The following is a 140,706-nucleotide window of genomic DNA, read 5'->3' as shown; positions in this document are numbered from 1 at the left end:
TTCCCAGAATGGAACTCTGGTTCCCCAGCCAGCCGGAGTGACCTACCCCCCCACCCCACCCCCGCCAGTTCCCCAGGGCCCTGCTATCTCCTGCTGTCCAGTGCTTGAGGGGCTTTTCCAGATTGGATAATGATTCTGTTTGCTTGTGCCTCCACAGACTAAAGACAGGCTGTGTTTGAGGGCAGGGCCAGCTCTGAGGTGCTACCATGCCAACGGGATGGCTGAGCTCTGGAGTTTGAGCCTAGGGCCCACTGATGGCTCTCCTGTCCTCCCATTACAGACTTACATGTCTGTGCTTTTTTTTTTTTTTCTAGAAGGGCTCTGGCTTTCTGTAGATTCTTCTCAAGGGAGGCTGTGACCCAAAAGATTTGGAGCTGATGCTGAACAACCTTATGTTACAGAAGGGGGTCTGGGGACTTCAGAGTGGAGAAGAAGCTGGTTCAAGGTCACCTGGAAATTTAGCAGCAAGTTGGAAAGAAGAACTCAAGACTCCAGACTGTATAATGCTATTTAATGTCTGACTAAAGGTCACCTCCTCCGAGAAGCCTTCCCTGAACTCATCCCATCATCTGCGTTACATCGCATATACCGCGACAGGACACCCTTTATCGCAACAAGCCACTTCAGTGGAATCTGCCCCTGCTAGAGTGAGACATCCTTGAGATAAGGGGCTGCGTCTTATTCACCCTCGTGTGGTATGGCTGGTGTTTATTACATAAGCATTGTTGTTTATTGAGTGCCTATTATGTGCCAAGGTGCTTATGTAATGCTCACTCCCCTTCACGATTGTCCTACAAGGTAGGTGATATTGTCTTCATTTTACAGATGGGAAAAAGAAATCTCCTGGCACTCAAAGCGGCTTGTCCAAGTTCCCCCAGGGAGTGAGTGGCAGAGCTGGGATCTGAATCCAAAATGCTTTTGCACCTCCTACACCACCAGTGCTGCCATGGTGTTTGTTCAGCATCCAGCTGAGGGCAGCATGGCCCTCACAGAGGGCCCTCTCAACTGGGCTGTGGAGCAGCTGGAAGTACAGAGCCCAGCTCCCCCGCCATTCTGGGAGAAAGAAATTGCAAAGAGGGGAAAAGAATCTGACCTTCATGGAGCTCACAATCCACTGGAGAGATGGCTCAGACACCAGTGGAGGAGCCAACAGAACTAATGCAGTCCATCACGAGCTCTTTTTAAAATGCATTGTGTGTAGGAAGAAACTCCTCACAGAAAACCCCAGGAGTTTCTCTTCTGCGTGTTTCTGTCTCGCTTCCTTGCAGCCATGATACTAGCTGAGGTCATCGGTGCAATGAGATGAAAGATGATTCTACTTTTCTAGATCTCTAAGTGATACGTCAAATTCAAGGCTAATCACACTTACTTAACCTGTGTGTGAATTTCCCAATGATGTTCTTGCTCTGTGATAATCAATGATTTCCAGTTCGCCGAGGTAGCCTTGCTTCATCATCACAATAGAAATCATGTAAACCTTTCAAGGAAAGTCTTCCACCACAAACAAACAACAACTAAAAGCCAGATGATGACTTCAGAGCATGGCCTAAATGAACTTGGAGTTTGTCTTTCTTCTCAGCATTATCAGCGTTCTTAAGGACATTCATGTGCACTATTACAGCAGCATGGAAAGATGGCAGAAAGGAGTGACTTGTTTTTTGTTCTCATATCTATCATATCTATCCATCCATCTCCCCATCCATCCATTCATCTAGTCATTTATGTGCTGGATAGTGCCCTCCCTTTCTCTACCTGCCATCCCTCCATCCATCTATCCACTCATTTATGTATCCAAAATACACTGAGCCCAGCCCTTAAGCGAGCCACTAGGCTATGCAGGGAGACACAGGAGGTAACCCAAACAACATGGTTCTGGCTCTTCTGTTTCTCAGAGTCTAGTGGCAGTGTGAGCTGTGAATCAAAGAATCACTTTAAGTATGATTACAAAACTTCGCAAGAGCTATGAAAAAGTTCAGGATATCATGAGGGCCTCTGACAGGGGTCCAACAAGGTCAAGGGAATCAGGGAGGGCTTCTCAGAGGACGTGACATTTCAGCTACTTCCCAAAGGATTCACAGTGGTAATGTGGATAACCCAGTGGGAGGAACAGGGATGTGCAAAGGCCCAGAGGTGAGAAAGAGTTTGGTGTATTAAAGCAGCAGAGAGAGGAAGCTGGAGTGACCACTGAGAATGGATCAGGGGAGAGCCTGGTGCAGATCGAGGTGAGCAAGGTCCCCATGCAGGGCCTAGCGTGGGTTTGGGGTTTTTATCCTGAGAGCCACAGAAGTTACTGAAGGGAGTGTTTTTGTTTTGTTTTGTTTTTTTTTACTTCTTTTTGGGTCTTCCTTGCTGTGCTGGGTCTTTCTCTAGTTGTGGCAAGTGGGGGCTACTGTTTGTTGTGCTGCTCGGGCTTCTCGTGGCGGTGGCTTCTCTCGTGGGAGCTCTAGGGTGCTTGGGCTTCGGTAGTTGCCAGCTCCAGGGTGCGGGCTCAGTAGTTGTGTCACACAGGCTTAGTTGCCCGGCGGCATACGGGATATTCCCGGATCAGGGATTGAACCCATCACTCTAGTCGTGAAGAACCTGCGTGCCAGTGCAGGAGATGTAAGACACGGGTTCGATCCCTGGATCAGGAAGACCCCGTGAAGGAGGGCATGGCAACCCACTCCAGTATTCTTGCCTGGAGAATCCCATGGACAGATGAGCCTGGCAGGCTACAGTCCATAGGGTCACAAAGAGTTGGATACAACTGAAGTGACTTAGCACCCTATATTGATCGCCAAGTGGATTCTTAACTACAGGACCACCAGGAAAGGGAATTTAATGCAATTCAAGTTGTGTATGAAAGAGCCTGAAAGTAACCAGACTTTATTGAGCAACTACTGGGTGCCCAGTGCTGGGCTAAGTCCCCTGGAGCGGGAAGTGAAGGTGTGGGAATTGTTCTGTGGGACGTAGAACAAGATGGGTGACCCTGAAGACCATACCAAGGTCATGTACAATTGGGGCATGAGTCCTGGGAGGCAGATGTCAGCCCTGCCCTCCACCTTGAGGAGCCGAGTGAGTTAAGGCCCTTCTGAATTCTTCTGTCCGGCTCCCTACATCCTGGTCCGTGGACCAGCTGTGACCTTTCCCTCAGCAGTAAGGGGGAAAGTTTAAGTGGGAAACAAGAAACAGCAAGAAAGACTCTTTGGATGTCTTGGGGACTGAAACAGAGCCCCTGGAACTCTGAGCATTCTACTGAAAACAGGAGACTACCTCAGGGCTGCAGGATGAGAGTAGGGTGGGAAGTAATAAAAGGCCATTCACTACCTGCTGAGAACTGGAGGTGGAATTAGAAAAATGCCAGAACCGTAACATCACAGCTGGCCCTGGTGGGCGAGGAGCACCCACAGGCACCACGGCCTGGGTGGGGCCTGCTCTGATGGCCAGTGTCCAGATCATGAGGTTGCAGATTCCTGAGTCTCACCCAGAAATTCAGGTCCAGTGGAACTTGCATGGGGCCTGAGCATCTCTGGGTGAGATGAATGGCTTCCCTTTGAGCTCTGGGTCTCACTCTGTTTGCAAGGGAGAATCTCCAGGGGTGGGGGTGGGGTGCTTAAAAACTATCTATGTCCCAAGCCCCACCCTCAGGAACTCTGACTTAATTGGTCTGGGGGTCCCGGCAGCAGTAGTTCTTAGCCAGTGGTCCTTTCCTGGATTGGAGTGAGATAGAGGGTGAAATGAGCCCATCCCCATGTAATTGGGCTGATAATACGTCGTAGGAGCTCTCGGCTCTCGTTTGGGGCCATCGACTTTTTCATCCAACCAGAAGATGTTTGTTGGGCATCTACTGTGTGCCACACACTGATCCAGGCACTGGGAATGTAATAGTGAACCACAGAGTTAAAAAATCTCTGCCCTCCTGGTGCTGACCTTCCAGTGGGGTGGAGGGCAGAGATAGAGGGTAAAAAAAGATATAGGTAAAATACATGGTATATCAGAAAGTGTGAGCTCTGCAGAGAAAAAGAAAGCCTTCTTAACACGTCTGGCGGGGATGTGAATCGCTGCAACCAATTCACAATGTAGAATTTACTCTGGCGTTCTCTCCCAAAGCCAAGCATGTCTGTATCCCATGACCCAGCAATTCTACACCGGAGTGTAAACCGTGAAGAAATGCTTGCGTGTCTATACCAGGAATGACATGGAAGGATATTCACAGGGGCGCCGTCCACAGTGGCCAAAACTGGGACACGCCCACGTGCCCATCTATGGGACAGCAGATGAATAAATTCCCTCTGCGAAGTACTACTTGGTAGTCAAAACATAGGAACTACAGTCATAAAACTTCACAATGCGGATGAATATCTGAGCTCAAATATCCCACGAGAAATGTCCTGTTACATAAACATGAAATCCTTTCTATCGAGTTGAAAACAACTAAAAATATATACACACATATGCAATAATAAACTATAAGAAGGAAACAAGGGAAGAATAACTGATTCAGGATGAAGACTATGGTGAGGGGATTAAGGTGGGGTGGGAACCATCTGGTTAGATGTAGGTTATTGTCAAGACTGTAGCTTTTGTTTGGATTCGGGGTTTTACATCATTAAATTTAGTAATGAAACACTGGGACTTCCCTGGTGGCCCAGCAGTTAAAAGACTCTGTGCTCCCAACTCAGGGGACCTGGGGTTCAATCCATGGTCAGGGAACTAGATTCCACATGCTAAGTAAGACCTGGTGCAGCCAAATAAATAATTAAAATAAAAAAATTAATTAAATGCTGATGAGAGTGGGCTATAAATGAAGGATTATAATTACCCCTTTCTTTATTTTTTGTGAACTTAGGTTAAAGAAAAAAAGCAAGAAAGCAAGGGAGGGGCTGAAGCTTGCTGGGGGTGGGAGATGGGCTGCAATTTTCAAACAGTTGGACAAGGGAGGTGCCACTGGGGTGACCCCTGAGCCAAGACTAGAAGCAGGGAGGTAGTGAACCGTAGGAGAGAGCCACGGGAGGATGTCCTAGGCAGAGGACAAAGAGGTGCAAAGGTCCTGAGGTGGGAGTGTGCCTGGCATGCTCTAGGAGTGGCAGCAGAGTCCATGGGCTGGTGGGAGGGCGTGGGACACACGTCCTGTGTGGAGGAGAGGAATAAAGCAGGCTTTGGGGAGAGGACGGTCCAGGGTCCCCAAAGAGCCCAGATCCTGGGTCTGCTCTTCTCAGCACTTTGCTGTTCAATTTTTTTTTTTCCCTTGGATTCCGTGAGACACTTCCATTTCCTTGAGGTAGTTTCACTGGGTTTCTATTCATTGCAACCCAGTGAATCCTGCCTGGTTAAATCGCTGACCCTGTCTGGTCCAGAGGATCATGGTGCGGGTTTCTTCACGAAAGGGTCCTTAAGTAATAAGCGCAAAGTCGAGAGTGGGTGCCGTGCAGTAGAAAACACCCCGGCGATGGGAGATCAGGCCAGCATCAGATACGGGGCATAGAGTGGTAATTAGCCCATTGGTTGAGTGCTTTTCTAAGCCTCAGGGATTTTTATTAAACTTCTTCCCATCCTCCTCGGTATTAACATAGATTTTACAAATGAAGAGACTCAGACCCCCAGGAGGTTATGACGTACATAGTGAGCAGGTGAGTGGGCAAACCCCAGGGCTGGTTGACCGCGAAGTCTCTGCACCTGGAATAGGAGGTCTCTGACCCATTTTCATTGCCGTGTCCCCTTATCTTTGGGTAACCTGGGGGCAGGTGAGTCCTTGCACCTTTCGGTCTTCTCCAGCCCCTGGGCAATCTGAAGACTGGCGGGCAGCCAGGCAAGGTGGACACACTCTATTCAGGACCGACGGTGTCTCCAGCAAAGAGGGAAGAGACCCAGAGAAACCGCGGGGCTGAGTCCGCTGTGGGCCGGCATGTGATGGGGGTGCCGTGCAGCCCTGGGGCTTCTGCAGGGCTGGTCCATCTGGCGAAGGCGGGGAGGATAGAGGTGCTCAAACTTTCTCCAGGATCCTAGGGCATTTCCCCTGTATCCGCTAGGAACTGTCAGCTGTCTCCACTGAGTGGAAAGGGCAGAGAGGACTGTGAAATGAAATGGGAGCATCGCTCCCCCTGGTGGCCACTGTCGAGCTATTGCTCTAAAGCTGGAAGGATTTCTAGGTAATTCATTTTTATTTATTTTTATTATGGTAAAAAAGCATAACAGAAACTTTATCATCTTAACCATTTATAAGCGTACAAATTAGTCGTGTTAAGCATATTCAAATGATTGTTCAACAGATCCCAAGAATGTTTTTATCTTGTCAAACTGAAACTGTATACCCATTAAACACTTCCTCATCCCTCCCTACTCCCAGACCCCAGCTAATACCATTTTACTTTCTGTCTCTATGACTCTGACTACTTTAGATACATTATATAGATGATTTTATATAGAATAAGTCTTTCTGTGACTGGCTTATTTCACTTAGCATGGTTTCCTCAGGATTCTTGCTCCTTGTAGCATGCGTCAGAATCTCTTTCCTTTTTAAGTCTGAGTAATATTCCATTTTTTGCCTTTTCATACTGTTCATAGGGTTCTTGAGGCAAGAATACTGAAGCGGTTTGTCATTCCCTTCTCCGGTGAATCACACTTTGTCAGGAGCAAGGAGATCAAACCAGTCAATCCTAGAGAAAATCAACCCTGAATATTCATTGGAAGGACTGATGCTGAAGCTGAAGCTCCAATACTTTGGCCACCTGATGCAAAGAACTGACTTATTGAAAAAGACTCTGATGCTGTGCAAGATTGAGAGCAGGAGGAGAAGGAGGTGACAGAGGATGAGACGGTTGGATGGCATTACTGACTGAATGGACATGAGTCTGAGCAAACTCCGGGAGATAGTAAAGGACAGGGAAGCCTGGAGTGCTGCCGTCCATGGGGTCACAAAGAATCGCACACGACTGAGTTGGGGCTTCCCAGGTGGGTCAGTGGGTAAAGAATCTGCCTGCAATGTAGGAGGCACAGATTTGATCCCTGAGTCAGGAAGAGCCCCTGGAGGAGGCTACCATAACCCACTAGATGTTCCTTATAGCTCTGAGGGAGAGATTTGGAAAAATATATCGCTGCTTCCCAGGTGGCACTAGTGATAAAGAACTCCCTTGCCAAAGCAGGAGACATAAGAAAAGCAGGTTCGATCCCTGGGTTGGGAAGATTCTCTGGAAAAGGAAATGACAACCCACTCCAGTATTCTTGCCTGGAAAATCCCATGGACAGAGGGGCCTGGTGGGCTACCATACATAGGATCGCAAGGAGTTGGATACAACAAGGCAACTGAGCATGCACTCACACAAGCTTTACAATAATGCTATGAGGTATAATCTTAATCTCCATTTAACAGATGAAGAAACTGAGGCATAGAAAAGTTGCAGGCTTAAAGTCAGATGCCACTAAATTGTACAGCTAGGGTTGAAAGCCAGTGTCTTGTTCTGCCTCCCCATGGGCACCCATAGCTTCAAGCAAATCTCATTTGTGAAAATACAAATCCTCCCAAAGTGAAAGTGAGGGAAGGAGGACTTCCCTGGTGGTCCAGTGGTTGCGAATCTGCCTTTCAATGCTGGGGATGTGGGTTCTATCCCTGGTCATGGAACTAAGATCCCACATGCCATGGGACAGGTAAGCCCATGCGCAACTACTGAACCCATCCCATCACCACAACCAGAGAAGCCCACATGCTGCAACAAAGAGCCCGTACAGCCAAAATAAAATGGGTTAACATTTTTTAAAAATTGAGGGATTCAATGGAAAATAAATAAACTTTTTTTTAATGAGGGAGAGCATGTTTTCTGTAGAAAGCATCACTACCATGACGTTCCTGGCATGTATGTGATTCTGTACACTTTTCAAAGGATTCTCACAGCTCGGGGTATTAACACTCATGCTGCCTATGTTCAAAAGGGAGTGGTTGTAGGTATGAGAGGGCCTGTGACTGACCAGAGGTCATCTCTGCATTCCTGGGAGCTGGTACTCCAACCCTGGACTCCCAAGGAATGCTCAGGCATTCGTATCAAACAAACCAAGTTTGGGTCCCCCCGCTCCTTTTTTTAATTTGAGTTTTTATTTTAAACTCATTTTGGGCTTATAGATAAGTTGCAAAGGATGCAATGAATTTTTTACATATCCTTCACTCAGTGTCTTTAAATGTTATCATTTTACGAGGTTTGCTTTCTCTCTCCAGTTAATTGAATGACCCCAACCCTACTATTGGGAGTTGGTGATGGACAGGGAGGCCTGGCGTGCTGTAATTCATGGGGACACGACTGAGCGACTGAACTGAACTGAACTGAACCCTACTATCAGGCACTCTATCAGATCTAGTCCCTTAAATCTATTTCTCACTTCCACTGTATAGTCATGAGGGGTTTGATTTAGGTCATACCTGAATGGTCTAGTGGTTTTCTCCACTTTCTTCAATTTCAGTCTGAATTTGGCAATAAGGAGTTCATGATCTGAGCCACAGTCAGCTCCCGGTCTTGTTTTTGCTGACTGTATAGAGCTTCTCCATCTTTGGCTGCAAAGAATATAATCAATCTGATTTTGGTGTTGACTATCTGGTGATGTCCATGTGTAGAGTCTTCTCTTGTGTTGTTGGAAGAGGGTGTTTGCTATGACCAGTGCGTTCTCTTGACAAAACTCTATTAGCCTTTGCCCTGCTTCATTCTGTACTCCAAGGCCGGTTCGTGACATTGTACAGGAGACAGGGATCAAGACAATCCCCATGGAAAAGAAATGCAAAAAAGCAAAATGGCTGGCTGAGGAGGACTTACAAATAGCTGTGAAAAGAAGGGAAGAGAAAAGCAAAGGGAAAAAGGAAAGATATACCCATTTGAATGCAGAGTTCCAGAGAATAGCAAGGAGAGATAAGAAAGACTTCCTCAGTGATCAACGCAAAGAAATAGAGGAAGACAATAGAATGGGAAAGACTAAAGATCTCTTCAAGAAAATTAGAGATATCAAGGGAACATTTCATGCAAAGATAGGCTCAATAAAGGACAGAAATGGTAGGGACCTAACAGAAGCAGAAGATATTAAGAAGAGGTGGCAAGATTACACAGACCTGTACAAAATAGATCTTCATGATCCAGATATCATGATGGCAGCATGATCACTCACCTAGAGCCAGACATCCTGGAATGTGAAGTGGGCCTTAGGAAGTATCACTATGAACAAAGCTAGTGGAGGTGAGGGAATTCCAGTTGAGCTATTTCAAATCCTGAAAGACGATGCTGTGGAAGTGCTGCACTCAATATGCCAGCAAATTTGGAAAACTCTGCAGTGGCCACAGGTCTGGAAAAGGTCAGTTTTCATTCCAGTCCCAAAGAAAGGCAATGCCAAATAATGTTCAAACTACCGCACAATTGCACTCATCTCACACACTAGTAAAGTAATGCTCAAAATTCTCCAAGCCAGGCTTCAGCAATACATGAACCGTGAACTTCCAGATGTTCAAGCAGGTTTTAGAAAAGGCAGAGGAACCAGGGATCAAATTGCCAACCTCCACTGGTTCATTGAAAAAGCAAGAGAGTTCCAGAAAAACATCTATTCCTGCTTTATTGACTATGCCAAAGCCTTTGACTGTGTGGATCACAATAAACTGTAGAAAATTCTTCAAGAGATGGGAGTACCAGACCCCCTGACCTGCCTCCTGAGAAATCTGTATGCAGGTCAGGAAGAAAGAGTTAGAACTGGACATGGAACAACAGACTGGTTCCAAACAGGAAAAGAAGTATGTCAAGGCTGTATATTGTCACCCTGCTTATTTAACTTATATGCAGAGTACATCATGAGGAATGCTGGGCTGGAAGAAACACAAGCTGGAATCAAGATTGCCCGGAGAAATATCAATAACTTCAGATATTCAGATGACACCACCCTTATGGCAGAAAGTGAAGAAGAACTAAAGAGCCTCTTGATGAAAGTGAAAGAGGAGAGTGAAAAAGTTGGCTTAAAGCTCAACATTCAGAAAACTAAGATCATGGCCTCTGGTCCCATCACTTCATGGCAAATAGATGGGAAACAGTGGAAACAGTGTCAGACTTTATTTTTCTGGACTCCAAAATCACTGCAGATGGTGATTACAGCCATGAAATTAAAGGAGGCTTATTCCTTGGAAAGAAAGTTATGACCAACCTAGACAGCATATTAAAAAGCAGAGACATTTTTTTTGCCAACAAAGGTCCGTCTAGTCAAGACTATGGTTTTTCCAGTGGTCATGTATGGATGTGAGAGTTGGACTATAAAGGAAGCTGAGCGCAGAAGAATTGATGCTTTTGAACTGTGGTGTTGGAGAAAACTCTTGAGAGTCCCTTGGACTGCAAGGAGATCCAACCAGTCCATCCTGAAGGAGATCAGTCCTGGGTGTTCATTGGAAGGACTGATGCTGAAGCTGAAACTCCAATCTTTTGGCCACCTGATGCAAAGAGCTCACTCATTTGAAAAGACCCTGATGCTGGGAAAGATTGAGGGCAGGAGGAGAAGGGGACGACAGAGGATGAGATGGTTGGATGGCATCACCGACTCGATGGACATGGTTTTGGATGGACTCTGGGAGTTGGTGATGGACAGGGAGGCCTGGCGTGCTGTGGTTCATAGGGTCTCAAGTCTCGGACATGACTGAGCGACTGAGCTGAACTGAACTCTACTATGGAAAGTAATCTACTTCACTCAAAGTCTAGTGATTTAAATGCAATCACATCTAAAAATATTGGCTGGTGCATAACCGAACATCTGGGCACTATAACTTAGCCAAGGAAACACAAAAAATTACTATGACCACCCCAGTTACCAAGGTACTTTCATCCTTCTGCTTTTCCAGCCTGGATCTGTTGGTATTTCAGCCTTAGCAGTCACAAAGAGTTGGACACGACTGAGCGACCAAACACAGCACACAGCACAGTGTCACATCAAGGCTACAAGATGGCTGCTGAAGCTCCAGAAGTCAGTCACAATCTCAGACAACAGCAGTGTCCAGAGCAGTGTCCGGGGCAAAGAAGATTTAAAAAGGACTTTTCCTTGCCCATCTCTCTCTTAACAGACAGTCTGGGAATAGACTGGAAGCCAGTCTTCCCGCAGTCCCTTAGTAGACTTTTCTCTGTGTTTAATTAGCCAGACCGAGGTCACATGGGGACTTTCCAGGTGGTGCTAATGGTAAAGAACTTGCCTGCCAATGCAGGTAGGTGTAAGAGACTGATTCGATTGCTGGGTTGGGAAGGTCCCCTGGAGGAGGGCATGGCAACCCACTCTAGTATTCTTGCCTGGAGAATCCCATGTACAGAGGAGCCTGGCAGGCTGCAGTCCACCTCTAGATCAATCATTCTCAAGGCGGGACAGGATGCCAGGATTGGCTTAGACCAATCAGGACTCATTCCCTGGGATGGCGCATTGGATGATTTTGGGTAGCAAAGAAAAATGAAGGAATGACTACTAGTAGGCAACTGCCGGGAGCCAGCGAGGGAAATCCTACCCATGGCAAAGGTCGACTGGGGAAGAGGCCTGACAGGCAAAGGCTAATCAGGGCTCGAGGAACCCCCTGGACTTACCTGAGCATCTACCCCAAAGAAAACTGGAGTCTGACTGCTTTACTATCTTACGCCTCTTACCAAGTCCTCTAATACTTACAGGGGCTTCCCCCCAACCACCTTTCTCTGAAAACATTAATTCAGAGCTGTAGTTTAAAAGTTCTCCTCGGCTTAATAGGAGTGTTCCAATCCAAGCCCCTCTGATAGCTTTCTAACTTGCATGACAAGTTTGTCCGGGCTCCTAAAATACAGGAATCTGTTGAAGAAGTTAAAATCACTAGAATAGTACTAGAAAAGATTTCATTGTTAAATCAATGCTTGCTGCAGTTTCCTCTATCTATTGTATCCTTGGAAATATATTAATCCTTTGACTTAACCACATCAGATCTTAAGTTAATAAGTTCCTTTCTTGCAGCTCACCACACCGGTGCCTTATAGGAATGTAACTTTGTTATGTGTCTAGCACCTAACTTTAGGAAAGTCACCTTAAAAGAAAAGTCTTTTACTTGCTAACTAACCTATTGTTAGGAGAGAGGGCCATAAACTGTTAGCAGGGCCCCTGGCCAGAAGATGATGTAAATCACCTAAAACTTTTATCACACAAAAATAAGCCCTGATCCTGATAAGGGTCAAGACTGCTGACCCCACGTGATTTTGGTGTGAATCTATACCTCCCTTTCTCTGTTTCTTATGCGCACAACTTAGGGTATAAAAGCAGCACTGGAAAATAAAGTTTTGGGCTTTGCTCACTGAAGCTTGGTCTCCCCGTGTTGTTCTTTCTCTTTTTCCGTCCTTTTCTCTATTCTTTTTCTGGTTGAGATCCTTGGAGCACTGGGCCCTCTGAGTTTACTTATCTGCCTGGGCTTCTAAGACCCACTCGAGGGGGTGCCCTGGTGGGGTGCCTCAAGTGATTCGAGAGGGCGCCTGCGGCCTACGTAAACAGAGCAAGCCCCGTGCTGGGGTTTTATTGGTTTCCAGCGTAAACCAAGGAATCATCAGCCCCTGTCTCTCTCTTCTCTCTCTCTCTCTCTCTGACGCCGACGCCGTTCATCCCAAGGATACCCTGGGTCATATCGGGGCTGGACCCCGATAGGCAACCAACAGCGCTGGTGGGTACTTTAGTCAGTTCAGTTTAGTTGCTCAGTCATGTCCAACTCTTTGTGACCCATGGACTGCAGCACGCCAGGCTTCCCTGTCCATCACCAACTCCCGAAGCTTGCTCAAATTCATGTCCATCGAGTCAGTGTATACTTGATGCTCCCTAAATGTTAAGGAGTGTACCAGTGGTAGAGGCAAGAGACCCCTGTGGGTGCATGCTCAGTCACTAAGTCATGTCCAACTCTTTGCAACCTCATGGACTGTAGCCTGTCAGGCTCCTCTGTCCATGGAATTTTCCAGGCAAGAGTACTGGAGAGGGTTGCCATTTCCTACTCCAGGGGATCTTCCCAACCCAAGGATTGAGCCCGAGTCTCCACATCTCCTGCATTGCAGGTGGGTTCTTTGAATGTGTAGGAAGAAGTAGGCTTGGGTCTCCTTTTCAGGCTTAGTGTCCTTGGCTTGCCCAGTGCCCTTGACACTTAATAGGCTTTCTGGGAGACTCTACCTAGTCAGGTAGACAGAGCAGCCTAGTTGCAGAGGAGGAAGTAGCCACCACCAGCCATTGTCCTCTCTGATGCGACAGTCTGGTTCTGTCCCATGGCCTCCCAGCCTGGGCTCTGGCCAGCCCTCTGACACTGGGACTGTCATCTGCTGTTCTCGAAGCTGAGTCTGCAAGGGGAGACCGTGGAGATCTCCCCGGCAAGGATGGAGGTGGAAGGAAGAAGGAGGAGGAGGGGCTCTCATAAAAGCTAAAAGCCAGAAAGAGAGGTCAAGGGTATGCTGAAATGGGTTGGAAAATTCAGTCCTCATTGATAGGACACTTGCCAAACCTTTTCACGTTTATTGTCTTGTTTAAGTACCCCACGGGCAAGGGAGACAGATTTCATTCTTCCCATTATGAGGATGAGGCTCTGGATGCTCAGAAACTCAAAAGGCTTTGCCCAAGGCCACTTCTGTGCGTTCCCCATTGCTGCGGTAACAAACTTAATGGCTTTAAACAACACACATTTTTACAGTGCTGGAGGTCAGAAATCGAAAAGTCAAGGCGTCAGCAGGCCTGCCTTCTTTCTGGAGGCTTCGAGAGAGAGTCTGTCTCTTTGCCTTTTCCAGCTTCTAAAGGCCAGCTGCACTCCTTGGCTTGTGGCCCCCTCCTCCATCCTCAACGCCAGCAGCGTAGCATCTTCCAATCACACATCTTTCCTCACTTTAACTCCTGCCTACCTCTTCTAAAAAGGCTTGCGATTACGTTGGTCCCACCATCTGTAAAATCCAGGATAATCTCCCCATGTCAAGATCCTGAATCACATCTGCAGTGAATCCCCTGGTGGTCCAGTGGCTATAACTCTGAGCTACCAGTGCAGGGGGCTCGGGTTCAATCTCTGGTCAGGGAACTAGATCCCACATGCTACAACCTAAAAAATAAAAAGATCCCGCATGCTGCGATGAAGTTCGAAAATCCTGAGTGCTGCAAGTAAGACCTGGAGAAACCACATACACACAAACATAAAAGTCACATCTGCAGGGTTTTCCTGGTGGCTCAGTGGTAAAGAATTTGCCTGCCAACGCAGGAGACAGGGGTTTGAGCCCTGATCCAGGAAGGTCCCACCTGCCTTGGAGCAACTAGGCCCACGAGCCACAACTATTGAGACCACATGCTGCAGCTGCTGAAGCCCACCCGCCCACAACGTGTGCTCAGCAACAAGAGAAGCCACTGCAATGAGAAGCCCTCGAACTGCAGCTGGAGAGTAGCCCCCACTCGCTGAAACTAGAGAAAAGCCTGCAAAGCACCGGAGACCCAGCACAGCCAAAAATAAAGGAAATAAATAAGTAATATTATATTTTAAAAAATTACATATGCAAAATTCTTTCTGCCATGTGTTGTAACGTATTTGTCAGTCATGGGGATCAGGACGTGGACATCTTTGGGAGGATGTTATTCAGCCTATTGTAGTTACCGGCTCGGGAGTGACTGAGACCTTCTGGGCTCCTATGTTGCTTCTTTGTCCTTCTCAGCACTTCACTGTGGCTGTAGTCACTGACAGACCCTGTTGTGCCTTGCACACCCCAGTGGCAGCATTTCAGTGAATTCTGCATTTGCCATTTTTTAGATAAGGAATGAACATGTGGGACCCAGAGTCTGGCTGTCTGAATTTAAATCCTAGCTTCAGCTTTTCCAAGTGGTGCAATGTTCCGGCAAGTTACTTTTCTTTTTTGTGGCTCTGTTTTCTCATCTGTAAAATGGGAATGATGATATAGATACCTGTCCCCTGGATACACAGTATGAGGATTAAATGATCTAATGAATCTTGAGTTTTCAGAACAATGTCTGGTTTATAACTTTACTATGTATTAGCTTGCTTTTTTGTCTTTAAATTTTTTTAAAATTTATTTTATTTGACTGTGCTTAGTCTTTTGTTGCGGAGAAGGCAATGGCAATCCACTCCAGTACCCTTGCCTGGAAAATCCCATGGACGGAAGAGCCTGGAAGGCTGCAGTCCGTGGGGTCGCTAAGGGTCAGACACAACTGTGCGACTTCACTTTCACTTTTCACTTTCACACATTGGAGAAGGAAATGGCAACCCACTCCAGTGTTCTTGCCTGGAGAATCCCAGGGATGAGGGAGCCTGGTGGGCTTCCGTCTATGGGGTCACACAGAGTCGGACACGACTGAAGTGACTTAGCAGCAGCAGCAGCAGCAGTCTTTTGTTGCAGCGCACAAGATCTTTAATTGTGGCATGCAGGATCTATATTCTTATCACTCAAGGAAAATCTTTTTGTTTTTGATGACCTGTGGCCATTTGAACTTTTCTCCATGCGAGCTGAGATCTACAGTGATTCACTAGCTCCCAAAGCTGGGTTTACAGGAATCCACATAGTTAAGGAGCTAAATGCTTAGAATTTGGAGGCAGAGAAGCCCAGGGTAGACTCCAACTAGCCCACGTACTTGTTGCAGGCCCCTGGGATGTGACTTCACCGGGTCTCAGTTCCCTTATTTGTAAAGTGGGGATGGTTGTTGTTCAGTTGCTCAGTTTTGTCCGACACTTTGTGACCCCATGGACTGCGGCACGCCAGCTTCCCTGTCCTTCATCATCTCCCAGTTCTTGTTCAAACTCATGTCCATTGAGTCAGTGATACCATCCAACCATCTCAATCTCTGTCATCCCTTTCTCCTCCTGACTTCAATCTTTCCCAGCATCAGGGTCTTTTCCAATGAGTCAGCTCTTTGCATCAGATGGCCAAAGTATGGAGCTTCAGCTTCAGCATCAGTCCTTCCAATGAATATTCAGGACTTATTTCCTTTAGGATTGTCTGGTTTGATCTCCTTGCAGTCCAAAGGACTGTCAAGAGTCTTTCCAACACCACAGTTCGAAAGCATCAATTCTTCAGCGCTCAGCCTTCTTTATAATCCAACTCTCACATCCATACATAACTACTGGAAAAACCATAGCTTTGACTAGATGGACCTTTGTTGGCAAAGTAATGTCTCTAATTTTTAATATGCTGTCTAGTTTTGACATAACTTTTCTTCCAAAAAGCAATTTCATGGCTGCAATCACCATCTGCAGTGATGTTGGAGCACAAAAACATAAAGTCTGTCACTGTTTCCATTTTTCCTCATCTATTTGCCATAAAGTGCTGGGACTGGGTGCCGTGATCTTAGTTTTCTGAATGTTGAGTTTTAAGTCAGCTTTTCCATTCTCAATTTTCAACTTCATCAAGAGGCTCTTTAGTTCCTCTTCACTTTCTGCCATTCGGGTGGTGTCATCTGCATATCTGAGGTTGCTGATATTTCTCCCGGCAATCTTGATTCTAGCTTGTGCTTCATCCAGCCCAGCATTTTGCATGATGTACTCTGCATATAAGTTAAATAAGCAGGGTGACAATATACAGCCTTGATGTACTCCTTTCCCTATTTGGAACCCTTCCATTGTTCCATGTCAGGTTCTAACTGTTGCTTCTTGACCTGCATACAGGTTTCTCAGGAGGCAGGTAAGGTGGTCTCGTATTCCCATCTCTTGAAGAATTTTCCACAGTTGGTGGTGATCCACACAGTCAAAGGCTTTGGTATAGTCAATAAAGCAAAAGTTTTTCTGTAATTCTCTTGCTTTTTCTATGAGCCAATGGATGTTGGCAATTTGATCTCTGGTTCCCCTGCCTTTTCTAAATCTAGCTTGAACTTCTGGAAGTTCTCTGTTCATGTACTGTTGAAACCTAGCTTGGAGAATTTTGAGCATTACTTTGTGAGATGAGTGTAATTGTGCAGTAGTTCGAACATTCTTTGGCATTGCCTTTCTTTGGGATTGGAATGAAAACTGACTTTTTTAGTCCTGTGGCCACTGCTAAGTTTTCCAGATTTGCTGGCATATTGAGTGCAGCCCTTTCACAGCATCATCTTTTAGGATTTGAAATAGCTCAACTGGAATTCCATCACCTTCACTAGCTTTATTCGCAGTGTTGCTTCCTAAGGCCCACTTGACTTTGCCCTCCAGGATGTCTGGCTCTAGGTGAGTGAACACACCATTGAGGTTATCTGGGTCATTAAGATGTTTTGTGTGTAGTTCTTTGTGTATTCTTGCCACCTCTTCTCAATATCTTCTGCTAGTACTCAAACCGGAGGGCAATTTTTAAACATTATTTTACCTCTTTCTTTATTTGTGACTGTGCCGGGCTCCCCAGCTGGAGTGCTCAGGCTTCTCATTGCAGTGGCCTCTCTTGTTGTAAAGCACAGGCTCTAGGGCACAGGCTCAGTAGTTGCAGAACGAAGGCTTAGTTGCCCCATTGCATGTGGAATCTTAGTTCCCAGACCAGGGATCAAACCTGTGTCCCGTGAATTGACAGGGAGATTCTTAATCACTGGACGCCCAGGGAAGTCTCCAGAGGGCAGTTTTGAGGATTGAAGAGACAAGGCAGTTCATCTCTCTCAACATCCTTTCCAACCCTCACAACCTACATCCCCCACAAATCAAGGCCTGTCTCCTTCAGCTGCTCCAGCCACCAATCCAGTTCCCTTTTCCCATCACTGTCTTTCTTCTTAAGGTAAATGAAGTAGGGATTGTCCATGTTTAAAGATTACTTTAGCATCTTTTTCAATGAATCGTCTGTTCATCCTTTTTTGTCCATTTTTTAATCTGATTTCCGCATTTTCCTGTCAAATTCAGAAAGTTACTCATTTATTAGTGAGAATACTCCTTTATCCATTACGTGTGTTGTAAATGTTTCCTCCTAGTTTGTCAGTTGTCTTTTTATTTCACTTACGGTATTTTTCACATGTAAAAGCTAAAGAAAATTTTGTGTAGTCAAGTTTACTAATCTTTTTTTTTAATTAAAAAAATTTGGCAGCACTGTGGCCTGTGGGATCCTAGTTTTTGGCATGTGGGATCCTAGTTCCCCAACCAGGGATGGAACATGTGTCCCCAGTATTGGAAGCATGGAGCCTTAACCAGTGGACCACCAGAGACGCCTCTGTACTAATCTCTTGTTGCATCTGGATTTTGAATCATAGTTAGAGATCTTTTTTCCACACACAAGTTATGGAGGAATTCACCCATATACTTGTGTACTTCCCTGGTGGCTCTCAGTAAAGAATCCACATGCAATGCAGGAGAACCAGGGTGGATCTCTGGATCAGGAAGATTCCCTGGATGAGGGCATGGCAACCCTCTCCAGTATTCTTGCCTGGAGAATCCCATGGACAGAGGAGCCTTGGGGGCTACAGTCCATAGGGTCTCAAAGAGTCTGACATGACTGAAGCGACTGAGGATGCACTCACCTACTGGTAATTACAGTTTCACTTCTTACATTTAGATGCTCATCATTTAGGACTTTATTCTTGTGTATTGTGTGAGGAGTGGACCCTCGGTCAAAAGTAAAAAAAGGCAAAGGAAGTATTTTGGGGACAACTGGTAAAATTTGAATAAAGACCCGGTATTAGACTATCATTGCTGCTGCTGCTATAAGTGGTAACTTTCCTGAATGTTATAATGGTATTGTGGTTATGAAGGACAATATCTTTTCTCTTATATGATCATCTGTAGTTTTTAGGGTTGATCGGTCACGATGTCTTCAGTTAACTCGCAAATGGTTGAGCAAATACATATATACATTTATAATAATAATATATTATATTTTTAATATCAATGGCAACCCACTCCAGTACTCTTGCCTGGAAAATCCCATGGGTGGAGGAGCCTGGTAGGCTGTAGTCCATGGGGTCGCGAAGAGTCGGATACGACTGAGCTACTTGACTTTCACTTTTCACTTTCATGCACTGGAGAAGGAAATGGCAACCCACTCCAGTGTTCTTGCCTGGAGAATCCCAGAGACGGCGGAGCCTGGTGGGCTACCATCTATGGGATCGCACAGAGTCGGACACGACTGAAGTGACTTAGCAGCAGCAGCAGACAAAATTAATAAAATGTGACAAAATGTTAGCAATTGATGGCAGGCATATGAGTATTTACTTCACTAGTCTTGCAACTTTTCTTGAGGTTCAAAATTTTGAAAAATAAAAAGTTGGCGGAATTCACTGGTGGTCCAGTGGTTAGGGCTCAGTGTTCTCACTGCCAAGGGCCTGGATTCTATCCCTGGTTGGGGAACTAAGATCCCACAATCTCAGAAAAAATTGAAAATTAAAAAAAAAAAAGTTGGAAAGAAGAGTGCTACGGCAAGTTTTGGGTAGGCAAAGGAGGGTGCCTGGCCCCTTTAAGGTGACCCCGCCCTTCACGCCCCTCCCCCAGGGCACCGCCCACCCGGAAAGGCTTGGCTCAAGCCCCGCCCCTCTGCCGTGTCCCGCCCTCCCCAGCCCGCCCAGGCCCCGCCCTCCGCAGAGGAGTGCTGTCACGTGAGCCCGGCTGCGGCGCCCCGCTCCGCGCTGTCATGGTGGCCCCGATGTATGGCTCCCCGGGCGGCTGCCTGGCCCGGGCAGTGACGCGGGCGCTGGAGCTGGCCCTGGTGCTGGCCCTGCTGGTCGGGCTGTTCCTGAGCGGCCTGAGCGGCGCGATCCCGACCCCGAGGGGCCAACGGGGACCGGGGATGCCGGTTCCGCCCGCCTCCCGCTGCCGCTCGCTGCTCCTGGACCCCGAGACGGGCCAGCTGCGCCTGGTGGATGGCCGCCACCCTGACGCCGTAGCCTGGGCCAACCTGACCAACGCCATCCGCGAGACCGGGTAAGGGTTGGCCGGATCTCGCGCCGGCCGGCCGGGGGAGGGAGTTGCGTGGGCGCCGGGCCTCGCCGGCCTCTGGGACCGGCCTCTTGCCGGTGATAGAGTCCCATCCTTGTCTCCCTGCGGGTCAGTTTCCCTCCTCTGAGGCTGCAGCGCCGTGGTTGGGTGGGGCCAATGCAGCCTCCCTCAGCTCACAGGGGCCTGTCCTCTGCCTTCAGTCAGGGATGAGAGGACCTCTGTTTCCCTGGCGACACAGTAATTCCCATATCGGCCAGCACTTTCCTTCTCCACCCCGCGTCTCACTCCCAGGGACCGGAGGGATAGCACTACCTCTCCAGGAGAAATTCTCACTTCCTTGGTTGTAGCCTCCCCTGTGGGTGCCAGCTCCACCTGCCACCTTTCTGGAACCAGAGCAGCAGGACTGAGCTTGTATTCCAGGCCAGTCTGAAAACAGAGTCTCCAAATTCACAAAGACCCAGATGGTATCCTTGCTTGATTTCTGCTCCCCGATTTCTCTCTTCTCTCCTGGTCCAGGGGAAAGTCGCTTGTCCAGATGCTTAGTATGGAGCCAAGGACTCTTGTCTTTGGCAGTGATCGTCACTGTCCTTGTCACTGGGGTCTGGGCTGTCATTCTGATGTCTGGCTCTTAGCTGACTCCTCTGCCTGTCTGGACTCTCATTTCCCCATCTTGTGGCTTGGAATTTGAGGATATGCTCTGCCTGGGAAGTTGGGTGGTGCCTTTCTCAGTCCTTGTACCAGGGCTTGTGCCCATTCATTCACTCACCTGGTGTGCTTGGCCATGGGGACACAGAATTGAGGGGGCCCCCATTCAGTGGGGGAAACAGTGTGAGGAGGGAAAATCCTGGAAGTGGGGAACATCTGCCTCATAGGCTTGTCAACATGGCCCAGGTCCAGGACCCAGGCTGTGTTGGGGGTCTTAGAGAACCCTGTGTGTCTCCTAGACCCTACCCACACTGTCCCATCCTGGACTCATCCAGTTTTCTGGCATGCATTCATTCCTGCAGGTGTTGGGGAGACACAGGACACCGAGGCCACCCCAGTTCTGGGGCTTTGTGGCACTTGGGAGGGTGTTAGACAGACCGGAGGTCATAGGAAGAGGTTTTACTGCAGACACAGGAGCTGAGTGGGGCTAATCTGGGAAGGCTCCCAGGGAGAGGAAGCCACAGGGTAGGCTGGCATCTACAAAGGAAACCAGAACTCTGTGAGATATGACTCTCGAATCTGGTGACCCAGTCTCTGCTGACTCATATATTTTTGGCCCTGCTTAGAGAAGGAAATGGCAACCCACTCCAGTGTTCTTGCTTGGAGAATCCCAGGGACGGGGGAGCCTGGTGGGCTTCCATCTATGGGGTCACACAGAGTCGGACACGACTGAAGTGACTTAGCAGCAGCAGCAGCAGCAGAGCTAACGGAGAAGGCACTGGCACCCCACTCCAGTACTCTTGCCTGGACAATCCCATGGACGGAGGAGCTTGATAGGCTGCAGTCCGCGGGGTTGCAAAGAGTTGGACCTGACTGAGCAACTTCACTTTCACTTTTCACTTTCATGCATTGGAGAAGGAAATGGCAACCCACTCCAGTGTTCTTGCCTGGAGAATCCCAGGGACGGAGGAGCCTGGTGGGCTGCCGTCTATGGGGTCACACAGAGTCAGACACGACTGAAGCGACTCAGCAGCAGCAGAGCTAAGAGAGCATGACAGTCTCTGCCTGGATATCAGCTGGGAGGAGGCACGGAGGTAAGGCTCAACACGGGAGAGGGGCTTTGGCCCCAGCAGTTCCCCACTGGGCTGCGTTGCTGTCAATTATGGAAAACAGAGAAGTGGGGAGAGGGCTCCCATGACTGTGCTGGATGGAAAGTTCGTCCAGGCTCAGCTCTGGTGCCGTGTGACTTGGGCAAATCACTTCACCTCTCTGAGCCTGTTTCCTCCCTTGAAGGTGGGATTCGAAGGAAAATTCGGGGGATCACAGAGTACCTCTGTTTATTTACTAAAGGAAGGAGTGAATGAAAGAGAAAAGAAATGGGTGTCTGCTGCCCCTGTTTTTCAGCTGGGGAGACTGAGACGTGAACCCTGATCTCTTCTACACTCCTTGCTCTCACTTCACCGTTCCAGCATCTTTTCTGTCCACTCTGCCCCTTTCTTTCTGGGTCTGACAGCACTTGGGAGGGAAAATTGCACAGGAAGCCCCCGTTTTATAAGCTGGGAAACTGAAGCCCTCAGACTCCCTTTGTTTGTTTGTTTGTTTTTTTTTTTTTTTTGGCTGTGCTCTGCAGCTTGTAGGATCTCAGTTCCTGGACCAAGGATTGAACCCAGGCTATGGAAGTGAAAGCACCGAATCCTAACCACTAGACCACCAGGGAATTCCTCCCAAAGACACTCTCTTGAGAACTCAGGCGTGAGATGTAAGAAAGACAGCTGGGGTATCCTCTTTACTAAGCACCTCTTTACTGAGAACCTCTGATCTGGGGTTGGCTGACTTTCTCAATTTTTGGAGAGTGGAAATCATGATTTGACTCTTTTATTCGCCTAGAATTGACATCTTTCCCTCCTTTCTGGCCCTGAGTTTTCACCAGATCCTGGAATTTTCCGGATAACTTACATGGTCCCTTCACCCATAATCTCTCCTTTCAGTTGTGCTATATCTGACTGGCCTGACACTCCCCATGAAGCCTGAAACATTTAGGACTTGACACTTGGGGGATCAGAGATGCCCCCAGAGGCAGCGCCTGCCCCAGCCTGGCTCTGGCCTTGGTCCTGGGGAGGCTGACCCCCTCCAACCTTACCTTTTCCTCCTTTTCTGACCTGATCCCCCCTAACCCAGCTGTTTGATCTAAATTGCCTTCAAGTTGAGAGAGGAAGTAAATACCAATAAGAAGGAATTAACCTAATAGGAAGCTGGGAAACAACCTAAATCTACCACCCAACAAGCAGAAACACAGCCCAGTAAAATGGCTAATTATCACCCAACTCTCTTTAAAAAATTTTTATTGAAGTATAATTGATTTACAGTGTTGTGTTAGTTTTAAGTATATAGCAAATTGAACCCATTATACCTATACATATATCCACTCTTTTTTCCCTTAAGATTCTTTTCCCATATAGGCCTTTAAAGAGCAGTGAGTAGAGTGCTTGTGCAGGTTCTTACTAGTTATCCAACTGTTTCTTTGAAAAGTCACAAAAGATCAACTTATACCATCATAAATGGGAAAGGAGTGATAGCCACAGACGAGGTAGTACATCCCACATAGCAGAGGGTGTCCAGGGCATACTATATGCTGAAATGGCAGTGATGGGGAAGGGAGATTTGTGTGACCTGCTCACGTCACGGGCTTCCCTGGTGGCTCAGTGGTAAAGGATCCACCTGCCAATGCAGGAGACACGGGTTCAATCCCTGGGTTGGGAAGATCCCCTGGAGAAGGCAATGACAACCCACTCCAGTATTCTTGCCTGGGAAATCCCATGGACAGAAGAGCCTGGTGGGGTACAGTCCATGGGGTTGCAAAAGAGTCAGACACGACTGGGCAACTGAGCATTCACACATGCTCATTTCACAGGAATGGTCCGGCTTTTCCCAAACGTGGCCTCTTTATTAAACCCTGGCGTCATCTCAGACGTATTTGTTGCCCCTGACATAAAATCACAGTGTGGGCCATAGACTTTCCAGAAAAAAAAAAAATTGAGGAAATAAATTCAGTGCAGCTGACTTTTTATTTTTGTCAAGCAAGTGCATAGAAACAAACCAGAACAATATTTATCGATCTCTTCCCTTTTCATCTTCTAAAGTGATCAGCTATTTTGGATCCAAACAAGCAGGAAGGCTATGATCTCTGAATCAAGAGTAGTCTAATGGGGACATTTTTCTTTAGAAACACTGTTTTCTCAGTTGTCTGTTTTTTGTTGTTATTGTTGTTGTGTTTTTGTTTTTTTTGTCCAGGGGATTGGATAGTATCTCAAAGTTGTCAGCCAGCACGACAGTGAGGGATTCCAGAAGTCATTTGCTGATGTCCAAACCTTCCCATTTTACAGATGGGAAAACTGAGGCTGAAAAAGTATGAAGGTTTAGTTTGCAGCAAGGTTTCAGGTTTAACATCAGAGAGATCTAGGTTCAGATCTCTACCCGGACACTTACTACAGGTGATCAGCAGCAGCTGATTCACTTTTGTAGTGAGAAGGGCGACAGCCTTGCAAGGTTCTGGAAAAGAATCATTTGATAAGGGCTTAGGGCCTGAAGCAACAGAGGGATCCTCAGAGATCAGCCTCAGGGGCTTCAGCACTGAAATCCTCTCAGAATGAAGATCTTTCCAAGGTGTTCTGGAAAGATAGGCTGAAACCCACCTGACCAGGTTTTTTGAGGACTCTGATGAAGTAAATAAACTTCACCATCCAAATGGAATCACCCCAGTTGCCCTTTGGAATAAGGCAGCTCAGGGAGGAATGCAGGAGGCACCGTCTTGAACAAGGGGAGTGACTCATTCCTTATTTACAGTACCGTGGCCTGGCTGGGAGTGGATTATTACTGTCCACTCATTCTTTTCCTTTTCATCCATGAAAGAGTCATGCTGCATTCTTTAATATTTTGTACTTAATTATTAGGTTTATAGTTAATAGTACTGAATAGTTGCTGCTGCTGCTGCTAAGTCACTTCAGTCGTGTCTGACTCTGTGTGACCCCATAGACGGTAGCCAACCAGGCTCCGCTGTCCCTGGGATTCTCCAGGCAAGAACACTGGAGTGGGTTGCCATTTCCTTCTCCAATGTGTGAAAGTGAAAAGTGAAGTCGCTCAGTCATGTCCAACCCTTAGCGACCCCACGGACTGCAGCCACCAGGCTCCTCCATCCATGGGGTTTTCTAGGCAAGAGTATTGGAGTGGCTTGCCATTGCCTTTAATAGTTAATAGTACTTAACTATTCTGGGCTTCCCAGGTGGCGCTAGTGGTGAGGAATCCACCTGCCAATGCAGGAGATACAAGAGATGTGGGTTCGATCCATGGGTTGGGAAGATCCCCTGGAGAAGGAAATGGCAACCCGCTCCAATATTACCTGTAAAATCCTGTGGAGACATGAGTCCATGGGGTTGCAAAGAGTCGGACATGACTAAGCACACGCTTAACTATTCATGATAAAAAAAATTCTAGCAGTTTAGAAAGGTGAGATGGGATGTGGAAGATAAACCATGCCCCCATTCTTTCTTTTTATATACAAAATCACTGTGAGTTCTTTCTTCCAGAATTTTCTGTGCCTGACAGACCTAAACATATATCCATATGTGTGTATGTGTACTGGTATGTGTCTCTGTGTGTGTGTAATGCTTTTGAACATGAGGTTTCCTGAATCTACCATTTGTCCTTCTCTAATGCTTCTCTAATCCTCCCCCCCGCAAAAAAAACACCTAGTGTCTGACGCCTCCTTACACATGGCAGCCTGCCACATGGTTCTCTACGCCCACTGCATCTATGGGTAGGTTATTGTGTTAGGCCCCTGACACCAAATGGTTTGAGAGGGTCCAGGTTTCTCCAGCTCTACTCAGAAATGCCAGGGATTTCCCTGGCGGTCCAGTGGTTAAGACTGTGAGCTTCTACTGTAGAGGGCATGGGTTCTATCCCTGATTGGGGAACTAAGATCCTGCAAGCCAAGCAGTACAGCCAGAAAAAAAAAAAAAAAACAACACTGCTGTGAACAAGGATCCTTCTGCGCCTCCATAAGGGCTGTGAGAGTCCAGGTCAATTCTCAGCCACTCCCTGAGTCCATGGACTTGGCACCATCGCCTTAACTGAGCCTGGTCCCCACCAGAGAGCTTTAAGGAGGGGCCGTCTGGAGGAAGGCCACTGACCTTTCAATTATAACCAAGACTTAGCATCTGAACAGCTTTTTTGGTTTTAGGTAAATTGTGTACATTCTCTCTTGATTCCCTGAGATTTTTTTTTTTTTTTTTTTGGTTATAAGTGAATCTATATACTGGGCCCTTTTTGAAATTTCTTCCCATCACCAAATCTGCTGGATCACTCCAAACCTCCCCTCTCAGATTCGTGATAAGACATGTATTTAGTGGCTGTAAAACGTGAGTTCTCTTCTGGCACCTGCTATGGCAACCCTCTGAAGTGGGAATCACTTTGCCCATTTTATAGGTGAGAAAACTGAGGCCCAGAGAGGGTAAGCAATTTGACCAAAGATACACAGTCAGTAAGAGACAAACCTGGGGATTCAAAGTCAACCTTAAGGGGTCACAAGCCCAAGCTCTCTTTGTCTTCTGCTCTCCTTGAAATTTAAGACCTTTATTCTAGGCTCTTGTGTTTTCCTGTCCTTATCTGTGATTTTATGTGAGTCATTACCTGGAAGTCCATGGCTCTCATACGCCTTTGGTAAGAACTAACCCCTTCACCTTTAAGGACAAAACAGTTGCTCACAAAACTCAGTTAAGTTAGAGGCTCAGAGCACATGCTCTGCAGTGCTAGTCTCAGCTCCTTCACTCACTTGCTGTGTGACTTTGGGCAAGTGGCTTCACCTCTCTGAACCTCGGGTTCCACATCTGTATATGTCAGAAGAATTTAGAGGGAGAAGTAAACATGTGATGTGCTTAGCACTGGGAGTTGTTATCCACTGTGTTGGGGCCCCAAAACAAGTCCCCACAGCTCCATTTTATCTTGTGACTCAATTTCTTTGCTTTGGAACTTTCAGAGCTTGCCCTTTTTTCTTTTACTTTCCCCTCTTCTCCCTCTGACCCCTTTCTTCCTGCAAGCTCCTGCTTAAACTTCAAAACCCAGAGCAACTATCACCTCTTCTGAGAAGCCTTCCTAGATTTTACTCAGTAGCAGCAGGAGTGTACCTCCTCAGGGTATCCATGGCACTTTATTCCTTTTCTCATCACAGCAGTTGCATTCATTCTTGTATACCCTTTGTGTCCGGCTCCCATAGGAGGTCAAAGAAGCTTGATTGGTGAAACTTTGGGGTGTGAACATTTGAGAGTCATTATCTCTGCTGCATCTTCTCTAGGGCAGAGCTATTCTTGTCCTGGAGCTCTTTGGTGGCTTTTTAGCCAACTCTCCATGGGACAGCCCTGGCTCAGCCTGGCTCTCCTGTCATGTAACCTCTTCAAGGTTTCACCGGTGTCTTCTGTCGCCCTCATTTTCTTAAAAGAAAGTATCTTCACAAGTGTTTTCCTTAGTTACAGAAGTCACCTGGGTGAATATTTCTCTGTCCTTGGAGCAAGGATGAAATCCAGAACCATTAAGGAAAGATAGGATAAAGCTGAAAACCACCCCATGGCCAAAAAAAAGGAAAAACCCATTAAAATACAGGCAATTTTCTGTATCAGTGACAAGCCGATGGGCTAATATGTATAGAGAGAATTTCACCAAATGAGATGTCCACACGCTGCAACTAGAGAAAGCCCACCGCAGCATCGAGACCCAGTGATGCCAAGAATAAATAAATAAATGAAATTTAAATATTAAAAAAAAAGATATGGGAATGACTAGACCAGTGCCTGGCACAGAGTACCCTCAGCAGGTAGTAGCTGGTATCGTTATGGGGGCAGGGCGGGGAGTGAAGGTTAGTACAGCTCTGTTTGTCAGCATCTGTTAAAAATAAAAATCCACATATCCTTTGACCCAGCAGTTTCACTTTTAGGGACTCAGCCTGAGACGTGCGCGGAGGCAGACCGACAGACATCCCTGTGAGTGGCAGTTTGTCACCGAGTTGTTTTCTGTGCTTTTAGACTGCAGACAGCCGCCAGCCAAGCTGAGCGCCCGTCTCACACTCGCGCCCTTGCTGACAGGTGTCCCCCTCTCCTGTCTCTGCAGGTGGGCCTTTCTGGAGCTGCACACGGATGGCCGCTTCAACGACAGCCTGCAGGCCTACGCCGCGGGCGTGGTGGAGGCCGCTGTGTCCGAGGAGGTAAGGGCCTGGTCGGTCAGGGAAGCCGGGACTCCCCCACCCAGCAAGCGTGTTCCCTAGAGAGCTTCGGAGGGTTCTGAGCTGTGTGTAGGGGGGGTCTCCCCCACCCCAGCCTTCCATCCAGTTGGGAAGAAAAGGCTAGCCTGTTTTGTTAAACATTTACCCTGGGTCCTCTTTGATGCATGTGAAAAAGGCATAACGCGTTTCCAAGTTACAAAAATTAATGATAGAGTCAACGCCCAAACTAGACCTTGGAATGTTACTGATAACTGAAACCCCCTTCTCAACAGCATTCCCCGGCCTCCCCGGCCCGGCACACACCAGACTACACGGGGTGGCTGCCCTTCCCCCTCCCTTTCATTCGCTCTTTCACTCACTCCTTTTTATTGGGATAGAATCCACGTGCCGTAAAGTTCACCATTTTCGAGTGTGTCCACCCCAGTGGTTTTTACTATATTCGTAAGGTTACACTCAGAGAAGGCAGTGGCACCCGACTCCAATACGCTTGCCTGGAAAATCCCACAGATGGAGGAGCCTGGTGGGCTGCAGTCCATGGGGTCACTAAGAGTCAGACATGACTGAGCGACTTCCCGTTCACTTTTCACTTTCATCCATTGCAGAAGGCAATGGCACCCCACTCCAGTGTTCTAGCCTGGAGAATCCCAGGGATGGGGGAGCCTGGTGGGCTGCCATCTATGGGGTCACACAGAGTCGGACACGACTGAAGTGACTTAACAGCAGCAGCAAGGTTACACAGCCACCAACACTATTTCATTCTAGAACATTCTCATCACCCCAGCAAGAAACCCCATACCCGTTAGCAGTCACCTCCCTTTCCACCCCTCCACCCAGCACCTGGCAGCCGCTAATCTACTTTCTGTCTCTACGGATTGGCTTATTCTGGACAATTCCTATGAAAGAAATCATACAATATGTGGCCGTGTGTGACTGGCTTCTTTCACTTGTTTTCAAGGTTCCTCCATGTTTTAGCATGTGTTAAAACTATTCCTTTTTATGGTCAAATAATATCGCATCTTAGGGATAGACAGTTTTATTTATCCATTCATCAGTAAGTGGACTGAGTTTTTTCCACTCCATTCCTTGGGTTAAACTGATTTTACTACATGTGATGAAACCGTAAATAACTTTTTGTGTTGCTTTAATGGCTTTAGGGCTGTTTAAAAGTGGTAGTCACACCTTTCAGAAGACATCGGGAACGGGTGAGGCTGTGGTGTGCCAGCCATGCTCCCACAGGGTGGGTAGGGATGTGACACCCCCGCTGGACAATAGTCAGCGTTAGCTTGCAGAGTTGAATGCACACGTCCCTTAGGACCCCAAGGCCCCACTCCTCAGGCGTGTACCCTAGAGGTGACCCGAGGATGCGCGTGAGGGGTTCAGAGCAGCCTCTGAGGTGGGAACACTCAAATGCCACCAGCAGGTACCCACTGGGCAACCGGCTTGCAGTACCAAACACAGTGCAGGATGATAGAGCCGTGAAAGTGAACGCGCAGCGTGGGTGGGTCTGAGGCGCATAGCGGTGAGGGGGCAGAGCACGCCACAGGAGACGGGGCACAGCCCGACAGCCTCCTGTAAACTCCCTCTCTTCTTTCTGACCCCCAGTTGCAGTCGAGATGCCCTCCTGGGACCTCGATGTCTGGGGAGAGGTCAGACACTGGGTCAGGCCCTCATGGTTTGGGGTGCCCAGTGGTAAATGAGGCACGATTTCATCTCTCATGGGCCTCGTAGCCTGAGCCAGGAACACGGAGGCAAGACCTGAAGTGATTCTCTCGTGAGGGACCCCAGACACACATGCCAGCCGCTTTGCCCACGTTACCTCCCTGAGCTTGCACACCGGCCCCCAAGGGAGGCTCTGGATCAGCTGGGGTGACGGAGGCGACAGGTCATGTGGCCTTTGACCCCGGGCCTGGCCCACAGCGGGGTCGGAGAGGACTGGCACACGGTTCTCTTGCCAAGTTTGCTGTTGTGTCGTCAGTGCTTGAGACAGCACACAGTAGGTGCTCAACAAACTGGTCATTGACTGACTGACCACATGTAGAGACTGCGGGGAGGGAGGGATCCCCGTAGCAAAAGAGGCGTCATCTGGGACAGACAGTGAACGCTGAAGGCTTTCAGAGGAGGGAGGCGGCCAGGGGCACTGGGCCATGACCCGAGGGAGTAAGAGCTGGCTGGGTGAAAAGGCCCTTGGGGACAGAAGCCGGCATGGGCGAAGGTGCAGGGGTGTCCCCACCAGGGCTCCTGGACTCTCTGGAGACCTGGATGGGAGTGGGGGCTCTGAACCCGAATGGGGGGCCGGGGGGTCCTCAGGGGAGACAGCAGCCCTGCCGCCCCACCCCTGCCCTCGCCCACCTCACCCCCCTGCCCCCAGCTCATCTACATGTACTGGATGAACACGGTGGTGAATTACTGCGGCCCCTTCGAGTACGAGGTCGGTTACTGCGAGAGGCTCAAGAACTTCCTAGAGGCCAACCTGGAGTGGATGCAGAAAGAGATGGAGCTGAACAATGGCTCTGCTTACTGGCACCAGGTGGGCGCAGCCCCCATGCTCGGAGGGCTGGGGCGGCAGGTTGGGTCAGCTTCAGGGACCTGCTGCCGCTGCAGCTGCCCCTGTTCCACTGGCCAACCTGTGTGTCTCCCACTCCTGTCAGCCAGCCCTTTCTTCCTCCCTCCCTCATCCACCCATCTGCCTACCCGTCCAGTCTTCCCTCCTTCCATGTCCACCCTTCCCTTTCTCCCTCTTATACATCCATCTCTCCACCCACCCATCCGTCTCTCCACCCACCCACCCACCCATCCGTCTCTCCACCGACCCACCCACCCACCCACCCATCCGTCTCTCCACCCACCCACCCATCTCTCCACCCACCCATCCGTCTCTCCACCCACCCACCCACCCACCCATCCGTCTCTCCACCCACCCACCCATCTCTCCACCCACCCATCTCTCCACCCACCCACCCACCCATCCTTCCATCTGTCCATCCATTTAGCCATCCGTGCATCTAGTTTGTCAGCTCATTTGTCCACCCCCCACAAGCCTGTCCATCTTTCACGCTCTTATTTATCCGTCTGTCACCGACATGCCCATCTTAGCCTGGTCGTCAGGATCTTCTGTCCACGCACCTTGTCGCTATATCCTGTTTGGTTACCTGTCGCGGTTCATCATCTTCCTGTCTGTCCATCTGCCCTCCCTTCTACCTGTCTAGCCACCTTGCTGACTGACCACCTTCCCTGCTTCCTGCCTCATCTTTCTGATCAGAGTCTTGGCACTCGTCTGTCTGTCCATCTGTTGGTCCATCCCCTCTGCTCTGTCTCGGCTCTTCATCAGTCTCACCAGGGGCTGCCCTGTTGTTCCAGGGTGATGCCGCACCCCATAACGTGGCCTCAGAAGCCCCCGGCACCTCTCCCTCCCCAGCCTCATTGCTGTTGACCTTGATCTGTGCTCCGGCCTCTGGGCTCCTCCCAGTTTCTTGAACAAGAAAGCCCCTCTTGCCTTGGGGCTTTAGAAAGTGCTGTTCCTTCTGCCCGGAACACTCCTCTCCCTCCCGCTCTGCCCGGCTCACCCCCAGCACCCTTCACGGCCGCGTGCCCTCTCTGCACTTCCTGGTAGCACTCTTACAAGGTGCTCAGTGCCTGTCTTCAACCGGCCTCAGGCCCCGTGAGCACAAGGCAAGGACCACATCTGCTCAGTCCGCCGTGCTAGCCCTAGTCCCTAGCACAGGGGCTGGTGCATTGTCGGTGCTTTGTAAGTGAAGGTTTGTTGCGTGTTGACAGACGAGGGAATGAATCCATCCTGTCCTGTCCATCTACTTCAGCACCCGCCTAGACGTCTGTCCTTCTCTCCACTCTCCTGTCCATCTAGATGATTGCTTTTCTCTCTGTCCTCTTGTTTACCTCAGCAGCCACCATCCGTCTATCAGTCCTGCCCGTCCATCCCTCTGTCCTTTGTCCATCTGTCCTACAGATGCTTGCTAAGTGCCTGGTGTATATCCAGCCCAGGCCAAGGCCCCATGGGGGACACAGTGATATATTCCGTGGTTACAGAACAATGGCAGTGACAGTGGGGAGAAGTCAGCCGCATGAAACCAGTGCCCTGAGCCAGCAGCATAGCCAGTAATGAAACTCAGAACAGGGAGCAGTCCCCAGTGGGCCAGGGCAGGCTGGGAGGCTTCCTGGAGGAGGTGGCTTTGAGCTGGGCCCTATGTGGGGGTGATTTGGGGTTGGCACAGAATGGAGACATGCACTTAGGTGATGACAGGAGGGTGCTTAACTTGGAGGGGTGGCTGTGGTTAAGGAAGGGGTCAGGGCTGGCTGGAACCTGGAGGGTGCATCTGAGCCTTTCTTGCCAGAACCCCTCCCATTGCAGGAGAAGGTGTGAGCCTGGGGGAGAGGCCTCACCCTCCCTCTGCCCTCTGCCCCCTGCCCTTTTCCCCTCCCCCTAGGTGCGGCTGACCCTCCTGCAGCTGAAAGGCCTAGAGGACAGCTATGAAGGCAGTGTGACCTTTCCAACTGGGAAGTTCACCATCAAACCCTTGGGGTTCCTGTAAGTGCCATCCCCAGAGTGCATAGGGCAGGGGAGAGGGCCATGCACCTTACGGTCAGACTGGCCTGGGTTCCAGTACTAGCCCCGCCACTTCCTGGCTACGTGGCCTCGGACCAGTTGCCAGATCTCCCAGTGCCTCAGCTTCCTCCTCTGTGAAATGGGTACATAATGCAGGTGTGGTAGCCCTCCAGTATCCTGGCCCTCCACAGCCTGTTGCAGATCTCTGGGGACCTTGAAGACTTAGAGGTGGCCCTGAATAAGACCAAGACCAACCATGCTATGGGCTCTGGCTCCTGTTCTGCCCTCATCAAACTGCTGCCTGGCCAGAGTGACCTCCTGGTCGCCCACAACACTTGGCACTCCTACCAGTACATGCTGCGCATCATGAAGAAGTACTGGTTCCAGTTCAGAGAAGGGCCCCAAGGTGGGTAGATGTGGGTAGATCTCTGTGTGTGGGCATGTCTGTCGGTACACAGTGTGCACAGTGCTAGGAGGTGTGGGTCTTGGCCCTATATACACTGGGGTCACTGTAAGGCCACGCTGAGAGTTCATGTTATTGTTAATTTGTTTATTTCCTTTTAATTTTTATCTCGCAAAGTGTATCAGCAAGCTACTGCTGCATAACAAATCATCCCAAATCTAAAACAAAGGTTTAAAATAGCCATTTGTTTTTACTCACATGTCTGTGGGTCACCTGCGTGGTTTTGTTATTCTGAACCAAGCCTGCTGACTTTGGCCAGGCTCACCAATGCTTCTGTATTCAGCTGGGGTGGGCTGACTGACCTAGGATGGCCTCATCTGCATGTCTGGGGGTTGCTGTCAGCTGGGATGACGTGACAGCTGGGCTACATGGGCATTCGTCCTCCCAAAGGGTAGCTCAGGCTTGTTCCAGTGACATCTGGCAGGAGAAGTGTGGAACGCCTCTTGACTGCCCACTGAAACTGGCACAACATTCTGGTGCTCAAAGCAAGTCAAGTGACCAGTTCAGATTCAAGAAGTGGGGAAATAGGGACTTCCCTGGTGGTTTCCAGTGGTTAAGACTTCACCTTCCAATGCAGGGGATACGGGTTTGATCCCTGGTCAGGGAGCTGAGATCCCACATGCCTGGAGGCCACAAAACCAGAACATAAACAGCAGAAGCAATATTGTTACAAATTCAATATAGACTTTAAAAATGATCTACATCAAAAAACAATCTTATAAAAAACGCTACATAAGTCATACATGTATGTTATGGAAAATTGGAAAACACAGCAAAACAAGACACACACAGTAAAAGTCATTGGAACACTCCGCAACCCACGGGATCATTTCTGTGAACGTTTAGTTATTTTTTTTCCCTGGACTTTTAAATAAAATGTCCCTCATCATTCCATTTGTTTAAACACTTTTTTATACTAGTAATGTGTTAGTATGTTCTCACCACCACAAATTCCAGTGCTAGAGATGGAGAAACACATCTCCCTTGAGGCCCTCCTCCCATATTCCAGACCTCTTCTAAGAGGACAGTACTGATGCCATTTTGGTTTGGATCCATCTAGATTTGGGGGGATGCATTTATACGTGTGCATCTATGGACCTCCTAAAAATTAATACACTTGAGACTGTCCTGGTGGTCCAATGGCTAAGACTCTGTGCTCCCAGTGCAGGGGGTCCGGGTTCGATCCCTGGTGGGGGAACTAGATCTTACATACCACAATAGGGAGACGTTGATCAGAGAGGACCAGCTCCCAGTTAGAAGACAAGTAAGATTTTTAAAGTTTCCTTACCCTGAAGCACACCGTGATAACTGTGGTTAACAGCACAGTATTTATCCTTGAAACCTGCCAAGACAGCAGAACTTAAGTGTTTTCACCACACACACAACAAAGGCAACTGTGTGAAATGATGGCTGTGGAAACTAGTTGATGGTGGTCATCCTTTCACGGTGTCTACGTCTGTCCCAGCATCACAGAGTGCAACCTTAAGCACAATTTTTATTTGTCTGTTATACCTTGGTAAAGCAGGGGATCACCACCCCCAAAAAAAAAAACCACGGAGTGTGTACTCTGAGACTTCTGGATATTTGCTCTTTGAATTATCTTTTTGCGCAGTAGATTTTTGCAATAAAAAAGGCAAGCCAAAGTATAATAATTAAAAATTATATATCCATTTTGCTTTTATACAAATGGCCTGGTTTGCTAACTCTCAGAAAGAATGGAGTGGGGGGCTTCCTCTGATGCCTGCTGCCCCACCTGAAGACCCCCGAGTCTTGTTGGGTGGAGGTGCGGGGGTCCTCACATGGACTTGTCTGACCAGCCCCCACCCCGCCCCCACTTGGGTTCACTCTCGCCCTTGCAGCGGAATCTACCCGGGCTCCTGGCAACAAGGTGATCTTCTCATCCTATCCTGGTACTATTTTCTCCTGTGATGACTTCTACATCCTTGGCAGCGGGCTGGTGAGTCATCTGTGTTACCTTTCCCCTCCCCTGGGCAGCTTCTCACCTGGCAGCTCAGGTGCAGCAGGTGGACACTCTCCCCCAACCCCAGGGTAAGTCTGTCCTCCACCAGGGGGTGCTCTCAAAAAATGTGGATCCCAGGCCCCAGACCCTGTGGTTGACCTGGACCTCTGCATTGCCACCCAGCTCTTGGGAAACTGTTGGTCTGGGCCCTTTAAAAATATCTTCTGCCCCAGTGGCCTCATCTTGTGTTTATATATTTAGGAAAAGCCATATCTGTCTCCACCATGACTCTGCTTTCTTGTTCTGCTTTCCCTCTTGTTTTTCACAAAGCCCCCTCTAAACCTGGCCAGTCTCTGAATGAATGTTGTTTATTCCAGTGTGTTGTTTTATTGGTTTTCCTGGCTGGGTGCCAGACTCTCAGAAATCTATTCCTGGCATCCCTGGTGGATTTCAGCAAGCCCTGTGGTCACCAGGGCAACACTGCAGAGGAGAAAAAAACATCCCTTAAAAAACAGCCTAGATGCAGAAGACGCCAGTTCCTGGGGAGGGGGACGGACAGCCTTTTTTGTTTCTGTTAGTCTATGAGAGGAGCAGGGCATTTAGTCCCCTTAAATGTGGGAACAATCCTGAGGGGGGCCAGGCAGTGGGTGAGGGGGCCCCCTTGCTACGGTCTGGGACTGGGAAAGCAGGAGTGAAGCCTGGGGAAGGACAGTGGATCCTTGCAGGATTGAGTCCGGTTTGATTCTGTTACCTGAAGTGTCCAAATGGGAAATTTACCTTCTGTGCCACGGGCTCCTTTGGCCGTCTGGGGAGCTGTTGAACCCCTTCTCAGAATAATACTTTTAAATGCATAAACCAACATACGGGGTTATGCTGCTGCTGCTGCTGGAGACCAATTACATTGACATGCATTTATCGAAATAGTATGTAAGTAAGCTTTTAATGTAATATTACAGATGTATCTCGTTTTATTGAACTTTGCAGATACTGTGATTTTTGCAAATTGAAGGTTTTTAACAACCCTGCAAGTCTGTCAACACCATTTTCCCACCAGCATTTGTTCATTTTGTATCTCTGTGTCACATTTTGGTAGTTCTCGCAATATTTTTCATTTTTTCATTATTATTGTATTTTTTATGGTGATCTGTGATCAGTGATCTTTAATGTGACTTTTGTAATCACTTTTTTGTTTTGCAATGTTTTTTTCTTTTCTATTTTAGAATTAAGATATGTACATTTTTTTTTAATTTTTATTTAATAAATGGTACAAAGCACAATGCCAAAACATTAACAGTTAAAATTTCACAAAATGATATATATATGACTGTATCACTTGGCTATACACCTGAAACAAACACAACACTGTAAATAAAATATAGTACAATATAAAATAAAAATAAGTAACAGATATGTCCATTGTTTTTTAAGATAATACTGTTGCACATTTATACTAGATTATAGATTAGATAGTATAGATTAGATAGCATTTGTTCAGTTTGTATCTCTGTGTTACATTTTGGTAATTCTTGCAACATTTTTATTTTTTTCATTATTTTCATTGCAATGATCTATGATCAGTGATCTTTAATGTGACTGCTGTAATCAGTTTTGTATTTTTTCATTTCTAAATAAATTAAGGTATGCACATTGTTTTTCAAGACATAATACTATTGCACATTTATAGTAGATTTATAGTAGATTGCACACTTACAGTAAATTATATAGATTATAGTATAATAGAAAGGCTTCCCAGGTGGTTCAGTGGTAAAGAATCCACTTTTCCAATGCAGGAGACACGAGTTCAGTCCCTGGGTCGGGAAGATCCTCTGGAGAAGGGCGTGGCAACCCACTCCAGTATCCTTACCTGGACAGAGGAGCCTGGCAGGCTGCTGTCCATGGGGTCACAAAGAGTTGGGCTTGACTGAGCAGCTGAGCGCACGCACACAGGGTATGGTGGAAGCAGCTTCTTTATGAGCTGGGAAATAGAAATTCACGTGACTTGCTTCCTTTCAACATTCGCTTCCTCGCAGGGGTCTGAGACAGAGCCTGCAGCGTCTCTGGGGTCTGCCGGTAGGTGCTGCTTTGTTATCATGTTAAGTAAGACACTAGTTGCAGGTGGGCTGCCTGCCCTAATTCGGAAGTTTCAAGGAGCATAACCAATCTGGGTTGTGTGCAGTCCTGTCATGTGGTGGGAAAACATCCATGACATCTGTTGGTGACCGTCTCAAGTACCGCTAATAATATTGGCGTGTCACCCACGTTAGCAGTGGAAGATGCTGTGTTTCGATTTGATGGTAGTGCAAATAAATGTGTACTGTTTCCCCACCCACATCTGTGGACTCCCTGAGTATTGCTTCTGAGGCCAGTTTTTTTTTTTAAAAAAAGAACTAATCAACAGTTCGGAGCCACGAATGATGCAATGCCCCAGCGGTGAGTCAGTGGCCCTTCAGTGCAGCGGCCCCGTTCTCTCCCGCAGGTCACCCTGGAGACCACCATCGGCAACAGGAACCCAGCCCTGTGGAAGTACGTGCAGCCCAAGGGCTGTGTGCTGGAGTGGATGCGCAACGTCGTGGCCAATCGCCTGGCCTTGGACGGGGACTCCTGGGCGGACATCTTCAAGAGGTTCAACAGTGGCACGTGAGTGGGCACCGTGGCCTTCCCCACCCAACCTCCCCACTAATACTCAAGACCCCGGGGGGACCTGACGTGGCACCATGGCCACACACCCAACCCTCTTTGCAGAGTCCTCTTGTTTCATATGTGGGAAACGGAGGCACGGGGAAGGAAAGGGTTTACCCCTCTCTCGCAGGCTCCTCCACCTGGGGAAGGCTCCCAGAGAAAGGCCAGGAAGAAACGTGGACCTCCAGAGCTCTGGGGATAGTGGGGAGGGCCGTCCAAAGAGGTGGACGTGGGTGGGCGGGGACCCTGTGAGCCAGAGACGCCAGAACCAGACTGGACAGGGTCTCAGGACACTGGGCAGAAGAATTGAGCTTTGTTCCAATAAGCACTAGGGAGCCACAGACTCCTCCGGAGCAGGTAAGCAGCATGATGAGAGTAGAGCGTGAGGATGGCTGGGCGAGCCACAGTGTCCAGGTGATGGTTAAATGGCTGGACACGCCCAGAGCACCCTGGCCACGTGATTCCTGGCTGTGTGTGGCCCTGGGGGTAGCGGGTGACTGGGGCAGCAGCCCCAGATCAGTTCAGCTCTCCCTCCTGGGGCCTGGCAGGTACAACAACCAGTGGATGATCGTGGACTACAAGGCGTTCGTCCCCGGTGGGCCCAGCCCTGGGAGAAGGGTGCTCACCGTCCTGGAGCAGATCCCGTGAGTACCGGGGAAGGGGCAGGGCGCCCCAGCAGAGGAACTGCCTCGGCGGAGGCCCGGAGGCTGTTGAAACTGTGTGTGGGAGGGGAGACCTCAGGGAGGCGAGCCTGGAGGAGAAGGCAGCCGCAGATTGGGCTCAAGATTTGGGACATAATCTACCCGTGGGCAGTCTTCGGGGGTCCTTGAGCATGGCAGTGCCTGCAGGAGCCCTCTCTCTCACCATTTGCACCCCGTCTCCCTTCCTGGTCGCAGGGGCATGGTGGTGGTGGCCGACAGGACCTCGGAACTCTACCAGAAGACCTACTGGGCCAGCTACAACATCCCGTATGTCCTGTTTCCTGGTATTCCCCTCCCTTTGCTCAGCTCTCTATGCAGGGGAGGGGTCCTTGCCTGGTGATTTTTTCGTTCCACCAATCAACCCACCCTGGGACTTCCCTGGTGATCCAATGGGTTAAGACTCCGTGCTTCTACCGTGGGGGGTGTGGGTTCAGTCCCCTGGTTGGGGAACTAAGATCCCGCAAGCCATGTGGTGTAGCTAGTGGGAGGAAGAAAAGAAAAGAAACAAAAAATAAAATTATTTCAAAAAAAGAAACCCACCACACCCCCTTCTTCTCCAGGAAAGCCCTGACAGTTTTGGGGTACAGTTGTGAGGTGGGCATCTTTTGGACCTCCCTGTCTGCACCCGCCGCAGGGTGGTGAGGAGCGGCCTGCCTCGGGTGCCGACCCCTTCTGTGGGCCCCCAGCTGGGGCCGCTTTAACTGGCTGCACAGCCAGCACCCCTTACCCCTCACGGTGCTTTTCCTGGATTATCTCCTTTGATCTGTACAACTACTGCATGTGGTAACCACAGCTCCTGTACCCATTTCACAGATGGTGAAACTGAGGCCTTGAAAAAGTACCTAAAGTTCCCAAGGTTCCATAACTGGTCAGTAGTGAGGTCAGAATTTGAACCCTACATCTCTCAGAGCCCAGACCTTCTACTTGGCCACCCCACCAAACTTCCCAGCAGCACAAACAAAAGACATGATTATTGTTATCCTGACCGTCAGGGTTGTTGGTGTTCATGTCCTGGCACGACTGCCCTCTTTGCTTCCCAGGCCATGGCCGGGTAAAGTCAGTGGGGGTCGTGAGTGACCATCCTCATCCCCGGCAGGTCCTTTGAGTCTGTGTTCAATGCCAGTGGGCTGCCGGCCCTGGTGGCCCGCTACGGGGACTGGTTCTCCTACGACGGGAGTCCCCGGGCCCAGATCTTCCGACGGAACCACTCGCTGGTACATGACCTGGACTCCATGATGCGGCTTATGAGGTGCGAGGGGGCACCAGGAGCCCAGAATCATGTGACGGAGCTTTATAGTAACTCAGCCTCCTGAAAAGCCAGGGGGGTGGTAGAGGGTGATGCGTCCATGACCGCGGGACTGAGGTGTCAGCAGGGCCTTGGACAGCCAAGGGCACAGAGCACGCCCCCGTGGTCCCCGGGGAGCACCCTCTCCCTCAGGGGATGCGGATCCATCCCGTACTCACAGTGATGTGGAAATGCTGTGAAGGGACAAAGTGGGGTCTCTGGCCTGGCCTGGAGTGGGGGCCCAGAGGGTTACCTGGAGGGAGGGATGGCAGAGCCGAGGGCTGAGTGATGGCTGTGGAGTGACCAGCCGAGGCGGGTGGGTGACGGAAGCCCAGGTGACACATTGAACGCAGGTGGCCGGGTTAGGGGGCTGCCGCTTGGAGTCCGGTCTCCCCTCCCAGCACAACTGATGTTTCCTCTCCTTCCGCGTCCAGGTACAACGACTTCTTGCACGACCCCCTGTCACTGTGCAAAGCTTGCACCCCCAAGCCCAACGGGGAGAATGCCATCTCGGCCCGCTCCGACCTCAATCCGGCCAATGGCTCCTACCCCTTCCAGGCTCTGCACCAGCGCTCCCACGGGGGCATCGATGTGAAGGTGCCGGGCTCGGGGGACTGTGGGTTGGGGGGTCAGAGTTGGGGGGGAGCCGCAGGGCCTCCTGGGTTGGGATGACTTAGCCACCTGCCCTCCCCGCACCCGCAGGTGACCAGCACGGCCCTGGCCAAGGCCCTGCGCCTCCTGGCAGTCAGCGGCCCCACGTGGGACCAGCTGCCTCCGTTTCAGTGGAGCACCTCGCCCTTCAGCGGCATGCTGCACATGGGCCAGCCCGACCTCTGGAAGTTCTCGCCTGTCGAGGTCTCTTGGGACTGAGGCTCCGTCTCTGCTCTGCTGCCTTCTGCCCCCGCTGATCCCAGCGGGGACCACCCGCCTGGCTGCCACCCTGCCCTCCCGCCTGCCTCCTCTGCAGGGGAGGGGGCATCGTTGCCCTGCTGTGCCCAGATGGGGACCTGGGCTGGGGCTGGGTTCACTCTCGTCTGGGCGGCCTCCAGGGTGGGGAACGGAACCCCAGGGGGCGCGGGACTGACTTTTTCCCCTGCCTGGGTGATGTGACCCCCGTCTCACTCTGCATCTCTCTCCTGCTTTTTTCCCTACCACCCTCGGGTCCCGGGACCCGGTTCTGGGCCCAAGTGGGGCCGGCAGGAGAGGCCACAGTGCCTACATCCCAGCGCCGTTCCTGCCCGTGGCTCTGGAGCTTTGGCTCCAGGTCAGCGTCACTCCTCCCATCCCCACCCCAGCCCGTCTGCTCCCTGTTTCTCCTCCTGGAGGACGGAAACTGGAACCCCTACAAAAAACCAAAGTTTCTGGCTACCTGTGGCAGGAGGGGCCCGAGTGTCCTGCTCTCCCAAGGGCCAAGCAGGAGCGTCAGCCCCTTGGCTCCAGTGTCGTGGCCCCTGCCCCCCAGCGCCGGCCTGCCCCTGGCCTCCAGGCAGGGCCCACAGGCCCCCTGCTACAGGAACCACACTGCAGGCTGTGCCGCCATTAAACAAGAGAGGCCAAGGCCCCTGTGCTGTGCTTCTTGGGGCTGCGGGGACGGCGGGGTCGGCGTCCTTTCTCTTCTCAGGTTTGAGTTCTGACTGTTCACCCAGGCACCCTCCTGATCATCCGTCCATCTGTCCATCTGTACAGACATTGACCTGCCAACCCACTGCACAGTCATCCATCCCTTCATCTGTCCATCTTCCGTTTATCCGTCCATCCACATATCCATCTGTCATCCAGCTATCAGTCCATCTACCCATGCTTCCATCCACCGGTATCTGTCCATCCGTCTATCTGTGTGCTTATCGAACACCTACTTTGTTCCGGGTCCCGTTGTAGGACTCTGTTAAACAATCACCAAGTCCTACCCCCACCTTCCCGAGTCCTACTTGGGTGGCGGTGGGGGAAGACAGATCAACGCAACACAGAGTCCCTCCCCATCCGATCGTACCCAGAGCCTCCACTGGAGACGAGACTCGTGCCATGCTTGGGGAGAGGAAAGCACAGAGCCCTGGAGTCAGAGGCCTGGGTTCAAATCCTGTCTACCTCTTCCTAGTTACGGCACTCAACTTCTCTGTGGCTGCGTTACCTCAACTGTAAAATGGTGTGAGCAGCATTTCCCTGCATGTGTGTGTGTGTCTGTGTGAGTGCTTGGAGGAGGGTAAGATTCACTGCAGTGGTGGCTGTGACATTGCCCACGTGGGGCCTCACACACTCAACAGTCATTCGTTCGCAAGAATTTATCAAATATTTAAAACATGCCGGGCACTGTTATAAGGTCCCGGAGATACCTCATAACAGGTGCCAAAAAAAGAAATCCCGTGATGTTTACAATGAGGAGGCAGATAAATAAACACAGTGTATATGATGTTGTTAAATGCTCTGGAAAAACTAAAGCACAGTTGAGGGGTGGGAGTGCGTTTGCTATACATATGTATATGTGTAGTATTTTTCGGGGGCACATTGCTTGCACTCAGCAGCTTGTGAGATCTTAGTTCCCCAAACAGGGATTGGAAACATGCCCCCTGTATTGAAAGCACATGTAGTACAAACCACGGGACCACCAGGGAATTCAGCTTTTTTAAGTTCCACATATAGGTAGAAGCTGGAAAGACTCCTATTCTGGGCAGGTTTCTCTAGGAACAATTCTGGGGCCAGTCAGCTGGTGATTCCATCCCTGCCTGCCCTTTGCTGATTCCTGTCTCCTGGACTTTTTTTAATACTTTTAATTTTGTATTGGGGTACTGCTGATTAACAAACAGTGCTGTGATAGTTTCTGGTGAGCAGTGAAGGGACTCAGCCATACATACACATGTATCCATTCTCCCCCAAGCTCCCGTCCCATCCAGGCTGCCGCATAACATTGAGCAGGGTTCCCTGTGCTGCACAGTAGGTCCTTGTTGGTTATCCATTTTAAATATAGCAGTGTGTGCGTGTCCATGCCCCACAAATTCCCTAACTATCCCTTCCCCCCATCCTTCCCCTGTCTCCTGGATCTCAGGTACATGTGCTGTCTCTCCTGGCTGGAAATCAGCCTGTAGCCCTGCCACTAGGGTGGGTTTTCCCTGAAATCTCACGGTACCTGCTCTTTGTCAAGGTGGGGGTGGGGGCTTCCCCTCTGCAAGTCCATGTGGATCTGTGTGGTAACCCAAGGGGTTAGGGCGGTTCTCAAACTTGGGGCTCCAAGTGTCCGAGGGGCTGCTATAGGTGGTGCAGGGGTGTTGGGGGTTCTCCCTCCAGGACCAAGGTAGCCCTGGCGGTTCCTCTTCTGTCTGGTTTATAGACTGGCTTCAGTATGTGCTGTCCTTGAAGACAGGGTTTTGTGTTTGAGAGGACTGGCTTGACGTGGACCAGAGCTGAGTGTCCATCATCGGTTCACACCCCCCTCCACCCTGGGGCTTCCCAGGTGGCGCTAGTGGTATAAAGAACCTGCCTGCCAATGCAGGAGACAGACACAAGTTTGATCCCTGGGTTGGGAAGATCCCCTGGAGGAGGAAAAGGCAACCCACGCCGGTATTCTTGCCTGGGACCCATGGACACAGGAATCTGGCAGGCTACAGTCCATGGGGTTGCACACGATTGAAGGGACTCAGCATGCAGGAGCAAGGGGCTCACTACACCACTCCTAGTGGTTCTGTGATACAGTTACTCTGTTCGCAGGAAGGACTTCCCAGTAGAATGAGGCTGCCTTCCTGAGTGGTTCTGCCTTCCCAGCTGGTCCTACCTCACTGGATGGGCGTGTCCCATCCCACGCCCCTCTTGCTCAGCACGGCTCCCCCTCACCGGCTCCCTGACTTGCAGAGATGCCCCCTCCTGGCATACACGCCCAGCAGGAGTTGGGGTCCCGGCCTCCATGTGGGGCCCTAGGGTTCCCAGGGGTAGGGGGCATGGAGGATGTTGAAAGCCGGGGGTGACAGCAGGCATACTGGGTGGAAGGCAGGGAGGGAGACAGTCATGACAGAACTCAAAGAGGAGCTTTGTTTCAGTAAAACCGCTTCTTACAAAAATGAAAGTTTGCACAATAGAAAAGTAAAGGGAATTCCCCGGCGGTACGGTGGCTTGGACTCATGCTGTCACTGTTGAAGGCGCAGGTTCAATCCCTGGTCGGGGGTGGGGGTGGGGGGTGGATATAAGAAAAGTGAGTAAGGGTAGGCTTTGGGCTTCCTGAAAAAAAAAAACAACCAAACACTCAAAAGAGTTCAGCTCACAGCCTTGCTGGCTGCTGTCTTTCTAGCCGCTCCACACACAGTGGTCTCAGGAGAAACCAGGTTAACCAACTGGCGCGGGCCACAGGCTCCCAGCAGACACAGGAATATTTACAATGAGGCGCTGGGTCATGCTGCAGAAAACCAGTCCTTCCGGAGTTCATCCCGGGTAGGGGAGGGATCCTCACTGGGGCAGCCCGTCCATGCCCAGCTGTCTCTTGAGTGCCAGCAGCTGTGCCAGGCTGATGTTGTTGCCCCCACAGACGATGACCACAAGGGAGGACAGAGGGCTGCGGAGTTTCCCCTCTCCTTGCAGCTTCTGAATCACGTTGCTATAGACGGCGGCCAGGGCGGCCCCACAGGCGGGCTCCACCAGGATCTTCTCGTCATCTGCCAGAGGAAGGGGATGGTGAGGGTGGAGCCAGGAAACCTCCGGGCCACTGGCGAAGCCATCGGCTATCAGCCCCAGCCACAGGCTGGTCCTGGACCGCCCCAACCGCACCCCCCATCATTACCCTCCATTGACCTAGGGCCTGAGTCAGGGCTGAATTTCAACACCAGCGCTAACACTGCTCTGCTTGTAATTTCCTGAGCACTGTGTTAACGTCATCTGAGCAAGAGTGCCAGCACTGACTGGCAAACTAACTCCCAGTACAGGAGAATTAAATGGCAGCATAAGTGAGTGAGTGTGTGTGTGTGTGTGATCCCTGTTCCAGGATGAACCCCGTAAAAGTCCAATTTAGGGACTTCCCCGGTGGTCCAGCTAAGACTCCGTGCTTTCATTGCACACGGTGCAGGTTTGATCCCTGGTTGGGCAACTGAGATGGCACGTTGTTGCTGTTGTTTAGTTGCTAAATTGTCTCTGCCTGACTCTTTGTGACCTGATGGACTGTAGCCCTCCAGGCTCCTCTGCCCATGGGAGTCTCTAAGCAAGAATACTGGAGTGGGTAGCCATTCCCTTCTCTAGGGGATCTTCCCGACCCAGGGATCGAACCCGAGTCTCCCACATCGCCTGTACTGGCAGGTGGATTCTTTACCACTGAGCCACCTGGGAAGCCCACGCTATGTGGCAAAAACAAAAAAGCTCATCTGGAAGAGTAAAAGAATCAAAAGGATATTTTTAAAAGAGTCCAACCTAGTCACAGACTCACCTCTGAATCCAACCCTGAGGCCCATAATTTCCCTTTTCACCCTGACTGCATTGCTCAGAACCAACATTTTACATACATACATATTTTCATACATACATATTTTCATACGTACATATTTCCCCTGCTCTTACATTATCTGACTTTTATCATTTGTCCCCTTGGTCTTTCTGTTTTAACCCCTGGGCTGCAGTAACTTTCATTAATGGGAAGTTCCACAGAGGGACGGGAGACAGAATTGCAAATGACATCCCTTGGCATGCCAAGCAGACAGCCACATAGTCCTTAGCCAGCAGTGTTGGGTCTCAAAAGGACTTAGCACATACATACCCACAAACTTCTCCAGAGCGGCCACCGCCTCCTGGTCTGAGACAACCTCAGAGAAAATGGGGTGTTCCCGATACACCTTCATAGCCTGCGCTGTCACGGTGGTCACGCCCAGGGCTTTGGCGACACTGGGAGGGACAAAGGTGGAGAAGAGGGGAAAGAGTCAGGAGAGAGAAGGGAGGCAGACCATGTGATTGCCTTCTGGCCAGTAAGAGGTAAGAGGACATATCTGTGTCTTTAAAGGAAAAGAGTCAGCTTCTGCCCTGACTTCTTCCTGCCAGATGGAGTGCGGGTGTGACAGCCAACACCTAAGCAGCTATCTTGGGCCATAAGTCTATGCAATGAGGATGATGGAGAACAAAATCAAGGGTCCTGGGCCCCTAGCTTTGTGGAGCTAGACTTTTTTATATGAGAGGAAATAAAGTTCAATTTTGTTTAAACCACTGTTATTTTGGACTTCTGTATAATGTGACTAAACCTAATATTAGTCAAACACCATCTGGGAAAGGTTTGGGGCTGGGATATGAACCCCTTGGGAGCAGGAGCTGTGTTTATTCACCACTGTCTCCCCAGGATTGACCAGTGCCTTGCACATATGAGGGGCTCAATAAATGGTTGGTAAATTAATGAGGTGTGTTAAACCCTACCACAGAGGAACCCAATAAAGGATTAATGTTAGCCTTTTCATGTGAGGAAGTGTGATGTTCATGGTACAGAGTCACACAGACTTGAGTTCATTAACAGCCATACCACTCACTGGCTGTGTGACTCTAAGTGACCAAAGCCTCAGTTTCCTTACCTGCAAAATGGGGCTGGCATGGGGATCTACTTCGCCACCAGTATCGAGTGGGGAGCTTCCCATAACACTCGCTGAACATGACAGCCTCCCTGGCTGCTTACCTGGTAATGCAGGGCAGGGTGACGAGCTTGCCAGCCTTGATGGAAGCGTGGAAGCTTTCGGCTCCGATGGTCTCCATGGTGACGATGGGCACGTCCCTCCAGCCCACCTCTGCCAGCCCCTGGACCACTCCGCACAAGAGGCCTCCGCCCCCTACTGCCAGCACGATGGCCCCCGGCTTTTCGGTCATCGTTTCCTTCAGCTCCTTCACGATGGAAGAGTGACCTTCCCTGGAGGAGGTGGGTGGGGAAGGGAGGTGCCGGTCAGGGCTGGGCTGCCTGGAGACACCAGGCAGGGGTCCTGAAGTTGCTGCTTACCCCCTGTTTGCCCTCATCCCAGGCAGCTGATGGGCCTTGAAGCTGGTCCCCTCAAACCTGACTCCACCCTGTTTCCAGCTGCCAACACCTGCAGCTCCACCTGTCTACCTCTGGCCTCTGGAGCACTGTGAATGTGGTGGCTGGCAGTGCCGGGAAACGAAACCCCCAGGAGCAGTCCTCACTCCATTACAGGAATTAAGAATTATGGGAATTGATGCATGCTGGCTCCCAGGGGCCCCGGAGGGATTAAACGCCAGCTTCCCACAGTGGTTACCAGTCCATCAGCACCCTTCCTTCCTCATCTCACTTCCCCAGTCCGCGAATGAGTCACCTCCCAAGTCAACTGCTTTCCCTGAAATCTTTGTCTCGGGTTCTGCTTCTGGGGGCCCCAATTACACACACACACCCTGCTGTGTATCTGAGCCCAAGCATTCGCCCGTGGTCCAGGAGAACGGGCACTGGCGCACGTGGGTGTGGGCACCAGCGGCCGTGCCTGTGTGTGTGCTTCTGTATGACGTGCGCACACATGTGTGCTGCTGTGCGTGATGGTGTGTGTTGGGGCAGGTGTCCACTCAGTGATGTAGAGGCATGGTCACTACCCATCCCGGTTGACTGGGGGCTCCACATACCAGATGAGGGGGTCGTCAAAGGGAGGGACGTAGACCCAGCCTGAGTTGTTTTTCTCCAGGTCCTTGGCCACCCTGATGGCCTCATCCAATGTCTGCAAGATCACAGAGAAGGCGAGAGAGATGAGGGGCCGGGGGACTTGGCCCTGTGCCCCGGTGCCCTCTGTGGTCCCGGCTCCAGGTTGGTACTCACCTCACCCACCACTTTGACCATGGCGCCCTCATTCTTGAGCCTCTGGATGGTTAGGGCAGGCGTGGTGCTGGGCACGACAATCGTGGCGGGGACGCCCAGCTTCCTGGCTGCATAGGCGGCTGCCATGCCTGCATTGCCCGCTTCCAGGGGTGGAGGGTAGACAGTGTTAGTGGGGTTGAACCCTCCCTGGGTGAGGGTTGGCCTCCCCCTGGAATTCTAAATTGGGACTTCTGCAGATGTTTGCAATAGCTCATTGCTGGGGAAACCAGGGCTCAGAGAGGTGGAACACTTGACCCCAGGACACACAGCAGAGGACAGGAGGAGGCGTGCAGGCCACTTACCTGAGGAGCAGACGAAATGCTCACAGCCTCGCTCAGCCCACTGTGGAGACAGAGAAGGTAGAGGATCAGGCCTGACATCTTTTCTGCCCAAAGAGACTAACTGGTTCAGGGAAAGATGAAGGAGAGGAAGGTCATTGATGGCTCTGGGATCAGTCCACGAGGGGACCCTCTGGACTGACACCCCTTAACCAGAGGAGGTGCCAATGGAGGTGCCTATGGGGAGTCAGCAGGGCCCAGCCTGGAACTCCTAGGATGTCACATGGCAGTGGCCCTGCCCTGTCCACAAAGGGGATCTCCCTGTATGAGGCTGTACCGTTTTGCAGAGGTGTCCGATGCCCCGGATCTTGAAGGAGCCGGAGGGCTGGGCACTGTCTATCTTGAGATAGACCATGGTGCCAGCCACTTTAGACAGGGTCATGCTGTCACGGACGGGGGTCTCCACGTGCAGCGGTCTTCCTGACATCATTGCTGGGGGAAAGGAAGGAAACCCAGAGGGTCAGGGGAGTTGGCTCTGGCGCCAGCTGCTGCCACTCAGTAGGCAGTGGGGCTGGGAGGGACCCTGTCCCTAACTTTACAGGAAGTTGAGGACAAGCCCCAGATTATAGCATCCTGGAGACCTGAGTTCAGATCTCAACTTGGCCACCAACTTGACATCGGACAAGGAATCTCCCTTTGGCCTCAGCTGCCTCGTCTGTAAAATGGGCAGAGGTCATCTTCTCTCCCCCTACCCCGCCCATCTCTGGCCCTCCCCAACACACACATACATTATGTTGGGAAACTATTAACGTCAGAAATAACATCCAGGGAATTCCCTGGATCCCCAGTGGTTATCACTCTGCACTCTCACTGTTGAGGGCCTGGGTTAGATCCCCGGTTGAGGAACTAACATCTCACAAGCCGAGAGGCATGGTCAAAAAAAGAAACAGAAATAACATCTAGACCTTGCAACTTTTGAAGGCTATGAGGTAGAAATAGACTTGTGGGTGTTGACTCAGAATGAGCGGCAAGACTATGGCTAAAACAGGAGCAGGATATCAGGTCTAGTTTGTGCAAAAACTGCAAGGATACATGTGCACACTCACAATCCATGTGTACAAGACATCTCAGAAAACACACAAGAAACCCACCAGGGGAGGCGGCCCCTGGGGAGGACTGGCACATGGCACCTGCTTCCGTACCATTTCAATATTTTGCTGTGTGCATGTTTACTACGTATTTAAATGACACATCTTCAAAAACGAATCTCTGAGAGTCAGAAAGAGAAAAACGAATATCATATATCAATGCGTATATATGGAATCTGGAAAAACGGTAGTGATGATCCTATTTGCAGGGCAGGAATAGAGACTCAGACCCAGAGAACAGACTTGTGGACACAGCAGGGGGAGGAGAGGGTGGGAGGAACTGAGAGAGGTGCATCGACATACACACACTGCCATGTGTAAAAGAGCTAGCTGGTAGGAAGCTGCTGTGTAACACAAGGAGCTCAGCCCAGTTCTGTGATGACTTAGCGGGGGTGGGATTGGGTAGGGGGATGGGAGGAGGTTCAAGAGAGGGGATATGTATACACATATAGCTGATTCAGGTTGTTGTAAGGTAGAAGCCAACATGACATTGGAAAGCAACTATATTCCAGCAAAAAACTTAATGAAAACAACTAACCTTTGGAAAGCCCTGTACCCACTAGGGGAAGCTTTTTATTATTGTTATTTTTTGTGTGATAACTATTATATTATTTAACAGTCACTTGTAAAGTGATTACCAGGACTTCCCTGGTGTTCCAGTGGTTAAGAATCTGTCTTGCAATGCGAGAGGATATGGGTTCAATCCTTGGTTGGGGAACTACGATCCCACATACCGCAGGGCTGGTAAGCTGGCACGCCACAACTAGAGACCACAAGCCACAAGCAAAGATCCTGCGTGACACCAAGATGCTGCGTGCTGCAAGTAAAACTTGAGGCAGCCACACAAGTAAATAAATATTTAAAGTGATTACCATGTGCCAGACATTTTCTGAAGTTTTACAGATATTAACTCACTTAATCCTTCTACCAACCCTAGGAAATTCCCAGGATAATTACCTAATGTTATTGTCCAGTTCTCCTGTTGAGGAAACAGGCTCTGATTGTGTTTTCCATGGTGATCACTGAGCAATTCCTAACCCTCACACACCACTTAAGATGCAACATTGAGGCTTTTCTAGGTGGGAGGTGGCATCAGGTCTACACATCCTTCCCTTGAACCCTGAGTTGGGGGGGCATGGGTGGAGGGGCTGTGACTGCAGGAGAAAGGACACTATGTGACTCCCTCCAAGCAGTGATGTGCTGGTGAATGTTTAATGATAGCCTCGCCAAAGGGAAAGGAAACTTGACTTCTAGTGTCTGCACGTCTGTGACATTTCAAGCTACTAACAGGATGTCACTGAACAGGGAGTCGGGAACAGATGGACACTGTCCACTCCTGGGAGCCCTGTGTCATCTGGCTGTAGCCCAGCATGGCTCTCAAGGCCAGGTCATATAAGGCGACCGAGCTGCCAGGCAGCTGGGAAGCTCCCTGTATGAACCCAGCCGCCAATATGGGAGCAAGCCCGGGCGGCATGCCGGGGGCTGCAGGGAGGTGCCCCACCTAACATGTCCAGTTGATATCCTAGCTGATGGGCAGACATGACGCCTGACTTAGGGAAGACACTAATCCAGCTATTATTATCACACTGCAGTCCCCGAGAGAGACCCAAGCAAGAACTGCCTGCCTGAGTCCAATCAAGCCCGAGCATCAGGACAGAAAGAATCCACCTAGCATGGGCTCGATCCCTGCTCTGGGAAGATGCCACGTGCCGAGGCTCAGCTAAGCTCCTTTGCCACAGCTACTGAGCCCAAGTGCTGCAACTACTGAAGCGTGCCTGCCCTGGAGCCCGTGCTTCGCAACGAGAAGCCAACGCAGCGAGATGCCCACACACGGCAGCTAGAGCGTAGCCCCCATTCACCGCAACTAGAGGAAAAGTCTGAGTGCAGCAAGGAAGACCCAGTGTAGCCAAAAACAAAGAAACTAATTAAAAAATATTTTAAAAAGAAACTGCAGTATTGGCTTGTCCAAGGTCACACAGCAAGTGACTAGGGGAGAAGGGATAATTTTTTTTTTTTTTATGGCCATGTCTCATGGCTTGTGTGATCTTAGCTCCCAAACCAGGGATTGAACCTGTGCCCTCAGCAGTGAGATCATGGAATCCTAACCACTAAATTGCCATGTGATTACAAAGAGAAGAGGTAAGATTTGAACCAGGCAGCTTAGGCCCAGAGTCCAGGCTCTCTCCAGGACACAGTAGGCAGGGGGTGGGGATGGGGGTCTGCCTGCATGGATTCTGGCGACTGAGAGCCTGAGAACCTGCATGCCACAACTAGCTGGAGTCCCCAGGAGATCCCACATGACACGAAGATCCTGTGTGTTGCAACTGAGATCCGACCAGCCAAATAAATAAATAAAAATTAACTCTTATTAGGACTGGGATTGTGGTTAAGACTCCCCGCTTCCAATGCAGAGGCAAGTGGGGGGTGAGTGGGGTGGGACTGGTTGGGGAATTAAGATCCTACATGTTTTAAAAAAATTAACTACTATTACACATAAACTAAATACTCACAACCACCTTAAGAGGGAGATTCTGTTATTATTACCTCCACTGTACAGATGAGGAAACCCGAGGCACAAACCTGGCAGTGAACCCAGCCAGTCTGGCTTCAGAGCATGGGTTTTTACGTTCAACGGACTCTTCCTCCCTCTCTTGCCCAGGGAAAACCCAAGGTGGCCACAGACACTCCAGTCCTGGGGATGGAGGTGTGGATGGATAGGGCGGCTTACCAGACAAAGGTGAGGAGCTGGGCATCTGAGCGTCAGGCAAAGGAGGAATAGACTGGAGATGGTCTAGATAGACCCACTGTATAGCTGGTCCACAAATATGACGAGTAGGAGGGGTAGCGTGTCTTCAGGATTGTCCCAGGTGTTAACGGGTCGGGGCTTTATTCCCCTCCGGAGCATCTGAGCAGCCAATGGGACACCAGGACTGGCCACACCCCTGCCAGGCCCCGCCTCTTTGGCTCTGGACTCTATGGGCTTCCAGGAACGGAACATCCCTCTCTCTAGCTGGGTCTTTCGGAGAAGGCAATGGCAAGCCACTCCAGTACTCTTGCCTGGAAAATCCCATGGATGGAGGAGCCTGGTAGGCTGCAGTCCGTGGGGTCCCTAAGGGTCGGACACGACTGAGCGACTTCACTTTCACTTTTCACTTTCACACATTGGAGAAGGAAATGGCAACACACTCCAGTGTTCTTGCCTGGAGAATCCCGGGGACGGGGGACCCTGGTGGGCTTCTGTCTATGGGGTCACGCAGAGTCGGACACGACTGAAGTGACGCAGCAGCAGCTGGGTCTTTCTCCCAGTTCCGCTAGCCACGCCCCTTCTCCACCCTCAGCTTCATTTCAGGACAAACACCTACTTCACCACAGCTTTTAGGAGGTTTCCAGAGAAGGGTGTGAAATAATGCACTTATCTTCGCTAGCACTTGCTTGGCGCTCAGTGGGCGAGAACCAAACCGGGGAGGAAGTGTGTGCTATTATTATCCCCATCTCACAGAAGAGGAAACTGAGGCATACAGCAAGAGGGATGAGCTAGCGCTTGAACGCAGCAGGGTGACCCCCAAATCTGCAATCTGAACACAGGTTTTAACTTTTATTTATTGAGTTTAGAAACTCAAACATTTGTGCTGTAAAGCGAAATAAAAATGAATAGTCACCCATATGATGCAACAGGACTGGTTCTTAACCCTATGAACACAGAAGTACTTTTTTCACCTGCTTTTAGTTTCAATTTCATAACAGCTTACCAGAACTTATTTCCGCATAAATGCATGACTAATATTCTTTAAATTAAACTATATCATGCCCAAGTCATGGGTTAAGAATGGAACTATCATGTCAATGTACATGTCTTTAAAAAATTTTTGGCTGCCCAGCAGGTCACGTGGGATCTCAGTTTCTTGACCAGGTATGGAACCCATGCCCCCTGATTTGGCAGCATGGGGCCTTAACCACTGGACCATCAGGGAAGAACCGTGTCAGCATACTTTTAAGCATTAAAAAGAGAACTCAGAAAAATCCCAAGTGTTGTAAGTTATTGGGGATATAAAATTTCACAATGAAATTCAGCAGAAAGAGGGACATGATAAGTCACTGGTATTACTTAATCACAAAGGCTGAACACAATTTTCTTAAATTGCCATCTCATGATATCCTTTATAACTCCTTTGTCCTAAAGGAGTAATATAGGTAAGACCTAGAAGGGTCAGAGTTCCCGGCTCTGCCTTTTACTAGATGTGTGGCCCTAGGCGAGTCATGTATCCTGGGGACTCTGTTTGCTCATCTGTAAAATGGGGATAATACTAGTATCACCCTTCTAAGATTAGATGACACCATAATATATTTATGTAACAGGCCTGGTGTCAGGTGACTGCTCAGTAAGTGCTGGCAGCCATCACTACCCTCATTACCGTCATCTTCATCACAGAAGTGGAAGATTTTGCCTCCTTGCCCTGTGCCAAGCCTTGGTCTGTCTCTGGCTGTGTGCAGGAGGTCTGTATGTGGTGCGCATGCGTGAACGCCACACCCACATGCATCCAGTTGGCTTTCTTCCTGGCCCCTCCAGCAAAGGTTTCCTGTCCCACTAGCCAGGACAAGAATATGGATGATATAGAAGGCAGTGTGCTGTGCTTAGTCACTCAGTGATGTCCAACTCTTTGTGACCCCATGGACTGCAGCCCACCAGGATCCTCTGTCCATGGGGATTTGCCAGGCAATAATACAGGAGTGGGTTGCCATGCCCTCCTCCAGGGGATCTTCCCAACCCAGGGATCGAACCTAGGTCTCACACATTGCAGGTGGATTCTTTACTGTCTGAGCCACCAGGGAAGCCCAAGAATACCGCAGTGGGTAGCCTATTCCTTCTCCAGGGGATCTTCTTGACCCAGGAATCAAACCAGGGTCTCCTGCATTACAGGAGGATTCTTTACCAGCTTAGATACCAGGGAAGCCCATAGAAGACAGAATACAAATAGCCTGCACATTTGTCTCCATGGAACAGGCTGTGCCCTCTTGCGGGTCCCCTCTGACCTTCCACAGGTACTTCCAAGCCCCCTCCCTAGTGGAACATCCCCGGGTGTGTGCTGGGGATCCAGGTTGGCAGAGCTGAAGGGAGTGGGCATCAGGAAGCTCACATGTAGCCCCCCCCCATGAGTGCATACAGCTGGTGCTTATCTCACCCGAGCATCTGCTTGTGCCTGATTCCATGTCAAGTATTTCCTATGTAATGTGGGGCTTCACTTACCCCTGAGACAACCAGGTGAGTGGACATTTTGAGTCCCATGTCACAGGTGAAGAAACAGGCTCAGAGATGAAATAAAATTGCCCAAGATCGCCCAGGAGGCAAGGATGAAATGTGTCAACTGAAATAAAAATGCACAAGGTGAGAGCTGCGAGTTTCAGTTTTATTTGGGAACTTACTGAGGACAATAGCCGGGCAGATACCCTCCCAGAAAGCTCAGAGGAGCTGCTCCAAAGAGGGTGCGGAGGTCAGTATATATAGGTGTGTGTATATATATATATATGGTTTGGTGAAAGGGGTATGCCTCTTGGTAGAAGGTTGCTGCTGGTCACCAGGAGTAGAATTCTCCATTAATGATTTTAGTGTCTTTCTAGATATGAGGAGATACAAGAAATCGGGTTCCTAAAAACTTCTCCTGGAAATATCCAACTGTCCTAAGAGCTGTTCTGCTGGTTTTCCCAGAGCTCAGGGGGTCTCATTCCTGATCGAAGCCTTGACTTGCTTTTGCGCAGGGTGTGTCAAAAGTCACCGATTGCAGTGGCTAGCAACTTCATCAGAGAAGGCAATGGCACCCCACTCCAGTACTCTTGCCTGGAAAATCCCATGGACGGAGGAGCCTGGTAGGCTGCAGTCCATGGGGTTGCAAAAGAGTCGGACACATCTTAGTGCTGCTGCTGCTGCTGCTAAGTTGCTTCAGTCGTGTCTGACTCTGTGTGACCCCACAGACGGCAGCCCACCAGGCTCCCCCGTCCCTGGGATTTTCCAGACTAGAACACTGGAGTGGGTTGCCATTTCCTTCTCCAATGCATGCAAGTGAAAAGTGAAAGTGAAGTCGCTCAGTTGTGTCCTACTCTTAGCGACCCCATGGACTGCAGCCTACCAGGCTCCTCCGTCCATAGGATTTTCCAGGCAAGAGTACTGGAGAGGGGTGCCATTGCCTTCTCCCCACAACTTAGTGACTGACCACTAACCCCACGATAAAGGCAGCTGTTTTAAATGCTGGATTAATCACCATTCCAATGGGATAGCACCCTGTTTAGGGGGTGGGAAACAAGATGATTAAGTCTTTCTTTTGACCTCTAGTATTGTTCCATTTGCTTCAACAAATATGAATCACAAGGACTTCCCTGGTGGTCCAGTGGTTAAGACTTTGACTTCCAGTGCAGAGGGTGCAGGTTCAATCCCTGGCTGGGACCTAAGATCCCACATGACTTGTGGCCAAAGGGACCAAAACATAAAACAGAAGCAATATAGTAGCAAAATCAATAAAGACTTTAAAAAAAAAAAAAAAAAGGATAATGGCTATGATCTGAAAAACACAAAATTAATGAAATCAATCATATAAGAACCAAAAAGAAAGAAAAACACAAAATGTCTGTCATTGTTGACATTCTGTCTGGGCATTTTTTTTAAAAAAGTGACTTTATTGAGATATGATTCACAAGGCCTACAATTCACCCATTTACAGAGTATCAGCTTGGAATACTGTCACCACCCTGAAACCTAGCAGGGCCCTGTGGGGTTCCCAGGTATGGAGGCATTTATGTCCCCCATTTCTTATAGGCAAGACTCCAGCTATTATGACCTTTCTTGAGTTCCAAAGGGTAATTTGAACAGTTGCTAATCAAAAGAGGAGTAGCCGAGAAATCACCTGAAGCAAGGTTAAAGAGACCTGAAAAGTTCATTAAGATTAGAAGACCACCTGAGACTTAAGGGACTGCAAGTCCTGCTCACACTGTAATCTTGTTAGAGACCCTACCTTTGACCCCTGATTATAAAACCCTCATTAAGTTCTTTGGAATTGTTGTTCAGTCACTCAGTAGTGTCTGACTCTTTACTACCCCATTGACTGCAGCACGCCAGGCTTCCCAGTCCTTCACCATCTCCCGGAGCTTGCTCAAACTCATGTCATTGAGTCGGTGATGCCATCCAACCATCTCATCCTCTGTCACCCCCTTTTTCTCTGCCTTCAATCTTTCCCAGCTTCAGGGTCTTTTCTAATGAGTTGGCTCTTTGCATCAGGTGGCCAAAGTATTGGAGCTTCAGCATCAGTCCTTCCAATGAATATTCAGGGTTGATTTCCTTTAGGATGGACTGGTTTGATCTCCTTACAGTCCAAGGGACTCTCTGGAGTTGAGACACATAGTTTTTCAAGCCAGGAGCCTGGAGTGTCTCCCTTTGCCTGGCAAAGCAATCTTTTTCTACTTCAACCAAAACTCTGTCTCTGGGATCTGATTAGATATCAGTGTACAGAGAGCTTTCAGTAACATTATGAGGATTTTATAGCCTAATCGATGTAAAGTTGTAGGCAGTGCCTAACACATGGCAGGCACTTTTAACAGAGGATGGCTATTTTCATTTTCTGGTGCTCAAGAGGGCATTTTTGTCCCTAGTTCTGGGTAATCGGGTACCAGGGCTATCCTCTCCCATTTAATCCTTCCTTGAAAGGTCTTGAAAAGCAGGGGAGGAAATTGAAAGTCCTCTTCCCCCATTTGCCCTTTGGAGGGTGACTCAGACTGTAAAGAATCCACCTACAATGCAGGAGACCCCGGGTTCGATCCCTGGGCTGGGAAGATCTCCTGGAGAAGGAAATGGCAACCCACTCCAGTATTCTGGCCTGGGAAATTCCATGGACAGAGGAGCCTTTAGGGCCACAGTCCATTAGGTCGAAAAGAGTTGAACATGACTGAGCAACCAACAGCTTCTCAATGTGACAGATGGGCAAACTGAGGCCCAGATATATCTGATGTAGGAAGGTGAGGGCAGAGCCGGTAGTCCCAGGAGGAGGGAAGAGAGTCCAGCTGTGAGCCTTAGGCAAGTTACCTCTCTCACCTCTGCCTGCTCTGTTATGTCACACCTAGATCAGTGTGTCCTTGGCTGTGGGAGGTAGGGATGCTGACAGTTGTTTTCACAGTCCAGGGGAGGAACAGACAGCTCTCACTTCTGTTTACCCTCCCTGGTAGTGTGCAGCCAAGCCCTAGAATATCCTGATTAGTTAAGGTCTCTGGCTCCTGAGTCCATCAAACCTGGGGTGAAATTGACACCCAGCTGTGTGACCTTGGGGTGGTCATGTGACTTCCCCTAAATCTGTTTCCTGCCCCCAAGAAATGGGAATGATGATGCCTACTAGGAATTGAATGACAGAGATAGTGGCAGCCCAGTGCCAGGCACGGGGTAAGAACTCAAAGAATAGTAGCTGCTGTTATGGTTATCTTTGGTAGTGTTATTGTTACCTAGGACTTTCCCACCTCTCTGGTCCCCTTTTCCTGAGTCCTCCCTGTAAACCTGGCTCCTTATTCATGTTTATTCCCCATCAAGTCTGGGTTGGAGCCTCTTTAAGATTCTGCAGCGTGGCAGCCCCTGGGACTCTTCCCAGAAGACCATGAACATCCTGAGGGCAGGTCTGTACTAACTTGTCCCCCACTGGATTTGTCACTCTCCCCTCCACTCACTCAACATCCTATACCGCACAGGACAGCATACCCCCCAACAAAGAATAATCAGGCCCCAAATGTCAGCAGTGCAGAAGCTGAAAAATTCTGCTTAAGAGTATTATAGACTGCGACTGTGTCCTCTCTTGTTCTATATTTACTTTTATTAACATAACCAAGTGATCTCGTGTGGGTGAAATGTATGTGCTATGTGTTTAGTCGCTCAGGCATGTCCAACGCTTTGCAACCCCATGGACTGTAACCCACCAGGCTCCTCTGTCTGTGGAGATTCTCCAGGCAAGAATACTAGAGTGGGTTGCCATGCCCTCCTCCAGGGGATCTTCCTAAGCCAGGAATCGAACCCGGGTCTCCTGCATTGCTGGCAGATTCTTTACCTTCTGAACCACCAGGGAAGCTAGACTTTATCTAAAAAACTCTTGTTCTGGGAATTCTTGGAGGTCCAATGGTTAGGACTGTGTGTTTCTAGGGTTTGATTCCTGGTGAGGGAACTAAGATCCCACAAGCCACTTGGGTCAGCCTTAAAAAATAAACAAAACACAAACAAAACAAACAAAATATCTGTTGTTCTATGTCTAGCTGCTACTCAAGAAGTTAAAGTATTTTCTTGATGAGATTAATACAATCACGCTTCAATTGTTTTGGGTTTAATTCGTTTAACCTCTGTGGCCCTGGCTGTAAGACTTGGCAGCCAGCCCTCTTTCTTTTCTTTCAACTGGCTTCAATCCATCATTCGATTTGATCCAGACCTTTTGGAACCCTCCTTGAGCCATTTGGTGGCACTGCATGTGGTGTTGCTGTCCGGGTTTGCGTCATCCCCAAACAGGACAAACAGTCCCTTGGTGGGACCTGTGGCTCAAACTGGCCACCCTGGGCCACCCCCCCTTGGGATTATCATTACACACCCATCAACGTGTAAGGAGTTGACTAAGACCAAATGGCCTGTGACGGATTTTGTCCAAAGTTCACCAAAAGACCAAGATATTTGCAGCGAGTTTCAGCCTCAGAACACATGTGCAACAGATGACTTCTTTATTTTCCTCTAAATCAGCTTAATTTTTATTTCAAGCAGATCAATCCTTGGATGCAACAAGGGGTTTTCCCTCCCCACCCTGCCCTGCCCAGGGATGGCAGTGACATTCCAGGACTGAGATGGGGTGGAGAGGCTGCCTGGGCCTCCCTTGGTCTGTACCCTGCCCCCAGCCTGACTCCAGCTTGTAGGGGGCGCCCTTCCTCATTTCCAGCCACTCGGATCCTTGTCCCATCGTCTGGGGGTCACAGGCAACCCCTTCAGAGAACGGTTCTCCCTTCTCTGTTTTGAAAGAAAGTGTTAGTCGCTCAGTCATGTCTGACTCTTTGCGACCCCATGGACTGTAGCCCACCAGGCTCCTCTGTCCATGGGGATTCTCCAGGCAAGAATACTGGAATGGGTTGCATGCCCTCCTCCAGGGGATCTTCCCGACCCAGGGATCGAACCTAGGTGTCCAGCATTGCAGGCAGATTTTTTACCATCTGAGCCATCAGGGAAGCTCTTTGCTGGGGCAGTATTGCTACCGTGAGAATTAGCAAATGCTACAGGTAGGGTCCTTTTTTCCTCTCCTTCCATCTTTTCTTTCCTTTGTCTCTGTTTCTCTTTCCCTCCGATCTGTCTCTCCGCCTCTCTTTCCGTCTCACTCTCTGTCTCTTCTCCCCAGGGGAGTGAAGCAAGGGGGAAGCACTGACAAGATAACATTCTTAAAATATCGTATCTCCATCATGGGACTTCCCTGGTAGTCCAGTGTTTGAGACTCTGTGCTCCCATTGCAGCTGGCCTGGGTTTGATCCCTGGTCAGGGAATTAGATCCCACATGCTGCAACCAAATAAATAAATATTTTTAAAAGTTAATATTGTAATAAAGACTGTTTCCAAACACACACAAAAGCATACAGAGTTGTACCACCTCCTTTTGTTGTTCAGTCAGCAAGTCGTGTCCGACTTTTCATGACCCCATGGACTGCAGCAGGCCAGGCTTCCCTGTCTCTCCCTTCCTGTAATCACCCCCTAGAGTTTCTGATTACTTAATATATTGTACAGTATTTAATACATTGCACCCTAAAAGCAGTCTATCCATTTGTCTTTATTTAAAAAAATCTGAGCATAGGGCCAGAACAATTTCCCTTTTTCCTCTGGGCCCCATCTTTGCCATCCACAGTAAGGATGGGTTAGATGTCCCCTGCAGATACTTCTGGGAGAAGGCAATGGCACCCCACTCCAGTACTCCTGCCTGGGAAATCCCATGGACGGAGGAGCCTGGTGGGCTGCAGTCCATGGGGTCGCTAAGAGTCGGACCCGACTGGGAGACTTCACTTTCACTTTTCACTTTCATGCATTGAAAATGGCAACCCACTCCAGTGTTCTTGCCTGGAGAATCCCAGGGACGGGGGAGCCTGGTGGACTGCCGTCTACGGGGTTGCACTGAGTCAGACACGACTGAAGCGACTTAGCAGCAGCAGCAGCAGCAGATACATCCAGGTCAGATATTATAGCTGTGAATATGTATGTCTCTTGGGACAAGAGCATCCATGTTGGATGTGATATCTCTCAATGATTGGCCCCGTGGGCAATTTGCTGGGCGACAGAGGGAAAGTCACTGAACCTTATCCCGTGCCTCAGTTTCTCCCTTAATAACTGACACCTTTCCTTTTCAGGGGCAAGAGGAGAGAGGAAGATTCCTCTGCCCAAAGGTTTCCAGGGCAGGCAAACTCGAATAACTCCAGGGACCAAGTAGGAGCCTGCTGGGTGTTGGGGAGGCAGTAGAGAAAGATGGGGACAGTGGCAGATAGAGAGCCGTGTTCCCCCACGGAGGACAGAGCGAATCGGCTCCAGCCTGCAAAAACACCACCCCCTAGTTTAAGTCCCTCTCTACTCTGGAATGATTTACCATCTTGGTGAGTGTCTGAGATGTTAGCTCAGATGTACCAGATGCGGGTTCGATCCCTGGGTCGGGAAGATCCCCTGGAGGAGGAAATGGCAACCCACTCTGGTATTCTTGCCTGGGAAATTCCATGGACAGAGGAGCCTGCCTAGGTACAGTCCATGGGGGTGGCAAAGAATCAGACACGACTAAGCGACTACACCACCACCACTGGGTGTCAGAAGACGCGGGGCTACATCCCACTGGGGTGGCTCCCTAGCTGGACTGCTTGCTTGACTGTCTGAGCCCCTGCTGTTTCACCTGTAAATGGAACTGAGCCTCAGACTTGGAAAATGTATGACACGGAGCCCAAGGTTGAACCTGCAAGTCCCCAGGGCCAGTCCCCCGTGTCCAAGACTCCGTTCCCCCTCTCTATGTAGTTCCCCCTCTCTATGTAGTTCCCCTGCCCTGGGAACAAGAAGGCCAACTGGGGTTGAGGACGGTGAAATGAAGGTTAATGAATAATCCAGGAAGCTGGCCAGGGCGCGTGTTCCGCGGCCTGAGATGTCAGGGATAGGGACCGGCTAATGAACGTGGCTCTGGGGCAGGAGGGGGGCGGGGTGGGGGAGGAGGGTCAGTGACTCGGACCCCTCTCTAGCTTCCTCTGCTCTCTGATGCGACCACTCTGGCTTCCCCACCTGATCCTCTTCCAGATCAGGGGCTCTGGACCCTGGTCCTTCTGGGTCTAAGCCCTAAGCTTGGCCACAGCTGTGTGACCTCAGGAAAGTGACTCGGCCTCTCTGAGCCAAGTCAGACTCCATGATGTGGTGTTCACTACAATACCTACCTCCCCCGGGTGTTGTAATCATCCTATGATAGAGCAATGTCATACCATATCATGGCCTGCTGGTGCAATTGTTACCATACTGTTGTGTTACACCTTTCATCATGGTGACAACAACAACAGCAGCAGCAACAGCAGCAAACACAAAATACGTCCTACTGTTCTCTTTTTTTGGCCATGCTGAGCGATGGGCCTGCGGGATCCAACCTGTAACCCCCTGCATTGGAAGTGTGGCTTCTTAACCACTGGACCACCAGAGAAATCCTGCTACTGTTCTCAATATTTCACATCTGTTAACTCTTTTGATCTTCACATCAACTCCACAAAAGGAAGTTGTATTTAATCCTCACCCCACATTTGAGAATACTGGGTCTTGCTCTGGTAAGCAGGGCCCTGATCAGTAAATCTTTAATCCAATTGTCTGCTGATGGGTGGGGCTGTGCTCCCTCCCTGTTGTTGTTTGGCCGGGTCCTGGAGTCTACAGGCTCCATGGTAGGGCTAAAGGCGACCTCCGAAAGGACTTCAGTTCAGTTCAGTTCAGTCGCTCAGTCGTGTCTGACTTTCCGCGACCCCGTGAATCACAGCATGCCAGGCCTCCCTGTCCATCACCAGCTCCCAGAGTTCACTCAAACTCATGTCCACAGAGTCGGTGATGCCATCCAGCCATCTCATTCTCTGTCGTCCCCTTCTCCTCCCGCCCCCAACCTTTCCCAGCATCAGAGTCTTTTCCAGTGAGTCAACTCGTCGCATGAGGTGGCCAAAGTATTGGAGTTTCAGCTTTAGCATCAGTCCTCCAATGAACACCCTGGATTGATCTCCTTTAAAATGGACTGGTTGGATCTCCTTGCAGTCCAAGGGACTCTCAAGAGTCTTCTCCAATACCACAGTTCAAAAGCATCAATTCTTCGGCGATCAGCCTTCTTCACAGTCCAACTCTCACATCCATACATGACTGCAGGAAAAACCATAGCCTTGACTAGACGGACCTTGGTTGGCAAAGTAATGTCTCTGCTTTTTAATATACTATCAAGGTTGGTCATAACTTTCCTTCCAAGGAGTAAGCGTCTTTTAATATCATGGCTGCAATCAGCATCCGCAGTGATTTTGGAGTCCAAAAAAATAAAGTCTGACACTGTCTCCACTGTTTTTCCATCTATTTCCCATGAAGTAATGGGACCAGATGCCATGATCTTTGTTTTCTGAATGTTGAGCTTCAAGCCAACCTTTTCACTCTCCTCTTTCACTTTCATCAAGAGGCTTTTTAGTTCCTCTTCACTTTCTGCCATAAGGGTGGTATCATCTGCATATCTGAGGTTATTGATATTTCTCCCGGCAATCTTGATTCCAGCATGTGCTTCTTCCAGCCCAGCGTTCCTCATGATGTACTCTGCATATAAGTTCAATAAGCAAGGTGACAATATACAGCCTTGACGTACTCCTTTTCCTATTTGGAACCAGTCTGTTGTTCCATGACCAGTTCTGACTGTTGCTTCCTGACCTGCATACAGGTTTCTCAAGAGGCAGGTCAGGTGGTCTGGGATTCCCATCTCTTTCAGAATGTTCCACAGTTTATTGTGATCCACACATTCAAAGGCTTTGGCATAGTCAATGAAGCAGAAATAGATGTTTTTCTGAAACTCTCTTGCTTTCTCCATGATCCAGCGGATGTTGGCAATTTGATCTCTGGTGCCTCTGCCTTTTCTAAAACCTGCTTGAACATCTGGGAGTTCACGGTTCACATATTGCTGAAGCCTGGCTTGGAGAATTTTGAGCATGACTTTACTAGCGTGTGAGATGAGTGCAATTGTGCGGTAGTTTGAGCATTCTTTGGCATTGCCTTTCTTTGGGATTGGAATGAAGACTGACCTTTTCCAGTCCTGTGGCCACTGCTGAGTTTTCCAAATTTGCTGGCATATTGAGTGCAGCACTTTCACAGCATCATCTTTCAAGATTTGAAATAGCTCAACTGGAATTCCATCACGTCCACTAGCTTTGTTTGTAGTGATGCTTTCTAAGGCCCACTTGACTTCACATTCCAAGATGTCTGGCTCTAGGTCAGTGATCACATTATCGTGACTATCTTGGTCGTGAGGATCTTTTTTGTACAGTTTTTCTGTGTATTCTTGCCACCTCTTCTTAATATCTTCTGCTTCTGTTAGGTCCATACCATTTCTGTCCTTTATCGAGCCCATCTTTGCATGAAATGTTCCCTTGATATCTCTAATTTTCTTGAAGAGATCTCTTGTTTTTCCTATTCTGTTGTTTTCCTCTATTTCTTTGCATTGATCACTGAGGAAGGCTTTCTTATCTCTCCTTGCTGTTCTTTGGAACTCTGCATTCAGATGCTTATATCTTTCCTTTTGTCCTTTGCTTTTCGCTTCTCTTCTTTTCACAGCTATTTGTAAGGCCTCCTCAGACAGCCATTTTGCTTTTTTGTATTTCTTTTCCATGGGGATGGTCTTGGTCCCTGTCTCCTGTACAATGTCACGAACCTCCGTCCAGAGTTCATCAGGCACTCTAACTATCAGATCTAGTCCCTTAAATCTATTTCTCACTTCCACTGTATAATCATAAGGGATTTGATTCAGGTCATATCTGAATGGTCTAGTGGTTTTCCCTACTTTCTTCAATTTCAGTCTGAATTTGGCAATAAGGAGTTCATGATCTGAGCCACAATCAGCTCCTAGTCTTGTTTTTGCTAACTGTATACAGCTTCTCCATCTTTGGCTTCAAAGAATATTATCAGTCTGATTTCGGTGTTGACCATCTGGTGATGTCCATGTGTAGAGCCTTCTCTTGTGTTGTTGGAAGAGGGTGTTTGCTATGACCAGTGCGTTCTCTTGACAAAACTCTATTAGCCTTTGCCCTGCTTCATTCCATGCTCCAAGGCCAAATTTGCCTGTTATTCCAGGTGTTTCTTGACTTCCTACTTTTGCATTCCAGTCCCGAAAGGACTTATGCCAACACAAACCTTCCAGGACTGCTGTGGCCAATGTCCCTGTCCCCACAGCAGGTTGCTGCCAACCCACACCTCGAAATATCGACAACCTCAGACATGCAGATGATACCACTCTAATGGCAGAAAGTGAAGAGGAACTAAAGAGCCTCTTGATGAAAGTGAAAGAGGAGAGTGGAAAAGCTGGCTTAAAACTCAGCATTGAAAAAATGAAAATCATGGCATCCAGTCCCATGATCTGATGGCAAATAGATGGGGAAAAATGGAAACAGTGACAAATATTATTTTCTTGGGCTCCAAAATCACTTCGGATGGTGACTGCAGCCATGGAATTAAAAGACCCTCTCTCCTTGGAAGAAAAGCTATGACAAAACTAGACAGCATATTGAAAAACAGAGACATTGCTTTGCCAACAAAGGTCAAAGCTGTGGTTTTTCCAGTGGTCATGTATGGATGTGAGAGTTGGACCATAAAGAAGGCTGAGAGCTGAAGAACTGATGCCTTCAAATTGCTGGAGAAGACTCTGGGAGAGTCCCTTGGACTGCAGGGAAATTAAACCAGTCCATCCTAAAGGAACTCAACCCTGAATATTCATTGGAAGGACTGTCTTGAAGCTGAAGCTCCCACACTCTGGCCACCTGATTCGAAGAGTCGACTCATAAGAAAAGACCCTGATGCTGGGAAAGATTGAGGGAGGAGAAAGGGACGATGGTTGGATGACATCACCGACTTGATAGACATGTGTTGGAGCAAAGTCTAGGAGACAGTGAAGGACAGGGAAGCCTGGTGTGCTGCAGTCCATGGAATCACAAAGAGTCAGACGTGGCTTAGCGACTGAGCAATAACAACGCTTGAGAAAACAGGCACAGAGAAGTTAAGCAACTTACCCAAAGTTACATAGCCAGGAAGTTCAAAGCTGGTATTTGTACTAGAGCCTGGCTTCAAGGTCAGTGTTCTAATTGTTATTGCCTCTTCATGCCAGAAAGTTACTGCTACTACTTCGTATTTTTTAAAACAGCAAACTCCATTTTAAAACTTTAATACCTGCCTTATCTTCTAAGAGATAATATCTATAAAATTCTGGATATTATTTTATGCACACACACACAGAGGATATAAATACTCAACTATTAAAATAAACTTTGAGAGGGAACTAAGACCCCACATGCTTCAGGGCAACTAAGCCCTTACACCACAACTAGAAAGCCCACACACCCAAATGAAGAGGCAGTGGAGCCAAACAAATAAGCAAAACAAACAAAAATGGATGGGAATCTCTTGTCAACACAGAAGGGCTGACATACTGTGGACCTGCAGTAAATGTGGCTGCCACGCTTCTTGTCTGAGCTTGTATGCTAAGGCCCCCCCCTCCTCCGGGGAGTCCTCCCTGATCACAACCCACCCTCAGCTGCCCTTTGGGGACCTTCTGTTCTGTGTCCTCTTAGGGGATGTTAGGGTTGTCACTGAATTGGTATCTTCCTCTACCCTCAGGCTGGGGGCCACTTCAGGGCATAAATTTGGTTTTACCACCTCTGTGTTCCCAGTTTCCCTTCCAGGACAGGATATCTGACAAGGATGATGCATGCTTAGTGTGAGGAGGGGATGAAAGTGCTAAAGTCCTTACCAAGAATCATGACCAAGCAGTTCCCCTTGACCCCAAGGGGCTGGGAGTTAATCATCAAATCCGGGGAGGTCACACTCGGGCCAAGAAGGGCTCAGACCATCTGGGCTGCCACGTGCTTCCTGGACCTCACATCCAGCCTGACATAGGGAAACTGAGCTTGCCCGCACCCCCCCCCCTCCCACGGACGTGACCAGCTCAGAGTCACCCAGTGAGATGGTGATAGAGACAAGACAGGAATCTGATCACGTCGTTCCCCTGCCTAGTGCCTTCCTCGCTCCCCAGTGACCCGGGCGAGCTCCACACCCTGCACTGGTAGGGGCGTCCTGTGGGCTCTGGCCCCTGCCCACCGCTCCAGCCCCTAACCCACTTCCTCCCCTGCCCTTGCCTTTCTGTGCCAGTCCTACTGCACGCATCTCTTCCTGGAACACCCCATTTTTTTTAGTTTCAGACCTTTGCTTTCTGTGTTCCTGACTCCTGGTTTCACTCAGTCTCCTCCTCCAGGAAGCCTTCTCAACTTCCAGGGGCCAGGGGAGGTACCTGCTCTGGACACCCACAGCCCTGGGCCTCCCGCCTTCTTGCCAACATCTGACAGCACTGATCACAACTGCTCTTCAGTGGTCCTTTGGGGCTTACTTATTTTATTCGGCTGCATCAGGTTTAGTTGCATTATGTGAGATCTTTGGTTTTGGTCCAAGGCCTCTCTAATTGTGGCACACTGGCTCCAAAGTGTGCAGACTTAGTAGTTGCAATGACATGACTACTTACTTCCCTGATCAGGATTGAACCCACGTCCCCTGCATGGCAAGGCAGATTCTTAACCACTAGACCACCAGGGAAATCCCCCTTTGGGGCTTCTTGAGGGCAGGGGACATGCTGTCTTGTTTGAGGCTAATGGTCCCAGGGCTTGACCTAAATTCGGTGTCCAATAAATATTCTTGGAATGAATGAATAGATTTTCCGAGTTATTCATTTGAATAATAAATAATTGTTTGAGTCCCAGTGTTGGGCATAAAATATCAGAGATGAGGAGGAACTTCAGAAGGAAACATGCCTTTCTCATGTGACAGATAATAATTGTTTCTTTATCCTTGCTTTCTCGTCTCAGACCTAAGCTGCCCTTGATAGTGGTCCAGAGGAAAGTGGCTTGGCATTTGGGACAAGCACTGGACTTGGAGGTGTCTGTGTCACAGCAGAGGTGATCCAGAGGGAGGGGTAAAGGGTGACCCTTGCTGGCTGGGTGGCCTTGGCCAAGTGAGTTCCCATTTCTGGGCCTCAGTTTTTTTTAATCTGTAAAATGGGGCCAGGTCATCACATGTCTGGTACAGCAAACCAAGAAGCAGTGAAGGCTGATCTTGTCCCCTTTTTCCTCCAGTGGAGAGCGATCCCTTTAACACAGGAGGAGGGGCCAAGGCCACAGGAGGCTGCGGGGAGTTGGCACAGCTGGTGCCCAGGAAGGCTGGAGGGTGGTGGACTGGGCCCGAGCTGGTCTGAGAACTGTTGGGAAGGAAGGTAAGTGGGTCTGGGCCCAAACAGGGCCCTGGGACTCTGTGTGCGTTTGTGAATGTGAGTGGAGGTTTGTCTGGAAGGTTCTGGAAGGTTCTGGAGCTAAGTCCCAGCTTGTTGGACAGGAAGTGGGAGAGTGAGGCTGTCCGAAGTCCTCCCATAGGTTCAGCTCTGGGTGCCTGTGGCCTGTCTGCCTTGCAGCAGAAGGCTGGGGGCCCAGGACCTTGACGAATGGGGAGCCCGCCCCGCTCCCAGGATGGTGGGACTGGGCATTCTGGCAACTAAGAGGTTGCTGAGGTTCCCCAACCTTGGCATCAAGGATTTGGCTGCAGAGTGTCGCCCAGGTGGTCTCTGGAGAAAAGCCTGAAGGACAAAGGAGGTGGAAAAGGTAGTTAGCTGGTCTTTATCCAAATTCATAGATGTAGCAGGTGCCCTCATGGGCGTCTGGGCTTGATAAGGCTGTTGGCAACTCGGGACTCATTCATTTAACTGATGCCTGCTGTTCTTTTTTGGGCAGTCTAACCAAGAGGGCTGGGGGAGCCTGAGGACTGAACCAGGAGCATTTGCTTCTAAAGACAACCGGCGGTCAAGTGCTAAATGCTCACATCTTTAATCATAATAATAATGTTACTATGAAAGAGAAAGTACGGCATGGTGGGGAAGGGCACAGATGCCGACTTGTACTGCCTGACTTGGAATCCTGGCCATGCCATTTCTAGCTATGCGACCTTGGGCCAGTTATTAATACTTACCCTCTCTGAGCCTCAGTTTCATTGTCTATAAAGTGGAGTTAATAATTGAACCTATCTCAGGGTTGTTGTAATTATTATAAGATGCTTGGCATAGTGCCTGGCTCACAGTAATTCCCATATAACTATTAGCTGTTACTGTGCATGAGGCAGAGTTGATGTCTTTACTATTTAAGGCCTCGCTTAATCCTCACAGTGGTCCTGTGATGCCCAAGTTCTTCTCCCAGTTTGTTGTGTGGTTAGTTCAGTCTCATTTTTTTAGGTCTCAGGTTAAAAAAAATTTTTTTTAATTAACTTATTTATTTGGCTGCACCGGGTCTTAGTTGCGGCATGTGGGATCTTCATTATCCCCTTATAAGACTATAAAGTCCCCTCCAAGAGTAGATGTCTGTCTTGTTCACCATGGTACCCCCAGTTCCTACGTCGGGGCTTTGTAAACATTCTAGAGTAAGGAGGAGCATATTAGCAACATTAGAAGACCCCAAGGAGATGACCCCTCCAAAAGACTCAGCCAATTTCTGGCACATAATAGGGACTCAACAAAGAATACCTGTTATTGTGCTGAGCTGCTCAGTCATATCTGACTCTTTGTGACCCCATGGACTGTACCCTGCCAGGCTCCTCTGTTCATGGGATTCTCCAGGCAAGAATACTGGAGTGATTAAATCTTCACTCTAACCTCTGAGTTGGGATGTTATTCCCATTTTAGAAGGAGAAACAGGCACAGAGACGTTGAGACACTTGCCTGCGTCACACAGGCAGGAATTCATAGATAGTTTCTAACTTTGCCCTCTTATTGACCCCAAAACTCAAATGCTTGGGCTCTGGAGCCAAGGTGAAACCCAGGGCTGGGTCTGCTGGATTTGGGTGGCCCACAGGCTGCTCTCTCCCAGTGCCATGAATTTTCCTGGATGGAGCTGGATGGAAGTGTTTCAGGCTTTTCTCTGCCTGGGGCATCTCAGGGCCATCCCAGCAAGGACTCAGAGTCAAATCCAGGGATGAGAGACCTGGAACCCTCTGATGCGGGGAGCCCAACCCTGACTTAGAAAGTGTAGACAAGAAGCTTTGAGCTGGTGGTAGCTGATAGAGGTTGATGTGCTCCTCCTAGTGGCAAGTAGTGGAACTGCAAGGGGGCGGCCCAACACTTTTCCCTCCCAAAGGAAAAATAAAAGGGACACAGCGTTTGCTCCTTAAAAAACAAAACAAAACAAAACAAACAAAAAACCCCTTCTACTTTCTCTCCCTTCTAATTTCCTCCCTCTCGGCTTCTTGCCCTTTCACACTGGTTCATTCACTCACTCACTCACCCGCATCTTAGCTTCAAACCTCCCAGCTGCTTCCCATCAGCAAGTAGAAATAGAATAATATCCCAACTCCTCTCTGTGGGCTGGAACGCCCTCCCCAACATCCCTGCTCACCTCTTCTTGTTCAGTCCCTCTGTCTTGCCTGACTCTTTGTGACCCCTTGAACAGTAGCACGCCAGGCTTCCCTGTCCTTCATTATCTCCTAGAGTTTGCTCAAACTCATGTCCATTGAGTTGGTGATGCCATCCAAACATCTCATCCTCTGTCGTCCCCTTCTCCTCCTGCCTTCAATCTTTCCCAGCATCAGGGTCTTCTCTAATGTGTCAGCTCTTCACATCAGGTGGCCAAAGGATTGGAGCTTCAGCTTCAGCATCAGTCCTTCCATCGAATATTCAGGGCTGATTTCCTTTAGGATCAACTGGTTTGATCTCCTTGCAGTCCAAAGGATTTCTCAAGACTCTTCTCCAGCACCACAATTGAAAGCATCAATGTGTTGGTGCTCAGCCTTCTTTAGGGTCCAGCTGTCACAACACTAAGCACATCTCATACTCTCACCTCCGCCCAGTCCTTTGTCTCATCAGCGCCAGGAACACTCCAAGTTCATCTCCCTCAAGCGGTGGTTCCACCTGCTGTTCCCTCTGCAGGAATGCTTTTCCCTTGCTTCTCTTCTTGTTCATCTCAAAGTTTCCCTTTTTTTGTTGTTGTTGTTTAGTTGCTAAGTTGTGTCTGACTCTGAAGTAGCCCACCAGGCTCCTCTGTCCATGGGATCTCCCAGGCAAGGATCCTGGTGTGGGTTGCCATTTCTTTCTCCAGGGGATATTCCTGACCCAGGGATCGAACCCACGTCTCCTGAATTAGCAGGCAGACTCTTTACTACTGAGCCACCAGGGAAGCCCTCCCTCTTTGAGAAGCTGCAGATCAAAAGAAAATTAAATTATCTGTCAACCAACCAAAATGCACAGCTCCCGTCTGCAACCTGATTCAAACTGTTAAAAACCTTAAACTGTCACCATCTGTAAAACCGACAGTTAATCACATTTAGTGAGACGATTGGAATTTTGAACACTTAGCAGATATTTGATGATGTTAGAAATGATTGTTAATATTTTTAGATGTGATAATGGTATTGTGATTACATTTTTAAAAATGAGCAGCACCGAGGTATAATTTCCATGAAATAAAATTAACTTACTCAAGGTTAGAATTCGAAGTTTGGACAAATGTATACTGCTCTGAAACTGTGGCGACAATGTTTAAAAAGAGTTCTTTAATTTTATAGCTACATGCTGAAATATTTACCGATCAAATAATATGGGATGAAAATATAATAATAAAGGTGGAAAAAATAATAATACGGCAAGGGGGATGGGTACAGATATGGAGCAAACAAGGCAGGCCTGAGCTGATGATTGTTGAAGCTGAGTGAGTGGTGGCTACATCAGATGGTTCTTGACACTTTTGCTGTGTTTAAATTTTCCATAGTACAAGTTTTTAATTTTTTTCCCCAAGGTATACAGGTATTTTGTTCACCAACCAGTGGTAGAACCTGTGTTCCCTACGTTGGAAGTGCAGAGTGCCACCAGGGAAGTCCCCTTAATACAAAAATCTTTTTAAAAAGTTTCTTTCCTGGGAGAGGGTCTTTCCTGATTACCCTTGATAAAATGGTGCCTTCCCCACTAGGTCACTCCAGGTTGCAATTCTTTAATTCTGTCTCCCCAACTAAAACATGGGGCTGCCTCTGACCTGCCCACTCCTGGGTCCCTAAACAGGTGCTCAGGAATGGTTTTTTTAAATCAATGAATGATGACTGCATGAATTCTCCCAATCTCATTCATTCATCACCGCTATTCGCCATGTTCTCCATTCCTGCATTGTAGCATCCACATTAACAGAAGAAAAGTGCCCTTAGTACAAATCGCCTTGACTGGATGGTCAAACTGAGGCCCAGAGAGGTGCAGATGCTTGTATGGAGCTTCACAGCTTGGCGGCCACCTGGGATAAAGGGAGCCAAGCCAAGGGGCTTCTCCCCTCCTCCTCCCCGGTCCTAGTTAGAGGGACTCTGGGCTGGAGCCGCCTGGGCTATGATGTTCGTGCCCTCCTGCAGGTGGTTGCCGAGATGAAGAGTCCTCTGGAGGAATGTGCCAAGGGTGAGCCCTTCCACATCGTCACGCCTCTGCTGGAGAGCTGGGCGCTATCCCAGATGGCCGGCATGCCTGTCTTCCTCAAGTATGAGAATGTACAGCCGTCGGGCTCCTTCAAGATCCGTGGTATTGGGCATTTCTGCCAAGAGGTGAGGGTGTGTGGGCGGGAGGGGAGGAGTGAGGTTGTCGAGCTGGGAAGGGAGTGCTGCGGGCAGGACGAGGGCTGGGGAAAGTTGGAGTATGATGTGGGATGCTGTGCTGTGCTTAGTCGCTCTGACTCTTTGCAACCCCAAGGACTGTAGCCCACCAGGCTCCCCTGTCCATGGAATTCTCCAGGCAAGAATATTGGAGTAGGATACAATGAGGAGAGTCTAACTCCATCCCCCCAGGGCTCCAGGACACCTGCTCGGGTCAGCCCCCACCCACGTTCCTTGTCTTCCTAGGTGGCCAAAAAGGGATGCAGACACCTGGTGTGTTCCTCAGGTGAGCCTGCCCCCTTTCTACTTCGCGAGGGTCCTCGGGGGCTGGGTGTGGTGGAGGAGGAGGCGGAGTTGGAGCTGTAGGAGGTGTCCAGGGCTTGGTGTCTTCTTAAAGGTCCAGTCTTATCAAGGTCATGGCAGATGGCTGTTTCGCATGCCCTGCTCCCTTCCCATCATTCAAGCCTCCTGGTAGAAAGTGATGGAAACCCAATTCATACAGGTTTAAATTATCAAAGAACTCTTGGGATAATGGGTTTCAGGCACAGCTGGATCCAGGTGCTCTCCTCCGTATCTCTCCTTTTCTTGGTTTGCCTTCCCTCTACACTAACTCTTCCCTTAAATAGACTGCATGATGGCCATCGGGAGTTTTAGGCTTGCCTCCTACCATCCCCCTCCTCGTGGCCTCCTCGGTCTATGAATTGGTCTTTTTGGCCCAGCTTGTATCATGCACTCATCCCTGAATGAATCATGGTTCAGGTGATTGAGTTCTCTGATTGGCTCCACCTAGATCACGTGTCCACCTCTGGGGCCAATGGCGGGTGGCATATAAGCGTAGGGGGCGGGCAGGAGAATAGTGTGTCAAAGACTAATGCAGCTGCCCACGGCACCCTCTTCTACTGCCTCCGTAGGGGGTAACGCGGGCATCGCAGCTGCTTATGCCGCCCGGAAGCTGGGCATCCCAGCCACCATTGTGCTCCCCGAGGGCACCTCTGTGAAGGTGGTGAAGAGGCTGCAGGGGGAGGGGGCCGAAGTTCAGCTGACTGGAAAGGTAAGGCCCCCAAGAAGGGCACAGCAGCTGGAGGGGCTGTTCCTCCTTAGCCGCTCCCTCGCCCCTGAGAGACTCTGTCTCTGTTTCCTTTTGGTGAACTGTGCCTGGGACCCAGTCACCCCTTCGGATGGCTGAGCTGAGGGGTGAGTGAGACCTGATGCATATTAAGGGCTGAGATCTGTCGACTTGTCTCTCTCCACTTGGGGAAGATTTCCTGTGTGAACCCAGGAGAAACAGGAAGCTGGTGATTATCAGGATAGTATCTGTCTCCCTGTGTGTGTGTGTGCTCAGTCACGTCCAACTCTTTGCAACCCCATGGACTGTAGCCCACCAGGCTCCTCTGTCCATGGAAGTTTCCAGGCAAGAATACTGGAGTGGGTTGCCATTTCCTACTCCATCTCTCTCCCTTCCTCCTCACTAACCCTTGGTATTATTCACTATACATTTTTACCGACAAGAAAATGTAAAGATCGCGATAGAATCATCCACCACTCTGAGGCCACCTGATATGAAAGAATATCATCTGATGAGGATGTCACTGGCTCACTTTGTTACCAAAGAAACAGACTTAACATATAACCCTTCTCCTTTCCTAGGAAGAAGGAAAAAAAAAGTCTATCCATCCATCCAGCTGGCTGTCATCCCTAGAAAACAGGTTTTATCTTTAATTAAGTAACAATTAACAATTAATTAATTATTGGGCTTCCCTTGTGGCTCAGATGGTAAAGAAACTGCCTGCAATGTGGGAGACTCAGGTTTGATCCCTGGGTTGGGAAGATCTCTAGGAGAAGGAAATGGCAACCCACTCCAGTATTCTTGCCTAAAGAATTCCATGGACAGAGGACCCCAGTGGGCTATAGTTCTTGGGGTCTTAAACTGGCTTTATCTTTAATTAATTAATAATTGGTGGTGGTGGTTTAGTAGCTGAATCATGTCCAACTCTTGCAATCCCTTGGACTGTAATCTGCCTGGCTCCTGTGTCCATGGGGATTCTCCAGGCAAGAATACTGGAGTGGGTTGCCATTTCCTTAGGGGATCTTCCCAACCCAGGAATTGAACCCAAGTCTCCTTCATTGCAGGCAGATTCTTTACTGAATGAGCTAGCAATTAATTAATTATTAAGGATATTCCCCACAACATGTGCGATACATCCCTCAGTTTCCTGACCAGGGATCGAACCCACACCCCCTGCACTGGAAGCTCGGAGTCCTCCCTTCCCAGCACCGCAGGCTGATGGGCTTTGTTCTTATCCAGTCTCGCAGCTGAACGTGTCCCACCTGAATTGTGGAAATCACATGACATCCTTTTCTCCACCTGGAAGCCTCTGCCTTTGTCCCAGGAGGCTGTTGGGTCCACACCAGCTCTGGTCTCACCCTTGGGGGTCTCCCCAGTCCATCAGACCCTGGAGCCATCCAGGAGACCTCAGGCACCACTCCAACCTCTGTAGCTGTCTGATTCCTGTCTTCTGAGGGTCTTGGTTTCTATTTAGATCTGGGACGAGGCCAATCTGAGGGCGCAAGAGTTGGCCAAGAATGACGGTTGGGTGAACATCCCTCCCTTTGATCACCCCCTGATATGGTAAGGCTGGTGTCCCTTCCCCTATGGAGCTCAGTGCTGGGAGACCCTCACTGAGTCAGGGTCCCCTCTTTGGACAGAAGGGAAAATTGAGGCCCAGGGAGGAGAAGAGGCTTGGAAGTCAGGCATATGGAGGTCCAGACCCCACCTCTGCCAAAGCGTCTTAGCACCCTGCACCTCAGTTTCCACATGGAAATGCTAAGAATAAATCCCCTTGACTGAGTGTGTACTTTGGGACACATTTAATCTATTAATTCCTCCCCAAAAGAGATAGATATTTTAGGCCCATTTCACAGGTGAGGAAACTGAGGCCCAGAGGGGTCAAGCAACTCGCCGAAGATCACACAGCTAGTAAGTGGTGGAGACCTTGGGTCCCAGACCCAGGGCGTGAGTTGGACTGATTCCAAGTATACACTGGTCTGCCCTTTTAATTTTGGCCACACCGCGTGGCATGCTGGATCTTAGTTCCCAGACCAGGGATCGAACCCATGGCTCCTGCAGTGGAAGTGAGGAGTCTTAACTACTAGACAACCAGGGAAGTCCCATGCTGGTCAGATGTTAAGCAGACACACGAACCTGCCTCTTTCCAAAGTTGTGGGATGGGTGAAATGGATTGAGAAGGTGCCTGGGAGGCTGACGAAGGGGAGAAAGAATGAGGGAAAGAATGAACTGAGTGGGAGCAGAGTAAACCAAGTGTGGCGGGGTCTCCCCTCCCCTTACCGTGGATGGGGGTGATGGCAATGTGGGGGTTGTGTCCCTGTGAGCCTTTGGGACCGGGTCCTCCCTCAGCCCTGCCCTCTCTCCCACTCCCTTCGTCCCACAGGGAAGGCCACATGAGCCTGGTGCGGGAGCTGAAGGCAGCGCTGGGGACCCCACCGGGTGCCCTGGTGCTGGCAGTCGGGGGCGGAGGTCTCCTGGCTGGGGTTTCAGCTGGTCTGGCAGAGGTGGGCTGGCAACATGTGCCCATAATCGCCATGGAGACCCAAGGGGCACACTGCTTCAACGCGGCCATCAAGGCAGGCAGGCTGGTGACGCTGCCTGGCATCACTAGGTAGGTGTGGGCTGGGGGCATTTATGGGGTGCTGGGCTGTCCTGGGGCCTCTCAGTCCCAATTAGTGAGGGTGGGGGCACTCAAGGGAGTCTCCTTTTATTTTTTTAATTAAAAATATTTTTTTTGGCTGCACCGCATGGCACGCGGGATCTTATTTCCCTGACCAGGGATCGAACCCGTGCCTTCTGCAGTGGAAGTACATCCTAACCACTGGAATGCTAGGGAAGTCCTTAAGTATTTAATTATCTTTTAATTTTTCTTTTCTTTTTTTTTTTTGACTGTGCCATACGGTGTGCAGGATTTTAGTTCCCTGAGCAGGAATGGAACCCATGCCCCTTGCAGTGGAAGGGCAGAGTCTTAACCACTGGACTGCCAGGGAAGTCCCTCAAGGGGGTCTCCTTAATTCTGCTGATCTATAAGAATTTTTCATTCCCTACTTAAACCCCTCAGGGTGTTCTCCAAGCCCTCAGGCTGGAATCAGACCCCTCCTCACTCCACTCCAGCCACTGGCCTCGCTTCCTGTCCCTTGAATGGGCTGGGCACTTTCCTCCCTGAACGCTTTTGCACAGGCTGTGTCCTCTGCCCAGCAGTGCTGGAGTTCCCTCTTCTTCTGGTTGGTTTCTCTCCCCCAGAGAGAGTCTCCCCCCAATCCTGTCATTGGAGGTTTTCCTCCTAAGTTCTCCCTCATGGCATCTTCCTACAGTGGGTGTTTATCACTGTTGTCTCCGCTCCCAGACTTGGTTCTGGGTAAGAGCAATAACCATAATCGCAACTAGCACTTTTATGGAACTCACTATCTGGGAGGCTCTCTTCTAAGCACTTGAAATGCTTTAACTCATTCTCCACGACAACCTCGTCAGCCAGCTATTCTTCTTCATCTTATTTTGGCCTTGCCGCATGTGGGGTCTTAGTTCCCCAAACAGGAGCTGAACCCATGCCCCCTGCAGAGGAAGCTCAGAGTCTTAACCATTAGATTGCCAGGGAAGTACACCCAGCTGTTATTATTATCTCCGTTTTTCAGATGAGGAAACTGAGGCTCAGAGAGGCAAAGTGACTTTCCCAAGTCACACAGCTAGTTTTGAACCCAGGTTTGAAACCAGGCAGCCTGGCACCAGAGTCCATCCTGTGGGCCACTTAGGACTCAGAGTCAGTTCTGATGAGCTCAGCAAAAGCTCTCCTGGCCCTGAAACACTGCCCAGCTCAGGAAAATACCAGCAGGTAGATCATCCCAATCCCAGAGGTAAAGAGCATGGACTCTGGAGCCAGACTGCCTGAATTTGAACCCACATTCTGCTGTTGACTAGCTATGTGTCCTTGAGCAAGTTGCTCAACCTCTCCGAACTTCAGTTTCCCGACCTATAAAATGGGACTCATTCATTTCTAACTCCCAAGGGAGACTGTAAGACTTAAAACAGAAAATCCTGGGGACTTCCCTGGTGGCCCAGTGGTTACGACTCTGCGCTTCCACTCCAGGGGTGTGGATTCAATTCTGGTCAGGGATCTAAGCTTCCCACATGCCAGGCTGTATGGTGCAACCGAGAAATAAAACAAACAAAAGAACCCCCAGGAAAATCCATGCATCCAGCACCCTGTAAATAGTCAATAAATACAGCTATAGTATAGACACGATAAGTGGTTATGAATGAATACAATGAAAGACTCATTTTCTAGGCTTGGCTCTCTGGGGTCTGTGCAAGAATAGCACAGTCATGGTTGTAGAGTCAGAGGGATGTGTGCTCATCAGCCGTTCGTGGGACACATAATTTTTGAGTGCTTCCCCTGACTCAGGCTCTGCTGTAGACTCTTAAAATGCTGAGTCCTGGGCCCACTGCAGGATGGGAGGGGTGCCTGGGGCCGGGGAGAGCTGGGGCTGTGCAGGGAGGAGTCCTGATTCCCCAACTCTTCTCCACACCCTGCCTTCCCTGCCCCAACTGCCCGCTCCTGCAGTCTAGCCAAGTGCCTGGGGGCCAGGACAGTGGCTGCACGGGCCTTGGAGTGTACAAAAGAGTTTAGGATCTTCTCTGAGGTGGTGAAGGATGCTGAAGCTGTGAGTGCTGTGCAGCGATTCCTGGGTAAGTGAGCAGTGCCCTCCACCTGGGCTTGTAAACCCACGAGGTCCCTGGATCCCTTGGAGAGAGTGTTTTCTCTTGTCCCTATCCTCAGTCCTATGACAGGGCTGGGTATACAGTAATCATGCAGTAAGTGTACACTGAGTGGCTGGAAGCGGTGGGGCTGAAGAAGTGTGTCCTGTCTCCAGCCTCCAGATTTCTGTACATACTCTTCTTCCCTCCGGCTGCCCATCCTGGCTCTGCTGCCTATTGGTTTCATGTAACTAAAGGGCTACTCAGCCCATCATGGCACCTCCTCCAGGAAGCCTCCTCTGATTACCCACCCCACCCCACTGGGGCTGAAGACTTCCTGTGCCACCATTCTTACAAGTGCCAGATTCTTACTCACCTACATCACTAGACTGTGAACTCTATGAGGGTGGGGGTTGGTATGTCTTGCTCACTGTTTTGTTCCCAGGGCCTGGCAGGGAGGGGGTGCTCAATAAATATTTGTTGAATGAATGGATAAATGTGTGAGTGAGTGGAAAGGTGGATAATGAATAGGTGGATGAGTGGCTGGCTGGTTGGATGGATTGATGGGCAGTGGATTGACAAATGACATAGAAATGGATGGATGGATGGGTGGACACATTGATTAATGGATACATTGATGGATGGATGGACAGTCAAATGATGGATGAATGGATGGATGGATGGATGATACAGTGATTGATAGATACACTGATAGATGGACAGACAGACAGTTGAATGATGGATGGATGGATGGATGAAAGGCGGATGGATGGAGGGATAGATGGTCAGATTGATGGATGGACGGAGGGTCAGACAAATGATAGATTGTGAGATGGATGCCTGGATGGCTGGCTTCATGGAACTGCATTGCCCAGAGCCTGCTGAGCACTAACTGGTTTTCCCTCCCTTTCCTCCCCTCCACCCCCATTCCCCTCTCTGGGCAGATGATGAGCGAACACTGGTGGAGCCTGCCTGTGGGGCAGCCTTAGCTGCCGTGTACTCAGGCCTCCTGGGGAGGCTCCAGGCTGAGGGCCGCCTGTGCGCTTCCCCAGCCTCGGTCGTCGTGGTCATCGTGTGCGGGGGCAACAGCATCGACAGTGGGGAGCTACAGGCTCTCAAAGCCCAGCTGGGCCAGGACTGAGGGCTCCCGGTCTGGGAGGGCCGGCTGGGCTCCAGCCATCCCCAGGAGGCTCCTGGATGCCCATACAGCTGGTGGAGGGGCCTCTGGGCTCATGGAAGGCAGAAGAAGCCACCCTGTGCTGCTGTGCTGGCAGCCTCCTGCAGGAGCCCACCTGAACTTGTCCCTTTGGCTTCCCTGCAGCTCTGGCCAATAAATCCTTTCTGAGTTGAGTCTGTAACTCCAGCAGGTCCATTTTTTTTTTTTTTTTTAACCTCCATGGACTCAGGGAAGGCACACGGCAACCTTGATGTCAGTGCTCTGATAAAGTGAATCTTTTCATATGCTATAGCTTGGGCAATAAAGCCAAGAATTCAAAACTCGGGTTTCTAAGGGAATCTGGCCATGCTGAGTTCCTTACCAGGCTTCCATTACCTAGGGGACCTGCTCAGGAAGGGGAGGGAAAGTTCTGTCACTTCTCAACCCTGGGTCAGTGAGGACAACTCTACCAATCTTTTTTAAAAAATATTTTATTCACTTATTTTTGGCTGCACTGGGTCTTCACTGCTGCGTATGGGCTTTGTCTAGTTGCCTTAAGTGAGGACGACTTTCTAGTTGCTGTGCATGGGCTTCTCGTTGCAATGGCTTCTCTTGTTGAGGAGCACGGGCTCTGGAGCCCATGGGCTCATTAGTTGTAGTGAATGGGCTTAGTTGTCCCGAGGTATGTGGGATCTTAGTTCCCAGACCAGTATTCGAACCCGTGTCCCCTGTATCGGCAGGTGGGTTCTTAATCACCGAACCACCAGAGAAGTCCCTTCACCAATCTTTACAAAATACTTGTCATGTGCCAGAACTTCTAAGAACTTCCTATTCGTTGTCCTTTTTAGCATTCACAAAGGCACCATGGATTAGAGACCATTATTATCATCCCTGTTCTACAGATGGAGACACTGAGACTCGAGAATGTGACATACCTCGATTAAGGGCACACAGGCTGGACTGTAGACCAGCCCGTTTCAAATCCGGTGATTTTTCAGCATGACTCTGTATTTCTTGGATTTCTGCCTTTTTTTTTTTTTTGCCTGGCGGGCCATTGAAGAAGGAGGTATGGCCTCCGGGTGGGTCTGGACACACCTGAGGGTCACAAAGAGGGAGGGTACTGATTCTGGAAATGGGCTCCAGCAGGCCCTGGAAAGGGAGCTCTTTGAAAACAGAGGAAATTAGAATCCTTTGCAGCCACCAGGGGGCAGCAAAGCGTCTCCAATGGGAAGGCATAGCCTCCAGGCAGGTGAGACCTGTCCCAGGGTCTTCCTTTTCTCCAACCTGCTAGGGGGTGCTAAGTCCCAGAGACAGATGGCCCCACGAGGTCTTGGCATGGGGAGAGCCCTAGCCGACTCCTCCCAGCGCTGCAGGAAACAAAGCTCAGTGCGAGGGTCACCCTGCGTCACAGCTCAAGGCAGAATCCAGCTCCCTGTGGGGGCTGCCTCATGCCTGTGTGACCCTGGGCAAGCGCCTTCCCCTCTCTGGGCTTCAGGCTGCCCCTCTGTGCTGGAGGAGGCCCACTTATAGCTTCCCACCTCCTTTCCTTTGGCCAAACTGCTCCCTCCACCAGGTATCTCCTCCATTTCTCAAGAGGAGGATTTGAGAGCGGCAGTGGCCTCCTTCTGCCTCGGCTTCACCTTCCCTTTGATCACAGACATTGACTTCGGTTGCCAGGATGTCCCTCCAGAAGCCTCCAGGACGCAAACTTATGTCCTTGTGAGTTACCAGAAGAGACACTGAATGCCCCAGAGCCAGACACAGCCAGGCTTGGGCCTGACATTGTTCCTACTCGCTGCCCTGGTGACCTTGAGTTAGTGATGCTCTGGTTGAGTGCCTCAGTGTTCTAATCTGTAAAATGGGTTGTGTGCAGATGATTGCGAGAACGCAGCATAAGTAGTCGTTCAGTCACTGCTAATTTTTACCATCTTCTGAGCCTTCCTCCCCCAGCAATGAGGGGTGTGGAGGGATTAGCACTTATTCTTGTATTGAGCTTGCGTGTACTGTATTGTACTGTGCGCTAGGGGTCTTAGCAGTCATTTCATTTATTTTATTTTTAATTGGAGGATAATTGCTTTACAAGGTTGGGTTGATTTCTCCTGCACAACAACGTGAATCAGCCGTAAGTATACATGTATCTGGGCTTCCCTGGTTAATCACTGGTAAAGAATCTGCCCACCAATGCAGGAAATGCGGGTTCGATCCCTGGGTTGGGAAGGTCCCCTGGAGAAGGAAATGGCAACTCGCTGCAGTATTCTTGCCTGGGAAGTGTCATGGACAGAGGAGCCTGGCGGGCTATAGTGCATGGGGTTGCGAAGAGTTGGACAGAACTTGGCAGCTAAACAACATACATAAATCCCCTCCTTCTTGAGCCTTCCTCTCACCCCCAGTCCTTTAATTTAATCCCATAACCCATGTTGTAGATGCTGTTATTACCTTCATTTCTGCAAACGAGGAACCGAGGCGCAGAACCGTCTAGCACTTACTCCAAGTCACACAGCCAAACGGGACGCCTCCTGTGTGAACATCTGGGCTTGTGCCTCTAACCCCACATCTCTCCTGTCTCCTTCCCTTCACTCAAGCCCCTTCCCTGCCTGCCATGCCCTTATGCTTCTAAATGCTACACATTCTTCAAGGCCCAGTGTGAGGGCAGCCTCTTCCCTGAAGCCCCCTGGGACTGCTTCAGCCAGAGACCATCTCCACAACCGGAGGAGCTGGCAGGCCCGCCTCCAGCCCAGCTGCTCTCTCTCCCACTCGGGCTGCCGTCCTTGGCCGCATCCTTGGGAGACTTGTCAGCTGCTGTTTGCTCCTCTCCTGGTCTCGGCAAGCTGGAGATAAGATGCCGAGGGGTCTGTTGACCCTGTCTGGATAACACACGCCCGTTACCTTGGTGTGTGGGCCTTCCTGGTTGACACCCAAGGAACGCCAAGGGCAGGGTGGGGACACAGGGAGAGAGCAGGGCGTGGATGGTTGAAGCTGAGGTGATGGTTGTTATGACCTGATCCAGCAGGATGGGCACCGGGGCTGAGAGACTCTTGCCATCACCTCTGTCCTCCTGGGCCACTTGGTGGGGAAAATGGGGAGCCTACGATTAGGGTCCTGGGAGCAGATTTTCTGTGTTCGTCTGGGGCTGCATGGAGAGCCCTGAGTGCTGGGTCACCAGGTGTGTGCCTGCTGATGCACCCAGGCCCCCAGCCCAGCCGGGGCCCCTCTCTGGGGCAGGGGAGAGTGTCCTCGGTTCCCTGTGGGCTCTGTCAGCCAAGGCACCCCGTCCTCTCATCAGGTGGACTTCAGAACCCCTGCCTCCAGAGGTCCACCTCCATCTCATCCTCCACTCCACCCCACTCCAGCCAAGGTGGTACAGAGGGCAGAAATCCAGCCGTTAGCTGGCAAAGGAGGTGTTTTTACCCCAGAGCTGACCCCAGGCATGGCAGGGCATGGAAAGATGGAAGAGGCTCATGGTGGGCGTGATGGTTGCTGGGGGCCCACAGCTGCCCCCGTATCCCAAGAACAGCTGATGGGAGGCTGTGTGTCCAGAGAGGCGTGGGAGGGCTAGAAAAGCCAGTGTCTCAAGGTAAGAGCATCTCTGTGGCCCTGTCCACAGAGCAGAGCCCCCTGCGGTCAGGCTGAGCCCTGACTCCACTGGCGCCCTCCGCCCCCTCCTTTCACCTCCCGCCCCCCACCCCGCTTTCACTCTGAGGGCTCCCTTGATAAATCATGTGCCAAGAACTCCCATCTCAGGCTCTGCTGGTAGAAAGCCCAACCTCAGTGGGCCCTCTTTCCCTGGCTCCGTCCCATTGGCTTCTCCCTTCCCCAATGTTTGTGCTTTTTAAACTCCACCAAAAATGTCACGGGCAGGTTTCTTGCCTGGCTTCCAAATTCCCTGATAAATTCCACTGGCTGGGCAACCCCAGGAGAGGTTTTCTGGAGCAAGGAACCCCATAAATCACTCTGCTGCCACTCCGGCGTGGGCAATATCTTATGTAAAAAGGTGTTTCCTGGGAGCGCCACAGGCAGGAGAATCCTATTACAAGCCGCCCCATTAATTATAAAGAGTCAAGTCGACCCTGTGCTGCGATTTTTTATCTTAAGTCCGAAAACTGATTACCTTCACCAATACTTCCCCTTCCAAAAAACAACAAAAAAAACCCTTAAAAAATAAATGTTTGAAGAACAAATATCAAAGTTTCTCCTTTTAGGGGAGAGCCAACAGAGAGAGAAAGAGAGAAGCAGGTGGGGGAGAGAAAGTGGTGGGAAAGAATTTTTTTCCCTCCTTTTAAGGTAAAAGTTATTGAGCGCTTGGTTTTTCAATTTCCTGGACGCCTCCACCCCAGGAATTCGGTGCTGTAATTCGTCCCATGTTACACATGAGGGAAACTGAGGCTTGCCTGAAGTTACAGGACCTAGCCCTTTCTTCTGAGGTGGGAAGGTAGGTGAAGAATGGGCCAGGCTGGATATTTGAAGACCTGGGTTCAAAACCCACCTCCGCCTCTTAGAAGCTAGGACTCCAGGGCAGATGAATTAACCTCTCTGGCCTCAAAATTCTTCTCCTGCAAAGTGAGGAAGAAAAGCACCCCTTCCAAGGAGACCACATGCAACAGCCAACATAGAAGGCAGAAGCTGGGCCTGTCCCTTACCTGGGTGACTAGCACCCTCCCCACTGGCCTGCCCGCTGCCAGTCTTGAGGCTGCCCTGACTCGCATCCCCAATCTATTTCGCACTAGCAGCGAGAATAGTCTTTAAAACTTAAATATATATATATGTATTTTTTTTTTTTTTTGCTGTGCTGGGTCTTCACTGCAGCGAGCAGGCTTCTCGAGTTTGGCGCCCAGGCTCAGGACTTGTGGCACACGGGCTTAGTTGCTCTGCAGTATCTGGGATCTTAGCTTCCTGACCAGGGATCGAACCTGTGTCCCCTGCATTGGGAGGCGATTCTTCACCACTGGACCACCAGGGAAGTCCCCAGAAGAGTCGTAAGTCCAAGGCAGAGTCTTGCTCCTGCTGCTGAAACTCTTCCCTACCCCTGGCTGTGTTTCAGATAAAGGGCTGACCCCTCACCTAGGCCCACCGGGCCCTGTATCATCTGGTTTTGCAGACCTTTGAGGTCTCTCCCCTAGACGCACCAAACTGCAACGTTTCCTCTTTCTAGAACTCACCAAGCTTGATCCTGTCGCAGCGCTACTGTCTGTGCTGTTCCCTTTGCCTGTTACACTCTTCCGGATTTCAGCCAAGTCAGCAACTTCTCATTCTGGACTCTGGCACCACCTCCTCAGGGGGGCCCTCCCAACCCCCTGTCTGACACTCAGGGCCAGGACGAGAGCGAGGCGAGGGAGGCACTAACTTTTGGAGCAAAATGTAACGGGTGCCACAAAACTTAAAATAAATTTTAAAAACCAAAAGAAAAACCTCAGAAATAAGAAAAAAGATTGTAATCAAACAACTCTAAAATGAAAAATACATGCAAACACATTCCTGGTGAATGAAATGGCGACATTTTTACATAAAGATAGGATCTCACCTTGTGCTTGGTCATCTTGCCTTGCCCGAGGGACAGATCTGTTAGACCCTGTCTTTATTTGAAAGGTTACCATTCTGTTCATTACGGATTGTTTTGCATTAGCTTTGAGTTTTCAAAATATTAAATGGAAACACTATTTGTCTTGATTCCTGAGTTTTGGGTATGTATTCCCACTACATTTTCACCCAAGTACCCTGCTTGTCTCAACCAAACCTGGCCTGACTGCCTTTTAAAAGAGTATTATTATTTTTATTTTCATCAAATGTAATGTTAACTTTTTTTTTTCTCCCATGCAGTATGTGGGATCTTATTTCTCCAAACAGGGATCGAACCCATGCCCCCTGCTTTGGACGTGTGGAGTCTTAACCGCTGGGCCACCAGGGAAGCCTTCTGACTGCCTGTTTTAACAGCCAGTTATTCTCATTCTCACCACCCTCTTTTCCTACCACTATTCGAAATTACCAATTATCTTCTCCTGGCTACTGTCCGTCTCCCCCAGTAAAATATCAGCTCAGTGAGGGCTGTGGCAAATCTATCTGATTCACATCTGTAACCCAGGGCTCAGGAGGGTGCCCAGCGCATATTATTTCAACATGTATTTTCTGATAACTGAATAAATGAATGAAAAGAAGATTCAGGAAGGCAGGTAGACGTCTGGACAAATTGACTTCAGGGGCTTCGTTGCACCCCCCATCCTCATTTTCCAGAAGAGGAGGCTGAGGTCCAGAGAGGGTAAGTAATCAAATCATAGTCACACAGCACAGCCACATCAAAATCAATCCCAAACTGAAAATCACGTGGGGCTGAATGGTTAAGACTCTGGGCTTCCTCTGCAGCAGGCACAGATTTGATCCCTGGTTAGGGAACTAAGATCCCGCATGCCTCACGATGTGGCCAAAAAATAAATAGATAAGCAATTAAAGAAATAAAAAGGGAGAAGTCTCCAGTGACCCGGAATGGGTCTGTAGGGATCAGTTCTCTCTGAATGCACACATTCCTGAAATATCATCCCCAAACCCATATTGCCAATGAGGGTTGTGCCGGACCTATGCATCATCTTTACTATTACCTAATTCACGTGCTTCTTGAAACCTTTAATGCTGTTTAGAAAGAGAATATTATCACTACTCTAAATGGAGAAACAGTATCACTTCCCGGAATTAGATCTATGTCGCAATAAATAAAAGGAAAAACAAAACGATGCCATTACCTTGTAGCCAGCTTCTGTTGTGCTGAGACTCCAAGACTGCCGGCATAAGCAAGCTAGCACCAGAGATTTGCTCTCAAACAATCAGAAGGGCTGAAAAATAACCGAAAAAGCAGTAAGTTACTCAGGAGGCATCAGGCACCAGTTCCTCCTGTGGGGTGGTGTCCTGTTGGTGAAATAATAGTGTGGCAGCATCCCGCAATGATAGTGGTTTTGATCACAGGGACCCCCAAAAGGCCTGGGAGGCAAAGTCTTCATCCTACAATTTCTGCTGGTGAGAAGCGGCTACTGCCTGAGCATCTGTAGCAGGTATGAGCACAGGTTCCCAAGTTCTCTGCTGGGCAACAGGATTTCTTTTCTTTTTGTAAGTGTTATTTGGCTATGCCAGTTCTTAGTGTGGCATGCAGGATCTAGTTCCCTGACCAGGGATCGAACCTGGGCCCCCTGCATTGGGAGTGCAGAGTCTTAGCCACTGGGCACCAGGGAAGTCCCAGCTTCCAGAATTTCTTTTTTAGTGAGGTTGGCATGTTCTGTAGGTACCCAGATAAATGGTGTTAATTCCCCCACATACTTCTAACATGAGATGAACCACAACATAAAACTAACCCTTTTAAAGTGAACAATTCAGAGGCATTTGTTACCTTCACAATGTTGTGAAAGCACCTCCTCCACCCAGTTCCAAGACATTTTTTGTTACCCCAGAAGGACACCCTGTCCCCACGAAGTCGTCACTGTCCATACCCTGGCAATCACCAGTCTACTTTCTGTCTCTACAATTTACTTGTTCTGGACATTTCATATAAAAGGAATCAGACAATATGTGGGGTTTTTGTGAATGGCTTCTTTCACTTGGCACCATGTTTTCAAGGTTCACCCATGTGTTAGCATGTACCAGCACTTCATTCCTTTTTATGGCTTAATAATATTCCGTTTGGGCTTCTCAGGTGGCTCAGTGGTAAAGAAGCCACCTGACAATGCAGAAGACAAAGGAGACATGGGTTCTACCCCTGGGTGGGGAAGATCCCCTGGAGAAGGAAATGGCAAACCACTCCAGGATCCTTGCCTCGGAAATCCCATGGACAGAGGAGCCTGGTGGGCTACAGCCCATGAGGTTGCAAAGAGTTGGATGTGATTGAACACGAGCACATATCATTTATTTTTTAAAATTGTGTTGTTCTTGAGAGAGTTCCTCTGGAAATTTGTACTTGTTCCACAATTGTCAAAATATTTCTGGAAACCTTTGGAAAGTTCTTTTCTTTATTTTTTATGATTATTTTATTTTATTATTGGAAAACCCTTGTGATGACTCAATGTCGTATCTTTTTTTTTTTTAGCCGTGCCTTGCATCATGGATCTTCCCCAACCAGGGTTCTAAGCCATGCCTACTGCATTGGAAGCACAGAGTCTTAACTGCTAGACTGCCAAGGCAGTCCCATGAAGTTAGATCTTATTGTGCCCTTTTTATAGATGGCAAAACTAAGGCTTAGAGAGGGTGAGTGCCTGGAATCAATCACACACACTTCCTGGTCTCAAGTTGCTAACAGCCTGGGGATGGAGACACAGACACAGCTTGGGCTGAGAGATTATATTGGAGGAAGCAATGAACAGACCACTCTGGGTGTTCATGTGGGTGACACTGGTTTGACCAGCTGCTTCATCTTCACTGGGTATGAGAGTGGAAGTGGAGTCTTTGCTGCTTCTGAGCAAAGAGAATTTACACCATCGGGTTTTCCTCCAGTGAAAAAGGGATCATGGAGAATCAGGAGATTCTAAGTGAATGCTTCAAAAAACTGAACGCATGCCCCAGTCTCCTGGGGCTTGTGCCCTCTTTGGTTCTGAAGTTCTGGGGTGGGGCCTGAGATTCCACATTTCCACCCAGCTCCCAGGTGCTGCTGCTGCTGCTGGTCCATGGACCATACTTTGAGTAACATGGGGCTAGAAGATTTGAATTCAGCCCCAGCTCTGCCATAAACTCTTGATGGGAACTCAGGCTAGTCTCTTACCATCTCTGAGCCTCAGTTTCTTTCTCTGCTCAGTGTGGGGGGGGGATTGCCCTCATCTGGAACATTCTCTGAGGCATAAAAAAAGAAGTCGTGGTGTCATTTTCTGCATGCTTGCCTGAAAACCATGGACACCTGCCGGGGTGAGAGGTTTCCTCCCCAAAGTCCACCCTGGAGCCCATCAGCAGGTGCTGGGGTGGGTCCCCAGCCCTGGCACGCAATGCAGAAAGAGGAGGCCAGAGGCGACGAGGCCCCAGAGAAGCCGCAGGAGAGGTTTCTGTTCATCACAGAAATGGCCCATTTGCAATGATCGGTTGCCCAGGTGTTAATAACGCTAATGGCATAGGAAGGGTAAACTCGGTCACTTGGCTGAACAGGAGAAATATGCAGAGAAGTGCTTGGGTTTCCATAAATCAGCCGGGTGCAGCGCGACGAGGGAGGCAGGACTTAAAATTCTGGTCAGGAGATGGGTATTCTCATAATCCGAGCTGGAGAGGTAATTTATTCTGTTTATATCTTTTTACTGCACGACAAGGCTTGGGAGCAGGAGCCCTCCACAGCCATTCTGCATTTTAAATATTAGTCCTAAGCACAGTGGGTCAGATCTCGCGCTCCGGTTCCGTGGGATGTTCATTTCGGGGCTGGAGGACAGAAACGGGGGAGAGCATGCACGCCAGGGGCTGGAATACATGTGGGTTCACTGTCCAGTGTTGGCCAGAATTACAGCCTCGGGGCAGTGAGGGAAACATGATGGTCCCCTTTTCCCAGAGCTGGAGGGCACAGCCAGGGGCTGCCTCACCTCCTTACCTGCTCAGTTCGGAGGGGTTTTTTCTCCCCTCTCGGAGATCTTTTATTTTTAAATGATAATAAATACAGGTGATGAAGAGATAGAGGAGACGAACGGATACATTAATGCAGGAGGAAAGGGATGGGGAGGGAGGGAGAGAGAAAGAAACAAGGGCAAACATGGAGAAGCTGGAAGTCCTCTGTCTTTTGACCTTGGTAATTTTCATCGTGCCCTTTGCTCTTCTGGTTGATTTTGTTTAACCCTGCAAGGGGTTTTAAACGAAATCCAGTGAGGTTGCTACCAGTAGGAATTAGCATTCACTGGAGTCTTTCTGAATCTCTCTTTAGGGCAGCTGGCGCGCGTTCATTCTATTTCATTCACTCATTCATGTAGTTGCTAGACACAGAGTGAGGTCTTCCCTGCGCCCGGCGATGTCCTGGGTCCAGGGACGAGGTAGGCTTTGGGAGCAGTTCTTAATTCAAAACTTGGCTCTGCTACTGCAAGGCTGTGTGACCCCCAGCGGCTCATATTGCTTCCTGAGCCTCGGTCTCCTCATCCATAGAATGGGGATAACAACACTCATCCTGAAAGGGGTGGAACTTCAAATTAGGTTCCAGATCAGTCTTTTTCAGGCAGATGTCCTGCACGTTTGGGAGACTTGGAAGTGACTGGGGAGCTTAACAAATGTGAAACCCCTTGGGCACTATGCCAGAGAGCAGTTCCAGCCATGGGCTGGGGGAGGGGGCAGGGATATTTATTCTTAGGAGGCATAGTCCTCTGATCACACTTTGAGACAATGGTTGTGGGTGTCAAGGGACAAATGTCCCTCTCCAGCTCTCTTCCTTCTCCACCCAACCTTCCTTAGGAACCGCCTCCCAAATTAAGTGCACCCAGGACCATGACTATGACACCTGCAGGGTCGCTGCCAGGAGCGGGGTGGGGGTGGGACTTCTCCTCCCAGAGCCCCTGGCCCTGCAGGCGCTAAGGGAGCTGCAATGAGCTTATAGGAGTGGAGGTGGATTTGAGTTGACTTTGACAAGGATCTCCTTTTCTCCCCTTGTCATTCACCATTCAAGGAAGCTGGTGTGTGTGTGTGTGTGTGTGTGTGTGTTGGCAGAGGATGGGGGGAGGATTGAACCCAAGACTTATACTTCCCAAACCTTGGCCACAGGATAAATTGCATCTCTCTAACGTGGATGAAACGCCATTGTGAGCCCATTTCATGGTGGGCATACGGAGGCTCCTAAAGGTGATACAGTGACCAGCCGGCCAGTCTCCTGGAGCCCAGGGCCCTTGTTCTGTTTCACCCTTATCCCACTCCTGGGTGACCTCTGCCCCCAACCCTCCTGACACACCAACACTCAGCGCTGCAGCCCGTGGGGAATCAGCCTCAAGCCCTGATCATGACCCCAGAGATCGCATCCCCCCACCCTCTGGTTTCTGGAGCCACACTCTGAGATCTTAATGGGGCCACCCCAGGGTTATTCAAGGCTGGGCCTCTAGAGGCCTGGAGCTCCCGGAGTTGTGAGCATGCCAAGGGCAAGTCTATGCTCTGTGTCTATGTGTACGTGATCTCTAGTCTCAAAATGAAAAGGAAAAAATAAAAAACCTGCAAAGAAACGTATCAACTCATTTACTTGAGATTCCAGGGGATTAACTTTTCTTTCTTTTGCTTATCTGCATTTTCTAGATTTTCCACCATGAGCAAGTAGCATTTGTCTGATAAAGACAAATGTGCTATAAGGAAAGAAAAGAAAAAGTCCGGTCACCTCGAATTATTCTTGTGATGTCCGCATGAAAGAAGGCGCGACATGGAGGGCTCTGAGCATGTGTCCATTCCGCGGTGGTCGGTGGTTCACTCCCCACCAGCTTCCAGTCCCCCTCCTTCTCCTGCTGCTGCTAGAATGGGTAAGCCCCTCCCCCACCCTAAGCTTGGGAGAAAAGACGTCCAAATGCAGGGCCCTCTTCCATCTATTTTCTCTCCTCATCTGTTTTTCTCATCCTACAGTGTTCGGGCTGCAAGAGAATGAAGTCATAGAAGGGACTCCCTCTAGTCCCCACTTTTGAAAGTAGGGAAACTGAGGCAGAGAGAGGGAGGCATTTGTCTTTAGGGAGTGGCCTCAGACCCATTAAACCTCCTCAAGAACTCCCTTCCGACGTGCTGGTTTACCAGAGGACCCGAGCAGGCACTGTGTTAAGAACTGCAGGACGAACAGCCCTGCGGGCATTTCTGTCCTAACGCAGCCTTGCAGCACTGGACCTACCAGCCTGCTTTTTTTTTTTTTTTTTTGTCTGCGCTACTAGTCATGTGGGATCTTAGTTCTCTGACCAGGGATCGAACCCACGACCCCTGTAATGGAGATGTGGAGTGTTAACCACTGGACTGCCTGGCAAGTCCTAACCTGCTTTTTGTCTGTTTGGTTTTGTTTTTGCCATCTGGAATTACCCGGAGGAGTAATGAGTGAAGCTCGAATTGCTCTGGTGATAAACAAGTCACACATCCATTCAGTCATTAAATATTTTGAAGGCCTACTATGTGCCAGGCTGGCTTGTGTTAGATCAGGGTATTACATAAAACTGGGGGAGATACTATTGGTGCATCGTAGCTGTCAAAAAAAATAGCAGGCATCTTCCTTACCTGTTAGTTGCCAAAAGAACCCCTCCCGTCACCCTGCTAGATGAGAGATCTTTGCATCCATCAAGTCTATTTTATGTCAGAAACAAGAACCAGAATAGTTCGATTAATTCAGAGTGACTGAAGATGGAGGCAAAAAAAAAAAAGAAAAGAAAACCATACAGCATGGAGGGAAAAAGAATTTTTTATTAATCTTTCTTTTTAAAAAAGTTGAATTTTTTGTGTTTTTTTTTTTTTTGCTTTTTTTTTTTTTAGGTAAACCTCTTTCTGGCTCCCCTCCCCCACTCTGCCCACCCTCCTCTTAAAAATATAAAAATGTCCAACCCCAGATAACTAGTGTACAATAAATAAACAGTAAACACAAAAACATACTTTATTTGTTTCTTCTTTATACAAAATAAGGAAACTAGAAGCGTTCAACTTCCAAAAAAGTATAATACTGTACATCCTGACCGCCCAGCCTCCAAGGACCTGGGCAGGGAGGGTGGTCTGTGGGCCAGAGCCCAGAAATCTTGGCGCCTTGCCCAAGCGGGAGGGCAGGATGGGCAAGTGTTTGAATCTGGCCTGGACCCCCGGGCTCAAAATAAATGTCAAAGGAAGGAAGAGGTGGGGGTTTGGCCCTGGGCTGGCCAAGTCCGGGCCGCTCCCATCTCTTTCTAGAAAAGCTGACCGCGATCGTCGAGGTTGACCACCAGGGGGCGCGAACGCGCAGGTGGAGCTGTCTTGCAGTGACCCCCACCCCTGCCCGCCCCCATTCAAACATGTCCCTCACTCTCTCCATCTCTCTGCTGGCTCTCTCTCCATCTTCTAACTCGTTCTGCTCCCTTTCCTCTCACTCCCTTCAATCTCTCTCTTTCTTTTTTTTTAAAGACGGGAAAGCCGAGTGAGAAATGCGGTTACAAAATGCCAGTCGGATTCCAGGGAGGTGGGGGGAAAGAAATCGTCTCCATCCCTTGGCGTCAGCTCTCTCTTGGTCCAAAGAGGTGGTGTGTGGGTTGGGGGAGAGGTCGGGCGAAGCCTAGAGCGTGCTTGAAATCTCTTGACCCTCCGGAGTGTTGACTTTGGTCCCAAGAAATCGCTCGCGGCTGCCGGGAGACGCTGGCAGGGGCTTCCCGGAGAGGCCGCGGTGGGAGGGCGGAGATGGGGGCCGGGGGTCGGCCCTCCTCCTCCGCGCCCAGCCGAGAAGCAGCCGCCGGTTGAGTTCGGACTCGAGAGAGAGCGAGCGAGCCGTGTCCACGTCGGGCGTTTTGGTTTAGGGAGGCTGCGTCCGGGGTGAGGTTGGGGGGTGCCGGCCGGGCGGGTCCCCGGGGCCAAGAGCGGGGGGGCGGCCCGGCCCGGTGGCCTTACCATACGGCGGCCTCGTTGAGCTCAGGGTTGGGGTGCGACAGGGGTCCGCTGTAGCCGCTGGTGCCGCTCATGGGGAAGGGGGGGCTGGGGCCGCCGCTGAACACCTCGCCCGGCATGGGGTGCAGCGAGCCGGGCAAGCCCGGCTCCGGGCTCGGCGTGTCCGGGTGCGAGATCATGTCGGTGAACCTGGGGTTGTCGGCGGCGTGCGGGCCGGCGATCGGCGGCTCCAGCGCGCCCAGCGGCGTCGAGCCGGGCCCCGAGGCGGCCAGGAAGCTCGAATCGGCTGGGGACTGCGCCTGCGACGGCGGGCCGTGCGCAAAGAAGTCATAGTTGCCTCCTGGCGCATAGTAGTCTCCTTGGTAGTCTGCGGAGGGGACAGGGCGGCAGAGGGGAGGGTGAGAGATGGGGAGGTCTCTGAGGGAGGACTCAAGGGACCTGGGGGAGGAGATCCAGGGGAGGGGACCCAGGGAGACCAAGGGCAGAGAGGTGCAGATGCGGTTGGGGCTGGCGGGACAGAACGTTCATGGGGACCAGGCGACACTGACTCGAGCTTAGACCCGTGGAGAGGCCTGCGGAGACCAAGGGAGAGGCAGGCCAGAGGGGTGGAAGACCAGACCCGGAGTTCGTGCAGGGGAGACAGGTAACCAGTGAGACGGAAAGGCTACAGTCTCAGGAGCTGGGAGAGATCCAGGGACGATGAAGGACACACGCCTTTCAACATCAGAGGTTCCCTGACACAGAGATAGAGGAGACAGAGGTCATGGGGGAAGCGCAAGAGACAGAGGATTCCAGACAGTGTCTTAGAGCTGGCGAGAGGCACTGGACGACTGCCAGGTAAAGAGACTGGGAGAGATCAGTAGGACAGCATGCAAGTAGACACCCCAGACTCAGAGTCCGTGGGGAGGCAAGAAAAGAGATCCAGTCACTGACCCCACGGCTGAGACAGACACCCGGGGTTATTCGAGTAAAACAGAGATAGTCCAGGAGCCGCAAAGGGAAAGCTGAGGCGGCTGTGTGGTTAGAGACGCAGAAAAAAACCCGGGGAGAGACCGAGGAACAAGACGGAAGGTGGGGAGAGAAAGTGGCGTCCAGAGACGCGCGAGGTGAGTCAGACAGAGGTCCAGAGACCCGGGAGCTGAGAGACCCGGGAGAGGAGCAGGGCAGGGAGGCAGAGATGCCGGAAAGAGACCGGAAGGCGAAATGGTTGCGATCCAACGGCAAGCCAGCCTGGGAGAAGCGCAGCCGGAGCGCAGTGGCGCTGGCGAGTTCGGCCCCGGCCGCCGAAACCTGGCCGCGGACCATGCCAGGCGGCCTCGGCGCCCTCCCCTTCCCCGCGCCTCGTCTATCCCGGTGAATGTGGGGCTCCGATCAGTTGCCCCGGCCGCACCTGGCCAGGAATGGAGAAAACTCAGCCCCAGAGATTTGGGGAGGGGGGTACGATAAGAACACTCGCCGGGCCACGTCTAGAGATCCGTGCGCCTTGGGGTAAAAGTTCTGTCCGCCGGGGTCGGGTTGCCAGGACTCCCAAAGTTTTGGGACATTCAGCCCTTTTACTAATCTGGTGATAGCTATTGGTCTCTCGGTGGAAAAATGCACAAATTCAAAATTTGCCCACAAATTCGGGGAGCGCAGTGGCTCCAGATTACACGCCCGCCCATTCTCGACGAAGTGTTTCAGAATTCCGTGACCTCCTCCTAAAGCCCCCTTCCCTAAGCCCTTCCGAACAGAGGACAGAGCCTCTTTCCCTCCCCCTCGGGTGGCCTCCTGAAAGAGTTGGGCGTGGGACCCCACGAAAGGCGCACCCTTGACAATAACCCGCTTTGGGCGGAGGGAAAACCAGCGCGGCCTGAAGCCAGGGTCTCTTCAGCAAACCCACGCCTCCTGTTTAGGGCCGGGGTCTGTCGCCGGGGCCAGTGCTGGACTCCCCGTGCCGCCCCCTTCCCTCCCCAAACCCTCCTTGACATCAGTCCAAATGGGGAGTGTCTGGAGGCGGGCTTGGAGACGGTTTAGGCAACAGCCAAAACGGTCGCCAATTACTTTTTAAAAACCACTCATTCCATTCTCCCCGTAAGTGAAGAGAAAGGTTGGAAGCGGCGAATTTGGGGCCCCTAAGGGACAGCGATGGGGGACGGCCACGGTCCGTAGCGAGTCGGCTAGCCAGCGAGGGCCTCGGCCCCCGCGCGGAGCGCGCCGCCTCCGCCCATATGGCGGCCGGGCCGGAGGTAATTGGAACAAACGCCGTCTGAAAAGGGCACAAAAGCCGCAGCTGGGGCTTTGTCCCCGCTCCCACGGGGAGCCGCCGGCCCCGCCGCCCGGCCCCTTTCTCGCCCGCTGCCGGCCGCCGCCGCCGGGATCTCCCAGCGCGGATTAGGCGGGGCTGCCTCCCTAGGGCTGGGGGGTCCGCGGCCGCAACCCCCCCCCATTCCGGCGAAAGAGGGGCCCCGCGTGTCCAGGCCCCCACCCTATCCAGCAGACATGGGAGTAGAAAAGGCGGTCGGATTGGTGGGAGGCACTCTGGTCCTGGGGGAAACCTTGGTTAATTACCCAGGCGGGGAAAAATTCCGGACTGGTACCGCCCCGCCAACCTCCCTGCGCCGGGCAGAGACTTGGCGCGCAAGGAGGCAAAGATAGGTGAAGAGAGTCGGTGAGTAGAGGCCCCAGGACAAGTCCACTAGGCCGACTCCCTTTGGCGTCTGTACCTGCCCTGCCATCTCAGTCTCTTCCCTAAAAGCACATCACCATTTTTCAGCCACAGTTTCAGGGGACCCTGGCCGGGCCAGAAGAGCTAACCTTCCAGGCCTGTGGATAAATCAAAGCTGGTAGAGGGTGCCCTTATTTTCCTTCCTTGATCTGCCTGGGCACTGGGATCCTGGCCCTCCCCTTCCACACTGCCACGCAGCTGACTTTTCTGAAAGAAGTCACCTCTCACCAATCTGGGTTACTAGGGTCACCCCCTTCCCCAGTCTGGGTGGAGCAGAGATCTCAGGCAAAGGCATTCCTGGGGGCTGCCCAAATTCAGAGGCTCAGGAATAGGAGAGATGCCTTCCTTGAGCCCACAAGTCTGGGATGCGCAGGATGGGTGAGTCAGTCCAATAGTGCCCTAGAGCAACTGGGTCTCAACAGAACAGGAGGTGAGGGAGTCAGGAGAGGTCACCCAGGGGAGTGAAGTGAACGCAGAGGGGAGAAGGGAGGACAAGAGAAAGAAGGAGAAAGGGAAGAGGTTACTAAGAGGAGAGTGCACCCAGGCCTGAGCCCGCTAACAGCAACGGAGGAATTCTTCTGGCCCATGCTGGGCTCCTTGCTCCCTGCAGCCCTAACAGAGAGTGGATAACTGGGTTGGCTCAATTCTTGCTTCCCCCCACCTCACCCCCCCACTGAACCCCCCACCCCACCCCCAGTCCTGATGAACCCTGGTGTTCTTGCAGCTGGTGGGTGGGCCAGAGTCCTAATCCAGCAAAACCTGCCCAACTGCCAGGCATCTGTGCTAAACGGTCCAGATGCTGTGTGCATGGCCCCCAAGGTCAGAAAAGGAGATGCTGTCTTGAAAGATAGCGAGAGGGTGACCCCAGGGGACCCCTGACCTTTCCATCCCTACTGTTGATGCTGCCTGCCAGGGCCTGCTTTCTTGCTGGTGCCAAAATACGCCAGGCCAGCCCCTGGGCCAGGGCGGCAAAAGGTTGTGTGTCAGGCTGGGATGGGGTACGCACTGAGTGCTTGACCTGGAGAGGGCCAGCATGTCTGTCAGTATACCCAGGGTTGGGGTATACCTGTGTTGGTTGTGGGTGATCGTGTGTCTAGACATGGGTCTCCGAGGTCTCTGAACTCGTGTGCGTCCTGCGTGGGTGAGTGTGTCACTGCCTGTCTCACATGTTTATCTGTGGGTATCAAGGCATGGGTGAGTGAACGCATGTGTCTGATTTTCTGTCCAGGAAGTATCTGAGTGTGGGTCTGCCCCTGTTTATGCGTGTCTCTTAAGGTGTGTTCATGATGGTGTATGCTTTTCCTGGGTAGAAAGGAGGAAGGGGTCCACAGGCACCCCAGATGGCAGGGATCCAGGCCTGCACTCTCAACCAGCAATGACCTAGGTGTAGGGCACCACGTCCAAGGCAGGGTGCTTACCTCCGTAGTAGGTATACGGAGTGGACCCCAACATCTCCGACTCGTCCAAGCGACCGCCCAGCGGACGCATGCGCCTCGGACTCCGGAAGAAGGCGTGTCTCCGGGCGCCCAGGGCGCTCAGCTGTTTCATCCGGCGTTCTTTGGACCGTCGGTTCTGGAACCACACCTGGGACAGAGGAGGGGGCCGTGAGCTCTGATCTGGGTCCCCTTCTTTCCCTGCCCGGGCCGCCCCTGCTGGGTCCTAGCGCCTCCTGCGCACCAAGAATGCCCTGAGCCGGGGGCCGGGCCGGATTAGACTAGAGGGGTGGAGAGGGGCCTCGGCGAACCAGCCAAGGGTGAAGGATTTCGCGGACCCGTGGGGCGACTCATAAAGAGTTGGGCTTCCTGGTCCTTGGCCCTACCGCGGTGTGACGGCTTTATAAAGGCCTCACGCCCGGCAAGGCGCTGGTCTCGGCCCCTTGCCTCCCCCAGCCGGGCTCTGGCCGTTTGTCTGTCTGCCTGCGCGTCGGGCGCCGGGAGGGAGCACGCGGAGAACAAACAGCGCCTCTTCCTCTGCTCAGAGGATGGGAGGAACGGAAAGGTCCCCGCACTCCAGCGAGGCTTAAAACCTTCCTTGAAAGGGGCGAGGGGCGGGAATCAGAGAGGTGAAATGACCCGCCCGAGATGACACAGCTGGAAGACAGCAGGGCCAGGCTGGATCTTCCGGCTAGGAGTGTGACCAGAGGGCCCCGACCTCCGGCGCACCGCCTGCCCCTGGACTGAACTCGGCGCGCTCTTAGCCGAGGAGGCTCCTCAGCGCTTCCCTGCTCGGACGCAGCGGCGCTGGGGAGGGGTGGCCCGGCCGGGGCCGCACCTGGATGACGCGCATGTTGAGGCCGGTCTCCTGCGCCAGCTGCTCGCGGATGTGGCGCGTGGGCTTGGGCGTGGCGGCGAAGGCGGCCTTGAGCGTCTCCAGCTGCTTGGCTTTGATGGTGGTGCGCGGGCCGCGCCGTTTGGTGCCCGAGTTCTGCTCCTCGTTCTCGTTGTTGGCCGTCTCCTTGTCCGACGACGTCGAGTTGTCGGTCTCCTTGGGATCGTCCTGGAGCGGATCCTGAAGGTCCGGGGACAAGCTGCGGTCCGTACAGGACGACACTGCGGGCGGACGGAGCGGGAAGGGAACTGGACGTCAGCGGCGGCCCGAGACCTTTCCAGTCGGGTAGCGGGTTCCCGGCGGCCCGGGCCACCACCAACCGCGGCGGGTTTCCCACCCCAAACCTGCCGCAGCCCCTCCCCCAGGGGCCCGACGCCCGCCCACTCCCTCCTGGCGGGGCCGGGCCTTCCGAGGGGCCCTTCTCAAGCCCCCTCATCACTTCTCGGCCAGCGCTTGCGAAAGGGGGAGGCGCGTTGTCGGGAGAGGGGACGCGAGGAGGGTCTGGGATCTTCTGGGACGCCCTCCTGGTCTGGGATCTTCCTTTCCCACCTCTCCTTCCTGCACACCCCCCAATTACTGTCCTCGCTGTGCAGCTAGAAATTAGCAGGAGCTGAAAAGACTCGGAAAGGGGAAACTGCGAGGCTCCAAATTGCAGGAGGAGGACCGCTTGGACAAGAATTGGAGGAGGGCAGGGGAAGAGCTGGCGTGGCAAGTATCCTGAGAGGCTGGCTGCCACCGCTGCCCCTCTTCGCCAGCCCCCCACGGCCCCTCTGTGTGCCTTGACCTCTGAATGGAGAGCTCTGAACCCGGGCACCGCCTCCGGGCGGGGGGCAAAGTGGGGAGGGCGCTGTGGCCTTGGCCGGGGCGGGGCGAGGGCCTCCTACCCGAGTTGAGGCTGCCCTCTTTGAGGCTAGAGGAGCTCAGGTAGTCATCCTTGCACACGAACTTGTTCTCATCGATGACGTAGAGCTCCTCGCCCGTGGACAGCTGCTTGTTGCAGACCATGCAGGTGAAGCAGTTGAGGTGGAAGACTTTGCTGCGGGCCTTGCGAACCAGGTCGCTCGGCGAGATGCCTTGCGCGCAGCCCGCACACTTGGTGCCAAAGCGCCTGCGGAGGGACACGGCCTGTCACCTGAGGCCAGCCCAGCCTCCCATCCTCCCCAAAGCCCTGACCTCCTCCTGCCCCGCCTTAGCTTCTGAGACGCCTGCATTTCCACGTCTGTCAACAGGAGATCCCAGTCCTATCCTCCCTGGCCAGAAATGCCAGATGGGAGACAAAACGCCCTGGACTGTGGTTAGGACTGGGACTCTGGTGCCTTGGTCGTCGGGTTCATTTGAACTCTGCTGGGCTTCTGGCAATGGGTGCAGCCTTCAGCCGAGGAGAAGGCCCAGAGCACCCCAAGTCGTGCCCTTCCTCCACCCCCGCCACTACCAGATCTGCCCGGGGATGCTCCAGGCAAACTCTGCTCTCGAGGTCAGGGAGGATTTTAAAGCCAGGCAGCCCAGGTTGGGACCACTTCTCGGCTTTGCCTTCTGGATCCTTCTGGATCTGCTGAGATCCAGGTGGGGTCAATCAGCCTGGCTGGTGGGTCCTAGCAATGGAGCATGGAGGGGGACCCTCTCCTGAGCTGAACCTAAGCAGGAAGGAGGGAGCCTCTACTGATTCCCAGCACTGTAGACTTTCCAGGCCCTGCTCTGGGTCCCACTGGAGCTGGTCAGGGGCCTGTGGACTCTGGAAGGCAGGGACTGTAGCCTCCGGGTGCCCAGATCCCAGGCCTGGCAGGCAGGGGAGGAGGGTATGTGATCAGTAGCCTGTCCTAAACCTGCATGGCCAGAACGCGGGATCTCTCCGATGCCTCCTTTTCTGCGTTCCCGGTCTAAATCCTTTTCTTTCTTCTAGGAGCCCTGGGAGTCGGCCGGCCTCCCCTGAAATTGACGGTGCAGACCAGCATGGTGGCGGAGGGGAGAAGGGGGAGCAGTGAGGTGCAGGGGGAGAGAGGGCAAGGGCCCAGGGCTCTGGGGCCCCACGTCTCCTCACACCCATGTTTCTAAACAGGGCGAATTTGGGTGACGTTGATGTAGTGAGGGCATTAGAAGCCATAAGTCACTTTTGGTCTTATCCGGCAGCATAATTGGCCATATGCACCTTATCAAAAATCATTAGGTGCTTTTCAAGCACCACCACATTAGGGGCCTTGGGCCTCTGGGGCCGGGGAGTTTACACGTGTAAAGGCGCAACTGACATTTTCTCCTATTCAAATTCCCCAGTGCCAGCCATTGGGGCCGGTGAGCAGCCTTTCTGCACAGCGTTAATCATGCCCCCCTCTTCCCTCTGCGCCTGGAATTCGCACTCACAAAGCCGACTCCGGGAGCCCGTGGGGAAGCGGGCCAGGCCTAGCAGCCAAAACCTCCACAGCCTTCCAGGCCAACCCTTAACATTTCTCAGCTGGGAAACTGAGACTTAGAGAAGTAATCTCTGTGCTCTGCCTGAGGGCCCGAGTGGGATGCAAGGGTAGACCCTGCAGGTCCTGATTCCAGCTTCATTTCATTTGTACTTTCAACAGAAGAGAAAATGTTTAAGGAGTTTGGGACCAATGCGGGGGATGCGGGTGGGGGGATTGAGAAGATTCCCTTCCCATCACCAGAGGAGACCTTTCTGGCTGAGCCCCCTCTGGAGCTGGGAAGTTTCTGTTTGTCCAGAAAGGCCCCGGGAACCCTACCTGCCCGGAGCCCAGCCTCTGGACACCCTGCACTCTGCCTGGTGGGAGAAGCCCTCAGCTGTCCCTAACTTCGCCCAAATCCTTAGTCTCTCAGAACCGGGCTGGAAGCGTCCACGCTGGGGTGGTGCCAGCTAGGAAGGGGCAGAGACGAGTGTGGAGCAAGTTAGTCTGGCTTCCTCCCCCTGCCCCACCGCAGATCCAAGCCGGCCTGGAAAAGCCAGCTAGAAGCAGCTCAGCCCTGTTCTTTTCACTCCGCTTGGGTTCCGGCTCTTGCTGGACCGAGGACAGCAAGAGCTTGCTGGGTGAGCCGGCTCCCCACTGAAGCTGGTGAGACCGGGAGGCTAGGGTGGGTCTCTCCCGTTCCCCGGTGCCCCAACGGAGCGCACGCGGGGCGGGAGCGCGGGCAGCAAGCAGGGCAGCACGGGCCTCTTACCTGAAGAAGTCATTTTTGCAGTAGAGCTTGCCCTCGCGTGAGAAGCACTTCTCCGAGAGGTTGGTCTTACACTCGCAGCACTGCACGCATTTGATATGCCACGCGCGGTCCAGCACGTTCAGCAGGAAGCGATCGAGGATGGGCCGCTCGCAACCTGCACAGTGCACCATCATAGCCCCGCGCCCCGGCGGCTCGGGCCGCCTCGACCTCCCTTTGGGCCCCCGGCCCTCGGGCCCCCGGCCCCGCCGCTGTTCTCTGCCTTTCCTCTTGGCCGCCGCCGGGCGAGTCCGGTCCGAACCAAGACTCAGCCGGTCAAGTCCTCGGGTGATTCCTGGGCCTGGCGCTAGGCTGCCCGCGGTGGGGTGGGGACTGGTGGCGTTCACAGTCTCATGCCCCGGGCCGCGAGCCCCAGTATATCTTGGGTGGCTGCTGGCCTCGGCTCTGCCGAGCGGCTTTCCCCGGTGGCGGAGGCGCCGGCACTTTCCCCCACTTTCAAGCGGTCCCGATCCTCATCTTTGTCTGGCCGCCGCCTAATTCGCGCATCCTTATTCAGATTTGGTGACGTGGCGAGGCACGTAGGGGGCCCGGCGGCCAATGGACGCGCGGTGGCCATGGCAACCTCTTAAATTTATAGCATATCTAAATTGGCTACAGCGTTGCGGTCCGGACAGAGCAAAAAAAACAAGGCATCAGTATTGTTGAGTATTAGCTTGTACCTGGTTCGGAGGCAAAGTAAGTATTTACCTTCCAGTTTGGGGCTGGGGGCTGGGGGGCCGCGCGATCTGAGAACTGCCTCTCTTCTCTCGCCTCACATATATCTGAGGGGGCAGGGTTCCAAGGCCTAGTGGGGAGGTGGGGAACCTCTGCCCTCTTCTCCATCCACCGAACTTGCAGAAGTTGCCCAAGGCGAGGATCGCGCGCTCTGTCTGCCTCCTCTTCGCCAGCCCAGCCCGCCGTTTTGGACTCCCCCACCCGCGCGCCCCTGGGGTCAGCGCCCTGGAGCTGCGACAGAGAGGTTCCCGGGACTCCCGGGAGGCGTCCCCGGTTTCCTTTGTCATACATGGGGACTGGGGACGAGCCCGGCCTTTCTCATGGAGAGAGAGAGAAAGACCGAACAGGCCCAGGCCCAGGTTGGGGGGCATGTTCTCTGGCCCGCTCCCAGACCCCGCGTTTGTCACGGGACTCGGGCGGCGATGTGGGGAGTGGGGTATCCAGGGCGCACCGGTCTTCCCGAAGCCAGCTCAGAAGTGTCATTCACCGCGTCTCCGCTCTCCTCGCGACACCTTCCGGATCCCGGGTCAGCCAGTTGGGGCGCCTCGGTAAGTGGGTAGCGCGGCCGAGGCGGCAAGCTGGAAGATTGCGCGGGCGCTGTTTGCGCGCGCTGGGGGTCCCGGCTGTGTGTGCACGTTCGAGTCTTCATAGGAGGCAGGAAGTGCTGTTCCACGGGGCTCTGAGCGTGTTGGGGGGGGGTGTTCGCAGGTGTATGTGGAGGGGGACTGTGACTCTGGTGGGAGAGGGAAAAAAACACACGTCTTTCCCAAAGTGCCAACCCAGCCACTGAACTGGATGCTCTAAGTTAGGGAGGCCAGGCAAGCTAGGTGGGAATTTTCCCTTCCCACTCCAGAAAAGAGGGCCAGTGGTGTCTGTAGGGCTTGGGCCCACAGCTTGGGAGCCAGATGAGTGTATAGTTGTGTGTGTGTGTGTGTGTGTGCGCGCGCGTGCTCTTGCCTGTGTACATGCCAAGGCTTGGGTTTGGATATGCGTTTGGGTGCATTTGTTGAGTTTGTTAATATCCATTTGCTGTTTGAGAATCTTGTTTTTGCCTCTCTTTATATTACTCAGGAATCAATCACATGAATATATTTTGGCATGTGTATCTTTTGTGTTTGTACCTGTGCATTGCTCAGCTAACATTTGTGTATATTAGTCTGCATGCTCTTGTTTTTGCTGGTCGGTGTGTACATATATATGTGTGTGTGTGTGTGTGTGCGCATATTTGCAGCCACATGAATGTGATAGTATTTGCTTATGTGCGTGTGCATCTGTGTAAGATTGCTTGTGTAGGTCTGTGCTAACACGGATGTGAAAGGGGACTTTGAAGAATCTGAATTGTGCGCAGGTGAGCGTGTGTGTGTGTGACTGAGCCGGGTTGGGCATGTCCTTGAGTGTGGAATTTTGTGGATATGTGTTTGTGGGTCAGTCACTGCGTGTGTGTGTTTGAGTGTGTGTAGTTCTGCAGACAGCAGTAATTTTGTTTATGTGACTCCTGTGGTGTTTCCCCGCCCCCCCCCAGGGAGGGGTATGTTTGTGTGTGTACTTCTAGTGTGCTTGCCTTTGTGGACTTGAAAGGGGGCAGGATTTGTGGATGCCTGAACTGGGGCAGTTGGTGGAGGTTCAGGGGTGTTCACTTTCCCCCTGGGTTTCTGTCCAGACCTCTAGCTTCCCCTCACAGGCCACAGTCTCTATGGGAAGTGATCTGGCTTTGCACAGAAATTGACAGGTGCTGGTCAGTGGGGTGGGGTGCTGGCCCCCAAGCTGGACTTCTGAAAGGTACCCCCAAACTGGGCCACTTCTGCTGTTGCTCTGTCCTCCAGCGTGCCAAGCAGGGAACAGGTGTGGCTGATTGGAGCTGGGACCAGCCAGGAACAAGGAGGCCGGATCTCGCTGGGTATCCCAGGCCAGGCTGGGAGAGCTCCAGGAGCCCCACGTGAAATCACCGTTTCTGCCCTGCCCTCCTGGGCTACGAAGGGTCATTGAGCTGAGACAGGGCAGGGACGGAGTGCAACAAGCCCCGGAGAGAAAAGAGGCTCTCAGGCTCCAAGTCGAGCGAACCGCGTTGCCTCCTTGGTCTTTGTCTCCATCTGTCCCGAGTTCTCCTCGCATCGTTTCCTTTCTCTCTTTCTTATGTTCGGCCCCTGTTCTTTTTCTGTTTCCTTTCCCCTCAGTTTCCTCGTCGCTTTCTTTCTCTGTTTCTCTCGATTTTTATTTCCCTGCCTCTGGCTTTCTGCTGGGCATTCCGATCTGGTATCCGACTCAAAGCTGCGATGAAGGATCCTCTTTGTCCATCCCACAGATTTTGGGGTGTGTGTTTGGATCTCCCACCCTAATTAAAAGCCCCTGTCTAGATGATATCCTCCCCCCTTGCTCTGGACTAGGTGTACTGAGCCGAGTCTCCCCCACTCCCGAGTGGGTACCTGAAAAGCCAAGTCTTTCCACCCCAGCTCTGCCCACCCTGCCGGCTGCTGGGTGCTTGTGTACCAGGCTCCATCTAGAATAAATCCACCTGCCCTCACCTCCTCTATGTGCTTAAATGTCAACGCACAGTCAGGCCCCAGCCACTGAGGTGCAACGCCAGGGAGGTAGGAGGAACATGCCCCCTCCCCTCACCCTGGATGTGGCGAGTCACTCCAGGGATGGATGCCCGGTGGCTGAAGATGAAGCTTCACTTCCAGAAGCCCCGGCCTGGCCTTCTGCCTCCTGTAGCTGAGTTTACCCATCCTGTCCAGGTCACAGCCTCTTGGAATCACCCTGGGACCCTAAGCACAGCCCACACTCAGTCCAAAACTGCCTTGCTCCAGCCCAGTGGCAGTGGCATCCTGCTTGGCCCTCCACCTTCCAGGGCGCACAGCTTCCGATAAAAAAAAACAAAAACGCCAGCAGACCAACTATTAGACGAATTATCCCGCCCTAACAGCGCTAACAGATGGCGACCAGGCAGCGAAATCCCCTCCTATATGTAACTAATAAACTGCTTGTGTCTTAACAGGGTAATGCATGGAGACGCAATGTCACTTATACAAGATGTTGATGGAATTTACTATATAAAAATCTTCCTCCTAGAGTAAAGAGTATCAACATTACAACTCGACAGACGGCGGCGGGATAAGTAAAACAGACAAAAGACAAACAAGATAGTAATCTGTTTCCAATCACTTAAGCCCTGTAGAGTTAGTAATACGCGGTTTGCATATTCCCCCTTGAATTCGGTAATTAATTACCGGCGAGGAGGCGCACACCCGCCCGGGGTGGGCGTTTCGAGGTGCGCTGAGCTGGGATTGCGGGGAGGTGCCGTTCCGACTTTTCCAGCCTGGTACTTGGGGCAGCGGCCGGACTGGGGACTCTTCTGAGCGTTTGGAACCGACCTTCCCGCAGGTTGTAGAACACTTCCCTGCCCCTCACCGGAAACTCTCCATCCCGGGGAGATTCTGCAGCCAAGCAGAAACGGGGCTTTTCTGGCAGCCAGAGCATTTCCCTTCACTCCGTCTGAAAACAACCGCTTGCTTTGAATGGACTGAAGTGGCCTGCTTTTCCGGGGAGCGCGCGCGCTGGGGGAACCCGGGAAGTGCGCGCCTCGTCGTCTTCTCCCCGCGGTCTCTGGGGCGGCCCAGCCTGTCCTCTCCCGACTTCCATCATCACCGCCCCCCCACCCCAACACGCGCACCCCACCCCCGAGCCAGCGCGGCTTTAACATTAAACAAACGCAGCGAGCGCCTCAGAGCTGCGCTCTCGGCCGGGTCTGCGCCGCGGCGGCGTTACAAATTGTAAATTTAAATTGCTCGCCGGATTCATTACCTCCCCTCTTTGATTTCAGCCAGCCGTGAAAAATTATACTGGTGTACCACTGAGAAACTGTTTTGCCGCAAAGAGCCCGCGCCTAATCACTGGCTTTCTCCCTCCGACAAAAGTGTAATTATTTTGTTTGGGGTGTAAATATAGGCCGCGCTGCGCAGACACACTCAGCGTCCCGCCGCGCCGCCGCGCATTGCCCGCCGCCGCGAGGAATCGGCCCCCGAGTAGGAGCCCGCGTAGAGGCTGGGCCCTGCCGCCCGGAGCCGGGAGAAGAGCGGCCGGTTTGGCGCTCCGGCAAGACCCAGAGAGCCGAGTGGGCAGGTCCAGTCGCCAGCCTCTGCCCTCCGGAATTCGGGTTTGCCGGATGATCCCCAGACCGTGTGCGCTTAGGCTGGCTTGGGTGGACGTCCACCGGGTGCTTGGAGTGGGTCAGGGCGCGGGCTTAGGCCTAGGCACCCGGGCAGGGATACAGAAGGGATGGTGGGAGGATGGGAGTGAGGTGGCCGGGGATGAGCTTTCTGGGGTCCCCATGGGAGCGGCCAGCTGGGGGCAGCCCCAAGTCCAGGCTGGGAAAGTGTTGGGGCCTGGGCGTCCCCAAGAAGGCAGTGTACAGGCTGAACCCTGGAAAGCAGGGGTGACAAAGCCGGTGTGTCCCCTCGCTCTCCTCTCCGGACGTCTTGGTTTCCAGAACATCTCTGCGGGGGGCAGGGCCTTCCTGTCAGTTGAATCCTGCGCTGCTTAATTAACGGTCTCGTTAACTGGGCTGGCCCGACCTGGAACGTTTAATCAAAAAGGCAGGGAATTCCTCCCCTCCCTTCCTTCCTTCTTCCCTCCACCGCTCCGTCTCTTCCTTCTTTCCTCTATTTATTCGCCAGTGGTAAGACTTCTCCCCTCCTTAAGCACCCTCTCCCAGCACTGGGGAGCGAGGCTGCTGAGTCCCCAGTCCGATATTTGGGGAGGGGCCTGTGGGACGTGAGCAGTGGCAGGAGTTGGGGACCACTGTTGAGTCTGGTGGCCTTGGGACAGGACTGGAGCCAGAGGCCCGTGGTCAGATTTCTGGGGGCACGCTGGTGGAAGTGTGCTGAGGAGTCCTGCAAGCCACCACCTGGCAGGCATCTCTGGGAGGTTGGAGGGCAGTGGCTGATCTCACTTGGCCGATCCAGAAAATCCAGCTGCAAAGCGTGTGCATGCTGGCCAGCTTAGAGACCCAGCTGGATGGGGCCAGGGTAGGGTGGAGCCTGGCATCCCCTCTCTTTTTCCAGCCCTCCATCCCCTCCTGGAATGCATTTCTCAGAGGCCCAGCCATCAGGCTACCCAGCCGGTCCTGCAGGTTACAGCACCCTCTTTGGCACCACAACCCAGGGCCCAATTTAGGCACCAATTGCAGGGGAGGGTGCAGACTGAAGCTAATCCCTGTGGGCCAGAGGGCAGCCTGGGGAGGACAGAAGGAATGGTGCAAGCCAATCCTCCAACTTGAGGGAGCAATGCTGACCCTTTGTTCAGAGAGGGAAAACCCCAGGCTTTGTGCAAGGCTAGAGGCTGCTCCGCCAACTGCCGGGTTAGGCTCAAATCCCAGGTTGCCAGGCTGACCAAGGGTTCAAGCTGAGTGCCGCTGACACCTTCCTCGTCCTTCCCTTGGTGGTTTAGCCTGGAGGGCCGCCTCAACCCCATCCATGTGCAATGTCCGACAGCAGGCAGTGCTGGGGCGCGTGGAGTCGTGGTCACGGACTCTCTGGCCCCACTGAGGTATCCGACCGTGGAGGTTATCCTCTGGGCTCCCCGAACTGTTTCTCAGAAGATGCCTGCAGTCAATTTCATCTCTGGAACCCAAAAGGAGAGCGCTAACCTCCAAATGGAGGATGCCGAAGACTTTCTAATTATCCTCCATCGGACTAGCTAGTCTGAATTTGAGTCTGTATCTTGCTTCCCCTTTTATCTTGGTCTTTTTCGTGTTCTCGATAGCATCTCTCTCTCTCTTCCCCCTCCTTCTCCTCCTTTCCCCATTCTCTCCCACATCCTCTCCCCGCCCCTCCATATCCCACCTCCTTTTTGTTAGCCTAATATGGGTTCCTTTAGAATTCACCCGACTTTGGCAGCCCGCGCGCGCTGTTTGTGTGTGTGCGTGTGTGTGCGCGCGAGCGCGCGCGTGTGTGTATTTCTCAGCTGCTAATGATTGTGTGTTGATAGAGCAATGCAGTGGCCTCATTAGCCTTTGTTTAGAAGGTGTTAAAAGGGAAATCTGCATCGGAAAGCCGCGGTTTACACCGCAGCCCCGCTGAACCAGGAGCCGGAGCCGGCTGCGGGGTGGGCGGGGGCCGCCTTCCGCCGGCCCCCGGGAGTGGGGGAGGGGCCCAGGGAAGGAGACCCCCAGCACCTTCCTCCCAAGGCGAGTATGTTTACCCTGCTGCGCGCCCCTCGGTTCCTCCGGGACCACAGCGGGAATCGCGCTTTCTCTAAAAGTCCTTTGAGCTGCCCAGCGGTGCGCGGTGGCTTTTCTCCTCCAGGTTTCTTGGGGGAAGAGGAGGGGAAGGCAGAATGCTGCTCTGAAAAAAAAAATTCCAAGGTTTTTTTTTGGGGGGGAGGGGAAGGAGGGGGCCAGGGAGGGGTCTTATTTTGGAGGCGAACACCAATCAGTCCGCGGCGGCAGGGCTGGGCTTCGGCTCTAGGTTTGTTTTGCGGAGATATCCGTGCGCCCCGGACGCAGGTGTGGGGGCTCCAGGCTTTCCAAAGTCCAGAAGAGTCCTCTGCTTTCCTCCCAACAAATTCGCCGACGGCCGGAGGACGAGTATTCCTTGCGTGGTTATGCTCATTCCTAAACTTCCCCTGTCTACCCTTACCCTAGGGCTCCACTTGGGAAACGAATTCCGTGAGAATAAATCGTAGCTCGGCTGGCCGATTTCTCTGAAGGTCGGCGGAAGCACCTAACTTTATTGACCGTGGGCTTGTGTCTGTGTGTGTGTGTGTGTAAGTAGGATTTGGAGAATGACCATCACACGCTCGGCATTTCCCACTCCCTCGGGGAAGCAAGGTTTTAGGCAGAGGAGAACGTGAGAAGAAAATTTTTTTAAATCTTGGATTCTACGAAAAAACCCGGGGGGGGGGAAATATATATATATATATATGTATATATATATATATAGAGTCGCTTCTGTGGGTGAAGTTTATTGAATTCGGAGTAAGACGGCTTTCCTGGCAAAAGGGGGGATGGGAACCGCTGCGGAATTCGAGCGGCGAAATGTGTAATCTCTGATCATAACGCGTTGCTTTTGCCGGGCCTGGGTCGCTTCCGAAGCAGCCCTCTCTCGTCTCTCTGGCTCCTCTCTCTTTCGCTTTTCCCTCCGCTGCATTTGATACTTCAGGTTTGGGGCGAAGCTCAGACGTCTGGGTGTCCTTGCGCGTCCACAGCCCCGTATACCCAATGGCAAAGCGTTAGACAGCGCCTTTCCCCCCTCTTCGGTCGAAGGCTAGGCTAGGCGTCGCCTGGGGACAGACCGTGGGCGGCTAGGACCTGGGGCAGTGACAGCGAAACGAAATCCAAACCTAATCTGGCCTCGCCACGGAGACGTCCCCGGCCCCGGATACTATGTAGCCAAAAGCAAGGTTCTGCGTGAAGCCAAGTGAAAGTCGACCGCCGTAATGCAGTGGGATGGGACCAGGGCCGAGTTCGGAAGATGCGGGGAGAGGATGGAGAAACCTCTACCTGTCTGCTCTCGTCTCCCTCTCTCTTTCTTCCCAAAGCAGGTTTGGCGGAGAAGGCAGAGGGTGCGCCCTTGGTCGCTGCCTGGCTACGCGCGGGCGCGGGAGTTTGGACCAAGACAAAGACGGGAGCTGTCCGCGGTGCTGAACCTGCCGCGCTGCCGCGAGGGCAAATGGGCTCCTGTAAGCTGCCCTCTCCTCCTTTGCCCCCTCTTTCTATCTCCCCTTCACCCTGTGATTCTTGCGCTCCCCTGCGTTTATTTCCCTCTTTTGTCTTTCCGTAGAGCACGCGTTCTGCACGCAGGTGTATGTGTATATCAAAGAACAAAACAATTGATTAAAAACGGTGTCTTCTCTTTTCTTCCCAAATAAATGATGCAAGAAAGGTTTATTTAAAATGTACTGTCAAACAAATACAAACAGCTATTCCGACCCCCAAAGAATGGAAATGCATGCTTAAAACAATAGAAATAAGCATAAACAAATGTTACGAATCTGTTCTTTGATTTATTCTGAAGAAGAGGTAAGGGGTTTAGAAAATTTAATGCCAGGAATATCATATTCTTGGCATCTTAACTTCTTGGGTGGGAAAATATAACAGCTGGGAGGATTGGTGGCCAAATATGAAGGTGAACAGGCTAAGGAGCTTGTCTATGAGTCAATAGATGGCTTATGAAGGTGAAAGTGATGGACATTAAGTTGCCTTAACCCTTGAGAGATCTGCAAGCATAACAATCTTCTGGATTATTAACAGGGAAATGAATCCTTTTGAAACTTTGGGTGTAAAAGTGTTAATATGATGCTTCATTTTCTAAACGTGCAGAGTGTTGTCTAGACGTCTGGCATGGTGTATAACCAAGTGCCGATTCCTCTGCTCAAATTTGTATGCAACGTTTGTCTAACGAAGTTTGTGCAGGGGAGAAAAAATCACATATTCCCTCCTAGGGGGGTACACCCATTTTAGTGCACACGGATCTGTACACAATCCTTCTGGCATCTCACAGATACACTACCTCCCAGAGAGCCCAGATGCCCTGGGGCCACCTCTTCATTTGATCTTCTCAGCACCCTCCAAGCCTCCCCACCACAGGGGTGCCAGCTAAGCCCAGTTGTTAGCACCACCAATACATACGGGGAGGGGTTCTTGAGAATTCAGTGGGATAGGTTGGCTCTGGCTTCCCACCTGGACATTCTAGAACTAAATTGCCCCATAAAGGCAGAGGAACTAGAATTCTCAAATCAGTGTGATTTGTAATAAAAGGTTGCATTTTGGGGTTGGGGTAACGTCACCCCAGTTCCTCCAGACCCTGACTGTTATCTTCTCACCAAAACACTCAGTGATCTTTCATTAAGGCCAATGCACTATACCTTTCAACCTCTTGAAATGTAGCAGCTCATTGTGCCAGGAAAGAAACCCTGAGCTGGGATGGGTGAGGGAGAGGGAAAAAAAAAAAGCCACTTATTGAATGACCATTATGTACACTTGATTCCTTGATCTTCACCGCAACTCTGAAAAGTAGTAGATATTTATCATGGCGTCATTTTACAGTTGAGGAAATAGAGACTCACAGATGTTCATTGAGTCGCTTATGGTTACATAGTCAAGGCCTGTGATTTTAACCCAGATCTCATTAGTTATGGAGTCTGTGCTTGCTCTAGGGGACCACAACTGATGGTTATATGGGGGATATTCCAGAGGTCACTGTGCTAAATTTCTTTAGTACAATAGCTTTGGATTCCCAGACCAAAATGATCTGGGGTCTGGGTTCATAAGTTGGTTTAAGCCCTAAATGTGAAAGCAAGAAATTAGAATGAAGAAGAAACAGGACTCTCCCTTCATGTGGGTTGGGTGGATATTTCAGAAAATAAGACCAGTTTCTGTTTAAAAGGGTCCTGGACCATCTCCTAAGCCCACACCTAAGAGTCAGTTCTGGAATTCCCCTTTCTCTCCTGCCTTGCATACAATCCATCAGCAAGTTCAGTTAACTCTGCCTCTGAAATATGTTCCAACCCATCTACTTCTCATCTTCATCTCTGTTATCAACCTAGTCTAGGCTACCATCACCTCATCTGGTTTATAGGTAGTTCCCCCGTTTCTTCTATCTGATTGGTTTCCCTGTTCCTTCTATCCTCGCTCTCCTTGGCAACCCATTCTCTACGCTATAACAAAAGTTATATTTTAAAATCATAGATCAGATCTTGTCATTCTCCTGTTTTTAACTCTCCAATGAATCCCCAACAGACCTAGAATAAATCCACATTCCTTATCCTGATCTGCAGGGGTCTCTATGATTGGCTCTTGCCCACCTCTCCTAACACGCCCTCCCTGCTTCAATGCCTAGCTTCACACACACCTGATTTTTCTCACCTCAAGACCTTTGCACTTGGTTCGTCCCTTTGCCTTCAGATTCTTACAAGATTGGCCCCCTCTTGTCACCTAAGTCTCAGCTCAAATGTCAACTTCTCAAAGAAGTCTTTCCCAACCACCTTATCTAAAAGCACCCCATCTCTCCTGACTCTTGAGTCCATCTCTCTGTCTGTTTTCTTTGTAGCCCTCATCAATATCCAGAATTATCCTATTTATATGTGTAGGTGCGTGTTGTCTGTCTTCCTTAATAAAATATCCGTTCCATGAGGGCAGAGACTGAGTTTGTCTTGTTCACTGTTGAACCCCCAGTGCCCCGCTCGGTAAGTGGAGCATAGCTGTTCAGTACGTATTTGCTGACTGAATGAATGATGGAGGAGTACGCAGATGACGAGGGAGCTGCAGGAGTGGATGGAGATAGATGGGCGAAGCTGAGACGGGCCTGAACTTTTTTGCCTGTCTTCCGGGCTCTGCAACTGGAATAGCTGGCTGGGTGCATTCCTAGTTTGGAAAAAGGAAGCAAGAAAAGTTTGCACTAGGACCCCAAAAGGGTGCAGTCCTTGCAGACCAGATGTCAAATCAGGATGGAGAAATGGATCTTCGACCTTGGAGAATGATTTTTATTTGTTCTGGTTGGGTCTGAAACCTTCACTTGGTTACAGACAGAAGGGTGATAATGGAAAAACACAGCAAACCAGGAAGATGTCTAAATTACAAAATCTTTTTTTCTGTGTGTGATAAATCTAACCAATCTTACTTGTAGGGAAAGTAATACAATGTTGTGTTATCAGTTCAGACTCTGGAGCCAAATTTCCCAGCACTGGAATCTGGCTTCATTGTTTGTAAGCTGTGTGGTATATGGCAAGTCACTTAGCCTGTCTGTTCCTTAGTGTCCTTATCTGAAGAATGGGGATAAAAATAGTATACTTGCCTCATAGCATGGCCATGTAGGATTGTTTTAGTCTGTTTTACTTGTGTCAGAGCTTGGTTTAGGAGAGGAAAAGGGGAGCAGAGTATTTTTAGGGCTGTGGATTGGGGAAGGCAATGGGGCAGAGGGAAAAAGTTGAGGCTCATTTTCTCTTTTGAGAGCTCTTATCTGTCAAGGTAGAAGAGAGTCTGAAGGAGGGTCTGGCCAAGAGTTCTAGCTCCAGTGTTGACCAGCTCGGTCATGGTAGGTAGAAATGCTCACCTTTCTGAGCCTCAGTCTGCTCATCTGTAAAGTGGGGCAATAATTGTGCCTGGAACATTGGGGAAATATTTGGGAAACTGGAAAGCAGTAGACACTGCTGTTACTGGGCCTTATTGGGCTGGGGCCGGGGGCAGCGGACTAATTTCTTTACAAAGTGTCTCCTTGAGCTGGTGAAAGTGACTGAATCTTTTGTTGGGGCCTGGAATAGATAGAGTATGAGGTGAGAGTTATCTTCTTGGGGAAAGAAGTAAATAATTATGTGCTTGGAGTCATTCAAGGACCTTCCCATATTCAGTCCCAGGGCTGGGGCTGGCCCTGCTTCAGACAGAACTGGTTCCCAGAGACATTATCTGGACCACTGTGGTCACTGTCACCCTTCAGGGGGAACCATTCTTTACATGATAGAAGTGCCCTACAACAGGAGTCCCAACCTCTTGGATCTAATGTCTGGTGGTCTGAGGTGGAGCTGATGTAATAATAATAGAAATAAAGTGCACAGTAAATCTAATGTACTTGAATCATCCTCAACCCATTCTTCTCCCAGCCCCGTCCATGGAAAAATCATCTTCAATGAAACCGGTCCCTGGTGCCAAAAGGTTGGGGACCACTTCTCTACGAGATGTATCTCCATCCCTCCATGGTCAAGGTCACCAGGTGTTAAATGCACTCCTGGAATGTGACATTAAGATAATTCTCCTGGTGAATAATCCTGTTGTTAAGTTAATGATCACTCCCCTCATCTGTGAACATTAAAAAGTCATTGAATCTTTGCAGGTGCCTGACATTGTGCTATTCAGTGAGATGATTCATATAAAATGCATCATTTTTTGGTGTTCTCAGAACAGCGCTAGGTGGCAGAGGCTGTAATTAGCCCCATTTTGCAGATGGAGACACACAGCTAGTTAAGTGTCAGAGCCTGGCCAGAGTTTTTCCTGGATCTGATGACCGACCATGATGTGAATATACCTTTCCCCTCCCTTTCTTTGGGGGGTAATATTTTAAAACAGAAACTGCCACAATATAATATAGACTGTCTGTAAAAGTCTTCTGTGGAGGGATATATAAATATGAGTTGTGAATAGAGTTCAGTTCAGTTCAGTCGCTCAGTCGTGTCTGACTCTTTGCGACCCCATAAACCACAGCACGCCAGGCCTCCCTGTCCATCACCAACTCCCGGAGTTCACTCAAACTCATATCCATCGAGTCAGTGATGCCATCCAGCCATCTCATTCTCTGTCATCCCCGACTCCTCCCACCCCCAATCCTTCCCAGCATCAGACTCTTTCCCAGTGAGTCAACTCAATGCATGAGGTGGCCAAAGTATTGGAATTTCAGCTTTAGCATCAGTCCTTCCAATGAACACCCAGGATCGATCTCCTTTAGAATGGACTGGTTGGATCTTCTTGCAGTCCAAGGGACTCTCAAGAGTCTTCTCCAGCACCACAGTTCAAAAGCATCAATTCTTCGGCGATCAGCTTTCTTCATAGTCCAACTCTCACATCCATACATGACCACGGGAAAAACCATAGCCTTGACTAGACGGACCTTGGTTGGCAAAGTAATGTCTCTGCTTTTTAATATGCTATCTAGGTTGGTCATAACTTTCCTTCCAAGGAGTAAGTGTCTTTTAATTTCCTGGCTGCAATCAGCATCTGCAGTGATTTTGGAGTCCAAAAAATTAAAGTCTGACACTGTTTCCACTGTTTCCCCATCTATTTCCCATGAAGTGATAGGACCAGATGCCATGATCTTCGTTTTCTGAATGTTGAGCTTTAAGCCAAACTTTTCACTCTCCTCTTTCACTTTCATCAAGAGACTTTTGAGTTCCTCTTCACTTTCTGCCATAAGGGTGGTGTCATCTGCATATCTGAGGTTATTGATATTTCTCCCAGTGGAAATACATAAAATGGGGCCCAGCCTTGAAAGTCATATTTCTTTTTTTTTTTTTTGGCTGCACTGGGATTGAACCTGTCCCCCCTAGATTGGAAGATCAGAGTCTTAACCACTGGACTGCTAGGGAAGGTCCAGTGGTTAACACACTTTTTTTTTTTGGCTATGCCATGTGTGAGATTTCTTGACCAAGGATTGAACACCTGCCCCTTGCATTGGAAGCACAAGTTTAACCACTGGATAGCCAGGGAAGCTTCCACACTTCTTTCAATGTGGTTCCCCATGTGGGTGTATCTCATGGACATACAGCTGAGAAGATCCCATGAGATGCTGAAGGGAGACATTGCCTCCTTTTCTCAGAGGACCTTCTGAGGCAGTTTTCCTTCTTCTTCTTGGGTTCTGCTCTCTCTGGTTGACTGCATACACCTCCCTTTTCCTACCCAGCATTGTCTCCCATTCTTACTGGAGACTCTAGCATCTGATAAGCTTGGTGGAGAGCCAGAGTTGAGGCTGAGCCATAATCACCTCTGTCTCTCCCCTCACCCACTCCTCATGGTTGTCTTCTATCAGAAGGTTTTGACAAAGGTCTTGAATAAGTAAATGAATAGCCAGATGACCCCATAGCATTTTCTCCCCAAATATTTGTAATGACTCTGCATGGTAATTCATCTGCTTATATATCTAGATCAGGGTTTATCCCCTTTGACACTACTTACATTTTGGGCTGGGTAATTCTTCTTTGGGTGGGGACTCTTCTGTGCATAGGACGCATCTCCATCCTCTACCCCCTAGAGGCAATTAGTACCTCTCTCTGCACGTTGTGACCACCGGTGGTGTCTTTAGATATGTCCTCTGGGGTGCAAAAAGTCACCTCTGCTTGAGAATCACTGATCTCAAAGCAGATCTGAGAGACTTCCTCCAGCCCCAGGATTCCAAAACCTATGCTTTTCCTTCTTGAACAAAACACAATGATACGGAGCCCCTACTACTATGGACCAGACCTGTGTCGGGTCTGGGGAGTGGTGTTTATAAGTGTGGATTAGACATATGCAAAGGGCCCTCCTTCATTTGCCCATTTGATAAACGTGTTTTGGACACACACTGCCAGAGGCTCCAGTGATGACATGAACAAGCACCCCTTACCCTCTGGCTCCCAAACTGCTTTCAACCTAGCAGGGGAGACCTGCTATCAATTCGACTTTCCATCCAGCGTCTGCAGGTGGACACACAGAAAGAGTAAGAGCTACGCTACCAGTTTCACTCATTCGTTTCCTTCCACCAAAGTGTATCAGGCTGCGTGCTTTGGGCTTAGTTACTTCACCTCTCTGAGATTCACATTTCTTATTTGCAGACCAGGAGGAATGATAGTGATAAAAGACATGAATAAGCTCATGAAGTTGTTGTGAGGATTAAATGAGGTGATAAATGTAACGAGCATAGCACAGTGACTGGCACAAGATAAGTGCCCAGGGGATGATAGCTGCTGTTAATTATTAGTGATGAAATATTAAATAATAAGAAAGGTACAGATTTGTTGAATAATTGTTTGTAACAAGTGTGTGTGGAGAAGGCAATGGCAAGCCACTCCAGTACTCTTGCCTAGAAAATCCCATGGACGGAAGAGCCTGGTAGGCTGCAGTCCATGGGGTTGCTACGAGTCAGACACGACTGAGCGACTTCACTTTCCCTTTTCACTTTCACACATTGGAGAAGGAAATGGCAACCCACTCCAGTGTTCTTGCCTGGAGAATCCCAGGGACGGGGGAGCCTGGTGGGCTTCCGTCTATGGGGTCACACAGAGTCGGACACGACTGAAGTGACTTAGCAGCAGCAGCAGCAGCGAGTGTGTGAGAGTGCCTTGTCTACAAAAAGCAATCAGTAAGTATTTACGGGACGGAAACATGTCCCTTTTAAAAAGAACAAGGATTAATCTCTTAGAATAAAGCAGGAAGGTGTAAGGTCCCTTACTTGGAACAGATTTCCATGGCTACTAGATATGATCTGTGAGAGATCAAGCCCTTCCCCATCCCATCCCCACCTGGAAAGCCAGGCGGTATCTCTGCTTTCCCTTCCCTTTCTTCCTCTTTATAGCCATCACTGTTAACCTGGATGTCTGTTTCTCCTTCCTCCTCTGGGAAGCTCCCTTTTCACCAGTGGTTCTCAACTGGGGGTGATTTTTGTCTCCCAGGGGACATTTGGCAATTTCTGGTGACGTGCTTGGCTGACACAACTGGATCGAGTGTGTTACTAGCTGGTAGAGGCCAGGGATGCTGCTAAACATAATATAGTTCACAGGACAGTCTCCTCCAGCCTCGGAATCATTCAGGGGAATGTCTCTGTAGTGCGGAGGTGGAGAAACTGAGTCTTACATCCCATGGCTGGCAGGAAGACCCTATTCTCTGTCAGGGGGTATGACCCTGATGCCCAAATCCTTGCACTAAAAGCCCCCACTGGGGGAGGGGTGTCCTGCTCAGCCAGGCTCCACCCACCTCCTCCTGAGCCAGGGGGAAGTCCCTCCACCCCTGGCTGGTCAGGGTCCCAGGGCCAGTTCATGGGCTTCTCCAGAGGAGTCTCCCGGCAGGCAAGGGTCTGTGGAAACTTCTCAGAGCCTCTTTGCCGTTCTCCTTCTCTCGAGGAGGCTTCGGCATTTTCGATGTCTCAATAATGCCAAAGACAGACCTGAGGAGGCTTTATGTTTAAAGATGCTGTTGGGTCCTTCTCTAAAGGGAGCTGACCCAGCAATTGCGTGTGGCTCTCAGCCCAACCACACCATGTCCCTGTGGAATCTTATAGGAGGGGTCAGGGCAGAGGTGACCAGGTGGTCTGGGAACAGAAGCCTGCGACTTTTGAGTTGTACCAGAGGTCTTATGGTCTAAAAGATCTCCTAGGGGCCTGTGTTGGATCCCTGGTTGAAGAACTAAGACCCCACAAGCTGCATGGTGCAGCCCAAAAATAAAAAAATAAAAAACTCTCAAGTTGCCTGGCTGTCTAGTGGTTAGGACTTGGTACTTTCACTGCCAGGGGCCCAGGTTTGATCTCTGATCAGGGAATTAAGGCCGCACGAACCATGCAGCATGGCAACAAGCAACCAACAAACAAAACAAAAAACATAAAGCACAAAACTGTAAAAGATCTCCCAGTCTTGTCTGTTTCAGCACAAGGTATTCCCACTATTATGGTCACTTCTCAGGGGCTTTTGGAGAAAAACAGTAGCAACAACAACTTATCTCAAGATTACTTGTGCTAAGAACTGTGCAAAGCACTTCACCTGCATCTTCAGGGTAGATGCTATTATTAGACCCATTTCACAGATGGGGAAACTGAGGTGTAGAGAGGTTAAGCAACTTCTCTAGGATTTGATGACCTCTAACTTTCAAGGCCAAGATTAAGTCCAAAATTTTCTGAGGTTAACTCATCAAGACACTTTTCCAACAGAGGTCCTCTCACTTGATTAACTTCAAGCTGCCTGACTCTGTTACTCTCTTGCTGGGTGAGTTTGGGGGAATTACTCTACCTCTCTGGGTATGTGTCTGGGAGGTGGGGCTGGTGAATCAGCCACTCTGACCCTGTATGGACTTGACTGTTTTTATTTGAATTGATCATATTCCACTGTAGTCAATTGCAATCCTTTCTGGGCTCTGATCTCAACAATGTTTGGAGAGAGGAGAGGAGAAATGGCAGTGTCCTGTCACTTTTTACTTGGTGGTGGGAGGGATTCTTTTCATGTGAATTCTGATCACTTACATTTCAAGCCCTTCCTTCTATGGTTACTACAGTGTTACAGACATGCAAGCCCTGGAGCAGATGCTTCCTTGGTATTTCCCACAAGGTAGCAAAGAAGGCAGCGATAGAAACCCAGATTTCCGAAGGGCAGTTCAGGGTTGTGGGCAGTGTTCGGTCAGTGGCTTGTTTCTCCCCTCCTCCAATGATTTTTCCTTTTCCACTTCATCGAAGGATCAAAATGAATCAGCAGACATTTATTGAGCTTCCTCTGAGATTGAGGCACTTTGTGAGGGGCTGGGGAACAGGAAGATGAATCAGACTCAGCTCTTGCCCCAGGCGTTTAGTAGAGAAGATTAAATATGAAACCAGGAAAAGATACGAAATGCCCCGGGAAGGAAAAGTATGTCGTGACCAGGCTCATGGGTGTAGACAGAATGATCGCTGACTGTACATGTTCCCTGCAGAAACTGAGAAGCAAGGGAGAGTTGAAATTTCAGTTTCTACTCCAACCAAAAAGCACCCTGACCTTTCCTAGTTGTGAGATGGTGGGCAAGTCACTTTACCCTTTGACATTCTTCGTGGCTTTTCAGAGACCCTCAAGGGACTGCCCTTAAGACAAACTTTGCAGAGTGTAGGCAGAGGGAAGATTGGCCGGTGTTGAGGACAAGCCGCACAGCATCAGGAAGCCTGATTCTGCCTTTGTACTTGCTGTGTGGCCTTGGGAAAGTTACTGAGCCGCTCTGTTATACCTCTCAGTCTTTAAAGTGGGAGTTCTGTGTGCCCAGCCTAATGTGCGTATAGGTCAGAGAGGCGTGGAGAGTTATGTTGGAGCTATACAAGATGTAATGATTAATATTTGGCACAAGCAGTTCTATTTCTTCTGGAGGCAAATTGGTTATGAAGAGGGGAGGCCGACCAGAAACTCACTCTTCTTCAGGAATGGGGAGCCCAGGTGGGGGTCATAGGGAGGGCTTGATGAAGTTGGCACATGGGAATTTAAGGCTGTTCTTCATGACTGCTCTCACCTAGGGTTTGTCCCCAGAAGAGAAGGGGGCCTCACACCAGCCAATGCATAGATGTCCTCTGAACCTGGGTTTCTGAGTACAAATCTGTAGAGACAACTCAGCAATGAGTCAATCAACAAACATCTATTAGGAGAAAATGATGTGCTGGGCATTGAGGGCAGTTTGCTGCAGATGCAGAGATCTTCAAGGACCCCATTACCTCTTCCAGGATCTCATAGCTTAAGGAGAGGACTCTACGACCTGAATGGGGCTCCTAAATGTTGGCTGCATGTACTCAGCTACCCTCAGACTCGGCATGATCAATACTAAGTCGTTCCTCTCCTTCCCCCCACACCTGCTGCCTCTCTGGGCTCTGCATCCATCCAGCTGCCTGAGCCAGAAACCATGCTGGCACCTTCTCTCTCACTCCACTTCTAATCCCTCTCAAATCCTGCCGATTCTCCCTCTTTCACGTCTCTCATCTAACTGTGGTCATGCCTTAGTTCAGACCTGAGCCTTCTCTTTCCAAGACACTCTGCTCCCATCCCATCTCTTCCAACTCATTCTCCATGTCCCAGCCAGAGCAATTTTGCTGTAGAACGAAATTGATGAGGTTCCTCGCACGCTTAAAATCTTTCTCATTGGTGCCAGGGCAAACCCCAATACTTTTGTTGGTTTCCAAGCCCCTGGCCCCCTGTCTTAACTCAGCTCTTACCTCTCCCCTCCCTTACTCTCCAACTATCCTGAGCTTTGATGGGACTGGCTCTCCTGCTCTCTCCCTTCTGAGCTTTTTGTCTTAAATACTCTTCCTCCCTCACTTGCCCCTGCCTTTCTCACCTTTCAGGTCTCCTCTCAGACATGTTTCCTTCCAGGAATCTTCATCCTCCCACAACCCCCTGATCTATTTCCCCCAGAGCTCTGAGCTCTGTGGGCTGGGGCTTGTCCATAGCACCCAGCCCTGTGTGTGGGTTGTAGCAGGCACTCCGATTAACAGCCAGCTACCGGTGATCAGGTTAGGAGGTGGGGAATCTGAAGATTTTGTGGGGAATTGGGCTTTTTTGAGTTTTTTTTGCTTAGCTACCTCTGAAGACAATGAGTGCATGATGAACCACACATGCTTGACGTATACAATCTGATGAGTTTTGACATGTATATACACCGCTGAAACCATCACCATAATCAAGGTAATGAACATATCTGACACCCCAAAAGTCACCTCGTGTCCTTTAGTAATCCCTCTTTTCCCCTACATCCCTAGGTAACCACAGATCTGTTTTCTGCCACTATGGGTAAATTTGCATTAAAAAATTTTAAAATATAAATGGAATTGCATTCTTTTGTACCTGGCTCCTTTTATTCACCATAAAGAGAGAATAGGTTTTGAGTTGTGTTATGAAGGATGGGCATGTGACTTAGAGAGGAAGTAGAGAGAAGAGTGGGGACAAAAATTCAAAGTTAGAAAAATGCAAGGTAACTAGACCGGGCTGGATCAGGGCCACTCATTCATTCATCTAATATTTGTTGAGCTCCAACTGTATGCTAAGCGCTCTGCTAAGGGCGGGGCTAGAATACGTGTGGGAGTCTTCCTGCTCCTCCAGATTCACTCTCCACCCTTCTCCACCTGCTCTGTGTTCCAGGAGGCTGACCTGTGCATGGACACAGCATCCCTGGGTTCTCTTCCCTCTGACTTCCGGCTGGGCTTGGCCAGTGGGATCCCTGGCAGGAGGTCAGAGGGAGGTTGGGCAGCTGTACCGCTGGCCTCCTCCCTGGAGCCCCAGCTTGAAAGAGTGACTCCCTCTCTACCACCTGATAAGCCACCACTCCAGTTGCTTCTCTGACATATTGACCAAAGCTGGACCTCACCTCTTGAAATCTTGGTGAAAGCTACTGACAAATGGTCTGGGGGTAGAGATGGCTTATTTTCCAGAGTCCTCACACCTTGGCATCCTGGGAGTCTTCTTGGATGACACTAGACTAGTGGCCTCCCTGGAGAACTTGATGTCACCTCCAAACCTAACTCCTTCCAAGACCTTCCTACAGCGGTTTCTGGGAACTGAGGTGCTAGTCTCAGCCACAGGAACAATTTCTCAATAGAAAGAGATTTATTTTATACCCAGTCCCACACTGATCAACACACTCCTTCCAACAACACAGCTAGGAAATCCCTGAGTTGGAAGCTACAGTCCCTTCCTCTGTCTGTTAGAGAACCACGTGTTTGATTGGCCAAGCTGGCCAGAGATTTGTCATAAAGACGGTCTGTGACTCCCCAGGTAGACTTCTTGAACAAAGACACACATTTTCTTTTCTTCTTTGGAACCCGACTTGGCATCTTCAGGAAAGATACTTTCTTCTCTGCATTTCCTGTGACTTCCACTTCTTACTACATGTTATCTTTCTAGACCATAAAGAAATGTGCTTTTTAGTTTTGGATGTGGTGTGAGGTAGGAGGAGAGAGATTGCCCATAAACGACTGTTAGTTTGAATAGGGTTACTTCTTGAATACTTTTCTTCCTGATTATGGACACAATCCAAGTTCATGGGGCTACATTTTGGAGATGAAGCCAGACGTCAAAGAATAATAAATGGGACATGACTAATGTGGAACAAGTTTGCTTCAATTAAATCCTAGTCTTTCCACAGCAGAAGGGAGACTTAGAAGTTGAGAAGTCTTCCCTGGTGGCTCAGCTGGTAAAGAATCAGTCTGTAATGCAGGAGACCTGGGTTCAATCCCCGGGTTGGGAAGATCCCTTGGAGAAGGAAATAGCAACCCATTCCAGCATGCTTGCCTGGAAAATCCCATGGATGAAGGAGCCTGGAGGGCTACAGTCCATGGGGTTGCAAAGAAGGTCAGCCTTGCCAACTGTTAGGGCTGCTGAAAGAGGGAAAGAGTCTCCTCATCATGGGGGGTGTGCAAGAAAAAGTTGATGAGATATAGAGGGGATTCCAGTAGTGACCAAACCAAACCATTGACTCCTGACACCCACAGACTGGATATATCAGAACTGCAGGGCACTTGCTGAAAAGCCAGACTCATTCATTCACGTATGCACCTGATGTTTATTGAGCACCTACTATGTGCCAAGCACTGGGCTTGGCAGGGAGGCCACTCCAGTGACAGGACAGATTGAGATCCTGGCTCCCACATAGCTGTCCTCTTACCAGGGATACAGGCAGTAAGACAGAAATAAGGTATCTTCTATGCGTTATGATGGTTCTCCAAAATTAACCAACTCAGGTCACTGATGGAGCAGCAGGGGCTGTGGACCAATTTTAAGATTTAGGCTTCAGGAGGTGACGTTTAAGCTGAGAGCAACGAGCCCGCCTTGGGAAAATCCAGGGAGATGATTCCTGGTAGAAGAGGTAGGAAGTGCAGGAGCTCTGAGGTGGAGGTTTGAAAAGAGGTTGTTAGCAGGGGAGGGTGTAGGGGGCAGGCCAGACGCGTGATATCCTTTGGGGAGTCTGGACTTTGTCTGCCTGCAGTGGAGTCATCAGACCTGCCCCCCGGAGATGGTAAGGCTGGAGAATCCACTTTTCCTGGCAATTCTGATATGCACTCAGTTGACTCTCGTCTCCAGACAAGAGGACCTTGGAGGCATTTCTTTATGCCAGCTGTTTTTCTCTTCCTTACCACCCCGTCCCCAGGCACCCAGCGTCTACGGAACAAGCTAGAGGGAATCTGGAGTACTGCCCTTGTCTCTTCACTTTCCTGCTTTCTCTGTGCTTCCAGAGAAGGCTTTTAAAATAGAGGTGAGCCATGAAATCCGCAATGAATATGACTTGGGGTGACCTACTGGGTCCGGCTCCTTCTGACAGGGACTTTCCTACAGACCAGAGATGGGCAAAGTGGTTCTCTTCTTGGGGGAGGGTCAGGACAGAGGGTGGCATGACCAGCCAGGGCAAAATGGAAATGAGGGATCCCTTGCTCAACAATTATTGAGAATTTCAAGATGGCGACAGCAGAGCATCAAACCAAGTGTGGGGTCCTGCGGGACTTCACAGGTTGCCCACTCACGGAGCCCCTCCAGGAGGGAGGAGAGAAAAGGAGGAGGAAATGGAAAAAGAAGAAGAAAGCAGGGAGAAGTGAGGGACAGAGGAGCAGGGAGCAAAAGGGAGGAGAAAGGAAGAAATCCAGAACTGGTGATCCACAGCCTGACTCAGTGACCCTCTGCTCAGTAACATTTCCGGAGGACTCTCTGCTAGCAGGCACTGGACAAAGCTTTGCTTACCTTATGCCAATGAATCCTCCTGACAACCCCTGAACCAGGAGCTACTATGATTCCCACTCAACAGATAAGACAACTGAGGCCCAGAGAGGTAAGGTCACCAACCCAAGGTCACACAGCTGGGAGGGGCAGTCCTGGAATCTGAGCACAGGTTCCTAGAACTTACATCCACACTCTCAGCCACTGGTCTTCTCCTGAATTCCCCCAAACCAGATGTTTCTTGCAAGGAAGGGTGTGGAGGCCAAAGATCTGGGTTTGAATTCTGCTTCTAGTAGGGTCACCGAGACTGGTCACTGTGGTCTCTCTCTTGGACGAAGGCAGTGGCCCTTTCATTCTGTACCCAGAAGCATTGTTTTGCCCGTTTGTTTTCGGCCTCTCCAGGTGGCACTTGGGATCTTAGTTCCCTGACCAGGGATCGAACCCGCGCCCCCTACAGTGGACGTGCCGAGTCTTCATTACTGGACCACCAGGGAAGTCCCCAAAAGTATTTTTTTTAATTGTTATTATTATTAAAACTTGCCATTTTAACTATTTTTTCCAGCATCGTGAGGTCCATCCACAATGTTACGCCATCCTCTCGAGTATTTATTTTGAAAACTTCTCTCCAAACACGAAGCCTGTTCCCTTTAAGTAACAACTCCCCCTCCCCCAGCTCCCCGCACCTCTGTTCCCCTCTTTGTCTCCGAGGACTGGACTATTGTAGCTGCTTCGTGTACTTGGGATCGTAAAGGACATCTGCGCTTTCTGTCTGCCTTCTTTCGCTTAACGTCATGCTTCTGAGGTTCACCCAGGCTGTAGCCTGTGTCAGCGCTTCGTTCCTTACAGCTCTGTGTTACTGCACTGTCTGGCCCGACTACATCTGTTTGTTCACTCGCTGATGGACACTTAGGCCGTTCCCACCTCTCGGCGATTGTGAATAGGGCTGCAATGAACATTTACATTCAGGTATCTGAGTCCCTGTTTTCAGCTCTTTTGAACATGTGCCCAAGAAGTGGTGCTGTTTTCAGCGAAAGTCAGATCCTTTCGCTTCCCTCCCGGGAGCTGTCAATGATGGTGGCTCTCAACACTTGGGAATGAAACCCAAGCTGTTCTCGGGACCGGGCTCCTCCCTGCCCACAGCCCTCTTCCCCATTCCTCGCCTCTCGTCACTTCTGCTCCCGTACCCCCACCTCCCTGCTGGCCATCACACCCTTGTACATTCCCTGCTCTGGGCCTTTGCACTGGCTGTTCCCTCTGCTTTTAAATCTGCTGGTTCCAGATACCCACGGGACTCAGCCCTGTTTCACTTAGACCTTGGCTCCAGGGTCATCTTCCCAGAGAGGTCCTCCCTCATCTAGAGCAGCCCCCACCCCATCATACCTCATCCCCTCATCCTCTGCTCTTCACAGCACCTACTACCCCCTACAAGCCTGTACCCCTATCTTGCCTATGAGCGTGTCAGTTTCAGGTCAATCCCTGTATCTCCAGGGCTAACCTGGTGCCCGGCATGAGGGACCCCTCTCATTAAGCACTAGATTGCACCATTTGAGTGTGTTAATATTTGACGCTGTTGACCTTGCAAAAATGGAAGCTCCAAATGAGTCAAGTTGATCTTGAATGAATGAATGGATGCATTTCTCCTCCCTGATCCTCTGCCTTCTCACCTGTAAGGTGGGGGCAGTATTCGCTGGGCGGGGGGTGGGGGGCAGCATTTGACACCAGCCTCCCTCCGAGTGACTGTGGTTGCCCCTCCATGAGGGAGGGGCTGGCGTCCATGGGAGGCCCTGCGGCTAGAGATACAGGCATGATGAATGGATCGTGGAGTAGGTCCTGGGAGGGGATGGGAAGGATGGGAATGACACTATTTAGCTGAGGAATGACCTCCTGACACGCTTCAAATAAATGCGGGCTTGTTATAGAGACGGGGAGGTGGCTGCTGGTGTGGCTGCTGCCTCTGATTCTGACACAAGAGAATAAAAGGGACTGGAATTTGTGTGTGTGTGTGTGCGCGCATAGAAGAGGGTGTCTCCGTGTGTCAGTCTCTCTGTGTGTGTCTGTCTTCTTTGTGTGTCTGTGTGTCTTTGAGTGTGTGTATGAGTGCCTGTCTCTATTTGTTTGTCTGAGCATGTCTGCCTATGTGTGTCTGTCTTTATGTGTCTTTCTGGGTTCCCGGATGTCTTTGTCTTTGTGTGTCTCAATATGTCTGTCTTTATGTGTGTCTATCTGAGGGTGTGTCCTTGTGTGTGTGTGTGTGTGAGTGTCTTTGTGTGCATAGGTGAGGGTAAGAACGGCCTGGATGCCTGAAGAAAGCTTCTTTGCATCCCTGGAGCTGTTTACGTTCCAATTTAATAAAACAACCACTGGCTGAGCACCTACTATGTGCCAGGCATGCTATTGCTGGGAGAGATCTGAGAGTCAAACCCAAACCAAAATGTCTGGTTAGCCAAAAGCGAGCAGTGCCCCTTGGAGTCTCACCAGCAGGTAAACAATGAGTTGTGAACACAACAGCTGACAGCGATCAACCACTAACTAACTCAAACATTTCTTTGTCTCAGTACTTTCTGTGGATGTTTTAAAAATTGTGCTTCCACTCTTTACGAAGTGAAACTATCTTTTTCCTACTTTGCAGATGGGGGAAATGGAGGTACAGAGAAGGGAATTCACTTCCCCAGGTCACACACAAGTGAATGTTGAGATGAGGGTGTCAGTCAGTCCCGGGAAGAGGGACTGTGCCGCTCACATTCATTCTGCTTATTTGCACTCAAGATCTTAACTGATTGACAGTAAGGGTGACTGTTTGGGAGAATTTGCTTTTTCTTTGGTTTGGAAGAACAGGTCAAAGAAAAAAAAAAAGCCATATCCCTCCCCCCAGAACCAGGCAATAAAGTTACAATTGCTCCAAGGACTGCACAGGAGCCCACGGCTTCCAGGCAGGAATGAGAGGACCCCCGGGGCTAAGGTGTCTGGGGGAAGGGCCCCCACTTACTCCTTCCAGGCAGCATCTCTCATCAGAGATGCTGGGGAGGAGCGCCAGGGGGAAGATGTTAGTGGGCCAGTCCCAAGCTGGTGCTTAGGGCAGATGGAGGTGGGAGGGAATTTCAGCTCCCAAGACAGAGCCTATTACAGACTGGTCTAAGGGTGACCCGTATCCATGTTACCTGGGGCACAAGCTAAAGATGCAGGTTCCCGGGCTCAACCCAGACCTACAGAAGCAGAGTCTCAGGGAGACAGGGCAGGAATCTATATTTCAACAAAGGCATCTGATGCATCTTTGTTGTTGCTAAGTCGCTTCAGGCGTGTCCGACTCTGTGTGACCCCATAGACAGCAGCCCACCAGGCTCCCCCGTCCCTGGGATTCTCCAGGCTAGAACACTGGAGTGGGTTGCCATTTCCTTCTCCAATGCATGAAAGTGAAAAGTGAAAGTGAATTTGTTCAGTCGTGTCCGACTCTTCGCGACCCCATGGACTGTAGCCCACCAGGCTCCTCTGTCCATGGGATTTTCCAGGCAAGAGTACTGGAGTGGGTTGCCATTGCCTTCTCCACTGATGAGTCTTACACTGCCTCAAATGTGAGAACTCCAGATGTTTGGGATGCAGGGAGAATCTAGCAGAGGTTAGGTAGTGCCAGATCATAGATGGCCTTGAATGTTACATGACATTTAGACCTTGTCCCAAGGGCCAAAGGGAGCCATCAAAGGTGTCTGAGCAGGAGAGGGCCTGGGTAATTTCTCTGGTGGCACAGTGAAGGCAGGTTGGAAAGAAGTAAGGCAGCAGGCAGGGGAACTGATACCGGGCTTGGGTGCAGCAATTCACATGAAAAATAATAGGGCCTGAGCTTGGACAGGGAAGTACAGTTAGGAGGCAGAGAGTTACTAAGCAGATCATCCATGGAGCTGGAGAAGTTGCAGAAGGTTCTTCCTTGTATGGAGGTCAGGGATGGTGGGGGACACATGTCTTGATCTTCCAACATCGGGCCCTCTTCCAGTTTAGATCCATCTACTGAATGTCACCAAACCAGAGAAGGCTTCCTGGAGGAGGTGATGCTACCCACAGGCCTCAGTGAGAGGCAAACCCGGAGAGTAAAGAAAAGGGATTTAAGAAGAAATAGTCCAGTGTTTCAAAGTTTCTCCCTCCTAAGTGGCTTTTTGCATCCCAGGCACTGAGAACTTTCTCCACCTAGAGTTTCAGAGACCCCTCCTGGGTATGTGTCTTCCATCAAGACTGGAGAAAGTTGATGAGTGTGGGTGGCAGCCAGGACTGGCGTTTCTAATTAACACGCAGGCAGGGAGAATGCCTCTTCTTCCAGAGTCTGTATTCAGCTGATTGAATATCAGGGCTGGGGCTAAACTATGAATCGTGTGTCAAAAATAAAGCCGGCGCTCTTCTCTCGTTAAAGGAACAGCGTCCCTGTTTCCAGTCCTCGGCTGGCTGGGGGAATCGGATGGTGTGTGGCTTTGATCCTTGAAGCTGGGTGTGGAGACTGTGGGCTCAGTGTAGTGATGAGAAAGGAGGGGCCCTCAGGGAGTGGTGGGAAGGGCACCGGCTCAGGTTGGGAACCGCCAGAGGAAGGTAGAAGAGAACCCCAGGTGAGTTTCAGGAGCGACTAGGTTCAGGAGGAGAAGGAAGAGAAACGGGTGTAAAAAGAGAAAGGCGGCTTGCCGTGGCAGGGGAGAGAGAGAGGGGCGAGCAAACACAGGTTCATTAATCTGTAGTTCGTCTGCCTTTTCTGTTAGGCGGATGAACTTGATGAGTTAATTAAGTCGCAGTCTGTAAAACCAGTTTATTTGCATAGCAAACTCCTGGGCCAGTGTGTGCTGTGAGTTGAGTGTGTGTAGGAGCAGACAATTCGGGGGAAATTACAGCCTCATTAATATGCTAATCTGGTTGCAGGCCTGGAACGGAGTTTTGGGTTGGTGGTGCTCCGGGGTGGTGGGTGTTTGGTTGCTTAGCAACCCTTTTCTCCAGGTAACCCTTCTCTGGCTTGCCCTTGATATCCCCCAAAGGATTGCAATGTGGAAGAGGAGGTAAGCGGGGGAAAGCATTCTGTTGTCACAGAACAGTGAGCAAAATAAAAGGCAAACACACACACACACATTCGCACACACATCCACATTATGCCGGGTGTCTTTACAAACAGGCTTGGGGAGGGGGCAGGGAAGGCTGGGTGGGTGTAACAGACAGACACCAAAATGCAAATGCAGTGTGGTCTGTGAAAACAAACACAGGGGTAACACCCTTCTACGCGCACACACACACATTTGTGTGTGCACATAAACACAATTGACAAATGTGTTTTGTTTAACAAATAAATGCACATAATGCGATTCTCAGTTTATGTAATAATATGTGTTCCGTGTCATACCCTCCCATCATACAAACACATGCATGCACACATACACGCAGCCATAGCCTATGGGTAGAGTCTTTTCCAAGAACACAATAGATATAAACGCACTAAACACAGTGTGATACTCAGAATATGCAAATGATAAATAATAATCGATTGTCAAATGCAACACACACACAATCCACAGAGCTTGAACAGCTAGGCCCTGGTAAAAATCACTGGGAGGTGTGGACATATGTAGATGCACAGAAATGTACATGCATCATGTATGATGTCTCTGCAAACCAACAATGAGTGCAATATATGTGGGCATATACACCATGTGTGACCAGGTATCCCAAGAGTCACTAGGTACACACACATGCATGCACACACAGAGGTATGGCACAGAGTCCCAGCCCTTTTCTCTTTCCCTTGTCACTGCTAATCTGAACAAAGTCTGCTTTTTACTTATTTTTTTATCTTTTCAAATTTTTTGTCTAGAGAAATCTCTCATTCAAAATGATGCATGCACCCCCATGTTCACAGCAGCACTACCCACAATAGCTAAGACCTGAAGCAACCCAAATGTCCGTATGTCCATTGACAGATGAATGGATATAGGAGACATGGCACACACACACACACACACACAGAGGAATATTACTCAGCCACAAAAAGAATGAAACAACGCCATTTGCAGCAACATGGATGGACCCAGAGACCATCATACTAAGTGAAGCAAATCAGAAAGAGAAAGACAAATACCAGATGATGTCACTTATATGTGGAATCCAAAATATGACACAAATGAACCCATTTACAAAACAGAAACACCCTCACAGACATAAAAAAGAAACTTACCAAAGCTGACTTTTTATGTTGTATACCCACTGCATCTCCAGATCCCAGGCCCAGTGACTATCTCTGATTTTCCCCTTCCCTTGTCTCTTCCCGCCCCACCCCTCAGCAACATTTTTGACCTGTTTTTATCTGACAGGTAACTTGTAAGATATCCTGGTTTCCCCAGAAAGAGCAAAATATGGGGTCAAGGCTGTTAACGCCTCATCCTGCCATCAGGAAAAAAGTACCATGTCCAGATGGTCTTACAGGTGAGTTCTACAAATATTAAGAAGCAGAAGCTTCTTGTATTACATAAGTTGTTCCAGAAAAAATGAAAAGAAAAAGGAAAGCTACCCAATTGACATTTTGATAGCAAGTCTGGATAAGAGCACCAGAAAATAATCACTAGTAACCTGAGAAATGCTAAAACCTAACTGGGAGGAAGTGTATTTCTATCTACTTGATAAAAACCAGAAAGTTGAGAACATTAACAGCCAGTAAGCGTGTCAGTTGAGTTCAGTTCAGTTGCTCAGTCGTGACCGACTCTTTGCGACCCCATGAATCGCAGCACGCCAGGCTTCCCTGTCCATCACCAACTCCCGGAGTTCACTCAAACTCATGTCCATCGAGTCGGTGATGCCATCCAGCCATCTCATTCTCTGTCGTCCCCTTCTCCTCCTGCCCCCAACCCTTCCCAGCATCAGAGTCTTTTCCAGTGAGTCAACTCTTCGCATGAGGTGGCCAAAGTATTAGAGTTTCAGCTTTAGTATCAGAACTTCCAATGAATACCCAGGATCAATCTCCTTTAGAATGGACTGGTTGGATCTCCTTGCAGTCCAAGGGACTCTCAAGAGTCTTCTCCAGCACCACAGTTCAAAAGCATCAATTCTTCGGCGATCAGCCTTCTTCACAGTCCAGCTCTCACATCCATCGCGTGTGGGAGAATGAAAACCCTGATGCATGCTGGGGGTAGGGGTTGCAGTTTGAGGAGTAGTATGCCAGTATTTTATGACATTTAATGTTTGCATACATCATACTGCAGAAATCCAATTCTTGAGTTTTAACTCTAGAGCACCAGTCACACAGATATATAAGAATACCCATGTTAGGCTGTTCATCTCAACGTTGTTAGTGTAGGCAAATAGGCAAACTTACTGTCCTTCACTTGGTGAGTTGACAGAGGAAACGAGGTGAAGGAAGGCGTGGATGATTGTGAAAACCAGAAAAGCAAACCAAGGTATACATAGCAGCATGATAGCCATAAGAATATTTTATGTGGAAAGGTAAGAAACAAAATGTGAAGAGCCATATCACTTCCATAAATTTAAAACAATACCAAAGTCTCTCAACAGCTGACTAGGCTAAACAGCAGTCCCTAGCCCTTCTGGCACCAGGGACTGGTTTCCTGGAAGATCATTTTTCCACAGATGGCACAAATAGGGGGAAAGTTTGGGGGTGATTCAAGCACATTACATTTATTGTGCACTTTACTTCCATTATTATTGCATCAGCTTCACCTCAGATCTTCAGGCATTAGATCCTGGAGGCTGGGGATGCCTGGATTAATACCCTGTGGGACATTCGTGTAGTGGAGTACTACTCAGCCAGGAGCTGGAATGAAGTGCTGATTCAGGCCACAACACGGATGAATCTCAAAATCATTATACTAAACAAAAGAAGCCAGACACAAAAGATTACATGCAGCAGGATGGCTCCATTTATATGAAAGCTGAGCACACTTAGTCTAAAGGGGCAGAAAGGAAGCGGGGGGCACCCATGGCAGAGGTGATTCCCAAGAGGTTCAAGGGAAATCTGTTTCTGGAGTGATGGAAGTGTTGTATATCTTGATTATGGAGGTTACACAAACAGGTCCATTTATTCAAATTTATCAAAGTAGATATTCAAAACAGGTACCTGAGTTTACTGAATGTAAATTAGTCCCAACAAAGTTTATTTAAAATGATATTTTATTGTAAATAGTAAAATAAAGCAATAATACTTTAGACCTTTGATGACGATAGCTTTGTATATGTATCTCCATGTATCTGTCTCTCTAGGGTCTGTGTATGTATGCATGCTCTGCGTGTATTTATGTATGTGTCTATAGGACATCCATAAGAGTAGGTGCCTGTAGCAGGGACGAAAAAGAAATTATGAATGGGGAATTGTGACAGATTGGCTCGTTGTTCCAGTCCTCATTCTCTGTTGTGCACTGCGAAAGTACTTCACATATGTCATCTCACTTTTTCTTCCTAAGAACCTCATGAGATAGGTGCTATTGCTGTATCCATTTTATAGATGGGACTCTGAGACCAGAGAGGTTAAGTAATTTGCCCTTGGTCACACAGCTAGCAGGCAATGGAAATCTATGAATATGATCCCAAAGTCTAGGTTCCAGATGAAGGGACTTTGCTTCAAAATGTCTTTTAGGATTTTTCTCCTCCATTGGGTGTTTCTGTCCTGCAAAGATGGTGGTAGAAGTCAGGGAGACCGTTCCCGTGATGGAAAACTTAATGTGGTTGAACCTGAGAACATCACCTTGGGGAAGGGCTTTGTCCCTTAAGAAATTATAAATGTTTCATTTTCCCCTCTTCCCTCCTTCCTTGTCAGCCCCGAGATGGAGTTATCGACGGGAACCAGGGTGATGGACAGATTGGCAGGGTTCTGTATTGATGAGTTAATAGATTGTTGGCTATTTTTTTCATTCTCTGAAAAAAAAAAAAAGTCTTGACAGCTGTTTTCACTCTCGTGGGGGTGGGAGAGGCAGCTGCAGAAGGTGATGGAAAGCAAGGCCTGGGTCAGGGTGGTGCCCATCAGACAACCACATCAGCTCGACCTTCACACGTACCCCAAATCCCACCAGCTTCCATCCTCTTCCCTGACGCCCTGTCCAAGGCCCCATCATCTCTTGTCTGATCATCACCGGGTTCTTCTCAGCGCCTCTTAGTCGATTCTGCAGCCAGCAGGCAGAGCTGTCTCAAAGCATAAGCCAGGGACTTGCCTGCTGATACAATGGATAAGAATTTTCCTGCCAATGCGGGGGACACAGGTTCGATCCCTGGTTGGGGAAGAGCCATGTGCTGTGGTGCAACTAAGCCCCTGTGCCATAACTACTGAGCCTGTGCTCTAGAGCCCTCAAGCTGCAATTGCTGAGCCCATGTGCTGCAACTATTGAAACCCGTGCACCCTGGAGCCTGTGCTCTGTAACAATGAGAAGCCTGTGCACCTAGAAAGTTTGCTCGCTGCCAACTACAGAAAAGCCCTCAGAGCAACGAAGACCCAGCGCAGCCAAAAGTAAATAAATAATTAATTTAAAATTACTAAATAAAATCAACTCAGCACAAGCCAGATCCTGTCACTCCTCTCTCCCAAGCCCTCAGGCCCCTGCATCACAGCTGAAGCCCCTCCTGTGGCTTCCGGTATACTCTCTCCCCACCCTTACCTCGGTTCTCTTCCTTACTCTGCTCTAGACTCAGCCTCCGTGCTGTTCCTTGAGCTCCACAAGGATGATCCTGTCCTGGAATGCTCACACCTGCTGTTGCCTCCGCCTGTCCTGCCCTTCCTGCAGCTGCTCACCTGACTCTTGCCCTTACCTCCTTCAGGTCTCTGCTCAAAAGACACCCCCACCACAGCCTTCCTTGACTGCTCTGCATAAATACTCCTGCTCCCCATCCAGTTTTATGCTTCTTCATGGCCCTTATAACCTCTTGACATTACTCCTAACTTGTCTGTTGGGTGTTTCTCTCCCTAGAATGAAAGTTCCATGAGGTCTCCGGGAGTTCGAGTGCCACAACTAAAAGATCCTGCATGCTGCAATGAGACCCAGTGCAGCCAAATAAGTAAATAAATGTTTTTTAAAATAAATAAATAAAATTGAGCTATTAAAAAAAAAAAGATGGAGGCAGACGGATCACAGTCAGAGAAGGAGATGTGAGATAGAAGTGGAGATCAGAGAGAGAGAGAAGAGAGAATACGCTAGCTTTTGAAAAGGAGGAGGGGGCTGCAAGCCAAAGAAAGCAGGTGGCATCTAGAAACTGGAAGAGGAAAGGAGGGGATTCAGCCCCAGAGCTTCCAGAATGAAGCGCTTTCCCTGTGAACACCTCGATTTTACTGATGAGAGCCTTGTCATATTTCCGACTTACAGAACTACAAGATAATATATTTTGTGTTGCTCTGAGGGTTTGGTCCTCTGTTACAGCAGCTCTAGGAAACTCATGCTTCAGGTAAAGTGCCTATCATGGTGTCTCGTGCACGGTAAGCCTTTGGTAGAAGTGAGCTGCTATTATCATTGGTCAAATGTTATCTTTCTCCCCACCTTTATCATTAAGGCTCCTGTTGGATCAGCCCAGCTATTTCAGATGAAACCCCCACCCCCACATGTAATTTCTAGCTCCTGAAACCCATCCCAGGGGATACCAGGATTGGGGTGGGCTTCTCAGAGCTCCCAAACCTCAGTAGGATCCACAGCTGAGCTGGATCTGCACGAGGTCTAAAATCTGCCTCCTGACTCCCCTGCCAAGCGTCCCTGTCACAGCTTTCCCTTCCCTCCCATGCTGTCTCCTTTAATCCCCTCCCAACTAAGCTATTTTAAAACCACTCCCCTTCCTGCTCCCTACTGATCTTCAACCTGTTACTCCCTGAAAGCACTTTGTGGCAAGGACCCAATAAATGCGTCAGATCTTTTGTCACCATCTGTCCCTTGGCTTGTTGAGGTCAGCAGCAGGAACCCAGGCTGGAGAAGGTATAATCTCTGGCTCTTCCAAGCAAAGACTTTCAGGGGTTCCATTTCCTGACGGTGGAATGTATTCTGCCTTCGCTGTACTGGAACCATACTTCTGGCCTTAAGGCTGATGGCCGGTCCCAGAAATGGTCCATGGAGTTCTGTGTCCTCGTGCTCTTGGGATGGGGGCAGCAGGCAGCTTATGCTCAGAGGGCAGCTGTTTGAGCTTCAGCAGAAGAGGAAGCTACTAGCAGGGGCTGTCTGAAGGGGATACAGTATATATATATTTAGAATTATTATTATTTGTTGTTGTTCAGTTGCTAAGTCATGTCTGACGACTTTATGGATTGCAGCACGCCAGGCTTCCCTGTCCTTCACTATCTACCAGAGTTTGCTCAGACTTGTGTTCACTGAGTCAGTGATGCCATCAAACCATCTCATCCTCTTTCGTCCCCTTCTCCTCTTGCTCTCAATCTTCTGTAGCATCAGGGTCTTCTCCAATGAGTAGGCCCTTCGCATCAGGTGGCTAAAGGATTGGGGCTTCAGCTTCAGCATCAGCCCTTCCAATGAATAGTCAAGGTTGATTTCCTTTAGGGTTGACTGGTTTGATCTCCTTGCTGTCCAATGGACTCTCAAGAGTCTTCTCCAGCACCACAAATTTTAAATTTATTTATCTCATATTCACTCATATGGCATTTACTTTGTACTAGGCACTATATTTTATTTTTAAGTGCTACTTTCATGCAAAGATGGGCTCGATAAAGGACAGAAATGGTATGGACCTAACAGAAGCAGAAGAGATTAAGAAGAGGTGGCAGGAATACACAGAAGAACTGTACAAAAAAGATCTTCACGACCAAGTTAGTCACGATAATGTGATCACTGACCTAGAGCCAGACATCTTGGAATGTGAAGTCAAGTGGGCCTTAGAAAGCATCACTAGGAACAAAGCTAGTGGAGGTGATGGAATTCCAGTTGAGCTATTTCAAGTCTTGAAAGATGATGCTGTGAAAGTGCTGCACTCAATATGCCAGTAGATTTGGAAAACTCAGCAGTGGCCACAGGACTGGAAGAGGTCAGTCTTCATTCCAATCCCAAAGAAAGGGAATGCCAAAGAATGCTCAAACTACCGCACAATTGCACTCATCTCACATGCTAGTAAAGTCATGCTCAAAATTCTCCAAGCCAGGCTTCAGCAATATGTAAACCGTGAACTCCCAGATGTTCAAGCAGGTTTTAGAAAAGGTAGAGGCACCAGAGATCAAATTGCCAACATCCGCTGGATCATGGAGAAAGCAAGAGAGTTCCAGAAAAACATCTATTTCTGCTTCATTGACTATGCCAAAGCCTTTGACTGTGTGGATCACAATAAACTGTGGAACATTCTGAAAGAGATGGGAATCCCAGACCACCTGACCTGCCTCTTGAGAAACCTGTATGCAGGTCAGGAAGCAACAGTTAGAACTGGATATGGAACAACAGACTGGTTCCAAATAGGAAAAGGTGTACGTCAAGGTTGTATATTGTCACCTTGCTTATTTAACTTATATGCAGAGTACATCATGAGGAACGCTGGGCTGGAAGAAGCACAAGCTGGAATCAAGATTGCTGGGAGAAATATCAATAACCTCAGATATGCAGATGACACTACCCTTATGGCAGAAAGTGAAGAGGAACTCAAAAGCCTCTTGGTGAAAGTGAAAGAGGAGAGTGAAAAGGTTGGCTTGAAGCTCAACATTCAGAAAACAAAGATCATGGCATCTGGTCCCATCACTTCATGAGAAATAGATGGAAAAACAGTGGAAACAGTGTCAGACTTTGTTTTTTTGGGCTCCAAAATCACTGCAGATGCTGATTGCAGCCATGAAATTAAAAGACGCTTGCTCCTTGGAAGGAAAGTTATGACCAACCTTGATAGTATATTAAAAAGCAGAGACATTACTTTGCCGACCAAGGTCCGTCTAGTCAAGGCAATGGTTTTTCCCGTGGTCATGTATGGATGTGAGAGTTGGACTGTGAAGAAAGCTGATCGCCGAAGAATCGATGCTTTTGAACTGTGGTGTTGGAGAAGACTCTTGAGAGTCCCTTATACTGCAAGGAGATCCAACCAGTCCATTCTAAAGGAGATCAATCCTGGATGTTCATTGGAGGGACTGATGCTAAAGCTGAAACTCCAATACTTTGGCCACCTCATGAGACGAGTTGACTCACTGGAAAAGACTCTGATGCTGGGAAAGGTTGGGGGCGGGAGGAGAAGGGGACGACGGAGAATGAGATGGCTGGATGGCATCACCGATTCTGTGGACATGAGTTTGAGTGAACTCGGGGAGTTGGTGATGGACAGGGAGGCCTGGCGTGCTGTGATTCATGGGGTCGCGGAGAGTCGGACACGACTGAGCGACTGAACTGAACTGAACTGAACTGAACCCAGTGCAATGTGGGAGACCAGGGTTTGATCCCTGGGTTGGGAAAATCCCCTGGAGAAGGGAATGGCTACTCACTCCAGTATTCTGGCCTGCAGAATCCCATGGACAGAGGAGCCTGGCAGGCTACAGTCCATGGGGTAGCAAAGAATCAGACATGACCGAGTGACTTTCACTTTCAAGTATTAACATTTAATTTTCACATCAACATCGTGGACTTGCTGCAGTTGTAGTATTCTCTCCATTTTCAGATGGGGAAACGGAGGAAAGGTTTAGTAATTTGCCAAAGTCACACAGCCTGTCAGGAGTGGAGGTGAGATTTGAACCCAGGCAGGATGTGTGTTTCACCATTACACTCTGTTCATCTCTCTCAGTGGTAACAAGAGTTCGTGTTCTTTTTGAGATGTGAGTCTCATTTCTAGATCCCCTCCTGGCATCCTCCCCTTCCCTACTTATGATTACCCTCCCTTGTCAGTCCTGGGTGGGTCTCCATAAATTTCCAGTCTGGGCTCAGTTGCCCAGAATTTTCCTGGTGCTCCCCAACCTTCCCTATCGTGGTCATTGTCATTTAACATCTGCCCCCAGTGGGCTGATCTTCCCAACGGCCCCAGAAGCAGGGGCTGTGATCATTCCCCCCATGTCACAGGTGAGAAAACCAAGGTTCTAGGGTTGGACTATGGATCCATCCTGGACCATCCTGTCTTCCTATGCACAAGTCACCTCACCCCATCCCCCATCTTCCCCAGAGACAGAGCTTGGCCAACTTGCCCATCAACAGTTACCCATTGGCCAGAGCTGAGGAATGGTGTCCCCTTCAGGTGGGGCTGTGCTCTGCATCAGCTGCAGTCTTTGCTCCCTGCTGATTCACACGTAACTACCAGTCTCCCTTCTCTACTGTTACCTGAGATTGCAGGGCACCTCTGATCCCTGGTGGGGGCAGCCTATTGGTGGAAGCGTATTCCCAACTCCCATGTCCCTGGGTGTCCCCCTGGGTGTCCCCCCCGGGTGCCCAACTCAGACCCCAGCCTGGGGAAAGCTGGTGCCCTTAGGGTTCCTGAAGTTGGCCCACATGGACCTCCACAAGGCCCACCACTACAACATGGGTGCCCAGGGAGGAGGAAGAGAAGGGGGGGGGGGGTCGAAACAACAGGAAAGTGTGGGTGGGGTGGAGGGGGGAGAAAGCGGAGCTCCGTAATTATAGAGGAAGAGGCAGTGATAAAATGATAATGGGCGCGTTTTGACCCGGGCTAACCAGTTCCGGAGCTGGGAAGTAACTCCCAGACGCGTGATGGAGGGCAAGGGGCTGCCGCCTGGGCTGCTGCTGAAACGGCGCTTTCACAAACAAGACGTAAATTGGATGCAAACATCTAATTAACCTTCTCCCTCGGTTCCTTCTCAGCGGAGGGGGAGGCGGCCCTCCCAGGGCTCCCTGCCTTCCCTCGGGGGATGGATTTGAGGGGAAGAGGAGGAGGGGAGGTGAGAGAGAGAGAAAGGAAGCCAAGCTTTCTTTCTTTCTTTTTTTTTAAATCAGCTCCCCTTGGGGTGAGGGCTGAGCTAAACCTCCAGCAGGGTTGGTTTTCTCAGTGGCCTCAGGCTTGATCTGAGATCTGCATTCCTGTTTAATCGGCCCTAGTAAGCTCACGTTATTCAGTAGGGCCTGGTATGTGAAAACTGAGAGTTTGGTTTTTGTTTTTCTCCTTGGTGGGGACTCGGTGCTGCAGAGCCTGCTTCCTGTGGGGATTCTCCAGGCTTTTGAGTCCTCTGGACACAGAGAATGAGGGTCATCTGAGGTAGTAGCTATAAGAGTGTGCTTTGGGGGCACTTCCCTGGGCGGTCCAGTGATTAAGACTCTGTGCTTCCAATGCAGGGGACGCGGGTTCAATCCCTGATAGGGGAACTAAGATCCCACGTGCTGCGCGGCACGGCCAAAGAAAAAAAGAGTGTGCAGCTGGAGCTCACCCAAACACCACCCCTGATGGCTGTGTGACTCTGGGAGCCTTGACTCATCTGTCTGCACTTCATTCATTCACTTGATAAATATTTACTGAGCTCCCACTGTGTGCCAGGCTTTGTGCTAGGTGCTGGAAATACACTGGTGAACAAAACAGATCAAAGACAGAAAACAAACCAAACAAGAAATTCTGTCTTCCTGGGGCTTTGAAGGGTGCGTGGGTGGTGGGCTGGAAGACAGACAAGAGAGGATGAGCCGGCATGTCTGAAGGCATGAGCTGCCAGAGTTCCCGCCTTAGTTCTTCTGCTTACTAGCTCTGTGACCCTGCATATGTTTTTCAATCTCTCTGTGATCAATTCCATTTCTTTTTATTTAATTTTAAAATAGTAACATACAGGAATCTTGAAAAACTAGTGCAAAACTTCTGGATAACCTTCAGCAGTAACATTTTCTGCTTACTCTCTCCGTCTCTATTTTTTTCCCAAACCTTTCTGACAGTGAGTTACAGAATGGTACCTCTTTACCCCTAACTGCTTCAATGTCTGTTTTCTAAAAACAAATATACTCTCTTATGAAACCACAGTACTACAATCAGAATCGGGAAATAAACATTGATACAATACTATTATCTAATCATTATCTTATTTAGAGCTCCCCGCTTGTCCTGATAACATCCTTCATAGCAAAAGAAATTCTGGGATCACGTTGCATTCAGAGTCATATCTTTTCAGCTTCTCTTCATTTGGAATCAGTTCTCTCAAGTGTCAGTCACTCAGTCATGTCAGACTCTTTGTGACCCCATCCACGGACTATAGTCCGCCAGGCTCCCCTGTCCATGGGATTGTCCAGGCAAGACTGCTGGAGTGGATTGCCATTCCCTTCTCCAGGGGAATCTTCTTAATCCACCAATCAAAACCAGATCTCCTGCTTTGTAGGCAGATCCTTTACCATCTGAGCCACTAGGGAAGTCCAAGACACTGATTTTTTCAAACTTTTTACTTTTTATTGGAGTATAGCCGATTAACAATGTTGTGATAGTTTCAGGTGACCAGGGAAGGGACTCAGCCATACATATACATGTATCCATTCTCCTGCAAACTCCCCTCCCATTCAGGCTGCCCCATAACATTGAGCAAAGTTCTGTATGCTATACAGTAGGTCCTTGTTGGTCATCCATTTAGAATACAGCACTGTGTACACGGACATTGATGTTTTTTAATTGATCAAATGTAAACTCTGTAAGACGCCCCTCCATTTGTGTGTATCTGATGTTGCTCTACGATTTGATTCAGATTGTGCATTTTGGAAGGTGCCAAATATAGGTGATACTATGTTCTTCCTGGTACATTGTATCAGGAGGCACAAGATGTATCAGGTACATTGTATCAGGAGGCACTTGTTCTATTACTGCTGATGTTAACTTTGGTCACTTGCTTTGGGTGGTATCTACCAGGTTTTCCCATTGAAGACTTAGTATTCTCTCTCTGTAGAAACACTGTGGAGAGATGCTTTTAGATGATGCAAATATCTAGTTATTCTTCAGACTTTGGTTTAGCATCATTTGATGATTCTTGCCTGAATCAGTTATGATGATGGTGTTTCCCAAATGCAGATCTTCTAACTCCAATCTTCCATCTACATTTATTAATTAAGACTTCTACTGTAAATAAGAGAATTTTATAATCATTTTTGTGTTTACTATGTCACCATGGGCTCGTGGACTCTTATTTTATTCAATACGCAGTAATCTTTTACTATCATTATTTATTTGGATGCTCAGTTTGTCAAGATACGGTCAATGGGAGCCCTTTGAGCTGGCTCCTGTGCCCTTTGATGGACACCCATGATTCTTTGGACACTTCCTTAATGTCTTGCACAGGCAGATATTTCAGACTCACTTTGTGCTTTCTTTGCTCCAGACCTGGAATAGCCATTTGTCCAAGGGGCCCTGGTCCCTTTTAGTGGGGAATGGTAGGTAGAAGCCATGGTCTGGGGCTCCAGGTATGCTCACTGCTACTGGGGTGTCACTACACGTAGGCTCTTTCAGCACACCTAGCTGGGTGCCACAGTTTCTCCATCTGTTAAATGGCAAACAGTCATCCTTACCTCCTAGACTGTAAGAGAATTAACTGAGCCAGTGCCTGAAATGTGCTCAGAACCATGTCTAGCCCATGGATAACGCTATGCAAGTGTTTAAGTCCATAAGAAAACCACTATCTACTGTGTTAGATAGTGATAAGTTCCCCAGAGAAAAAGCAACTGTGGAAGTATTCCAATATTATATAGAATAATCAAAGAATCCTTCACTCAGAAGATGACATTTGAGCGCAGACCTGAGGAGGTGAAGGGAAGCAGGCAGAAGAAACAGCCAGTGCAAAGACCCTGAGGCAGGAACTTACCTGGCCTGAAAGTGGATGCCAGCTCCCCAGACTTCAGGAAAGCCAAATTTCTAAGCAGACATGCCATTTTGGGGGGAAAGGAGGGGTAGTTGGAGGGGGATTTGAAACCTAAACCTTGGCATGGGAACCTCCAGGGATATAGTTATCATGGATCATATACTCACTCTGCACGTGGTACTGGCTAAGAATTTCCCACAGCTTATCTCACTTCGTCCCACCCTGCCCTGAAGAGGTGGACAATGGTACTACCCCATTTTGCAGTCAAGAAGTTTGAGACTTAGACTGAATGATTAACTTGGCCAAGATGCAGCTAGTAAATTGGGACGGGGC

At 50.2% G+C, this 140,706-nt stretch overlaps 4 protein-coding genes across 4 annotated transcripts; 2 read left to right on the top strand and 2 right to left on the bottom strand.

Moving 5' to 3' along the window:
* The first annotated feature begins 19,452 nt into the window (after positions 1–19,452).
* Positions 19,453–40,924, top strand: PLBD2 (phospholipase B domain containing 2). Its single transcript, XM_055404839.2, has 12 exons — positions 19,453–19,789; positions 27,605–27,698; positions 30,085–30,243; positions 32,159–32,259; positions 32,469–32,683; positions 34,600–34,697; positions 37,177–37,337; positions 37,928–38,023; positions 38,276–38,347; positions 39,177–39,329; positions 39,800–39,962; positions 40,068–40,924. Exons 1-12 carry the CDS (start codon positions 19,500–19,502, stop codon positions 40,233–40,235), a joined length of 1,770 nt encoding a protein of 589 aa, XP_055260814.1. The 5' UTR covers positions 19,453–19,499; the 3' UTR covers positions 40,236–40,924.
* A 2,678-nt stretch (positions 40,925–43,602) lies between these two features.
* On the bottom strand, positions 43,603–51,552 carry SDS (serine dehydratase). Its single transcript, XM_055404840.2, has 8 exons — positions 51,312–51,552; positions 47,773–47,927; positions 47,460–47,499; positions 47,119–47,258; positions 46,929–47,020; positions 45,985–46,212; positions 45,088–45,212; positions 43,603–43,999 (listed from the first exon to the last, which is right to left on the bottom strand). Exons 1-8 carry the CDS (start codon positions 51,334–51,336, stop codon positions 43,794–43,796), a joined length of 1,011 nt encoding a protein of 336 aa, XP_055260815.1. The 5' UTR covers positions 51,337–51,552; the 3' UTR covers positions 43,603–43,793.
* A 15,450-nt stretch (positions 51,553–67,002) lies between these two features.
* SDSL (serine dehydratase like) lies at positions 67,003–78,590 on the top strand. The gene is made up of 8 exons (XM_055405090.2): positions 67,003–67,101; positions 71,253–71,438; positions 71,733–71,772; positions 72,398–72,537; positions 74,027–74,115; positions 74,936–75,163; positions 77,111–77,235; positions 78,189–78,590. The coding sequence occupies exons 2-8, from the start codon at positions 71,265–71,267 to the stop codon at positions 78,383–78,385; spliced, it is 993 nt and encodes a 330-aa protein (XP_055261065.2). The 5' UTR covers positions 67,003–67,101; positions 71,253–71,264; the 3' UTR covers positions 78,386–78,590.
* A 13,300-nt stretch (positions 78,591–91,890) lies between these two features.
* On the bottom strand, positions 91,891–100,249 carry LHX5 (LIM homeobox 5). The gene is made up of 5 exons (XM_055405570.2): positions 100,077–100,249; positions 97,808–98,031; positions 96,867–97,144; positions 96,014–96,179; positions 91,891–92,258 (listed from the first exon to the last, which is right to left on the bottom strand). Exons 1-5 carry the CDS (start codon positions 100,247–100,249, stop codon positions 91,891–91,893), a joined length of 1,209 nt encoding a protein of 402 aa, XP_055261545.1.
* Positions 100,250–140,706: the final 40,457 nt, after the last annotated feature.

Source organism: Moschus berezovskii, chromosome 19, assembly GCF_049115385.1.
Source record: "Moschus berezovskii isolate FMDL1 chromosome 19, NW_MosBer_1.0, whole genome shotgun sequence".
NCBI lineage: Eukaryota > Metazoa > Chordata > Mammalia > Artiodactyla > Moschidae > Moschus > Moschus berezovskii.
This window is presented reverse-complemented; position numbering and strand designations above follow the sequence as displayed.

What these genes read in the sequence shown, in the direction of transcription:
- PLBD2 (XM_055404839.2), top strand. Translation starts at nt 19,500, where the DNA reads ATGGTGGCCCCGATGTATGGCTCCCCGGGCGGCTGCCTGGCCCGGGCA. An exon ending in TGGGCCAGCTACAACATCCC is followed by an intron (nt 38,348 to 39,176) that starts GTATGTCCTGTT and finishes CATCCCCGGCAG; the next exon opens with GTCCTTTGAGTCTGTGTTCA. An exon ending in TCCATGATGCGGCTTATGAG is followed by an intron (nt 39,330 to 39,799) that starts GTGCGAGGGGGC and finishes TTCCGCGTCCAG; the next exon opens with GTACAACGACTTCTTGCACG.
- SDS (XM_055404840.2), bottom strand. Translation starts at nt 51,336, where the DNA reads ATGCCCAGCTCCTCACCTTTGTCTG. An exon ending in ACCCTGCCCTGCATTACCAG is followed by an intron (nt 45,213 to 45,984) that starts GTAAGCAGCCAG and finishes TGTCCCTCCCAG; the next exon opens with TGTCGCCAAAGCCCTGGGCG. An exon ending in CGCTCTGGAGAAGTTTGTGG is followed by an intron (nt 44,000 to 45,087) that starts GTATGTATGTGC and finishes TTCCTCTGGCAG; the next exon opens with ATGACGAGAAGATCCTGGTG.
- SDSL (XM_055405090.2), top strand. Translation starts at nt 71,265, where the DNA reads ATGAAGAGTCCTCTGGAGGAATGTGCCAAGGGTGAGCCCTTCCACATC. An exon ending in ACACCTGGTGTGTTCCTCAG is followed by an intron (nt 71,773 to 72,397) that starts GTGAGCCTGCCC and finishes CTGCCTCCGTAG; the next exon opens with GGGGTAACGCGGGCATCGCA. An exon ending in AAGTTCAGCTGACTGGAAAG is followed by an intron (nt 72,538 to 74,026) that starts GTAAGGCCCCCA and finishes GTTTCTATTTAG; the next exon opens with ATCTGGGACGAGGCCAATCT.
- LHX5 (XM_055405570.2), bottom strand. Translation starts at nt 100,249, where the DNA reads ATGATGGTGCACTGTGCAGGTTGCGAGCGGCCCATCCTCGATCGCTTC. An exon ending in AGAGGGCAGCCTCAACTCGG is followed by an intron (nt 97,145 to 97,807) that starts GTAGGAGGCCCT and finishes GTCCGCCCGCAG; the next exon opens with TGTCGTCCTGTACGGACCGC. An exon ending in TCAACATGCGCGTCATCCAG is followed by an intron (nt 96,180 to 96,866) that starts GTGCGGCCCCGG and finishes CCTCTGTCCCAG; the next exon opens with GTGTGGTTCCAGAACCGACG.